Source organism: Chiloscyllium plagiosum, unplaced genomic scaffold, assembly GCF_037043375.1.
Source record: "Chiloscyllium plagiosum isolate Xiang-an unplaced genomic scaffold, Cpla_swu_hap1 HiC_scaffold_17, whole genome shotgun sequence".
NCBI classification, from domain to species: Eukaryota; Metazoa; Chordata; class Chondrichthyes; order Orectolobiformes; family Hemiscylliidae; genus Chiloscyllium; species Chiloscyllium plagiosum.
Window position 1 is genome coordinate 61,564,381 of NW_028270155.1, and position 130,164 is coordinate 61,694,544.

Below are 130,164 nucleotides of genomic sequence, written 5' to 3' on the forward strand. Positions count from 1 at the left end.
CCTTTCCCCATTTCTCTTCCACCACTGTCCTCGGGACCAGAGAGTGATACTCCAATCCAGGGAATACCTGCTGGAAATCTGGCTTCTGGATAAATGTTAGATCCTTCTGGTACACTCTTATTGAATCTCAAGTAGGATAAGCCTGTCATACTACAACAGAAACCATCTCACTCTATAAAGAGCTGTTTCTCCAAAGGGTGCTGGGACAGCCCTGAAACAAGAAGGAAAGCCAATAACATTTGTATCCCGGGCTCTACCCTCAGCTGAAACCCAATATACCACATAGAAAAAGCACTTTTGGCAGTCGTGGAGGGATATGAGAAGTTCATACATATTTCTCTGGGAGAAAGTTCATCCTGGACATTGATCACCATCCACAGGAGCAGACCGACAAGAATCATCTTCATAAAATGTCAACAAGACAGAGGTTATTCTTGAGGTTTCAGAGTTATGACTCCACTCAGAAATACAAGCCAGCAAGAGAAATGGTGCTGACAGACTCCCCATCTTGATTGCTGCCACAGGAGAAAGATGAATAAAAGTTCTGGCTGTAAGGATTCATCACCTCCTGAATATAAGACCCTCACAACTGAGTCAGATGAGAGATTAGACAGCAAGGACAAGGAGCTACTGTTGCTGTGTCAGTGACGGCCTGATAGGATACAGTGAGCACAGCCAGTAAAACGGCAGGACCCGTCTATCAGACATGATAACGTTCTGGAAGCTGGTCTTACTAGTCAGACCCAGAATCAACATCCCCAACCCAAAGCAGGCAGAGCATCTGCAGAAGGTACGGGAAGGTCACATGAGAATGGAAAGACATAACCTGAGAACCACCTCAGCTGTCTATTAGAAAGATGTACACAGGCATTATAAATATAGTGTTCAAATCCAGACAGCCAGCCTATGAGAATGAATAGCAGCCAATGGGGAAAATTCATGGCTAACAACTGGCTGTGTGTAATAGCAAACCATGTAATAACAAGGCCTAGTGTGTGGGTGTTGGGTTGGGGTTGGGTTTCCTAAGCTGACCATTAACACACCTTTGTCTGTCTGACTGTCCATCTCTCACTTTAGGCTGTTTCTTCACCTGTCACTTACTCCTCAACCCATCCCCAACCCCATCTTCTCTATAAAAGCCAACTTTCTCCCAGCTACCATCAGTTCTGAAGAACGGCCACTGGACCCGAAACATCAATTCTGATTTCTCTCCACAGATGCTCCCAGACCTGTTGACGTTTTCCAGCATTTTCTGTTTTTGTTTCTGATTTCCAGCATCAGGATTTCTTTTGTTTTTCTTTTGGATCATAATTTTATTAGTTTTAAAATAATTTAGAAAAGGACAGACCTGATCCAAAAATTAAAGTTCAATATTGGAGTGAGGCCAATTTTGATGGTGTTAGGGAGGAACTTTCAAAGGTTGATTGGGCAAATGTTCTTCACAGGGAAAGGGATGGTTGGAGATGGGGAGGCCTTCAAACATGAGGGAACAGATGTTCAGAGACAGTATGTTCCTGTTAGTGCATTGTGTAAGGCTGGTGGGTACAAAAAGTACTGGATGAATATAAAAATTGAGGCACTGCTCAGGAAAAAGGAGGAATATGTCAGGTATAGACGGGGGGATTGCGTGAATCCCTCGGGAAGCATAAGGGCAGTGGGAGTATACTTAGAGTGAAATCAGGAAGGGAATGCAGAGAAATTCTACAAATTTATATCCCCAAGTTCCCAAGCTTCCATGTCCTTCTCCGTCGTGTCTGCAAGGCCAAAGAAACAAGCCACCTATCGTAATCCCACCTTACAGCATTTGGTCCATTGCCCTGCAGGTTAAGGATGAGATGCATATCGAAATGGATTAGAAATTAGTTAGGGATCATTGCTTCTGCTCTCCTTTCAGACAATGACTTCCAGACTCCTACCCACTGGATTAAAACACTTTTCCTCATCTCCCCACAGATCATTGTCCCAATCATTTTCAGTCTCTGCCCTCTTGTCACTGATTTCTGCTAAATAGGCCCTTTCTATCAACTGTACCCAAGCTCCTCCATTTTGAACATCTTCGTCAAACCTCATCTTAATATTTGTCTTCAAAGGAGAACAAGTCTAGACAATCCAGTCCCTCCTCATTGCTGTATTTTCCAGTCCTGGCAATATCCTTCACTCTTCTCTGTGCCCTTTCTCATAAAATCATCCTTTCTGTGATGTGGGCAGAACTGTGCACAGTATTCCTGCTGTGGCCGAACTAATAAAGAGAAGGTTTCCATGTACTTATTTAATCACCTTGTTGACCTGCCTTGCTCCCTTTAGGGGTCTGTGGTCATCCACTCCAAGATCTCTCAGCATCTCTGTAGCTCAATATTCTCCCATTTGTTGTCTGTTCCTTTCCCTTGCTTGACCTCACCAAACACACTGTCCCACACTGGTCTGGGTTAAATTCCATTTGGAACTTTTCTGACCAGCTGACCAGCCCATTCCATTCATACTTCTCTCTCTCTGGGTTTATCACATCTGACATTTCACAATCCTCCTCAACTACAATGTCTGCATCAGCTGCTCTCTTGTTAAGACTGAGACAATATTCCTGAAGAACTTTGCCAATATCTTTCACCCTTATGTCTGGGTTTCTTTTATGGGTCATCCTCTTTCTTCCATTATCCTTTTAATGTATTGATAACCCATCTCCCCATTCACCTTGATTGTGCTTGCCAAGGTCCTTTCTTGCCCTCAGTTTGCTTTCCCTTGTATTCTCTTTGATTTCTCTTTTCACTCTCCTACCCCTCTTATATTTCTCCAGTGTGAGTTCTCAGCATCAGACATAATTATTTACTTCAGTCAGACACTGTTTAGACGTGATGTGACACACCTTTGGGGCAGGTGGGACTTGCACCCAGATCATTCTGGCCCTGAGGAAGGACACTGCAGCTCTCCCACAACACCCCTCGGTATTGGATAGAAGCTTTCCTTTCTGCCTTATGTTATCCCCATAAGCTCCTTGATATCTTGGGGAGAGTGGGTCTCAAGATTTGGCCATTGTCCCCTGTTTTCTTTATGGGAACATATTTATTCTAAAACCCTCAAATCTCCCACTTGAATATCTTGCAGCGCACTGACACTGATTTACCTTCAAGAACCTGTTTCCATCACACTTTCGCAAAATCATTGCACAGCTGACCTTCCACCTCCAATTGAGAATTCTTCTAACTCCTGTTCTATTGCTGTCCTTTTCAGTAATTATGTAGTTACTACTCACTGGTGACCCTGCATCACTGCTATTGGCACTTCCATCTCCTGCACATGCTCTGTTCCTCTTTTTGTCTCATTGTAGGACAAATTGGCCAATAACCTGATTGAGAGGCCTGAGCCAGGAAGGGAGTGATGGATATCAGGCTCCTCACTCCCTACAGGGAAAAAATTCTGGAATTAGCTGGAGAAGAATTTAATTGCTCATGTGGGAAGAGGGAAGCCTGTATGTCGCACACACTGACCCAGCTTCATTGGGCTGTGCTTCCCTCACATTAACACCAGGGCTAATTGATTCTGAACCACTCCACCCACCCCAGAAGAGGAATATCTGCTCCACCCACTTTTCATCAGGTCTCAGCCATTTTTGCTGCTGTTGTGTAATTGATATTTGAGCTTTTGTGATAAAGTTCCAATTTCATGTTCTTGTGAGAGACCTGCAGGCTGCTTCTGTGTGAGAATATTTTCCCTCCATCTTTCATGTTCCTTTTTGTGTTGCTGACCCTGTGTGCCCTATGACCTTACAGTGTCCCCCTGATTCTTTGAGCACCTTCAGGTTACAATTAATGTGCACACTTTAGTCCCATGGGCAATGAGTTTTTAAATTCCAATGTCCTTGATGGCTTTGCCTGATCATTACCTGAGAGAGCCAGCCCCCCTCTGATTTCATCCTTCTTCTCTAGAACTTCCCCCTGTCCCATCAGCATTCCCCTAGTGATTCTATGCAATGAAATCCACCCCTCGGCATGAGGAGCTCACTTTCCCCACGTTACCATGACTGTCCCCGATTAGCTCCCGACTGACATTAAGCAAAACACAGGAAGTCATTCAAACCATCCAGATGGCTTGCTGAATGTTGCAAAAGTAAAGATTCTACATCTAGGTACACATTCTAGTCACCATTTCTAGCAACGAACTTGCTCATTTTTTGAAAAGAACCATCTGCTCCAGCCACAGCTGGTGTGATCTCTTCTTGTGTTGGAATGGGGGAGTGATCCCTCTTTATGGATCGATTAGATCTTTGGATCCAGGCAAATTCTCTGCCATCATTGGTCTTCTCCCTGCCCACAATGGAATGAACCCAGTCTGTGTGGTCTGATACTCTGGCAATCATTTTCCTTTCATCCAACTCTTCACCAAGCTCTCCTTTAAATTCTCCTGGTGCTTTTTGTGGGGAATGAATCATTGATTTCATCAGTGGATAAATGTTGACATGATATTCATGTCGAAACAGATTTTAATTAGCAGGGATTTGTGAGACCAAAAGAAATCAACAATACTCAAAAAAATCACTTGAGCTGACAATAATCAGCCTTTATGAGAAATACTGCCGCAGATTGGCTGAGACTTGGCAAGAGGTGCGCGCTAGATTGTTTCCTGATTCCCTTACAAATTAGTCCAGAAACACATTCATCATTTGCGTCATTCCATAACTGTGTTTCGGTTATACAGAGCTTTTGTTTGGGCTAAGATCTGCAGCTCGATACAAGGTGAAGAATGCAGCCTGTGTCGTGTTCACTGTTTCCGATCTGTTCTCACGGTCCTTTGAACTTACTGAATTATAACTTAAGAATTGACTATTCTCACTCTGTCTCCATGGGTTTCCTCTCACAGACCAAAGATGTGCAGCTGAGGTGGACTGGCCATGTTAACTTGGCTAGAAGTTGCAGGGATGTGCAGGCTAATTGGAGTAACCATGGGAAATGCAGGGTTACAGGGATTGGATTGTGGGTTTGGGTCTGGGTGGGTTTGGGTCTGGGTGGGATGCTCGTCAGCGGGTCAGTGCAGAGCCGATAGGCCAAATGGCCTGCTTCCACACTGCAGGGATCCTGTGAGATCTCCTTTGAATTAAATTGGATGGTGCTTTTGTTCAAACTCTGTACTGGTCCTTCATCTCATGGTCCTCAGAGATATTCTGCATCTCTTCAAAGCTGTTCAGCAGCAAGAGAGCAAGAGCATCTGTTTAAGTCATGTACACCGTCCAGTTAACATCTGTTCCTTTTAGTGCCACTCTGACTTGGTTTGTTCTCAGCTGTTTAATCTCAGTCCTCTCCGTGTGCTGTTAGCATGGTATCTCCATGGTATCAGGACCCTCCACATACACTGTCGCGTACTGCACTCCACTACATATACTCAGTTTGAAAAATTAAATGCCATTTGTGGGTTGATTGCAAACACCACTGAGATCCTTCTGGAAACTTCACTGAGGGCCGGGCCTGGCAGGTGGCATCATCTTTTACTTTGGTTACCAAGAAAACTTCACATTCCAAGGCCCAGAAATCATAGAGAAAACCTACATTTCAAAAACCAGCCAAGTATCTGGCAGCCATTTTAATGCACAAATGTTTCTTGTTCAGTAATACTGATAAGTTCCAACTTGATTGATTTTGCACTGTATTCCTTTCAAGATAAAAAAATGTGAATTATTCGCAAATGGTGAATCTTGTAAAACCAATGAGGACATTGGTGAAGAATGCACAAACCCCATCATTCAGGATCTAGCAAAACACTCCGTGGGACTCCCAACATTAGCCTACTTGAGATTCAATAATGGTGTCCAAAGAAGGATCTAACATTTATCTGGAAGCCAGATTTCCAGCGGGTATTCCCTGCACTGAGGAATCACTCTCTGGTCCTTAAGGCAGCAGTGGAAGAGAAATGGGGAAAGGACACAGATGAGACTTTCCACTGAACACCGAACCTGAACCTGTGCTCTTCAAAGTTCCCAGAAACATCCTTGAACATTGACAATGGGGTTCAGTTGGCTGGAGAGCTGGTTTACAGTGCAGACTGATGCCAACAGTGTGGGTTCAATTCCTGCATGAATTGAGGTTCCCATAAAGGGCTCTTCTTCTCAACCTCTCTCTTCCCCTGTGCACCAATGTAGAGAGCCTGTGGTGACTTTATATTGAACTCATTGAATATTCTCATCCTCTCTCACTTTCTCCAAATCCTTGCTAATTTTAGTTGGAGGAGAACCATGACAAATACCTCCCTAGTTTCTAATAGGTACAAACATCCACAGGGCTCCCTGCCTTTGAAATGTTCGAGCTAAGTGTTAATTTCCAGCTCCTTCTCCATTATTGACTTTGGATCCATTAGTCCAACACAAGGGCAGGTTGCAATCTGAATCTGACACATTTGAGTCTGAGTCCCAGTCAAGGGAGGAGCAGCTGAGTCACTTTCCCACTGCCCACCTCACAGTGTTTAATCTTCTCATGGATGGGACACAAACAACTCAGAACAGTCAGACTTTGTGTTTCTGATGGAGGTGGAGGATGGGCACAGGTATCTCACCCCATCCAATATAAGTAATGGATGTTGGTCATTACATTATTTCCCTCGATCCTTGGCCTCCTCCTTCCTCATCTTCAGGATTATTTCCAGTCCATCCCTGACCCTGCTCAGTGAATTGGAGTGGCTTTACACAGCTGTATTTCCTCATCTGTGTCCTCTTCTCTCCCAATTATCGATTTCTCCACTCACTCTAAATTACTGCCTTCCCTCCTCCCTCAAAGTATCCTGTGATACACTTTGGGATGTTTCATTAGTAAAGGTGCTATATAAATACATGTTGTTGTTGTAGTGTTGCCAGCTCCCCATGCTGTTGCCCATGCACTGTACCAGGTTGTACATTCTCTTGTTGCTGTTCCTGTTGTCAGCAGCAGCAAAGCATCCGATCTCTGCCTTGGACAGTACGCAATATGGAGCAAACAGATGGAAAACAACTTGTCTCATTGATTGTAGCTCAGGGTGACCACTCTCTCAGTCAGAGTCATACTTTGTGCCCTCGGAATTAAAGATAATTGCTGGCAGTGGAAATAATCAGTTTGTTGAAATATTCTTATCATGAAGATTTATATCCACATTGTTTTTGGGTAAACTGCTCATTATTTCTGTGTCCAATGCTTTCCTCCTCCACACAGGACATTCACTGACTGGAATCTCCTCTGAGACTGCCCCAACATTGAAGCTTGGCCCAAGTGTAACTGACTGCATGAGTTCCCTCAGTGATCGATAACATCAGAAGATGCTGCTGCCTTTGACATATTTGGATTCACCTCTTACTTGGCTGAACATTTCCTCCTTTTTGTTTTGAACCATCAAAGGGTAACATTTCCTGAAGGTCTATCTCCAGATCAATATTTGAATATTAATGCCACATTTTTCCATATTTCCAAGTTTACGAGACTGGTGCACACAGAGCTCAGCTCCGATTGTTCCAGGAAATCAATAACGCTGTTTATCAATGCAAAAGTACCTGCACAGGCAAATTTCTAGCACATATAGAATTCCCACATTGTGTGTCAGTTTCTCAATGTCCAGGACCCGCAGGCCACAGGTAAGGAGCTGGTATTACTTTATTTACGCTTTTAATCGGAATATGTTTACTATTTAAGTCCAGGTTGACAAAGACGAATGTGAAATGTAAACCTGCTTGTTTTAATAAATTGTCATTAACCTTGTCTTCCTGAATGATAATACATGTTGTGTTAGGAATGCTCAGGGCAATTGTATATTTTTCTGTTTTTTGCAAATTTCTGAACATAAATGTATTGATACAATCGAGGTTTTATAATGGAAGGCGGAGAACATTCTGTGTGAAGTATTTTGTGACCCTCTGTCTATGCACTGTTTCATGGATAGTTGCACAAACTGTTCCTGAATTTCCTGGTCTGTTATTGTCCCTCACGGTTCCTTCCAACACTGACCCTGTCAGGGTTAGTGGGACCTACAGGAGGGTATCACATTGGTGAGGGTGGGATTGGTGCACAACTTTGGGTGTAACTCTGGAACCTGCCGTCCCTGTGTTTTCAGAAGCTCCTACACTGCCCTGTGTAAGATTTGGAATGAGGACTGTATGAACACAGTAATACTCCTTCTACTCTCTGTGGATGTCGATATGACTCACTCACACAGTCATCCAGTCTGTACAAAGGCTGGGTCTTGGTTCCAGACCAGGATGACTTTCTGAAGAACAGAAATTCCTATCCCCTGTCCATCATAAGTTCTGAGTCACTGTGTGAACTTTCCAAGACAGTGAGAAAGCAGTATCATTGGAATTAGAATTGCAGGGTCACAGTTTTGTTTAGTGGACGGCTGACTAGACTGATATTTGTGTCTCACAATGATGAGGGTCCTGAGTACACCCCAATGTGAGTGATTTAGGGCAGAGGGCAGTGGATGCTTCTTCCACAGATCTAGAGGCTGTGGTGTGAACATGAAGTGAATGCAGTCTAACTGTCCGTGTTGCTGAGGTCTCACATGGATTCACCATTACATTTTGACCTCTCCATTGAATACTATGTTGTCAGAGGGATCTATCTGGCCCACTGCCCAAATTCAGACAAACATCAGTCAGGCCATTTTTCTCTTGACCATGCAGTGCTGCTTATGGAGCTGCTGGTTTTACACACTGTACTTTAACCCCAGTATCCCCAAGAAGATGTTGGTGGAAGGGGAACATGTCAGTAATTCTGGTGTCATCAGTGAGATGGTCAGTGAAATTTTAACATGGAATGTGTGTGTAAAGCCCACCCTCCATATTAGACAATTAGCTCCTGACTGGCTGGGCTTGGAATGAACACATTTCACAGATTTTGTTTTCATTTTGCTGCTTATGCAGATTATTCCTGATGTTTATCATTTGTTGAATCAACAAGTTATTTCCATGACCTACTTAGCCTATTTGATGAGTATTTTAATTGAGGTGTGGTAGAGACAGGGGCTGTAGAATTCCACTCCAGCCCATTCCTGTCAGGGCAGATGTGTGGTAATGTTCTGGGTGAGCTGGAAATATACAGATGATTCTGATGTGAAAACAGCCTCTTTGTCTGATTTGGTGCATGTCCTACCAACGTGGAGACCATGGGTCCAGTCAATGCCCTCTCCTCATCACTCCGAGATGGTGGACAATGAGCCAACACCCAACAAGGTCATTGAAACAGATAGCCATCCAATGACCACTCAGCACTCAGGTGCTTTGACTGAGTTTTGTTGTTGCACAGTTTGTGGATGCCCTGTAGTAACCTTTAAACGTGAAGGTCTAGCTGAGCGATGGGTGATCCAAACACTTTACTGGCCCCCTGTTGATTGTGCAGTCTGATTCAGGGCTGGGCTGCACACTGACATTATTGAAGTGAGGAGACAGTGTGTAGTTTGCATGCTGCCTGTCTCAATGTGAACAAATGTAGACTCATCATAAATTGTAATTCCTGTTTTCTACAATGGAAGTCTCCTCACTGGAAGTTTTCATCCACAGTCAGTTACTTAGTTGAAGCCATACTCTGTGTTCATCCTGACAGATTCGTACCTGAGGGACATTAACAATATCTCCCTGGAAATATCATTTCCAATTGAGCAGTTTGGGTTTCTCTAGCCTTACCATGTTTCAAATATTATTCATATATTCCTTTTGAACATTGTTTAACGAATGAATGTGACAAGATGCAACTCAGAAATCCAAGGAAGATTTGACTAGTGTAGTATAAAACCCTCGCTTTAAAATTTTAAACAGTTACATTCTTATGTCTGACCATACACCCTTGTGCTGTATTGAGTAGTTATTTTCATATTGTTCAGACCATTGAAATTGGTTTGTTCAGTATCATTCTGAAACCCCTTACTAAATGCTCCATCCCAGTTCAGTTCTTCCATTACACACCTTTTTATCTATTGTTCATTCCTTTACAGAATGCTTGTGATGTCGACAGCATTGACATTAGTGGCATTAACAGTAGCTGGTGTCACAATGAGGCAGCTGGTCTTGCTGGGTTAAACTTTCACCAATGTACCATCCCCACTCCTTAACTAAAACCCCTCAGCATTAACCCCAACTCCCAAACCCCAGCCCAAAACCCAATTTACATCAGTCATCCTGATTTCCAACCTAAACTCCTAATCTGAACTAATAACCTCTGACCTATTCCCAATTTCACAATTGACCCACTTACTCCAAATCTTCCCCCAAACCTATAAACCATATGTTGCCAGTAGCAGGTATGTCGGTTATGGTCTGGATAATCATGTGTGTTGTAAATTGATTATTAATCTATTTGCCCAGTAATTGTGGCTGGTCTGATTCCTGCCCTAAATATTCTGCAGTGGTGTACTTTGATTCTCTCTTTTCCATAACGTATGGTCCTGAAAGATTAAAAACATGAGGAGGATGAAGATTAGGGTTGTACGATGGCTGCAACATTATTGTGACTCCTTCCCTGCTCATCCTGAACCACCTGGGGAGGGGAAGGAGAGTATTTAAAACAGAGAATGATGGGTGGTAATGGGCAGGGGGATTAGCTTCACATCACCCAAACAAAGAGATGGTGGGCGGAGGGAGAGTGTCATTTGGGTGAATGCTGGAACAAATGTCACATTAACTCCCTGGGTCACAAGCTTTTCCACAGGAATACCCAAGCCAGCTCTGGGATTATTTGAAAACCTGAGGGAATTACAACCCAAATCTATATCTGAAGAATTGATGGAACATGACAATCAATTCAAATTGATTAATTCCAAACATTTCTGTTCACTTTTGAGCTCAGACTACCTGTATTTTTATTTCTGGTCTCTGATCTCCTCAGACCATGAACTAACAAGGACAGATGAGCTGCCCTCAGCCTCTATCAGTCCCTGTTTCACTTGGTCACTCACAGCTGAGTCCCAGCAGCCTGACAACTCCATCTGAGGTTTTCTCTCCAACAAAATCTCAATAATTTCCCCCAAAATTCACCGATCACGGTGATTTCAAATGGGAGCTACATCCTGTCAATTGGTGTCACTGGGTGTTGGGACAATGACAGGTCATCATTTAACTCCATGTAATTCTGCATGTTTTGGATGTAACCATCATTTGTGTGAACCTCACCCTGTGCTCTCATATTCACAATGTTGATTTTCCAGAGGAGGAACCCAGTGGAAGATGCCTCTCAAAACCAGCTCCTTTCACAGACTGATCAACTGTCACTGCCTTCTGTTATGTTTCTTCAGCTTTCACATTGGGAAAGGTAATTCATTTCTCAGCACTTCCTTTGTTTCACTTCTTTTAAATTCCCCAGTTTATTTTCAATGCTGTATGAGGCTGGTGATCCAGTCCGATGGATTGTGCATGTACCTCAGTGTGAACATTGGTCAGAGCTTTACTGTACAAACACGGTTAATAGAAGGTAAAGTAATAAATTAAGACAATTGCAGTGATAAAGGAATTAGCTGAATGTGGCAGTACGTAATGGTAATGACAAAGATGGGCAATCAACCTTTCACCTCTAACATCAGATTGTTATACCTGAGACCTTTCAGAGAGTAACACGGTTGACAAAAAGGAAAAACATGAATCTAAAATGGATGCAGGGGCCACCTGCCCAAAGGTTGGCAAGATTCATGAGACCCATTCGTATGAAACAATCTATCTACGGTGAAATTACCATTTTATTTGAAGAAATGTAATGAGCAACCATTCAGAGATTTTTACTCCCCATTTAGTACAGTTGTGTGTGTTGCTTTAATATTTTGGCAGATGCAAGAGTTATCAATCAATCAGACTGGTTGAAAAAAACAAAGGATCGCGACTCTAGAATACACACTGAACTGTATTTCAACAGCTGCTTTTCAGCATCAGGACTAAGAGAATGAAAAGTGAATTTGTGTAGCAAGAGCTGGAATTCTCTCTCCCCCTTTCTGTTTCTAACATTATCTCAGAAACAGCACCCAGTGAAAAAGTAAATTCGAGAAACAACTGTTCACCAAGAATTCAAAGATCTACAGATTCTGGTACTGTTGAGGATAAAAGTCACTAAACTCTGATTTCAGGTTAAGAGTTAACATCACAAGGAGTCTAAAGGTTCCTCAACTGCATGAACTTTATTCCTGTCTATTTTGAACTTTCTACCTCTGTGTATGTGTGTGTTAATTTTAATGATTGGTTCGAGAATTAAGTGAGTCATAAAAGTCCTCTTTTCATTCAAGAAAATCTTGATAATGGACTCCTTCATTTTGTAGTGATTGTAAATTTTGTTTTGATTGAAAGACCATGACTGTTTGCTGAACAAAATAGATAAATGTTTTGGCAGCTGAGTAATAGGAGTGAAAAAACAGGGAGTTGATTCCCTTCACACACCTGGTTATAACAACTTCAAAAGCAGAATAAAAAATTGGAAAAATACATTTATCCTCCTGAATCCTGAAACTTCCTCCAGTCAAAGTCCAATAAGCTCTCCAGCAGCAAAGTCATTCAGTTTGGTGAAAGGCCTCCTCAGTGAGCAGGATGTGACATGAGATTCTGTTCCTGACCTTCTTCCTTGCTGACAGGCTCAGGCTGAGGAAGGGAACAGACACGGCAGGAGGAGTGAATATTGTGAACTCTCTGAACATGCGATCCCCTTTCAGTGCAAAATCTCAGGCAAGCTCATTTCATCAAAGTTACAGATTAAACTCACAGTGTCACTTTGCTGTTCGGTTCTATCTATTGCCTTTACATTTCCTGATCCCTTTTCCAGGGTTCTGTTTTGGAAGAGCTATAACTTCCTCCATCTCAGTGTTGGCAAGATCAAAGCCTTTGACTGTGGCTTCATTTTATCACACAACTTGATAAGTTGGTGGAGGATTGAGGAAACAGGTCAAACAGTTATATATTTTCATGCGTATACAAGGACAGCGAGTCAGATCATGAAATGTAAAATCAACTCTCCTGGGTTACAGCCAACTCCCAGCTTTATACAACATATTACAACATTATTTATGACACAGACACTGTGTGTTCTTAACCCAAAGATGGATGAATGTTGCTGATAATATGGCTCCTGTGATTCAAGCTGCGTGTATACATCCGTGATTCCTGTTTGCTTGGGATGATTAAAACTTTATCCCTAACTAACTGAAATTTATTCAACCCCTTCACCTGACCACACACATTTATTCACCTGCTCCTCAATTCACCCTGTCTCCGTGACATCAGGAGGGAAAAGAAATTGTTCCCCAACTCAGTGTCCCATTTACCTCTGATTTGAGGTTCTGAACCCACATCCTCCCCATCACAAAGACTCCCTGTGTACACATCTGTAATGTCCTCATTTCTGCTCTGACCTCATATCATTTGTAGCTGATCCTCGTTCTCATCTCTTTGACAGCTCCATCCTCCTGAATCTCCTCGTCTGCCTCCCCCCTGAGACCTTGTGTTAACCTGCGTTCACCCTGTTGATGTCTGTTTGAATTTTATATGTCTGGAGGAGACCCCTGTTATGATCGCAGCTGATGTTATAACTGGATAAGTCAGAGCTCAAACTCAAATCCAGCTTGATAGATCACATCACGTGAAGGGGATCGAATTGGCTGAAGATTGGCATTTGAAATGGTGGGCACACCTGGAGGAGGCCAAGATGGATCATCCACTTGGCAGTTCTGGCTGAAGGTTGCTGTGAATGCTTCAGACGTATGTTTTGAGCTGATGTGCTGGCCTCTTCCATCATTGAGGTTGGGGAGGTTTGTGGAGGCTCCTCTTCCTCCAGTGAGTTAATGGTCCACCATTAATCATGACTGGGTGTGGCTGGACTGCAGAGCTTCAATCAGTTCCATTGGCTGTGGGATTGCTCGGCTCTGTCTGTCAGTTGCTGCTTATGTTGTTTGGTATGTAAGTAGTCCTCCTTCACCACCTCACCTTCAAGTATGCCTGGTGCTGCTCTTGGCATGACCTCCTGCAGTCTCCATTGAACCCAGATTGATTCCCTGGCTTGATGGTACTGGTTGAGTGGGGGATATGCCGGGCCGTCACTTTGCGGATTGTGCTGTAGTGCAATTCTGCTGCTCTTGATGACCCTCAGTGCCTCATGGATGCCCAGTCTTGAGTTGCTAGATCTGTTCGAACTCTGTCCCATTTAGCACAGTGATAGTGCCACACACACACGGGAGGTAATTCTCAATGTGAAGGCGGGACTTTGTCTCCACAGGGACTGTGTGCTGCTCACTCTTCCTGATACTGTCATGGGCAGATGCATATGTAGCTCCCAATATTGTGCCCTTGCCCCCCTCAGTGCTTCCTCCAAGTGCTGTTTAATATGGAGCAGTCCCAATTCATCAGCCGATGGGTGGATGGTCCATGGTTATTGGCAGGAGGTTTCTTTGCCCAAGTTTAACCTGATGCCATGAGACATCACTGGGAGTTCATAACATTTTAGCCTTTTTATCTGCTCCCCTTTTCGCTATTTGCTGAGCCCCATTCAAAAGTGGTTTGTTCACTCACAAGCATTGGTTAGATTCAAAACGTGGAGACGTGGATTGGTGGCATCGGTTGTGAGCTTTTGATGATAAACTTCTCTGTAATTAGTTTCAGTGGTCTGGCAAAACATGACTCCATCTTTATATAATCCTGACCAATAAAAATGTTTTAATATTTTAACCTGCGTTTTATGAATACCAATGAGACCTTACAACGGCATCAAAGTTTTGTTTGCGAACCCTCCAGTGAAGGGCCTTGGACCATTTTATTCCTCTGAAGGTGCTATGAAAATAGAAGTTGTTGTTGTTACTGATGATCAATTCCTGATTATGCAATTGGTGTGGGATTTCCCTCAATTTTCCAGCAAATTCACAGTATTGATTTAATAAGCCTCTGAGAAAATTTCTCAGGTGTTGATTAATGCTTACCTTGTGATTGTATTTGCAGCAATAGTTGGTGCTGAGTTTACAGTTTGTGGATACCTGAACAGTCACATTAATAAATCTCATCACTACATTGGCCCAGACCCATGTTCATTGAAAGTGTCTGTAAAGAAAACAGGCTTAGAAATAGAAGCTCATCTCATTGGGAATGGTTCATCTTCCTGGACACAAGATCCTGCAGCACCTACACCTGCAGCTTCATCAGAAATCTGCATCACCTGGAAAGGATCCGTTGGCCAACTCTACATAACCCGTGGTGATATTGGAAAGTCGTATCCAACTGCCATGTCCACTGGAGGGAAATGTTGTCAACATTTCACTCTCACCAATAGCAGTTCACACAAGAGTTCACCGTTGCTGAGAGACATTATTTACATAAATCAGTCAGACTTCAGTCCAGTTCACATGGAAAATGCTTCTTATTTGGAATTTACTGGATCTGAAGGAGCATGTGGTGAGTAGAAGAATAACTGACACATTGTGAATCACAGATATGTGACTTTATGACTCTATTTATCACAGATAAAGAACAAAATAGAAACATAGGCCCAGGGTTTCTCTTTTTCTCCTACAACCACAGGACGAGGAAAGTGTGAATGGGGGGTGTGTGCTGCTCCCTGTCTTCAGAGATGTCCCCAGTCAATGGGGAGGGGGAGATGGGAGGCCCGGGCTATATTATGGAGCACCAGATCAACACTAAAAACAACACCTTGATTCTGTCAATAATGTTAATTGTACATCGCAACACAATTAATTTCATGACCTGCTTAATGAAAAGGATCGATGGCTTTAAACCCAGGTTGTGGAATATGCATTTCTTTAAGCTTTAGAGTATATTTCTCACAGGTAAACTACTCCCAGTATTACAGGAATATTAGTTCCTGTCCAGCTAGATTTGGCAATGTCTGTTCTAACCAGATTCAATTGTAATCTAATAAAACTGAAAGGTTTTTGATGAATTAGATGATTAATAATAATCACAGCAGATGTGAAGTTTTCAGCAATTTATCAGGATCCACATTAAGAGTTTAATGTTCGCGATGCTCTATCAGGACCACAAGTGATTTACTTTCCCAATCCCAAGCTTCCTTTCTCCTTTCCTTGTATTGTTCCTGTTTCTGATGCAGTACCTTTCACTCGGGAGAAAGATCTGGCTGGACATCATTGAGTTGCCACGTACATGCAGTTTCCCTCTCCCCAGATACTGCAGGCCTGCTGGGTAGTTCCAGCATTTCCTGTTAGTGTTTCACAATTTTAATTGTACTGTTCAGGATAGAATTTGACACAAAGATGGAGATGTGTGTACAGAAAGTCCTTTTAACATTACACTGCAATTTGCAAACATATACATAACATCTCAAAGTTTGAAATATTTTCCTGATATTGAGATGTTGAGTTTCCCTCTTCTTTCTCACTGTCCCTTTCCTATTAGAATCACCATTCGCTGATTTCATAAATCAGAAAAACAAATTGACTGACCTCACAAGGAAAGGACAATTGAAACTAAATGATGCTCGCTATGCAATGTTACTGACCAACAGGATCCTGGGGCAATGTGATGGGAACATTTCAGTCAGGTAAGTGCTGACAACTTGAAGTTGAAAAAATGTTTAAAAGTTGATGTGGTGAGGGGACACATTTTAAACGTATTTTATCCAAGGATTAAACAGATCCACTGCCAGGTTTTGGTTCCTTCCTGCTTCAGTAACATGTCTGCGAGGAGTGTTCGTCTAGTTTGAAGGTTTCTGATAAGTGAATAAAATTTGTTGTGTAAAATGCACTGCTGCTTTTTTCAACTTCAATCTTTTGTCTTACCAGTAAAATTCCTGAAATGCTAAAGTGCATTTTGATGTGTGCTTAGTTCAAACATTTTAATTAAAAATGAGCCTGAACAGTGTATTCTGCCATTTCATACAAACTGACACATTTTGTACTGACTGGATACTGCCAGACTCTCTGGCCTGTGGTGCTTTTTAGCAGCAGAGGGAGAGGCAGGAAGGGACGCCCGCCCCATAGTTAGCATCACACCGAAGCAGTTTGGGAAGGGTGTCCCACAGTCAGCATTGCACTGAAGCAGTCTGGGCCGCTTCTCGGCCTTTTGGCTCGGAATATGTGTAGTCCCTGAGGACCAGAGGAAGAGATTCTACTCGAGTGCTGCAGGTTCAGCGCGGCAGACGTGTACTGGCTGGGGAGATACCACGGGGGTCATGTTGCGAGTCATCAGAGCTAATGGAGATCATCGCTGGACCGTGATAGGATGTTGGAGGTTTATTTGGTTATGCTGACCTGCTCTTGGTGGATCTTCATGCTGGCTTCGGCCTAATGCCAATTCAGGTACTCGCAGCCCAGGCCAGGGCATTCGCAACACAGTCAGGGTGTCTGTGAAGAAGGTGGAGGAGTGCACACTGGTCGATCGGACGGTGTTTATTAAGAAGATTTTGCTGGAGTGCTGTGGGTTCGATGCAGCGGACGTGTACTGCCTGCAGGATTTCCCTGGGGCAAGCTATTTTGACGTGACCTTCAGGAGCATGAAGAATTGTGAGCAGTTCCTGAAGGTATTCAAGGAGAAGGAAGGGGAACCTCTGTTCTCCATCTTGTCGGTGGTCCCGTTGTAGTCCCCTGTGCAGAGGAGTCGGGTTGTTACAATCCATATGTACAACCCCCACATCCCAGCAGCAGATGTCCTGACCTTCCTGAGAAGGTACGTCCAGGTCGAGGGAGAAAGCACCGATGTGGTCGTTCCTTTCGGGATCTGGACCAGCAAGCGGCAGATCAGGGTAACCCTGAGGGTCGATGCCAGTGGGAACATCCTCCACCCACCCACCAGCTTTGCCATCGGAGGAAGCAGAGGTTACCTGACATACGCAGGGCAGCCAAAAGTGTACCGAACCTGCGGGAGGTCAGGCCACATGGCGACGGATTGTAAGGTGACCGTCTGCCGAAACTGCAAGCAGGAAGGCCACCCGACCAAGGAATGTAAGGAGGCCAAGAACTGTAATCTGTGCGGAGAGGCGGGCCACATGTACAAGGCCTGCCCAAGACGAGGGGCCGCCACCTACGCACAGATGGCCGGATGTGGCAACACGAACTGCAGACCGCCCAAGACCAGCAAGGTACCACAAACCAGCACGGGAACGGTGTCTGGAGGCACCCAGAAGGAAGGGCAGGCTGTAACGGAGCAGACGGCAGACAGCGGGGAGGTGCAGCAGCCGATCCAAGCTCCTTCAGGACAGACGGAGGAAATGGAAGAGGAGGGAACAAAGGAGGCAGAGGATTGGATTACTGTCAAAAGCAGGAAGAGGAAACCTCGCCAGACCCCCAAAGCCACCCAGCGAAGGGGGAAGCGACACCTACACGACGAGGATACAGGCAATTTTTCCGACGGTGAGGACGGGCGCAAGGAGTGTCGTCACCAGAGGAAGAGACAGAGCGCCGCGGGGAAAAGGAGGGCAGCACCGCCCAAGCAGGAAAAGACCATCCCTCTGAGGGGACGGGTAAAGGCCTCCCCCCACCCGGTGAGAACCATGAGGTACCCACCGGCCCACAGCTCCAGGTAACGTCCTGTGACAGCCCCGCAGTCAGACAGAGAACTGGACGGTGCGGACCCTGGGCCCGACCCGAAGACACCAGAGCGGGGAAATGGCCCCAGCGTGGAGCCGGACAGCTACCTCAGCCCTGGGAGGGTCCAGCAATTTGCCGTCACCACGGGGATGCACACAGCTACCCCAGAGAGGCAAGACCAGCAGCAAATGGACACTGGTAACCTCACAAACTGTTAAAATGGGAATAAAAATTGCCAGTATCAATGTGCATAGCATCAAATCGGCTACGCGATGTGTTTCTACGATGGCCTTCCTGGCCAACGTTAAAGCCGACGTCCTGTTTCTGCAGGAGTGTGGGATACCGCACCTCAGCAGCTACAGGAGATGGTCGAGCTTGCGGGCCCATGGGCTGTCAGTTTGGTCGGGGGGCAACGATAGCCGCGCCTCCGGCCTGGGTATCCTGTTGCGGGGAGGCAACTTCACCATCTCTGAGGTTAAGGAGATGGGCGGGCGCCTCCTCGTCACCGACGTCATGTACAGGAATGCTCCCCTGAGACTGATTAATGTGTCTGCCCCAGTGGGTCAGAGTGAACGGTTGGCCGTCCTGCAGCAGCTTCCACTGTTGCTGGCTACGTCCAGGCCGGTCATTCTGGCCGGAGACTTCAACTGTATCATTGATGCAGGTGGACAATCCGGCGGGGGGGGACAGTAAACTGGCTGCCACGTCCAGAGCCCTGATGGACACGGTAAAAGATGCCAAGCTTCACAACGTCTTCAGCGCCCCTGCAGACGGAGCGCAGCGTAGATACACCTGGTCACGGGCAGACGGGTCTATCCACTCAAGGATAGATTACCTGTTTGTGTCCCGAACGCTCTCGGTCAGATCCACCGACGTCAAGCTGGTGTTCTTCTCTGACCACTGCCTCCTGCTGGCCGACTGTCACCTACAGGACGAGCAGCGGGCTGGTAAGGGAACGTGGAAGATGAACACAAAGCTGTTGACCCTGGGAAACATTGAGGAGCTCAAGAGGTACTACGCAGGTTGGAGAACCGTGAAGCCCCTCTTTGAGTCCCCAGCGGACTGGTGGGAAACAGTAAAAGGGAACATCAAGACGTTCTTCATCCTCAAAGGTGTTCAGGAGGTGAGAGAGAGGCGGGGAAAACTGTCCCAGCTCCAGGAAAGTATGCAGAACCTGCTCCTGCTGCAGACAATGGGGGTGGATGTCACGGAGGACCTCGAGGAGGTGAAGGGCCAGCAAGCCTCACTCTTTACCTCAGAGGCCTCCAAGATAATCGTCCGGTCCAGGGTCCGCTCGGTGGAGCAGGACGGGACGTGCTCACGTATCTTCTTCCGGAAGGTGGACAAAGAGAGCTCAGTGCTCAGCAGCCTGAAGGAAGAAGATGGCTCGGTAACGTCATCTCAGGCTTGTCCTGAGGATCAGTAAATCCTTCTATGCCAGTCTGTATGACGCAACGCCGACCGACAGCACGGCCTCCCTGTCGTTCCTGTCCTCTATCACGGAGGTCTTAGATGACACAACACGGGAGAGGCTGGACCAGCCGCTATCTCTGGACGAGCTGACCAAGGCCCTCGAGTCCTTCGAAAAGAATAAAACTCTCGGAAGCAACGACTTACCGGTCGAGCTCTATTCCGCTCTGTGGGACTTGATTGGCCAGGACCTGCTGGAGGTGTATGTCAGTATGCTTCGGGCAGGTACCATGAGTGAATCCATGAGGAAAGGCATCATCACCCTCATCTACAAGGGGAGAGGGAAGAAATCAGAAATTGGAGACCAATCTCACTATTGAATGCGGATTACAAAATTTTATCAAAGGTTATCGCCAACCGGGTCAAGTCTGCTCTGGGGTCGGTGATTCACCCTGACCAAACCTGTGCTGTACCGGGCAGGAAGATCGCTGAGAGTCTCGCACTCCTCAGGGATACAATCGCCTACGTGCAGGACAGAGGGTTGGACACCTGCCTGATCAGCCTGGACCAGGAGAAAGCCTTTGACAGGATATCACACACGTATATGAGGGATGTTCTCTCCAAAATGGGCTTTGGGGAGGGAATCTGCAATTGGATCAGACTGCTCTACACCAACATTGTCAGTGCAGTCTCAATCAATTGGTGGGAATCAGATAGCTTCCCAGTCAGATCTGGAGTCAGGCAGGGCTGCCCTCTCTCTCCTGTCTTGTTTGTGTGCTGCATAGAGCCATTTGCTGAGTCCATCAGGAAGGATGCGAGCCTGAGAGGGGTGACTATTCCTGGCAGCGGGGGCCTGCAGGTTAAGGCCTCCCTGTACACGGATGACATCGCCGTTTTCTGCTCCACTGTCCTTGCGCAGACTCATGTGCATATGTGACCAGTTCGAACAGGCCTCAGGGGCCAAGGTAAACCGAGGCAAGAGCGAGGCCATGCTCTTTGGGAAGCTGGATTCTGGGTTATCCAAGATGGAGGATGGGAAAAATTTCTGGCTGTAAGAGCTGCTCCTTTTTTTTGAGGTATTTAGGTGTTGGATGTGATTTCCTCGAATTCCAGGAGCAGCAATTACTGTTTTATACGCTGTTGCATTGTTTTGGAATTTTTAAAAAAAAAGTCAAAACAACAGCAGATTAAAAGGGAGAAGAGCAGACAAAGGAAGCACATGGTGAGGACAGTGCAGGAGAGAGAGAGAGAGAGAGAGACTGAGAGAGAGAACCTGCACAGTTACTGCCTTTGCTGTTTGAATTCGTGTGTGGCTGGACATCGGAGTGCATCTGGGAAAATTAACAAACAGGGAAATTCACAACTAATCTTGGAGGAACTATTGGGCAAAGTTCACAACACAGAAGCAGATAAGTTAATTGTTGTTTTAAGTCTGTCCAAGAGAAAGGCTGCAGTAGTGAGTATAGTGGATTCAATCTTGATTATATGTTTTTGGAGATAAGTCTCTTGATTAAACTTATTTTTTAAGTCATAGCTATTAATTTAACCTTGCGCAGTGTTTGTAGAGGAATAAGACGGTGTTATTTTCTGGGTCTGTAGATTGTGAAGGAGCCTTTGCAGTGATATGTACTTCTTGTCAGATGTGGGAGTTTAAAGCGAGTTTAAGGGTTACTGTGGATTTTATCTGCCATTAAGGCTGTTGGATGCGAATCTTATCAGATCGAGTGGATCGGTTGGAGAGACAGATAGAAGCGATAAGGAATTTGCAACAGCAACACTATGTGATGGATGGCAGTTATAGGAAGGGGGGGAAAGTCTCAGATACAGTCACATAGATGGGTTAACTCCAGGAAGGGTGAGAGAGGTCGGCACCTAGGGCAGGAGTCTTTTGTGGATATACCCATTTCAAACAGGTATGCTGTTTTGGAAAATGTAGGGGGTGATGGATTCTCAGGGGAATGTAGCACGAACAGCCAGGTTTCTGGTACTGAGACTGGCTCTAATGCAACGAGGGGTACGTTGGCTTCCAAGAGATCAATTGTGTTAGGGGATTCTGTAGTCAGATGTATAGACAGACGTTTCTGTGTCCAACAGAGAAAAAGCAGAATGGTGTGTTGTTTCCCTGGTGCCAGGATCAAGGATGTCTCAGAGAGAGTGCAGATGGGGGAGAGGGGCCAGCAGGAGGTCATTGTCCACATTGGAATCAATGACATTGGAAGGGAAAAGGTTGAGACTCTGAAGGGAGATTACAGAGAGTTAGTCAGAAATGTAAAAAGGAGGTCCTCAAGGGTAGTAATATCTGGATTACTCCTGGTGCTACGAGCTAGTGAGGGCAGGAATAGGAGGATAGAGCAGATGAATGCATGGCTGAGGAGCTGGTGTATGGGAGAAGGATTCACATTTTTGGATCATTGGAATCTCTTTTGGGGTAGAAGTGACCTGTACAAGAAGGACAGATTGCACCTAAATTGGAAGGGGACTAATATACTGACAGGGAAATTTGCTAGAACTGCTTGGGAGGCTTTAAACTAGTAAGGTGGGGGGGTGGGACCCAGGGAGATAGTGAGGAAAGAGATCGATCTGAGACCGGTACAGTTGAGAACAGAAGTGAGTCAAACAGTCAGGGCAGGCAGGGACAAGGTAGGACTAATAAATTAAACTGCATTTATTTCAATGTGAGGTAGGACTAATCAATTAAACTGCATTTATTTCAATGGGAAGGCAGATGAACTCAGGGCATGGTTAGAAACATGGGACTGGGATATCATAGTAATTACGGAAACATGGCTCAGGGATGGGCAGGACTGGCAGCTTAATATTCCAGGATACAAATGCTACAGGAAGGATAGAAAGGGAGGCAAGAGAGGAGGGGGAGTGGTATTTTTGATAAGGGATAGCATTACAGCTGTGCTGAGGGAGGATATTCCTGGAAATACATCCAGGGAAGTTATTTGGGTGGAGCTGAGAAATTAGAAAGTGATGATCACCTTATTGGGATTGTATTATAGACCCCCCATTAGTCAGAGGGAAACTGAGAAATAAACTTGTAAGGAGATCTCAGCTGTCTGTAAGAATAATAGGGTAGTTATGGTCAGGGATTTTAACTTTCCAAACATTGACTGGGACTGCCATAGTGTTAAAGGTTTAGATGGAGAGGAATTTCTGAAGTGTGTACAAGACAATTTTCTGATTCAGTATGTGGATGTACCTACTAGAGAAGGTGCAAAACTTACCTACTCTTGGGAAATAAGGCAGGGCAAGTGACTGAGGTGACAGTGGGGGAGCACTTTGGGGCCAGCGACCATAATTCTGTTTGGTTTAAAATAGTGATGGAAAAGGATATACCAGATCTAAAAGTTGAATTCCTAAATTGGAGAAAGGCCAATTTTGCCGGTATTAGGCAAAAACTTTCAAAGCTGAGTGGAGGCAGATGTTCGCAGGTAAAGGGACGGCTGGAAAATGGGAAGCCTTCAGAAATGAGATAACAAGAATCCAGAGAAAGTATATTCCTGTCAGGGTGAAAGGGAAGGCTGGTAGGTAGCGGGAATGCTGGATGACTAAAGAAATTGAGGGTTTGATTAAGAAAAAGAAGGAAGCATAAGTCAGGTATAGACAGGATGGATCGAGTGAATCCTTAGAAGAGTATAAAGGAAGTAGGAGTATACTTAAGAGGGAAATCAGGAGGGCAAAACGGGGACATGAGATAGCTTTGGCAAATAGAATTAGGGAGAATCCAAAGGGTTTTTAGAAATATATTAAGGACAAAAGGGTAACTAGGGAGAGAATAGGGCCCCTCAAAGATCAGCAAGGCGGCCTTTGTGTGGAGCCACAGAAAATGGGGGAGATATTAAATAATATTTTGCATCAGTATTTACTGTGGAAAAGGATATAGAAGATAAAGACTTTAGGGAAATAGATGGTGACATCTTGCAAAATGTCCAGATTATAGCTGAGGAAGTGCTGGATGTCTTGAATCGGTTAAAACTGGATAAATCCCCAGGACCTGATCAGATGTACCTGAGAACTCTGTGGGAAGCTAGAGAGGTGATTGCTGGGCCTCTTGCTGAGATATTTGTACCATCGATAGTCACAGGTGCCGGAAGACTGGAGGTTGGCAAACGTGGTGCCACTGTTTCAGAAGTTGTGGTTCTGTTCGCCGAGCTGGGAATTTGTGTTGCAGACGTTTCGTCCCCTGTCTAGGTGACATCCTCAATGCTTGGGAGCCTCCTGTGAAGCGCTTCTGTGATGTTTCCTCCGGCATCTATTGTGGTTTGTACCTGCCGCTTCCGGTTGTCAGTTCCAGCTGTCTGCTGCAGTGGCTGGTATATTGGGTCCAGGTCGATGTGCTTATTGATTGAATCTGTGGATGAGTGCCATGCCTCTAGGAATTCACTGGCTGTTCTCTGTTTGGCTTGTCCTATAATAGTAGTGTTGTCCCAGCTCAACTCATGTTGCTTGTCATCTGAGTGTGTGGCTACTAAGGATAGCTGGTCATGTCGTTTTGTAGCTAGTTGATGTTCATGGATATGGATCGTTAGCTGTCTTCCTGTTTGTCCTATGTAATGTTTTGTGCAGTCCTTGCATGGGATTTTGTATACTACGTTGGTTTTGCTCATGCTGGGTATCGGGTCCTTTGTCCTGGTGAGTTGTTGTCTGAGAGTGGCTGTTGGTTTGTGTGCTGTTATGAGTCCTAGTGGTCGCAGTAGTCTGGCTGTCAGTTCAGAAATGTTCTTGATGTATGGTAGTGTGGCTAGTCCTTTGGGTTGTGGCATGTCCTCGTTCTGTTGTCTTTCCCTTAGGCATCTGTTGATGAAATTGCAGGGATACCCGTTTTTGGCGAATACATTGTAGAGGTGTTCCTCTTCCTCTTTTTGCAGTTCTGGTGTACTGCAGTGTGTTGTGGCCCTTTTGAACAGTGTCTTGATGCAACTTCTTTTGTGTGTGTTGGGGTGGTTGCTTTCGTAGTTTAGGACTTGGTCTGTGTGTGTGGCTTTCCTGTATACCTTTGTGGTGAATTCTCCATTAGGTGTTCTCTGTACCATCATGTCTAGGAATGGGAGTTGGTTGTCCTTTTCTTCCTCTCTAGTGAATCGGATTCCTGTGAGTGTGGAGTTGATGATCTGGTGTGTGTTCTCTATTTCTGTGTTTTTAATGATTACAAAGGTGTCAACCACATATCTGACCCAGAGTTTGGGTTTAATTTGCGGCAAGACTGTTTGTTCTAACCTTTGCATTACCACTTTTGCTATGAGTCCAAAGATGGGTGAGGAGGAAGTGAGGTCTGCAGATGCTGGAGATCAGAGCTGGAAATGTGTTGCTGGAAAAGCGCAGCAGGTCAGGCAGCATCCAGGGAATAGGAGAATCGACGTTTCGGGCATAAGCCCTTCTTCAGGAATGGAAAGCCCATGGGTGTGCCGTTGGTTTGTTCATATATTTGGTTGTTGAATGTGAAGTGTGTTGTGAGGCACAGGTCCAGTAGTTTGAGTATGCCGTCTTTGTTGATAGGTTCCCCGTCTTGTTGTCTGTTCTGTATGTCCAGCAGATTGGCTATTGTTTCTCTGACTAGGGTTTTGTCGATAGAGGTGAACAGTGCCGTTACATCGAATGAGACCATGGTTTCTTCCTTGTCTATGTGTATATTTCTGATGATGTCCAAGAATTCCTGTGGGGATTGTATAAAGTGTCTGGATCCGCTAATCAGGTGTTTCAGTTTCTGCTGTAGTTCTTTAGCCAGTTTGTGTGATGGTGTCCCTGGTAGTGATACTATGGGTTGAGTGGGATGTTTAGTTTGTACACTTTAGGTTTGGCATACAATCTGGGAGTGTTGTTGCTTTCAGGTTTCATTCTCTGTAGGTCAACCCTGGTTACCTGTCCGTTTTTTTGTAGGTTCCTCAGTGTGTTGTTTATCCTATTGGTGATAACAACGAGCGCCCGAGCTATAAATCTTCTCCCAAACTTTGAACTGTTTAAGAAGGGCGGTAAAGACAAGCCAGAGAACTATAGACCGGTGAGCCTGACCGTGGTGGTGGGCACGTTGTTGGAGGGAATCCTGAGGGACAGGATGTACATGTCTTTGGAAAGGCAAGGACTGATTTGGGATAGTCAACATGGCATTGTGTGTGGGAAATCATGTCTCACAAACTTGATTGAGCTTTTTGAAGAAGTAACAAAGAAGATTGACGAGGGCAGAGCAGTGATCTATATGGACTTCAATAAGGTGCTCGACAAGGTTCCCCATGGGAGACTGATTAGCAAAGTTAGATCTCACGGAATACAGGGAGAACTCACCATTTGGTACAGAGCTGGTTCAAAGGTCGAAGACAGACAGAGGGTGGTGGGGGAGGGTTGTTTTTCAGATTGTAGGCCTGTGGCCAGGGGAGTGCCTCAAGGATCGGTGCTGGGTCCTCTACTTTTTGTCATTTATGTAAATGATTTGGATGTGAGCATAAGAGGTACAGTTAGTAAGTTTGCAGATGACACCAAAATTGGAGGTGTAGTGGACAGCGAAGAGGGTTACCTCCGATTACAACAGGATCTGGACCAGATGGGCCAATGGGCTGAGAAGTGACAGATGGAGTTTATTTCAGATAAATGAGAGGTGCTGCATTTTGGGAAAGCAAATCTTAGCAAGACCTATACGCTTAATGGTAAGGTCCTGGGGAGTGTTGCTGAACAAAGAGACCTTGGAGTGCAGGTTCATTGCTCCTTGAAAGTGGAATCGCAGGTAGATAAGATAGTGAAGAAGGTGTTTGGTGTGCTTTCCTTTATTGGTCAGAGTATTGAGTACAGGAGTTTGGAGGTCATGTTGCGGCTGTACAGGACATTGGTTAGGCCACTGTTGGAATATTGCATGCAATTCTGGTCTCCTTCCTATCAGAAAGATGTTGTGAAACTTTGAAAGGATTCAGAAAAGATTTACAAGGATGTTGCTTGCCAGTGTTGGAGGATTTGAGCTATAGGGAGAGGCTGAACAGGCTGGGGCTGTTTTCCCTGGAGTGTCGGAGGCTGAGGGGTGACCTTATAGAGGTTTACAAAATTGAGGGGCATGGATAGGATAAATAGACAAAGTCTTTTCCCTGGGATGGGGGAGTCCAGAACTAGAGGGCATAGGTTTAGGGTGAGAGGGGAAAAAGGTATAAAAGAGACCTAAGGGGCAACTTTTTCATGCAGAGGGTGGTACGTGTATGGAATGAGCTGCCAGAGGATGTGGTGGAGGCTGGTACAATTGCAACATTTAAGAGGCATTTGAATGGGTATATGAATAGGAAGGGTTTGGAGGGATATGGGCCGGGTGCTGGCTGGTGGGACTAGATTGGGTTGGGATGTCTGGTCGGAGTGGATGGGTTGGACCGAAGGGACTGTTTCCATGCTGTACATCTCTATCCTGAAGGTACTGGATATTTGATTGGGGGGTGCTGGGGCGTTCGCCAAGTCTTGGGAGCATATCAGCAAAGCGAGGCAGAAACTGGGCAGATGGAAGCTATGGTCGCTCTCCATCGCAGGAAAAAACTTGGTCATTAGGTGTGAGGCACTGTCATTGCTGTTATGCATGGCATAGGTCTGGCCTATTCCCAGAACCTATGCCGCTGCACTCACCCAGGCCATCTTCCAATTTATATGGAGATCAAAGATGGACCGAGTCCGAAGGGACTTGCTGTATAAAGATCTGGGCAACGGGGAAAAAAATACACCTAATGCCACCCTAACCCTAATGGCCACCTTTGTGTGTGGCTGCATCAAGCTGTGTGTGGATCCCCGGTATACAAACACCAAGTGTCACTGCGTGCTGAGGAATTTAGCAGATTATTAAAAACCCAGTCAATCACACTATCCAATGCTTTGGAGGTATAGGACCAGGAAAAATTGAACAGTTGAGGAAGAACTGCCAAAAGACCAAGAGGTGTAGGCTGCCAGTCAGAACTAAGGACCTGTCTAGAGAAGGAGTTTGCACAGAGAAAAACCTCAAACAGACCTGGAGAGCAAATCTACCGAGGAAGATATAAAGAGAAGATTCGACCGCTGGCTGGTTTGAAATTTGAATATTTCAGTAAATCTTAATCAGGGGTTTTATCAGACTAGTATTATAGAAGGGAAAGTGAAAGATGGTTAGAGGAAGGAGTTGTAAATAGTTGTTAATTATTCTGTTATACTTTGAGAAATAAGTTGTTAGTTTGTACTTTAACTAGTTCTTGACCTCTCAAATTTTCACAGATTACTGCACGGGATCAATCTTTTCTGTGTTGCTGGTTTAAATTGAGCAGGAGGGTTTGCCCCATGTCGTAACACAAGGGAATAATGCTGTGGTCCAGAGAATAAGAACCTGAAACAATCAATGTTATTGGTTTTACAGACAATCTAAGGGTCTAATTAAACGCAGAAATTCATGGGAGTAGATCTCAATGCCGTGGTGTGCTCCTCCTGCTCTGTGGGGAAAGTGGGACCAGAACATGTGCAGGAAGTGGCTCCAGCTGCAGCTACTGGAAGGGAGCCTGGGTTTCAGAGCTGGAGCAGAGACTGGGGACACTGTGGAGCATCTGGGAGGCTGAGGGTATTGTGGAGGGAGATGGTCACACCGCAGGCTCAGATGTGAGAAAGTGAATGGATGACCACTGAGCAGAGTCACAGAACGATGCAGCAAGTGCAGGAATCCCCTATGGATATCCCCCTGTAAAACACATAGACCCACAATGGATCCTGCTGGGGGTAATGGCCTCTCAGAGGAATGTAATGACCCTAAAATCTGTTGCACCATGGTTGGCTCTGCAGAACTGGAGAGGAAGGATGAACAGCCAATGGTTGTAGAGTACATTGATGTCAACAACATAGGTTACAAAAAGAAATGAGGACATAAAAGCAGAATGTAGGGAGTTAGGCAGCAAGTTACAAAGGAAACTCACAAAGGTAGTGATCTCAGGATTGATCCCAATGCCATGTGCAAGTCAGAGTAGAAATAGCAGGACACATCAGATCAATATGTGGCTGGAGAGATGGTATGAAGGGGAGGGTGTCAGATTACTGGGGCATTGGGGGGAGTTCTGGGGGTGGTGGGACGAGTACAGTCTGGATGGTATACACTTGTGTGGGACTGGTACTGATGTCGTGCTGGGAGTATTTCCCAGTCTGGATGGGGAGGATTCAAACTGAAATAGCAGGGGGATGGGAACCTATCCAGGGAGACAGAGTGGGAAGCCAGGACAAAAACAAAAGATACAACAGACAAAAGGGAATAGGAGGTCAGGGAACATTGCTGGTTAAAGAGCAATTTACGCAATAGTTAGGAAGGATATTGACTCCAATGAAATGGAATCTCTTTGAATAGAGCTTAGAAACACCAATGGGACATAAACCAACACTGGAAGTTGTATATAGACCAACAATCTATCGTGGTAATGTAGGCATGAAACAGGAAATCATAGAAACAGATACATGGTAATTCAGGGTAATTTTAATCTGCAGATAGATCGGGCAAATCAAACCAGTACCAATGCTGTAGGAAGAGGAATTCCAGTGCGTTTGCGAGATGATTTTCTGGATCAATGTGTTGATGAATGAAATAGAGGATAGGGCATCCTAGACTGAGTATTGTGTAGTGAGAAAGGAATGATTGCAAATGTTGATGTCAAAGGCCCCTTGGGAAAGACTGGCCATAGTATGATACAGTTCCTTATTCAGTTGGAGAGAAACAGTGATTGAAGACAAATGTATATCCGTTACAATCTGAAAAAGGGAAGGTATAATGGGGCACAAAGAGATGGCAGAACATTTACATACATAGTTTAGTCTGATTTTCATAAATAACATTTGAAAAATGTTGAGGGAATCAGAATCTAGTGAGAGGGAGGAACTGAAGGAAAACAATTGGAGAAATTGATGGGATTAAAGACCAATAACTGCCCAGGGCCTGACAATCTCCATCCTGGAGTACTTAAGGAAGTGGCCTGAGAAATAGGTGGTCATCTTTCAGAATTCTCTCGACTCTGGAACAGTCCCAATAGATTGGAGGGTCATTAATTTAACTCACTATTTTAGAAAAAGAGCAAACAGGGATTTATAGAGTAGCTAGCCTGTCAACAGTAGTTAGGAAAACGCTCAAGTCTTTTTTGAAAGATTTAATAGCAGTGCACTTAGAAAGCAGTGAGATGATTGGACAGTCATTTCATGCTTGGCAAATTCATGGTAAAGTAGACTAGTTAAGGGGTATCTAGTGGATGTGATTTATTTAGATTCTCAGAAGGCTTTCGATAAGGTCTCACAGAAAAGATTAATGTAAATTAAAGTGTGTGGGTTTGGTGGTAGTGCACTGTCATCGATAGAGAGCTGGTTGGCAGACAGGAAACAAAGAGCAGGAATCAATCCGTCTTTTTCTTAGTGACAGGCAGTAAGTAGTGGTGCTTGGGTCCCAGTTATTCACAATATATATTCATGATGTAGATGAGGGGACAAACAGCCAGGATCATACTGAATGGTAGATCAGACTCGAAGGGCCGATTGGCCTACTCCTGCTCCTATTCTGTGAAACCTTGCCATTTTCAATTCAAACTACACTGAACAATAAAACACAAAGACTGTCACCAAATGGTTTTCACTTTGGGGATGAACACTTTGATTGTGTTGCCCTCCCAGGGGCAATTGTGTTCATCATGAATCAGTGTATTCAGTAATGGCACCCATCTGGAATCCAATTACAATTCACTGGCACCTCGATCCTCTTGCAAGAATAAACGCGAAATATTAGAACATAGAACAGTACAGCATAGTAACGGACCCTTCGGCCCACAATGTTGTGCTTAACCCAACGCCAAATTATACTGATCCCTTCTGCCTGCCCATGGTCCATATCCCTCCATTCCTTGTATATTCATGTGCTTATCGAAAAGTCCCTTAAACACCACTATCGTATCTGCCTCCAACCCCACCCACCCCAGCCCGGCAGCATGTTCCAGACTCCTACCACTCTCTGTGTAAAATACTTACCCCTCACACCTCTTTTGAACTTGCCCCTGCTCACGTTAAATGCATGTCCTCTAGGATTAGACATTTCAACTCTGGGAAAAAGTATTCTGACTGTCAATCCAATCTGTGCATCTCACCATTTTATAGACTTCCATCGAGTCTCCCCTCAGCCTCTGCTGCTCCAGAGAAAACAACCTGAGTATGTCTACTCTCTCCCTCTCGCTCAGACCCTCTAACCCAGGCAGCATCCTGGTAAGCCTCTTCTGCACCCTGTCCAAAGCCTCCACATCAGCCATCCTGTAATCTGCTGACCAGAACTGAATGCAGTACTCGAAATGTGGCCAAATCAAATTATTATAAAGGTGCAACTTGACATCCTGAATCAATAAAGGCAAGTATTCCAGATGCCTTCTTTACCACCGTATCTACTTGGGTGGCCACTTTCAGGGAGCTATGGACTTGAACCTGAGACCCTTCAATATATCAATGCTGTTCAGGATCCTGCCATTAACTATATACTTTTCCTTAACATCTGATCACCCAAAGTATATCACCTCACACTTACCCAGCTTAAACTCCATTGAACATTTCTCCACTCTTATTTTTTAAAAAACTGTGATAATTCCCTGTTTATTTATTTTTTATTAACCCCCACACTACCGCCTAACTGCAGTAGTGCTTATTTTTTTCCCCAGCACCCATGGTGTGTGTGTGCAGGTGTAAGACACAGTGAGAGACACAAAGTGTACGAATCTTTATTCAATTTCCACCGCCAGGAAGATAGGAAAACACCCGAGTGTCCAGTGACAAGCGACAAGCACTGCCCTTCACATCAAAGAGCAGTACTGTGTGATCAAACAGTGAAGGGGAGGGTAGGGACTAAATCAAAATAGAGTTGGAGGGAGAAATAATACACTCCACTCCCTGTGGTGCCCACCTCTCCCTGAACAACTCCAGGGTGTTGGTTGACACCACGTGCTCCTTCTCCAAGGACACCCAGGCCCTAACGTAACTGCGGAAGAGGGGCAGGCAGTCGGCCCTAACGACCCCCTCCACGGCCCGCTGCCTCGACCTGTTGATGGCCAGTTTGGCCAGGCCCAGGAGCAGACCCACGAGGGAGGTCTTCAGACCTGCCCTCCCTCCTCCGTACCGAGTGCCCGAAGATCAGGAGCGTGGGACTGAAGTGCAACCAAAAGTAGAGGAGGATTTTGAGAAAATCAAAAAAAAAAAAAGATTGCAGCCAAAAACAGAGGAGAAGGTTTTTAAGGAAATCAAAAAGGGAGTGCAAACGCCCACACCCAATATACACGTGGTCCACGGACTCCACAGCGCCACAGAACAAGCAGTTGGGCTGGGAGTCCGTGAACCACCGCAATCTGCGGTTGCAGGGGACTGCTGCGTGCAGCACCCTCCACCCCAGATCCCCGAGAGAAAGGGGGAGGACTCCCGTGTAGAGAGCCCTCCACTGGGGATCCCCACCGCCCGGTGGCAAATGGGCACGCCAAGGCGGTGGATGAGGGAGAAGAGGTGGACGGTGTGCAGCAGCAGTCTGTACAGGGCCCTCCTTTTTACCCCCTGAAAGGGAACAAAATTAAAATTCCGGAGGCGGCTCAGGTTGTGGGGCACAGGCTCCCGCGGGAAGTACGGGACCTTGGGGCCAATGTGAAATTCCGTCCGAGCTGGGGTGAGCCCGGACGGGATCCCACCGCACACCTGAGCGTCCTCCAACTGGTGCACTACGTCGGGTCCGAGCACCGCCGTTTTAAGGCGTCGGATGGCGGTGGCCACGTACTGGACGTCTACCGCTGCCCTGCCTGCTATGTCCTGCAGCAGCGTCCAGCCCAGGCCCCCGGCACCCAGCACGTCCCCGACCCTGGTCACCCTCGCCGCCGCGGCCCTCCCCTCCGACAGCCACTCGACCCCGCGAGTACGGAGGTGCGGATTCCTGAGCAACAGCTCCCCGACGACAGCCGCTACTCCAGCCGGAGGGTAGGTGCGACGCGATTCGACCATGTTCCAGACAGTGATCAGGTCCTGGTAAAAGACAGGCAGCGTCTTGAGGGCGATCTCCAAACCGTCACGGTCGACGAACAGGAGCTGCGTGTCGTAGTTGAGGTTACGCACCTGGTGGAAAAAATACGTCGCCAGGGCGCACCACCTAGGAGGAGGCTCGACGTAAAGGTATCGCCGCAAGGTCTGAAGGCGGAAGGTCGCGACCTGGGTGCGGACGCACACCAGTGACTGACCGCCCTCCTCAATAGGGAGATTCAGAACCTGCGCGGCGACACAGTGCATCTTTTTGTCCCAGAAGAAATCGACCAACGTTCTCTGGATGTCAGCGACAAAGCCAGGAGGAGGGACCAAAGTGACCAGCTGGTACCACAGCATGGCAGCCACCAGCTGGTTTATGACCAGCACTCGACTCCTGTAAGATAGCACTCGGAGTAGTCCTGTCCAGCGGCCTAGGCGAGCAGAGACTTCGGCCTCCAGCTCCTGCCAGTTGGAGGGCCAGGATTCCTCAGCCGGGCTCAGGTAGACCCCCAGGTAGAGGAGATGGGTGGTACTCCAGCTGAACCCCCGTAACTCCTCCGGCAGAGAGTCCACCCGCCACGGGCCGACCACTAGTCCGGAACATTTGGCCCAGTTGATCCTGGCGGAAGACGCTGCCGAGTACACGGCCTGGCACTCGCACATCCTCCCCAGGTCAGCAGAGTTGGTGAAAGTGAGGAGCACATAGTCGGCGTAGGCCGAGAGGACCACCCCCGTGCCTGCGCCGCGCAGAACCAGCCCCGACAACCTCCTCCGCAAGAGGCGCAGGAAAGGCTCCACGCACAGGGAATACAGCTGGCCGGACAGGGGGCAGCCTTGACGCACTCCTCTCCCGAAGCGAAGGGGCACCGTCAAGGACCCGTTAACCTTAACCAGACACTCTGCGGCGGCGTACAAAAGTCGGATCCGGGCGACAAACTGCGTCCCGAACCCGAATGCCCGCAGAGTCCCGAGCAGGTACTCGTGATCGACCCTGTCGAACGCCTTCTCCTGGTCGAGACAGGAAGGCGCTCGGCAGACCAGCCGTCAACAGAAATGGATCAGGTCCCGGACCAGGTGGACGTTATAGTGTATCCTCCGGCCCGGGACCATGTAGGACTGGTCCGGGTGAATCATGTGGGCCAGCACCGAGGCCAGGCGAGAAGACAACACCCTGGCGAAGATTTTGTAGTCTGTGCTGAGGAGGGAGACCGGACGCCAGTTCTTCAAAGAACGAAGGTCCCCCTTCTTTGGCAGCAGGACTATAACCGCCCTGCGCCAAGAAAGGGGCAGCTCTCTGGCATTTAGACACTCCCCCGGACCTTTGCGTAGTCGCTCCCCAGGACGTCCCAGAACGCCCTGAAGAACTCCACAGTCAGCCCGTCCAGCTCCGGGGACTTGCCCCTCGAGAGCGCCGCTCAGCTCCTCTAAAGTGACGGGAGCGTCGAGCCTTCCGGTGCCCTCCAGGCTGAGCTGCGGCAGGTCCTCTCAGAACTCTGCGAGCATCCTCGCTGGACGGATCCGGAGAGAACAGAGGCGTGTAATAGTTTCGGACGTGGGCCCTGATCCCCTCCAGATCCGAGACGAGGGACCCGTCTTCGGCCAGCAGCACAAGGAGCTGCTGACGGGTGCCACGCCTTTTTTCCAGCGAGTAGAAGTGGGAGCCATGGTCCAGGTCCTGGAGGAGCTGGATCCGCGACCTCACATATGCGCCCCGAGCCCCGACCAGCTGCAGGTCCTGGAGCACGGCCTTCTCTTCGTACGCCTCGCACAGGGCCGGGCCCACACGGGCTGACCGAGGCGTGACTCCAGGTCAAGCATCTCCCTCTCCAACTCCCCGATCCTGGATTTCCGCCTCTTCGTCGACCCCCTCGCGTACTCCTGACAGAAGACGCGGACGTGAGCCTTGCCCACGTCCCACCATAGCCTCGGAGGGGAAACGTCCCCGCTTCCTTCTCCAGCCGGCCCAGAAACGACGAAACGAGTCCCGGAACCGCTCGTCTTCCAGCAGCAGGTTGTTAAAGTGCCAGTACGCGAAGCCGAGCCTGGCGCCGAACGGAAGGAGTTCCGCCCAACCCAGGTGATGGTCCATGCACGACACCTGCCGCGTGGAGGCCTTCGGAAAACAGGAGGCGTACGCCCGCAAAATGTACAGGCGGTTGATTCTGGACGCTCTGACACCAGGCCTCACGAAGGTGAAGGCAATGGAGTCAGAATGGAGATTCCACCAGACGCCCACCAGGTCGAAGGACTTGACCAAGTCCCCCAACCTCTTCCCCGACGCCCAGCCAGTGCGGGCACTGCCGTGGTCCCTGTCCTCAAGGATGCAGTTAAAATCTCCCCAGAGGATGACGCACTGGCTCTCGTCGATGGAGGCGAGATGAGCGGACACTTCTCCGAAGAAGCTTGCTTGCCTCGGCCCGGCCAGGGGAGCGTAGACATTGACCGTGCCCCCCAGTCGAACCGTCAGGTGAAGCAAACGGCCTGGCACTGGCTCCCTGACCCCCAAGATCTCCGGCTGAAAATGCAGGGCCAACAGGATGGCCACCCTGCCAGATCTGCGGGTGAGGTGACTCATGTAGACCCCCCACCCCTCGCCACTCCAGGAGCCAGGAGGCTTCGTCTCCCGGGGTAGTGTGGGTTTCTTGCAGGAGGCACACCGCATACCTCCCGTCCCGAAGGACCGAGAGGGTCTGGAATCTGCGCTGTGACTCCCTGCTGCCGTTGATGTTGAGGCTGGCTATAGTCGTCTCCATGTCGGAAGCTTTGTGCAACCACCACCAGTACAATTAACAAACTTGTATATATATTTACAGGGAGGATGAGGGAGGGGCACTGGAGTCCCTCACCCTCACCAGGAGTGCCCCCAGGAAGTTCCCAACTCACTTTCACTCGTTCACGTCGAGCCCAGGCGCCTGGCGGGCAGCTTGGACCGACCAGTAAACTCTCTCAAAGGAGCACCAGCGGTCGAGCGCCAGTTGGGCTCTATCCCGGCGACTCAGTTTCCTCGACAAACTCCCAGAGTTCCTCGAGGGGGAGATTGGTGGGGGGCACCTGGGACTCAAAAACATCACTGCAGACAGAGTCCACGTCATCCCCAGTGTCCGCCACCGATCCTGAACCCTCCTCCAGGAGGTCGCCCTCGGTCACAAACCCTCCCCCACCCAGAGGATGGGGGCTGGTCCAGCACCACCAACTGGCCTCAAACCCCCAGCGACCCCACCCCCAGGGTCACCAGCAGTACCTTTCCTCAGTACACCCCTTCCCAGAACACCCCAAGTTCAGGTCGTCAGGCAGCAGAGGCTCAGGGCCCCTCTCCTCTCCCGACACCAGGACACCTGGCTCCTCAGGGAAAAGGTCATCCCCCAGGGCCAAGGCCACCAGAAAAACAGTCTGGGAGAGAGGAGCAAGGATAACACCTTCCTCCCCACCACCACTCAACGACCTAGCAGAGGGTTCCCCATTGTCACCCGCACCACAGCCAGTGTGGTTATTAAAATCCTCCCTAGGGGCCAGAGGAGTTTATGGCAACAGAAGGTCACACCGTAGCCCCTGGGGGTTCAGGCAGGTCAGGCCACGGTGCAGGACAATCAAAAGGCACTGTAGGCCCATCCCATGGTGAGGTGTAGCACTACTGGAGTATCACTCCTCTCCAAGGGCTAGCACCACGTCCCCAGGCAGACAGGAGGGAATTTATGGGTCTTCCCCTCCCTGCCCACCTTGGTGGTCATGGGACCCAAGGTCCCTCCCCCCTAGCCTTTACTGGAATGCGATTGGCTGGGGGAAGACAGGGGGCGTGGCCAGGGTCAGCTATGTCACTTCCTGCCCTGTCCCTGGTTTATCAGGTGATGGTGGGCGGGACTGGGGCTGAGTTCCTTCTCCGGGGCCCAGAGACATGGTTGCTGCAGGAGGTGAGGTAGCAGTGGTTCACCCCAGGTTAGTGCCAGGTCTCAGGTTCAGTGGCCCCCGGGTCCAGGTGTTGAAGCCCCAGGGGTTTCTGTATTGGGGTGGGGGTTGGGTGTGGGGTCAGGGTTCCCGTGCCGGGGTGACACGGGCACGGCTGCAGGGGCATTGTTGTGCTGGGGTGGGGCAGGTTGTGGGAAAGGTGTTGGGGAAGGGGATAGGGTGGTCTCCCCGTGGGTGGGCCTGATGCGTTGCGTCTTCCTGAGTGCCTTCTGGCCGGTCGGATGCTCGCTCCTCTTCCCGCCAGAGGCTGAGGCATTGGAAGCCTCCGGCTTATCCTCCGCTGCCGAGGCTTGTGGTGTTGTCTTCGGGGGAGGAGGTGTGGGTGCGGCGGTGCCTCCCTCAGCCATTGGTGTGGGCTGGCCAGCTTTCTGGGTGGGGCACTTTTTTCTTATGTGCCCCTCCTTGTGGCACAGGTGGCACTGCATGCCATCTGCTGTCCAGAAGGTGTGGTAGGCCGTGCCCTTGTGGAGGAGGGTGAAGGAGCCCTCGGTGACCTCCCGGGCCAGGCAGATGAACACCTGTCGTCGGAAGGAGTACACGTGCCGGAGGGTGGGGTCCTTAAGACTGAGCAGGAGCGGTTGGACACCCGACCAGAACTCCCCCAAGGTGTTGAGGTGGGGAAGAAGGAGCTCACTGGCAACGAAGGGCGGGACGTTGGAGGTTACGGCCCACAGTGGCCCCCTCTCCACGGCCAGGTAGACCGCCTGCTTGGTCTTCAGGAAAAAGATGGCCTTCCGGTACGCCCTGGCTGCAATGACAATGGCCAGTGGGCCGACCATACTAGCCATGGCCTTACTGCAGGGGATAGGCCTTTACCCCAGTTGTTTGGTCATATGCCTAAAGGGGGTTGTGGTTGCAGCAGGGGTTGGGACAGCCGAGCCTAAGGCAGCGGCTACCCCGGCGTAGGTGCGGCTGGGCTCAGCAACCTTCGGGCTCACCATACTCTGCTGCTGAGTGTTGGTAGGCCTCAGGCAGCAGCGGTGGAGGCAGGACTCTGGTGAGTCCCAGGTAGACCCTTGGTCATAGCAGTGGGGGCAGACCTGTTGGGGAGGGTCCCCCAGGCAAGTCCCAGACAGCCCCAAAATTTAGTCCCAGGCAGCAGCGGTGGAGGTGGGCCTCCAGCAGTAGCAGTGGTGAAGGTTGTGGGGAGAGGCCCAAGGCGAGTCCCAGTCAGCGGTGGTGGAGGCAGGTCCCAAGGAGTAATAGCTGAGGCAGGTTTGGGCGGGGTCCTAGAGATCAGCAGTGGCAGTGGGCCCCAGGTCAGCAGCAACACACCCTTGACCTGGGTGAGACCCAGGCTGCAGCTCCAAAAGTAGGCCCAGGACTCAGAACTCTCACCTCCTGCTTCTGCCGCCGCCTCCTTCTTCTTCCTCCTTCTTCTCCTCCTCTTCTCCTTCTTCTTTCCTTCAGCGCTCTTGATGTGGGGCAGCTAGTCCAGGGACAGACCCCTTCAAGGAGGAGAGCCCTTGCACGTGCGCGCACACACTCACACTGATCCAACTCTCAATAGGAAAACACCCGAGTGGCCAGTGACAAACACTGCCCTTCACATCAAAGGGCAGTGCTGTGAGATCAAAACAGTGAAGGGGAGGGCAGGGACTAAATCAAAATAAAGTTGGAGGGGGAAATAATGCACTCCACCACTCCTGTCTATTTTTTAAATTTATTTTTGTACTGCTTATTTTTTCCCCAGAACCCTTGGTGTGTGTGTGCAGGTGTGAGACAGTGAGAAACACAGTGTACGAATCTTTATTCAATTTCCACCACCAGGAAGATAGGAAACACCCGAGTGGCCAGTGACAAGCAGTGCCCTTCACATTAAAGAGCAGTGCTGTGTGATCAAACAGTGAAGGGGAGGGCAGGGATTAAATTAAAATAGAGTTGGAGGGGGAAATAATGCACTCCAACACTCCTGTCTATATATTTTTTTTTTAATATACTTAATGCTGTTTTTTTTTTTTTTTTTTTACACTACCACCTAAGTGCGGTAGTGCTTATTTTATCCCCAGCACCCATGGTGTGTGTGTGCAGGTGTGAGACACAGTGAAAGACACAAAGTGCACCAATCTTTTATTCAATTTCCACCACCAGGAAGATAGGAAAACACCCGGGTGGCCAGTGACAAGCAGTGCCCTTCACATTAAAGAGCAGTGCTGTGTGATCAAACAGTGAAGGGGAGGGCAGGGATTAAATTAAAATAGAGTTGGAGGGGGAAATAATGCACTCCAACACTCCTGTCTATATTTTTTTTTTCTTTTTTTTATGAAGTCAGCCTTTTTTTTTTTTTTTTTCTTCTATCCCACACTACCACCTAAGTGCGGTAGTGCTTATTTTTTCCCCAGCACCCATGGTGTGTGTGTGCAGGTGGGAGACACAGTGAAAGACACAAGGTGCACAAATCTTTATTCAATTTCCACCACCAGGAAGATAGGAAAACACCCGGGTGGCCAGTGACAAGCACAGCCCTTCACATCAAAGGGCAGTGCTGTGTGATCAAAACAGTGAAGGGGTGGGTAGGGACTAAATCAAAATAGAGTTGGAGGGGGAAATAATGCACTCCAACACTCCTGTCTATATATGTTTAGTCAGTGTTCTCTAATTGGACCAGGTTAACAGCCCCAGTCAGGGAACTCATTTTCTGAGATCCCCCTGACTGCCCTTGTATCAGTCACTACAGTGTTCAGGAACTGCACCTCACGCTGGGTAAGCCATTGAGCCACTGCCTTTAGGAAGTCTGACAATGCTCTTGTCTCCCAGTTTAATCTTACCTCATGGTTCTTCAGATTCATCTGAGAAGGAACTGAGAAGAGACTGATTTCCCCCATTGAAGCTGCTATGTTTGATCTGGTGGTGATGTGGTTTCTTTGGGGATTAACAGAAACGTGGATCAGACACCTTAGCAATTATTACAGTGTGTTTATTATCAGACTGAGCATGGCAGGAAGGGATCAGAGCAGCACACATAGTGATGACATCATGATAAAGGCTGATGGGTTCTGATGCAGAGTCATTGGACTCGGAACATTCATTCTGCTTTCTCCCCACAGATACCAGACCTGCTGAGTTTCACCAGCAATTACTGTTTTTGTTCATGACATAGACTGAACTATAATAAGTTAATATCTGCCCTTATGTGTGAATCCCTGTTTCTTATCCAGTCCAGTGCTAACTGTCTGTGCATTTTCCAGCCTGGAGTCTGATCTACATAAGGTCCTGATGGATATGGATTTTCCAATGGACAGTGAAACCTTTGTACTTCCAAATGTTAAGGCTGCTGTGATCAAAGTGGATGTGAAAGGTGCTTTAGCATTTAGTTACTGCCACTTTCTCATGGGTAAGTGTTTTCACAATGCAGTAATTAATAAGGGTGGAGTAAGGAAATGTGACATTGTCTGACTTGATAATATTTGAGTATTAAATACCCCCCAGAGTAAGGATCTCACAAATATTTAACTGCAACAGTTCAATAGAATCAGATCGTTTCTAACTGGATAATCTGAACAATGACAAAGGGGGGGGAAGTCTCAGCTTTGTAATGTTGCTTGTGATGAGACTACATGAGCCCTGTGCCCCCCAGGAGATGGGTGCTGTGGTGCCAGCTGTTTCCAGTATACCCCACATGGTACAGCCTCTTGAGAAGGTTCCCCCTGAGCCCTGTGTGTGTCTGGAACCAGGTGATGAGCTGCTATCCTGGTTTTACACAGCAGCCTCCCTGCCTGATGTAATACTGGATTCCCCAACTTGGACCACCCAGGGCCAAGCAACAAACATGTGCATCACAGAATCTTTATTCAGGAATATAGCCAGTGACATGGACAAATGGGAACTGACCATCCTTGTGCAGTGCCCGAGGGCCTGTCCTGGTGTTCCTGTGCAGCTTTACCCCATTGGTTACAGAATGGTTAGTGGAAGGCAGCTGACTTCCAATGGGGGAGACTGCAGGTGACTTTTGCAGGATGTCCTGGGGAAACCCTGGGTCTGGCTTCAGACGGCACCATCTCACAACAGACAGCAGCTGTCTGGACTGACAGGGTAAGGGACAACAGCAAGGGGACTGGTGGAGTGGCCACAGTGAGAGCACAAATGCTGTTACCCTGAGAGAGGGCAGCAGGTTGATGCTCCATGGTGCCTCTGCCAGTCTCCCAGGCAGCATCCCCAGATCCCTAGTGATCTGTTGGAGGACGAGTTGCTGGCCTGCTCCAAGACCCTGCAAACCCCTTTGCCCACTGGGATCCACAATCATGTTCACAGCGGGTCTGAGCCTGCATGGGACCAAGCACGACCTCCGTCTGAACTCACACTGCAGCATTGAGGGGTTTCTTGGCTTCTGTCTGTGCTTCAGCAGAGGCTGAGACAGTGAGCACAGATACTGGATCACTGCCCTGTCAGCTGCTGCAGTCAAGGAGCTGGCTCCCACTGCCACAGGGGAAATGATGGGATCCAAGCTCTGTGCAGTGCCCTCTGTCACATTGGGACTGAGCTTCTCCATGCCCTTTGATAGGCTGTCTGACATGGCCTGCTAATGTACCAAGCATCTCAGTGTGCATTCCCATCAACCTCCTTCTGTAGGCCTCCCATTAATGTCCCCATCTGTGTTCCTGCAGCAGAACGTGCCCTCCATGGAGTTGGCACACTAGGTACCCATTTCCCCTGGCAGCTCACCTGTGAGATCACGTTACAATGCCCCCTCACCAGTGACCTGGGTTTGAACGTCTGCCTCCTCATGGCTATGAGGAGGTCCCCAGCCGGCAGTTCCTGGGAATCTGAAAGCAGCCAATCAGAACAGGAGGGTTGGGATGTTGGAGGGAGAGGCAGAGGAAAGCACCAGATCCATGGTCCCACAGTCTGCAGCTTTCATTTGATTCCCCATCTCAGGGTGAGAGTGAGGAGGGGATTGAGAGTAGCAGGGGCAGTTACTCACCGTCATCCTTAATGTCCCCCATGAAGCCATGGGCTCTGTTCCAGCTGTCCCCATGATTCTCAGCATATTCCCAGAGGTCCCTCTGTGAATGAAATGGTCCTGTCCCCACTGATTCTGTCAGCCCTGTAGCTATTATGGAGAACCTTCTCCTGTAAAATGATTGAGTCTGTTGCAGTGTGTCGGGGTGATGACCCATAGCTGAATATCTGGATGGGAGTAGTAGCAGCAAGAGTTGGTGTGTGTCTGTGTGTCTGTGTGTCTGTGTGTCTGTGTGTCTGTGTGTCTGTGTGTCTGTGTGTCTGTGTGTCTGTGTGTCTGTGTGTCTGTGTGTCTGTGTGTCTGTGTGTCTGTGTGTCTGTGTGTCTGTGTGTCTGTGTGTCTGTGTGTCTGTGTGTCTGTGTGTCTGTGTGTCTGTGTGTCTGTGTGTCTGTGTGTCTGTGTGTCTGTGTGTCTGTGTGTCTGTGTGTCTGTGTGTCTGTGTGTCTGTGTGTCTGTGTGTCTGTGTGTCGTGAGTGAGAAGGGTTTGGTGTATTGAGTGGTTAAGAATATGTGGTACACTTGGTGGGATGTCCCAATGGATGGTGCATGCACTCGCCTTTCCCCCACACGTGAGACCATACACTATTTTGTAGCAGGGCCAGGCATTGAGGTGTCATCTCCCTTGCAATCTGTCCTGACTCCATTTGGAAGCTCCTACATGAGGGCCTTCAGTCTGTCCACAGCTACAAGGTGCCTCCTCCCGAAATCCATTAAAAAATGGAGCTCTCTCCTTTGCCTGATGTCTCAGTTTCCCTGACCTTCCTATTCCAACATGGACTGCCTCACAGCTACAGGAGCTCACTGTGTCCCCATGGCGACTGGAGGTGCTGAGGTCATTGGCAGAGGGGCTGAGGAGGCTCTGTGTGTACTCTGAGCACACTGAGAGAAGGCCCCGAGGCAGAAGGAGCCTCTTCTCCTCCACTGCAAGGGACACCTGCCCCATTGTGTGATGGGGAGATGGAGGAGCCCCTGGGAGAGACTCTCCAGCTATGTTGTTCCTCTCTCACCTGGTCACCCTGTGGGTGTGTATCCATCAAGTGACCTGCTGGATGTGGCTCTCCATGAGGGGCACGCACCCATCGATACAGGAAGCAAGACACACCCACGGCTGGGACAGGACAGCACCGATGGCCTGAATGGTCTCCTCCATTGTCCACCCATGGGGGTGTCAGGCTCTAGCAGCTCCCTCACCTCTCGCTGTGACTGCAGCAGGTTCCATGTTACTGACTGCAGAGGCCCCTCAGCAGCCTGGGGCTCAGCATGGGCCTGGCCTCTACCAGACCTCTGTCTGTCAGTGGCTTCAGTCATCACAGCCTCCATCAGCTGCTCAGGAGAAGCAGTGATGTACTCACCAGCTTGTGACATTGTATCAGATAGTGAGCAGATAGCCACTGCCCGGAGAGGGTCTGTGTTGGTGGGGGGGGGGGGTGTCGGGGAATGATGTGATGCTGCATCCTCTGAAGGATCCTCCTTCTCAGAGTGGAATACAGCTCCCTGGTCTCAGCAGCTGACTGTCCTTCTGGAGCACGGAGTCCTGTCTGAGAAAACACAAACAGTCAGGGGGTAAGGGCTTCAGATCCCCTCCTCCCAGCCCTGCCCTGCCTGTTGTGAATCTGTGTGCCCAGTGGTGACATAGGAGCTCAATGCCCCCTCACTCTCTTTGCTGTTCCACCTCACGGGGGGAATGGACTGGAAATCAAACCCTGCTATTCCCAGAGTCATGACAAAAGTTAATGATTTTTACATCATATTCAAAACTCCCTCATTTACTTGTCTTTTTAGACCCAGGTTAACAGAAAACATGGGCCAGGTTTTCATACTAAACTATTTCCTTCAATTTATTCCTGGTACATAGGTGTCACTGGCGAGGTCAGCATTTCTTGCCCGTTGGTAATTCCCTTTGAGAAGGTGGTGGTGAGCTGCCTTCCTGACCTACTGCTGTCCAACTCAGACTTTATTGCGATTGACACAACTGAGTGGCTTGCTCGGCCATTTCAGAGGGCAGTTGGAAATCAACCAAGTGATCCTGATGAACAAGATCGCTCTGCTCACAGGATGAAAAGTTCTTTTGAGATGGTGCCAGGCCCTGTCTTTCAGTGAGGGGACACTGAGATTGGCAGCTCATTACCCACGCCCACTTACCCATTCAGCATGTCCCTCACCCCCGGGTCTGATCACCATTGGGCCTTTTCCTTGTGTGGGAACAGCACCCGCTCCTAGTGCCAACACCAAGATGGGCCCCATCATTAAAACCAGAGGGTTCACGGAGGCTCCAAGTCCATAAACTGCATTTTCTGTCTGATTCCCATTAAAAAAAATCCTGATATATTGATGAACTGTGGAATGCTGGTCACATCCTAAGGTCATCACAGTTGCTATAGAAATGCAAGTCTTTTTTCATGAGTTAAAAGTCCCACAACACCTAGTGATAGTCCAACCGGTTTATTTGGGAGCACTAACTTGCGGAGATTGTAAGACACAGGATTTGACGCAAAATTTTGTGATCTGTCTTATGATCCTACAGCACAACCACCTGATGAAGGAGCAGCGCTCCGAAAGTTAGTGCTTCCAAATAAACCTGTTGGACTGTAACTAGGTGTTGTGGGATTTTTAACTTTGTCCACCACAGTCCAACACCAGCTCCTCCAAATCATATCCCTCATTCAGAGTGAAGGTCGAAGTGACAGATCGTCAACTCCCTTAAAACCCACTCTCTGCCTCGTTCAACCTGTCACCATGGAATTATTAAACAACAAGGTTACATTGTCACTGGCTTGTTCAGTAAAAGACACTGGAAACTATTACAAACAATCTTATTATCATTGTGCAGGTGGGCCCTGATGGTCGGATGGAGGTCACTGCTGTTCAGATTTCTTTGCCATTTGCGTCACCTATATTCGGGAACCCGAGGGCCGTTGTCACTCAGTTGAAGAACGAACCCTCCGTCCAGGTAATGGAAGGAACCCCCTCCCTCTGAATCTGTATTGATATGGATTCCAGACTGTCAGTGTTTCTGTTTGTTATTCCCTTTGTGGATGAATCTGGGGATTATTCTCTCTTTATCTGGAACCTGCTGTGTCTCCAGTATTTCTGACGTGGCTCCTCCTCACTTCAGCTAAAGGCAGGCTTTAATTCCTGGGCTTCAGGTGAACAAGATCTTACATTTACAATCATCATGTCATCATCTGAGTATATCTGAGTTTTCCCACCCCATCTCCTTCTATATACCGCGAGAATAAATGTGTATTCACCAAACATCGAACTACAGGAGATTAAGGTGACGCAGTGACTCTGTGATTAGCTGCCTCAGCGCCAGGGACCTGGGTTTGATTCCAGCTTCAGGCGACTGTCTGTGTGGAGCTTGCACATTCTCCCCATGTCTGCGTGGGTTTCCTCCGGGTGCTCCAGTTTCCTCCCACAGTTCAAAGATGTGCAGGTTCGGTGAACTGGCCATGCTAAATTCCCCACAGTGTTCACGTGTATCTAGGTTAGGTGCAGTAGTCGGGGAAAATGTAGAGTAATAGGGTAGGGGAATGGGTCTGGGTGGGATCCTCTTCGGAGGGTCGGTGTGGACTGGTTAGTAAATGGTCTGTTTCCACACTGTCGGAATCTATGATATTATTGATCCAGAAATATGGATAGCAGTATGTCAACAATCAGGATGTTGTTCAGTGTAAATGGCTGGGACAGGGGCCTCGATATTAATGGGGAAATGGGGAGGGTGCAGAGAGCCCAGCAGGGGGTGAAGGACCTGACCAAGTAGACAAACAGGAGGCTGGAAGAACACAGCAAGCCCGGCAGCATCAGGAGGTGGAGAAGTCAATGTTTCAGGTCTAACCCTTCATCAGGACTGGATGTGGGTATGGGGGCCGGGTGGGGAGCTGCAGATAAAGAGAGGGGAGGGGAGAGATGTGGAGGATAGGAGAACACTGGTAGTGGGTACGACCTGGTTGGCCAATGGGAGGGATGGATCCGGTTGGGAGCTGGAAGGAAGGGTCAGTGGGTGGAATGGAAGGGAGGGGGTGGGGCTGGAAAGGGAGCAGGGGGATGGGTCGGAAGGTTATTGGAGTTTCAGGAACTCAATGTTAAGTTCTTTGGGTTGTAGGATGGTTGCCCAGGTCGATCTGACAAGGCTGGGGAGGTGGAGCTCCTCATGATCTTCCCTGGAGGGAGACATTTCCATCATTCTGTCCAGCCTCCCGAGTGACAGTCGGCCAGACTGACTGCCTGGTTTACGGCAAGAGCAGAAATGTTGGGGGGATCTCATGAAACCTGCATGAGCAGGAAATGAAATGAAAGTGCTGGAGAAACTCAGCAGGTCTGGCAGCATCTGTGGAGAGAGAAACAGTTAATGTTATCCATCCAATCTGGCTTTTCTGATGAACTGAGATGTTCTGGGAGTGTGGCTGAATTAGGCCGGGTGTGAATTGTTGTATTTCCCAATGACAGGTTGTGGTGTCGAGATAAAGCCGTGTGTTTACAGTTTGTCAGGTATTACACCAGACTGTGGGGCTTCCTACTTGGTTTACATTTGGATCCCATGAATATTCATGAACATAAAAACCCAGTCCCTCCTTGAAGCCCCAGCCAGCAGTGTGAGAGAATCTGGTGAGCCCGGTTCACGTTAGTTTCCCGGTGATGTACAGAGGCAGGTTTCTGCAGTTTGGTCTGAGGGCAGCACTTTGTCTTGGTTACGGCACAAGGGAGAGGGACAGAAAGCTGGCAGCTGGCATGGAGCATTGGGAATGGCCAGGTTGTGGCAGTGAGGGGAGCTGGGGGAATGGGGTCAAGGGGGTGGAGGGATACACAAGGAATTCAGGGGAGGGCAGAGGTGGGATAGGGAGTGGCGATAGACTGGGAACAGTCAGACAGGGTATGGAAATGAGGGGCCTTGAAGGGGGTGTCAGTCCTGTCCACATTTGGCTCCACCTCAGGCTGTTAGCTGATAAAGTCATTCCCGGATGATGGGTTTATCTGTTCCCACTGAGGCACATCCCACAAGGAGCTGGTGATGGTCTGTTCCTCACCTGAACCACGGTGAGAGCAACATGCAGAGGCAGTGAGACTCTGGGTGGACAGGGTGGATCTGACAGGGAGTACCCTCTCTCCTCCAGCTGGGATCAGAACAAGATCAACTCCAGTGAGACCAAATGGGAACCTTCTGGATATACAGAACGCCCAAGGCCCAGGTAACTTTAATTGTGTCCCAATCCCAGCTGATGGTGATACTGGACACATCAGATCTGAGTGAAACCTGACCTGATAAACCACAGTAATATGGAACAAAGAACGGTGGGTGCTGGAAATCAGAAACACAACACAAAGTGCTGGAGAAACTCAGCAATTCTGAAGAAGGATCACTGGACTGGAAACATTAACTCTGTTTTTCTCTCTGTCCATGTTGCCAGATCTACTGAGTTTCTCCAGCACTTGCCTGTTTTCTTTCAGATTCCCAGTATCCACAGATCTGTGTTTTATATTGGGCTGAGGCGGGTGTTGGGTACATTCCCTACGGCTATGTCCCCACAGACATGGCCCGTGGTTGAACTCCAGACAAAGTGGAAGATGTTTTGAGTGACCTCCACTGTCCAGGAGTGGAGTATGGGCCAAAGTGACAGCACATTGAGAAATGAAGAAGCATCTCCCAGCTGGTGACCAGCTCCTTAACTCCAATGGAGAGGGAATGTCACTTCCCCATCCCAGTTTCAGTCACATCACAGTTACCCACACCTTCCAGGTTCTAGCACACGCCTCAGCTCCTCTGAATCACATTCCTAGCACCTTCAGGTAGTCTGCTCGGACAGGGCAAAGGGCAAAGGATTGATTGGCCCAGTTCTGAAAAGGAACAGGAGCCCATTCTTGCTGCAGTTGATCTTGTGTCCTGAAGCCAGTTTGAACTGGTCACAGATTCTCATCATTCTGACGGTGGATCTGTGCAGAAAGCAGTGATGTTTTCCATGTGCAGGGATGATTTGAACTCAGTGCCTGCGGTACCTGGCATTTTCCCTTTTCCTACACCTGCCTCCTTCCTATTGCACTCAGTAAATGGTTCAATACAGCACACAAACAGGACGGGAGAGAGGACAGTCCTGCCTGGCTCCATCTCTGATCGGAAAGCTTTCCGATTCCCACCCATTCTTTAAACTGTCCCACTGATGTTTGTGTAGAGCAGATGGATCCAATTGTGGAGTCCCTGCATTAACCCCATTTGAAGAGCAAGTTGATTAAGTAGGTGTTGGATATTCTTCCAAAGGCCTTCTCCTGGTCCAAGCTGACAAGACACGTCTCCGAACCCCTCTGGCCTCACTGAGGTGTTTGTCCAGACTCTCCCTCATACTGCTGTCTGAGACCTCCATGAGAGAGAACAGCAAGGACTGAGGTCTTTCTGCCTGTGGGCTACCCATCCTAAACTCCGATGCAGTAGGACTTGCCATCCAGCCACAGCAACAATGAAGGTGAAGCCACTGCCTAGAATGACCAGCCAGGAATTCACCAGCAGCAGTGGGAGCTGCTGGACACCAGCAGGTCACTGGCTGGTTTGAGTTGGGTGACATGTTGCTTCACCACAGTCAAGAATTTTTTTACAAGATTACATCTCTTCTATGAAGGTGACTGCCCACAACCTCCATAATTTTATGGGAAGGATAAACTGTTTCCCTAGAGTGGAACACCAAGGCCAGAGAATTGGACATTATTTCCTTCTGACCAGATCGATGGCCCATGGAACCATTGCTGTGAGCACTGCCTGTACGCACTGAGCTGCAGTATTCCACATTCCTGTCAATACAGCAAACAGCGCTGACCTTGGTGAAGGACACAAGGTCAAATCACTTTGCTCAATGAACATCTGCTGGACACAAAATGGAGGCAATCTTGATACATCATAAAACTCAGTTGGTTCCCAGTGTGATGAAGGTTCAGGAAATGTTATTAATATCATTTGGGAACCTGTGTTCTCAGGGAGGAGATGCATGGATAGCTTTCAGGTTGATTTGTATTTCTGAAGTGTGTTAAGAATGGAGGAACACAGTTTTAGTTTCACTTTTGATTTTTGTTATTGGTATTGGAATGTTGGACAGTTTGTTCATCATCACTTTACTGCGGGTTTAAAGTCTGGAATAGATCTTGAGGTGAACAGTTGAGTGCATTAGAAATAAAGTTATTGAAAGAGAAACAGCTGTTGTCTACTGACCGGGCTAAAGTAACACAGAAAGGCAGAATTGTACAGAAAATCAAAGGATACTTGTAGGTTCAGTCACATTGAAGAGCTACTGTCTGTTGAGCTGTCTCCAAAATCTCCTGGAGGTCAGTAAGGTGAAAACAGCACAGACCAATTATACCTGTGAGCTGAATGGGGAACTTTAATGTGGAAACACAGTGATCCTCCTGTTAATGTACCTGTCCAAATATCTATTAAAAGTTGTAATTGTACCTGCATCAGCCACTTCCTCTAACAGTTCATGCCACATATGAACCAGCCTCTGTGTGAGAACATTTCCCCTCAGCTTCCTTTTAAATCTTTCTCCACTCAGTTTAAAATTATGCACTCTAGTTTTGAACTCGCTAACTCTTTGGGAAAAGAGTCTGTTACTTACCTTATCCATGCCCCTCATGATTTTATAAACATCCATAATTAATTGGGGGTGGGGAAATTATATCACTATTAGACAGGAGCTGTGGAGTATAAATTGGGAACATTGTTCTGCAGGAACTGTACAACAGAAATGTGAAGGCTGTTTAAGGAACACTGGTTGTGAGTGTTGGATAACTTTGTCCCACTGAGACAAGCAAAGGAATGGTCAGGTTAAGGAGCCTTGGATGGCAAGAGAAGAGGAGCTTCTTGTCAAGAGGAAGAAGGAAGCTTACTGAAGGTTTTGGAAGCAAGGACCTGGCACAGCTTTAAAGGATTAAAGTATAGCTAGGAAAGAAGTCAAGAAACGGACTGAGGAGAGCTAGGAGGGGGGCATGAAAAAGCCTTGGGGGAAAGGATTAGGGAAAACCCAGAGGCAGTCTGCACTTACGTGAGGAATAAGAGAATGATCAGCGAGTGGGTCGGGCTGATCAGGTATAGTGGAGGGAACTTGTTCGAGAGGGGGACCTCGTTGAGAATGAGAACATTGTGGACCAGGTTCATAAGCTTGAACAGATTGACATTAAGGAAATGGAGGTGCTGGAAATTCTGGGAAGCATCAAGTTAGATAGGTCCCCAGGGCCAGACCAGATATATCTGAGGTTACTACAGGAAGTGAGGAATGAGAATACTACACCTCTGGTGATGATCTTTGCACCCTCACTCTCCATGGGAGTAGTACAGGCTGATTGGAGGGAGGAGAATGCTGTTACTCTGTTCAAGAAAGGGAATTACAGACCGGTCAGTCTTACGTCTCTGGTAAGCAAGGTGCTGGAAAGGATTCTGAGAAACAGGATTTATGACCATTTGGAAAGACATTATTTGATTAAACACTTTGTGATGGGCAGGTCATGCCTCACTGGCCTTATTGACATCTTTGAGGATGTGACGAGACAAGTTGATGAAGGTTGAGCTGTGGATGTGCTGTAAATGGATTTCAGTAAGGCATTTGATAAGGTTCCCCAGGGTAGGCTCATTCAGAATGTTAGGAGGTATGGGATATCGGGAATTTTGGCTGTCTGGATACAGAATTGGCTGGCCAAAAGAAGACAGTGAGTGGTCGTGGATGGAAAGTATTCCTCCTGGAGCTCGGTGACCAGTGGTGTCCCACAAGGATCAGCTCTTGGGCGTCTGCCCTTTGTAGTTTTTATAAGTGACTTGGATGAAGAAGTGGAAGGATGGGTTAGTAAATTTGCCAGTGACACAAAGGTCGGTGATGTCGTGGATCGTGGCGAGGGCTGTTACAGACTACAACGAGACACTGACAAGATGCAGAGCTGGGCTGAGAAGTGGCAGATGGAGTTAAACCTGGTTAAATAAGAAGTGATTCATTTAGGAAGGTCAAATTTGGATGTTGAATACAGGGTTAAAGCCAAAACACATGCTATACTGGATGCTGGGATCCAAGGTGGACAGGAGGAGGCTGGAAGTAGAACACAGCAAGGCAGGCAGCATCAGGAGGTGGAGAAGCTGATGTTTTGGGTGTAACCCTTCTTCAGGACTGGGGCTGGGTGTGGGGGGGGAGCTGCAGATAAAACGGGTGGTGGGTGTAAGGTTGTAAAGTAGGGTTAGGTGAAGACAGGTAGAGGGGACGACCTGGTTGGTCAATGGGTGGAATGAATCCAATTGGTGGCAGGGAGCAGTGGGAGGGAGGGGAAGGGGCTGGGAAGGGAGTTGGGGGATGGAAAGGGAGGTTATTTGAAATTGGAGAGCCCAATATTGAGCCATCTGGGCTGTAGGCTGCCCAGGTGGAAGATGGGGTGTTGTTCCTCCAATTTGCAGTGTGTTTCATTGCGGCAATGGGGGATGCCAAGGATGGTCATGTCAGAAAGGGAGTGGGAAGGGGAATTAAATTGGGGGATGAGTGGGAGGTCCGGTCGGTCCCTGTGGACCCAGCTGCGATGTTCGGTGAACCATTCCCTAAAACAACATCGGGAGCACCTGATGCAGTAAACGAGGTTGGAAGAGAGGCAGGTGAACCTCAGTCTCACCTGGAAGGACTGTTTGGGGCCCTGGATGGAGGTGACCGGCTGGTGTACCTGCAGGCTCTGCATCTTTTCCGGTGACCGGGGAAGGTACTTGGTGGCTCGAGGGGGTTGGTGGGGAGAGTGGCGCAAACCAAGGATTGTCAAAGGGAATAGTCCTTGCGGAAGGCAGGAAGGGGTGGGGACTGGAAGATGGTCTTGGTGGTGGGGTCTAATTGGAGTTGGCGGAAGCATTTAAGGATGATGCGTTAGATGCGGAGACTATTGGGGTGGTAGGTGAGTACAAGGGGGACCCAGTCTTTATTGTGTTGGGAAGGGCGGGGGTCTACAGCAGTGGAATGGGGAATGAAGGTAGTGCGATGGAGAGCTGTTTGGATGACAGAGGGAGGAAAATCATGCTGCTCGAAATAGGTGGACATCTGGGATAACCACGAGTGGAATGTTTCCTTGTCCGAGTAGATGCGGCAGAGGTGGAGGAATTGGGAGAATGGGATGGAGTTCTTGCAGGATACTGTGTGGGAGGAGGTGTGGTCCAGGGTGTTATGGGAATCTGTGGGTTTGTAGTAAACATCCGTCTGGTGACTCACCGGAGATGGAAACGGTGAGGTCAAGAAATGGGAGGGAGGTGTCCGAGATGGACCAAGTGAATTTGAGAGCAGGATGGAAGTTGTGGGTGAAGTCGATGAACTGCTCCAGTTCAGTCTGGGGGCAGGAAGCTGCACCGATGCGGTTATTGATATAACGGCAGAAGAGTTGGGGTACATTGCCTGTGTAGGTGCTGAAGAGGGACTGTTTGATATAGCCAACAAAGAGGCAGGCATAGCTGGGGCCCATGTGGGTACCCATGGCCACCCCCTGGATTTGGAGGAAATGGGAGGAATTAAAGGAAAAGTTATTGAGGGTGAGGACCAATTTGGTGAGGCGGAGGAGGGTATTGGAGGGGGACTGAATGGGTCTGTTGGAGAGGAAGAAGCAAAGGGACTGGAAGCCATCCTTGTGAGATATTAACATGTATAAGGACTGAACATCGATAGTGAAGAGATAGCACTGGGGGCCAGGGAACTGGAAGTTGCTGAAGAGATGGAGAGATTGGTTGGTGTCGCAGATGGAGGTGGGAAGTGCCTGAACTGAGGGGCAGAGGATGGAGTCGAGGTAAGATGAGATGAGTTCATTGGGGCAGGAGCACGCCGAGACGATGGGTCAGTCGGGGTAGTTGGGCTTGTGGACCTTGGAGAGCAGGTCGAACCGGGCAGTGTGGGGCTGGGGGACTGAGTTTGGAGGCAGTGGAGGGGAGATCACCGGATGCAATGAGGACACAGACTGTGCGGGTGATATTGGCTTTTGGCTTAAAGACAGGATTCTTGGCAGAGTGGAGGAACAGTGGGATGTTGAGGCCCATAGACATAGATCCCTCAAAGTTGCTGCCAACTTGATCGGGTTGTTAAGAAGGTGGATGGTGTTTTGGTTTTCATTAACAGGGGGATTGAGTTTAAGAGCCAGGAGGTTTTGCTGCAGCTCTATAGGACCCTGGTTAGACCACACTTGGAATATTGTGTTCAGTTCTGGTCACCTCATTTGAGGAAGGATGTAGATGCTTTAGAGAGGGTGCAGAGGAGATTTACCAGGATGCTGCCTGGATTGGAGGGCTTGTATTATGAAGAGAGGTTGAGTGAGCTTGGACTTTTCACACTGGAGAGAGGAAGAGAGAGAGGTGACTTGATAGAGATGTACAAGGGAATGGGAGACATAGAGTAGTTAGCCAGAAACTTTTCCCCAGGGCAGTAATGGCTGTCACAAGGGATCATAATTTTAAGGTGATTGGAGGAAGGTATTGGGGTGATGTCAGAGGCAGGTTCTTTACTCAGAGTGGTATGTGTATGGAATGAACTGCCAGAGGAAGTGTTGGAGGCTGGTACAATTGCAACATTTAAAAGGCATCTGGATGGGTATATGATTAGGAAGGTTTTGGAGGGTTATGGGCCAGCTGCTGGCTTGAGATTAGATTGGTTTGGGATTTCTGGTCAGCATGGACGGGTTGGACTGAAGGATGGGTTTCCGTGCTGTATATCTCTGACTCTATGACTCTACTAATTGGTCTGCCATGTGGAACCTGGTCAAAGGCCTCACTAAAAATCCATGTAGTCAATGTCTACCCCTCTGCCAAGTTAAATAAGTCACGCAACACCAGGTTATAGTCCAACAGGTTTATTTGGAAGCACTAGCTTTTGGAACGCTGCTCCTTCATCAGGTGGTTGTGGAGCATAAGATTGTAAGACACAGAATTTATAGCAAAAGTTTACAGTGTGATGTCATTGACATTATATATTGAAAAAGACCTGGATGGTTTGTTAAGTCTCTCATTTTAGAATGACTTGTTGGTTTCAGTTCTTTCAGATGTAAATTCCAGAACTTTTAAAAAATTATATTCTCAAATGAACTTTAACAAAAGTGCCATGCTTGCCCAGATAATGCATTGAAGGTGTGAGTGCCCTGTGTGAGGCTGTCTGTGCCCAATGTTCTATTTCTTAAAAAGGAATTTACAGAATCGTACAGGGATTCATGCAGTTTTTGAACAAAATAAAATGTAACTGTGCACATTCCCACTCTCCCACCCTCCTGCACACCCTCACACAGACTTATATCCCTTTACAGTCACACTCCCACACATACACACACTCTCTCTCACAGCCACTCATACCGCCTCGCACACACACACTCACACACACATACATGTAAGTTTGTGAGGTAATTTGTACTTGCAGAACAACATTTTAATAAATTACAAAGTAAAATGTAATTTTGCACATTCCCACACTCCCACCTTCACACGCACCCTCTCACAGACTTATACCCTTTTACAGTCACACTCACACACATACAAACACACATACATTTGTGGTGTAATTTGTACCAGCAGAATTACATTTTACTTTGCTCAAATGCTGCATGAATCCATGAAACATTCTGAAAATCCCTCATACTCCACAACCACCTGATAAGGAGCAGCACTCCAAAAGCTAGTGCTTCCAAATAAACCTATTGGGCTATAACCTGGTGTTGCATGTTTTTTTAACTTGGCAGAGGAGTAGACATTACCTACACAGATTAAGCTCCGTCATCTCACACCTTTCATCACAAACTGAACAATCCGGCCTGTTCCACTTTAGTAGACAGGGCGGTGGGGGGAGGGTGGGTGCCCACGGGACCTCGCACGGGACCTCGCACGGGACCTCGCACGTGTTTCAGAAACTCGGGGTATTTTCCTCCAGCTCCTTAAAGTTTTGCCATTACTTTTTCTGGTGTCACCATTCTTCCATTCTCCAGCCAAAAAGGAGCAGCTCGTTCTCATCTGTTTCCGTGTGGAGCCGCCCCTTGGCACTGGGTTGGTGATGGCTCATCTCTTATTTGACTCATGTTTTGTGGTTAAACTAAGACCATAAGATGGAGGAGCGAAGGGAAGCCATTCAGCCCATCAAGTCTGTTCCACTATTCAATGTGATCATGGCTGGTCTGATAATCCTCAACTCCACTTTCCTGCTTTCCTGATACCCTTGATTCCTGACTGATTAATAATCTGTCTGTCCCAGCCTGTTTGTCTATTCCTTTGCAAATGCCGGCTGATATCGACATTAACACCATGACCATCACTTTCACAGATGATTGAGAGCGGACTGATCGGGTGGGAATTAGTTAGGATGGATTTGTCCAGCACTTTCTGTCCTTTGTCAGGGCATATGTCATTGTCCAAATTGTGGGAAACTTCCTGTACGGTGTGTGATGGACTGCTCTTCCTGGTTCACCATTTCCCCTTCCTGTGCACAGTCATTACAATGGAGGGGCTGTTTGGTTCACCTTACTGGGCCATTTCACATGAGCCAATGTGGAGTCACATATGAGCCAGACTGGGGAATGATGGGAGATTTCCTTCCCTGAACAGCATTAGTGACAACCTGATAGTTCCATGGTCACCATTACTGGGACGTGCTTTTGATTCCAAATGTATTTGTTAATTAATTGGATTTAAGTTTCACATCTGCACTGGGATTTAAACCCACATCCTGCATTGACTGAGACCTCTGGTTCACTAGTCTAGTAACCTTTCCCTGACACCATCATTCCCACAATCCTCACCACTGTTATCTAAGCAGTAGCTGAAACCACTCAGAAATATATTCCTCAACAATGAAGAAGGGAGAAAGAGAGAAAACAGAAAACTACAAACCTGTTAGCGTTATACCAGGAGGAGCGAAAATACGAGAATCGATTTGCAAGTTTGTGATAACTGAATACTTCGAAAATAACATTTGTTTGGACAGGGTCCACACGGATGTGTGAAAGGGAAATCATGTGTGACAAATCTGTTGGAGATTTTTGAAGCTATTACTTGTAACGTAGATAATGGAGAACAGGAGGATGGGATGTATTTGGATTTTCATAAGGCCCCAAGCAGGAGGTTGGGAAACACACTTCGAGCACCAGGGACTGGGAGAAAGGTCCTGCTGTGGGGATTATGAATTGGTTACCAGACAGAAAACAGAGTTGGAATAAATGGGTGACTCTGAAGATGGCAGCCTGTGTCCAGTGAGGTCCCACAAGGATCAGTGTTTGCATCACTGCTGTTCACAATCTAAACCAATGATGTGGATGTGGGGACCAAATGTAATGGGCAGCATCGTATCGGGGTCTGAGCAGCGAGTGTTATGGTGAGCTGTGTGACAGAATTGGGTGACATGTGCAGTGAGGCCCATCTCGACATCAGGAGCAACTCACACCATCTTTTCACAAGCAGCATGGCAAGTTTCTCACTAGGCAGCGGGGAGTTACCAACTGATGCTCAGTATTGATGGTTAAACACCAGGTTCATAACCCAGACCAGCTCATTAACAGTCAGACTGCCATCTCACCAAAATCACCAACAAGCCCGATGGCAGGGAAACTTGATTGGGGACCCAGAGTGAGCACAGCGTGAGTATGAGGTATTTGAGAGAAGATGGGGGGACTTATGCTGGCAGACTGGAGAAGGTCATTGGCTTCTTCCTCTAGTGCTGGGCATTCCACCAAACATTTCAGACTGCTTTACCCCAGTGACAACCTTAGAACAGGATGGCATGGGGTGTCAGTGCCAGCCCCTGTGGGGGAGGAGCATGGGGATTGTAGTCAGCACTGGACCCTCTGGGGGAAGGGGGACAAGGAGCGGAGTCAGCACTGTGCCCTGTGGGGGAGGGGCACATGGAGTGGAGTTCGCACTGGGCCCTTTGGGGGAGGAGGACAAGGACTGGAGTCAGCATTGGATCCTGTTGAGGAGGAGGATGTTGTGGGGAGTCAGCACTGGACCCTGTGGGGGAAGGGCACAGAGAGTGGAGCCTACACTGTGGGGGAGGGGAATGGGGAGTGGAGCCAACATTGTGGGGGAGGGGCATGGGGAGTGGAGCCAACACTGGGCTCTGTGGGAGAGGAGCAGAGGGGGTGGAGCCAACATTGGGCCCTGTGGGGGAGGAGCACGGGGAGTGGAGCCAACATTGGGCCCTGTGGGGGAGGGGCACGGGGAGTGGAGCCAACACTGGGCCCTGTGGGGGAGGGGCACGGGGAGTGGAGCCAACACTGGGCCCTGTGGGGAAGGGGCATGGGGAGTGGAGCCAACACTGGGCCCCTGTGGGGTAGGGGCATGGGGAGTGGAGCCAACACTGGGCCCAGTGGGGAAGGGACACGGAGAGTGGAGCCAACACTGGGCCCTGTGGGGGAGGGGCTCAGGGAGTGGAGCCAACACTGGGCCCTGTGGGGAAGGGGCATGGGGAGTGGAGCCAACACTGGGCCCTGTGGGGGAGGAGCACGGGGAGTGGAGCCAACACTGGGCCCTGTACCTTTATCCCAGTGGCCAACATTTGTACTCACTGCTCCGTGCCCCTCCCCCACGGGGTCCAGTGCTGACTCCACTCCCAGTGTCTGTCCCTCACACAGTTCAGAGTGGCACAGTGGCTCAGTGGTTAGCACTGCTGCCTCACAGTTCCAGGGCCCTGGGTTCAATTCCAGCCTCGGGCGACTCTCTGTGTGGAGTTTGCACATTCGCCCTGTGTCTATGTGGGTCCCCTTCGGGTGCTCTGGTTTCCTCCACAGTCCAAAGATATGCAGGTTTGGGGAATTGGCCATGCTAAAGTGTTCAGGGATGTGTTGGTTAGGTGCATTAGTGAGGAGTAAATGGAGACCAATAGGGAAGGGAATGGTGTGGCTGGGTTACTCTTCGGAGGGTCAGTGTGGACTTGTTGGAAAAAATGGCCTGTTTCCACACTGTCGAGTTTCTATGATTTGAGGATTTGGAGGCCTACCCCCTGGAGGAAAATGAGCAGGGTTGTTGTCAGAGGTGATTCAGTAATAAGGGGAACAGATAGATGGTCCTGTGGCTGTAAACCAGACTCCAGGATGGTATGTTGCCTCCCGGCTGCTCGGGTGAAGGATGTCTCAGTGTGGCTGCAGGACATTCTGAAGTGAGAGGGTGAACGGCCAGTGGCCGTGGTACACATTGGTGCCGATGACATGGGTAAGACAAGGGATGATGTCCTAAAAACAGAATACAGGGATTTAGGAAGCAAGTTATAAAGTAGGACCTCAAAAACAGTGATCTCAGGATTACTGCCAATGCTCTGTGCATATCAGAGTAGAAATAGCAGGTTATATCAGACTGGAAAGATGGTACATGGGAGAGGGTTTCAGTTTGCTGGAGCATTGGGCCCTTTTCTGGGGGAGGTGTCATAATGACAACCTGGATGTGTAGTACCTAGACAGGACTGGAACTCGGGACTATATTGGTGAGTGCAGTCAGGAAGATTTATACTAATATGCCAAGGGGATGAAACTCTATACAGGGAGAGAGATGACACTGAAATACAGATTAAATCAGAAAAGAGAATGGGAGGTTAGAATGATGCTGGGCACAGATTACAAGGGCTAGAATTGAGCAGGGCCACAGTGAACAGAACTATGGAAGCCTTAAGGCTTTGTGCCTTAATGTACAATCATTCTCAATAAAACAGATAAATTTGTCACATAAATAGATCAGAGTGGATATGATATAGTGGGTATGACAGAGATGTGGCTGCAGGGTGACCAGGAATAGGACCTGAATTACCACAGGTTTTCAGATTTTATAAAGGACAGACACAAAGAAAAGGGACAGTAACACGGTTGATTAAAAGGGAAATTGTGATTGTGAGGAAAGATATTATAATAGGCCTATGACAGTGCAGATAGAGGCCATTCAACCCATCAAGTCTGCATCAACCTTGTGAAAAGCATCCCACCCTATCCCAGTCAGTTCACATTTGCCACGGCCAATCCACCTAGCCTGCCCATCAATGGGCACTGTAAGGCAATGTTTTTAGCGTGGCCAATCCACCTAACCTGCACATCCTTGGATAGCGCCTGGCATAAACCCACATAGACACTGGGAGAACATTCAAACTCCACACAGACAGTCACCCAAAGGCTAGAATTGAAACTGGGTCCCTGACACTTTGAGGCAGCAGTGCTCCCCACTGTGTCACCGTGCTGCCCGAGAATAGCTCTTGTGAAGTAGAATCTGCATGGGTTTAGAAACACCAGGGGGCAGGGAATGGTAGTGGGAGTTGGAATATCAACCCCCAAACTGTGGTAGTAATGTTGGGCAAGGCATTAAAAAGGAAATTAGAGACACAACTAATACAGGTAATGCTGTAATTATGGGCTATTTCAATCTGCATATAGATTGGCCAAATCAAATCATTAGAAACAGCAGAGAGGAGGAACTCTTGGTGGTGTACGGGTTAGTTTTATGAATCAATACTTTGAGGTACCAACGAGAGAAAAGGCCATCCCTGACTGGGTTTGTGTAATCAGGAAGGAATAATTGAAAATTGTGATTCTGGGTAATCCAAGGTGGAGGATGGGAAAAATATCTGGCTGTAACAGCTGCTCCTTTTTTGAGGTGTTTTAGGTATTAGAGGTGATTTCCTCGAATTCCAGGAGCAGCAATTACTGTTTTAAATGCTGTTGCATTGTTTTGGAACTTTGGAGAAAAGTCAAAACAACAGCACTTTAAAAAGGGAAAAAAACAGAGAAAGGAAGCACATGGTGAGGTCAGTACAGGAGAGAGAGAGAGAGAGAGAGAGAGAAAGAAAGAAACAAACCAACAAACCCACATTGCTAACTGACAGAGTTAGCAGTTACTGCCTTTGCTGATGAATCTATGTATCGTGGACAGTGAGGTGCCTCTGGGAAAATAAAAAAAACAGTGAAATTCACAACTGATTTTGGAGGAACCTGTTGGGAGAGGTGACAGTACAGAAACAGATAAGGGGATGTTTTAAGAGTGGCCTTAAAAGAAGTCTGCAGTAATGAGTAGAGTGGATTCTTTCTTGATTATATGTTTTAGTGAGCTATGTCTCTTGATGAAACTTAACATATAAGCCATAAGTATTAATTTAACCAGGAGCAGTGTTTTGTAGAGGAATAAGACAGTGCTATTTTCTGAGTCTGCAGCTTGAAAGAAGCAAAACTGGCCCTTAGTGGAATGATATGCTCTTGTCGGATGTGGGACTTGAGGGAGAGGCTATGGGTTACTGAGGATCATAGCTGCAATAAAAGCCATTGGTTGTGAATCTTATCAGATAGAATGGATCAGTTGGAGAGGCAGTTAGAGGCAATGAGGAATTTACAAGAACGAGAGGATGTGATGGAAGCAGTTATAGGAAGGGGGGAAAGTCTCAGATACAGTCACAAAGATGGGTTCAGGAAAGGTAAGAGGGGTAGGCAGGTAGTGCAGGAGTCTTCTGTGGCTATCCCCAATTCAAACAAGTATGCTGTTTCGGAAAATGTAGAGTGTGATGGATTCTCAGGGGAATGTAGCATGAACAGCCAAGTTTCTGGTATTGAGACTGGCTCGAATGTAATGGGAGGTATGTCAGGTTCCAAGCATCGATTGTCTTAGGGGACTCGCTCGTCCAAGGTACAGACATTTCTGTGGCCAGCAGCAAAATAATCAGAACGGTGCTTTGCTTCCCTGGTGCCAGGATCAAGGATGTCTCAGAGCGTGCTGAATGTTCTGCAGGGGGAGAGGGGCCAGCAGGAGGTCATTGTACACATTGGAACCAACGACACAGGAAGGGAAAAGGTTGAGATTCTGAAGGGAGATTAGAGAGTTAGGCAGGAATTTAAAAAGAAGGTCCTCGAGAGTAGTAATATCTGGATTACTCCCAGTGCTACAAGCTAGTGATGGCAGGAATAGGAGGTTAGAGCAGATGAATGCATGGCTGAGGGCCATGGTGTATGGGAGAAAGATTCACATTTTTGGATCATTGGAAGCGCTTTTGGGGTAGAGGTGACCTGTACAACAAGGGCGGATTACACCTAAATTGGAAGGGGAGAAATACACTGGCAGAAAGATTTGCTAGAGCTGCTCGGGAGGATTTAAACTAGTATGTTGAAGGGGTGGGACCCAGGGAGATAGTGAGGAAAGATTTCAATCTGAGACTGGTACAGTTGAGATCAAAGGTGAGTCAAACAGTCAGGGCAGGCAGGGGAAAAGCAGAGAACAAGGTAGGACTGATAAATTGAACTGCATTTATTTCAATGCAAGAGGCCTAACAGGGAAGGCAGATGAACTCAGGGCATGGTTAGGAACATGGGACTGGGATATCACAGCAATTACACAAACATGGCTCAGGGATGGACAGGACTGGCAGCTTAATTTTCCAGGATACAAATGTAACAGGAAGGATAAAAAGGGAGGCAAGAGAGGAGGGGGAAAGTGGCCTTTTTGATAAGGGATAGCATTACAGCTGTGCAGAGGGAGGATATTCCCAGAAATACATTCAGGGAAGTTATTTGGGTGGAACTGAGAAATAAGAAAGGGATGATCACCTTATTGAGATTGTATTATAAACACCTTAATAATCAGAGGGAAATTGAGAAACAAATTTGTAAGGAGATCTCAGTTATCTGTAAGAATAATAGGGTGGTTATGGGAGGGGATTTTAACTTTCCAAACAGAGACTGGGACTGCCATAGGGTTAAGGGATTAAATGGAGAGGAATTTGTTAATTGTGTACAAGAAAATTTTCTGATTCAGTATGTGGTTGTACCTACTGGAGAAGGTGCAAAACTTGACCTACTCTTGGGAAATAAGACAGGATAGGTGACTGAGGTGTCAGTGGGGGAACACTTTGGGGCCAGCGAACATAATTCCATTAGTTTTAAGAGTGATGGAAAGAGATAGACCAGATCTAAAAGCTGAAGTTCCAAGTTGGAGGAAGGTGAATTTTGATGGTATTAGGCAAGAACTTTCGAACACTGATTGGGCACAGATGTTCGCAGGTAAAGCGATGGCTGGAAAATGGGAAGTCTTCAGATATGAGGTAATGAGAGCCCAGAGAATGTATATTCCTGTTAGTGTAAAAAGAAAGGCTGGTAAGCATAGGGAATGCTGGATGACTAAAGAAATTGAGGGTTTGGTTAAGAAAAAGAAGGAAGCATATGTCAGGTACAGACAGGATAGATCGGTTGAATCCTGAGAAGAATATAAAGGCAGTAGGAGTAAACTGAAGAGTGAAATCAGGAGCACAAAAAGGGAACATGAGATAGCTTTGGCAAATAAAATTAAGGAGGATCCAAAAGGTTTTTACAGATACATTAAGGACAAAAGGGTAATGAGGGACAGAATAGGGATCCTCAAACATCAGCAAGGCAGCCTTTATGTGGAGCAGCAGGAGATGGGGTGATACTAAATGAGTATTTTGCATCAGTGTTTACTGTGGAAAAGGACATGGAAGTTATAGAATCGGGAAATAGGTGGTGACATTTTGTAAAGTGTCCATATTACCGAGGAGGAAGTGCTGGATGTCTTAAAATGCATAAAAGTGGCTCAATCCCCAGAACCTGAACAGTTGTACCCTAGAACTCTGTGGGAAGCTAGGGAAGAAATTGCTGGGTCTCTTGCTGAGATATTTGTATCATCAATAGTCACAGGTGAGGTGCTGGAAGACTGGAGGTTGATTAATGCGGTGCCACTGTTTAAGAGAAGTGGTAAGGACAAGCCTGGGAACTACAGACCAGTGAGCCTGATGTCGATGGTGGGCACGTTGTTGGAGGAAATCCTGTGGGACATGATGTACATGTATTTGGCAAGGCAAAGACTGATTAGGGGTAGTCAACATGGCTTTGTGCGTGGGAAATCATGGACAGTGAAGAAGGTTACCTCAGATTACAATGCGCTGAAAATTTGTTGCTGGAAAAGCGCAGCAGGTCCGGCAGCATCCAAGGAGCAGGAGAATCGACGGTTTGGGCATGAGCCCTTCTTCAGGAATTCTTCAGATTACAACGGGATTTTGATCAGATGGGCCAATGGGCTGAGAAGTGGCAGATGGAGTTTAATTTAGATAAATGTGAGGTGCTGCATTTTGGGAAAGCAAATCTTAGCAGGACCTATACACTTAATGGTAAGGTCCGAGGGAGTGTTGCTGAAGAAAGATACCTTGGAGTGCAGGTTCATAGCTCCTTGAAAGTGGAGTCGCAGGTAGATAGGATAGTGAAGAAGGTGTTTGGTATGCTTTCTTTTATTGGTCTGAGTATTGACTACAGGTGTTGGTAGGTCATGTTGCAGCTGTACAGGACATTGGTTTGACCACTGTTGGAATATTGCATGCAATTCTAGTCTCCTTCCTATCGGAAAGATATTGTGAAACTTGAAATGGTTCAGAAAAGATTTACGAGGATGTACAAGGTTGAATAGGTTGGGGCTGTTTTCCCTGGAGTGTCAGAGGCTGAGGGGTGACCTTATAGAGGTTTACAAACTCATGAGGGGCATGGATAGGATAAATGGACAAAGTATTTTCCCTGGGGTTGGGGAGTCCAGAACTAGAGGGCATAGGGTTAGGGTGAGAGGAGAAAGATATAAAACAGACCTAAGGGGCAACTTATTCACACAGAGGGTGATACATGTATGGAATGAGCTACCAGAGGAAGTGGTGGAGGCTGGTACAATTGCAACATTTAAAAGGCATCTGGATGGGTATATGAATAGGAAGGGTTTGGAGGGATATGGGCCAAGTGCTGGCAGGTGGGATTAGATTGGGTTGGGATATCTGGTTGGCATGGACGAGTTGGACTGAAGGGTCTGTTTCCATGCTCTGCATCTCTATGACTCTGTGACTCTAATTTTATGTAGGCCATTCAGAAAGAGTGACGACAAGAGGGTAAAATTCTTCATTAAGGTGGAGAGGGATATCGTTGTTTCTGAGACTGTGGCCCTGAATTTACATAAAAGAGACTATGATGGTGTGAGATACAAGCTGACCATGATAATTTGGGGATTGTTATTTAAAGGGATGATAGTGGTTAGGCAATGACAACATTTACACAAACAGCAAAATGTATTAATTTCTGGAATGAAATTAAAACAGGAACCGTGTAACGCCCTGGTTAACAAGGGAAATTAGGGAGAGTATTAAACCTGAGGAAGGCACATCCAAATTGGTCAGAAAAGCAAAGACCAGAGGATTGGAAAGACCTTTGGCCCTTGCAACGGGAGAAATAGAGACCGATTAAGAGGGGCAAAACAGAGTAGGGGAGTAATCTTAAAGGAAACATACAAGCTCGTAGTAGAAGCTTCAATGAGTATGTTAAGAGAAAAAGGATTAATTAACATGAACATAGGTCCCCTGCAGTCAGGAACAAGAGAACCTATAATAGGAAACAAAGAGGTGGCAGACCAATTAATGACATACTTTAGTTCCGTCTTCACAAAGAAAGAAAACATACAACTTCCCAAAAGATGGGGGACACAAGGACAAGTGGAAAGGAGGAATTGAAAGGAAGAAGTCTTCTTAGGGAAATGGTATTGGGGAAGCAGATCGGAGAAAAGGCAGATCAATCCCAGGGCCTGATAACCTTCATCACAGAGGTTTAGAATGTGGCCCTGGAAATAACAGATGTGCTCGAGGTTATCTCCCATAATCCTCTCAACTCTGGAACAGTTCCTATGGATTGGAGGGTAGTTAATGTAACCGAGGAGAAACATCAGTTGTTGTCTTTTCCTGAGATGAATTAATGTTCAGAAGTTTTACACAATGTGTGGTCTTCTCCACTAAGGTATTGTCACCTTCAGATATTCAAGTTACTGCTGTGTCCTCTGGTATATCCAGGTCTTTATTTGGCAAAATTATTGTGGATCTTCAAACAATATTGTCTCTGACACATTTGTTCATGTTGCCAAGTGTTGATCTGCATATGACATCATCTGTTGTCTGTACAGTGCAGGAAACTGGTCCAGTCTGTGTTACAATGATGGCCGGTATGTACCTCACACCAGTGGTATAATTCCTCACCAACACTTGTTGAGCTTTTTATAAAACCCAGTGTTTGCCCTTGTTCTCTCATTGGAAACCCTGATTCTGCTGTTTCCCATCAACAATGTCCTCTATAATGGGTGGTTCCAGCAAATCAAATGACCTTCGAAAATTCTGGTTTGGTCGATATGGATTCTTTCCCATGACCTTTCCAGCCATTCCCATGGGGGTAAGGCACTAATGGAGGTTGGCTGAGGCTGTTGTACGAGCAGCACATATTCCCACCTTCTCCTCAATTTCAGTGTCGAGCCCTGGTCCCAAAATTAGTTTCTGGTTGTCTCCTTTGTTCTGACAATGCCACAGTGGCCTTCATGTAGTTGATTTAACACACATTTCCCTAACTGTGTTGGAATGGTGACCCACATTCCCCAGAGAAGATATTCTGCTTGTATGGATAGTTGTAGCTTCTGTGAGACATATGGCTTCAGTTCTGGTGGTGTTCCTGTGAATTTACCACAAAGCACCACATCCGTCACTTTTAATAACAGTGGATCATTTCTGGTGCGCTTCTTAACTTCTCCAGCCATTTCCGGAATGTTCTCTGTTTGTTCAATGTAGAAGATGTCCACCTCAGGACTATTTGTATTCAACTTGTTTGGCAAAGATAATTGAAAGAGCCTTTGGGTTCCCGCTTTGTGGAACATCGATGTGCTGTCGGCAAAAGTGACCCTGAGCTTCCAGTTGCCTGCCACTTCAACACACCACTGCATTCCCATCCTAACATTTCTGTCTCAGGCCTGTTACAGTGAGGCTCAACACAAACTGGAGGAACAGCATCTCATCGTCTGCTTGGGGACCTTACAGCCTTCAGGACTCAGTCTCCAGTTTAATAATTTTACAGCAGGAACACCTCCTTCCCTTTCTGTTACTGAGTCCCACACACCCCAGATCCTGTCATGGAATGGGTTGCTTTCAGCACACGAGGAAGAGGAAAACAGCAAACCCATTCTCAACCCAAACCCACACCTCCACCACCCCTGTCCCCAGCATAAATACCACCCAGTGTTAAGGGTTTAGATGGAGAGGAATTTGTTAAGTGTGTACAAGACAATTTTCTGATTCAGTATGTGGATGTACCTACGAGAGAAGGTTTAAAACTTGACCTACTCTTGGGAAATAAGGCAGGGCAGGTGATTGAGGTGTCAGTGGGGGAGCACTTTGGGGCCAGTGAGCATAATTCCATTTGTTCTAAAATAGTGATGGAAAAGGATAGACTGTGGGCAGCACGGTGGCACAGTGGTTAGCACTGCTGCCTCACAGCGCCAGAGACCTGGGTTCAATTCCCGCCTCAGGCAACTAGAACATAGAAGAATACAGCGCAGTACAGGCCCTTCGGCCCTCGATGTTGCGCCGATCCAAGCCCACCTAAACTACACTAACCCACTATCCTCCATGTGCCTATCCAATGCCCGCTTAAATGCCCATAAATAGGGAGAGTCCACCACTGCTACTGGCAGGGCATTCCATGAACTCACGACTCGCTGAGTAAAGAACATACCCCTAACATCTGTCCTATACCTACCACCCCTTAATTTAAAGGTATGCCCCCTCGTAATAGCTGACTCCATACGTGGAAAAAGGTTCTCATGGACAACCCTATCTAAACCCCTAATCATCTTATACACCTCTATCAAGTCACCCCTAAACCTTCTTTTCTCCAATGAAAACAACCCCAAGTGCCTCAGCCTTTCCTCATACGATCTTCCTGCCATACCAGGCAACATCCTGGTAAACCTCCTCTGCACCCGTTCCAGTGCCTCCACATCCTTCCTATAGTATGGCGACCAAAACTGCACACAATACTCCAGATGCGGCCGCACCAATGTCTTATACAACTGCAACATGTCCTCAGGACTCCGGAACTCAATTCCTCTCCCAATAAAAGCCAGTACGCCATATGCCTTCTTCACCGCACTATTTACCTGGGTGGCAACTTTGAAAGATCTGTGTACATGGACACCAAGATCCCTCTGCTTATCCACACTACCAAGTATCCGACCATTAGCCCAGTACCCCATTTTTCTGTTACTCTTACCAAAGTGAATCACCTCACACTTAGCTACATTGAACTCCATTTGCCACCTTTCTGCCCAGTTCTGCAGCTTATCTATATCCCGCTGTAACCTGCCACATCCTTCCTCACTGTCAACAACTCCTCCAACTTTCGTATCATCCGCAAACTTGCTCACCCAACCTTCTAGCCCCTCCTCCAGATCATTTATAAAAATGACAAACAGCAATGGTCCCAAAACAGATCCTTGCGGAACACCGCTAGGAACTCCATTCCAAGATGAACCTTTACCATCAACTACTACCCTCTGTCTTCTTCCAGCCAGCCAATTCCTAATCCAAACCTCCAACTCCCCTTCAATGCCATACTTCTGTATTTTTTGAAGTAGCCTACCATGGGGAACCTTATCAAACGCCTTACTAAAATCCATATACACCACATCTACCGCTTTCCCCTCGTCCACCTCCTTAGTCACCTTCTCAAAGAATTCAATAAGGTTTGTGAGGCACGACCTGCCCTTCACAAAACCATGCTGACTATCCTCGATCACATTATTCCTATCCAGTTGTTCATAAATCCTATCCCTTACAATTCTCTCTAAGACTTTGCCCACAACAGAAGTGAGACTCACCGGCCTATAGTTACTAGGGTTATCCCTGCTCCCCTTCTTGAACAAGGGAACCACATTTGCTATCCTCCAGTCTTCTGGCACTACTCCTGTAGACAACGAGGACATAAAAATCAAGGCCAATGGCTCTGCAATCTCCTCCCTTGCTTTGCAGAGAATCCTAGGATAAATGCCATCAGGCCCAGGGGACTTATCTATTTTCACCCTTTCCAGAATTTCCAACACCTCTTCCCTACATACCTCAAAGCCATTCATTCTACTTAATTGTGACTCAGTATTCACATCGGCAACAATGTCCTGTTCCTGAGTGAATACTGACGAAAAGTATTCATTCAGTATCTCCCCAATCTCTTCAGCCTCCACACCCAACTTCCCACTACTATCCTTGACTGGACCTATTCCTACCCTAGTCATTCTTATATTCCTGACATACCTATAGAAAGCCTTCGGGTTTTCCCTAATCCTACCAACTAAGGACTTTTCATGTCCCCTCCTTGCTGCTCTTAGCTCTCTCTTCAGGTCCTTCCTGGCTACCTTAACTCTCAATCGCCCCAATTGAACCTTCACGCCTCATCTTTACATAGGCTGCCCTCTTCCATTTAACAAGGGATTCCAATTCCTTATTAAACCACGGCTCCCTCACACGACCCTTTCCTCCCTGCCTGACAGGTACATACTTATCAAGGACACTCAATAGTTGCTCCATGAACAAGCTCCACATATCAATTACGCCCTTGCCTTGAAGCCTACTTTTCCAAGCCACGCATCCTCAGTCATGCCTCACCGCATCATAATTTCCCTGCTCCCAGCTATAACTCTTGCCCTGCAGTGCACACTTATCCATCTCCATCACGAGAGTAAAAGTCACCGAATTCTGGTCACTGTCCCCAAAGTTCTTACCTACCTCTAATTCTAACATCTGGCCTGGTTCGTCGCCCAGAACCAAATCCAGTATGGCCTCACCTCTTGTTGGCCTATCTACATATTGTGTCAGGAAACCCTCCTGCACACATTGGACAAACACCGACCCATCTAACGAACTAGAGCTATAGCTTTCCCAATTAATATCAGGAAAATTAAAGTCCCCCATTACAACCACCCTATTACTTTCACTCTTATCCTGAATCATCCTCGCAATACTTTCTTCTACATTTCTAGGACTAATAGGAGGCCTGTAGAAAACTCCTAATGGGGTGACCTCACCTTTCCTATTCCTAACCTCAGCCCAAAGTACCTCAGATGGCGAGTCTTCATCCATCGTCCTTTCCACTGCTGTAATATTATCTTTGACAAGCAAAGCCACACCTCCCCCTCTTTTACCCCCACCTCCCCCTCTTTTACCCCCACCTCTGACCCTACTAAAACATTTAAACCCTGGAACCTGCAACAGCCAATCCTGTCCCTGTTCTACCCATGTCTCCGTAATAGCCACAACATCGAAGTCCCAGGTACCAACCCACGCTGCAAGTTCACCTACCTTATTTCGTATACTTCTTGCATTGAAGTATACACACTTCAAGCCACTTTCCTGTTTACAGGCACCCTCCTTTAAGATTGATGCCATGTTCCTAACCTCCCTACACTCCAGGTCCTGCACCCTAAAGCTACAGTCTAGGTTCCCATGCCCCTGCAGAGTTAGTTTAAACCCCCCCCCCCCCCCCCCCCCCCCCCCACCAAGAGCACTAGCAAACTTCCCGCCAAGGATACTGGTGCCCCTCAGGTTCAGGTGTAGACCATCCTGTTTATAGAGGTCCCACCTTCCCCAGAAAGAACCCCAGTTATCCAAATACCGGAATCCCTCCCTCCTGCACCATCCCTGTAGCCACGCATTTAACTGTTCTCTCTCCCTATTCCTCGACTCTCTATCACGTGGCACAGGTAACAAACCAGAGACAACAACGCTGTTCGTTCTAACTCTGAGCTTCCAACCTAGCTCCCTGAAAACCTGCCTAACATCCTCAGCCCTCCTCCTATTGTCTGTGTGGAGTTTGCACATTCTCCCTGTGTCTGTGTGGGTTTCCTTCCACAGTCCAAAAATGTGCAGGTTACGTGAATTGGCCATGCCAAATTGTCCATAGTGTTAGGTGAAGGGGTAAACGTAGGGTAAAAAGTCTGGGTGGGTTGCTCTTTGGAGGGTCAGTGCGGATTTGTTGGGCTGAAGGGCCTGTTTCCACTCTGTAAGTAGTCTAATCTAAAAGTGGAAGTTCTAAATGAGAGGCAGGCTAGTTTTGATGGTATTAGGCAAGAACTTTCAAAAGCTGATTGGGGCCAGATGTTCGCAGGTAAAGGGACGGCTGGAAATTGGGAAATCTTCAGAAATGAGAAAACGAGACTCCAGAGACTGTATATTCCTGTTAGGGTGAAAGGAAAGGCTGGTAGGTATAGGGAATGCTGGATGACTAGAGAAATTGAGGGTTTGGTTAAGATAAGAAGGAAGCATATATAAGGAATAGACAGGCTAGATCGAGTGAATCCTTAGAAGAGTATGAAGGCAGGAGGAGTTTACTGAAGAGGGAAATCAGGAGGGCAAAAAAGGGACATGAGATAGCTTTGGCAAATAGAGTTAAGGAGAATCCAAAGGGTTTTTACAAATACACTAAGGACAAAAGGGTAACTAGGGAGAGAATAGGGCCCCCTCAAAGATCAGCAAGGCAGCCTTTGTGTGGAGCGCGGGAGATACTAAACGAGTATTTTGCATCAGTGTTTACTGTGGATAAGGACATGGCAGAAATAGATGGTGACATCTTGAAAAATGTCCATATTATAGAGAAGGAATTGCTGGATGTCTTGAAATGTATAACAGTGGATAAATCCCCTGGACTAGATCAGGTGTACCCTAGAACTCTGTGGGAAGCTAGAGAAGTGATTGCTGGGACCTGTGCTGAGATATTTGTATCAGCGATAGTCACAGGTGAGGTGGCAGAAAACTGGAGGTTGGCTAACGTGGTGCCACTGTTTAAGAAGGGTGGTAAGGACAAGCCAGGGAACTATAAACCAGTGAGCCTGACGTCAGTGGTGGGCAAGTTGTTGGAGGGAATCCTGAGGGACAGGATGTACATGTATTTGGAAAGGCAAGGACTGATTCGTGATAGTCAACATGGCTTTGAGTGTGGGAAATCATGTCAGATGAATTTGATTGAGGTTTATGAAGAAGTAATAAAGAGGATTAATGAGGGCAGAGTGGTGGATGTCATCTATATGGACATCAAGTAAGGCGTTCGACAAGGTTCCCCAGGAGAGGCTGGTTAGTAAGGTTAGACCTCAGGAATACGGGGAGAACTAGCCATTTGGATACAGAATTAGCTTGAAGATCGAAGGCAGAGAGTGGTGGTGGAGGATTGTTTTTCAGACTGGAGGCCTGTGACCAGTGGAGTGCCATAAGGATCGGTGTTGGATCCATTACTTTTTGCCATTTATATAAATGATTTGAACATTGAAAGTGTGGTTAGTAAGTTTGCAGATAACACCAATATTGGAGGTGTAGCGGACAGTGGTCACTACACCTCAGATTACAATGGGATCTTGATCAGATGGGCCAATGGGCTGAGGAGTGGCAGATGGAGTTAATTCAGATAAATGCGAGGTGCAGCATTTTTGGAAAGCAAATCGTAGCAGGACTTATACACTTAATGGTAAGGTCCTAGTGAGTGTTGCTGAACAAAGAGACCTTGGAGTGCAGGTTCATAGCTCCCTGAAAGTAGAGTTGCAGGTAGATAGGATAGTGAAGAATGCATTTGGTATACTTTCCTTTATTGGTCAGAGTATTGAGTATAGGAGTTGGGAGGTCATGTTGTGTCTGTACAGGACATTGGTTAGGCCACTTTTGGAATATTGCATGCAATTCTGGTCGTCTTCCGATTGGAAGGATGTTGTGAAACTTGAAATGGTTCAGAAAAGATTTACAAGGACATTTCCAGATTTGGAGGGTTTGAGATATAGAGAGAGGCTGAACAGGCTGGGGCTGCTTTCCCTGGAGTGTTGGAGGCTGAGGGATGATCTTATAGAGGTTTATAAAATCATGGGGGACATGGATAGGATAAATAGACAAAGACTTTTCCCTGGGTGGGGGAGTCCAGAACTAGACAGCATAGGTTTAGGGTGAGAGGGGAAAGATATGAAAGAGACCTAAGGGGCAACTTTTTCACCCAGAGGGTGGTGCATGTATGATTTGAATTGCCAGAGGAAGTGGTGGTGACTGGTAAAGTTACAGCATTTAAAAGGCATCTGGATGGGTATATGAATAGGAAGGGTTTAGAGGGATATGAGCCGGGTGCTGGCAGGTTGGACTAGATTGTGTTGGGATATCTGGTTGGCATGGATGAGCTGGACTGAAGAGTCTGTTCCGGAGCTGTACATCTGTGTGACTCTGTGACTCTAAGTGATTCACTTCTGTTCAGTTGATTTTGACTTTCTCCAACTACATTCTTCACAATAAAGCTGGAACATTTCCTTTGACAACGTGTAAGGGCAAAATTTCAGCCTGACTGTATAAGGGAACATTTTTTTTGATACAATCAACTGCACCCATGAAATGTTTCTTTTTTTGCTGCAGTTTGAATGTTTAGTTTCTATATCCCAGCGAGGTGCTGCTGTCTGACCTGTTTTATCACATCAATGGCAAATGTGGGAGTGGGTAATCGAAAAGGAAGAAGATATTCATGGTTTAAAATTGTTAACCTTGGGATTGAGTCCTGAAGGTGGTAATGTTTTGAGTCTGTTTTGGTGATTGTCTCTCAGCCACCATTTTGTGAACTTTCTCAACTGCCATTTTACACGCTCTCATATTTCAGCTTGAGTGGCAATGATCTAGTGGTATTATTGCTGGGCTATTAATCCAGGGTTGCAAGTAAAGTTTTGGGGGCCAGGATTCAAATGCTGCCACAGCAGTTAGTGGAATTTAAATTTGATTAAGAGTCAATGACTGTGCAATCATTGTAGATATTTGGGATAAACCCATCTGGTTCACTAACGTGCTTTAGGGAAGGAAACTGTCATCCTCACCTTGTCTAGCCTACATGTGACTCCAGACCCACAGCAATGTGGTTAACTCTTAACTATTCTCTGGGCAATTAGGGATGGGCAATAAATGCAGGCCGAGCCAATGACATATTCATTCTGTGAATGGATGTTCAAAAAGGCTTAGCTGTTGAGGTTTCTTATCTGCTGGTTCCATGGAAACTGCTATTCCCAGGGCTTTCTTTAAATCTCAGTTCCTTTCTGTCAGTAATGACTTCTGGATTGTATCAAATCTTAAACTACACACCAGTCTGTCTCTGATTGCATCATTTAAGTTGTCTCCAGATTCACAACATTCTGCTAATGGCTTTGAAGTTGCTACAAACTGGGAAACAGACTCACCATCTTGCTGGTTATCTTTATGCAATCTGAACCTTTCAGCAATCCCCAATGATTTTGGTGAAAATTGGTTCTGGAGGATTCCTATTATTTCTTTATAAATTTTGGAACCCGACTTCTCTGGCTGTGGCAGGACTATATTAACTGGAGTTCAGAACAATGAGGGGGAATCTCTTTGAAACCTTTAAGTTTCTAACAGGTGTTGATGGGGGAGTTTCGGGAAAGATGTTCCTCACAACCAGGGAGCCCAGGACCAGCCGTCACTATCGAAGGAAACAGGTTCGGCCTCTTAGGGCAGAGATGAGAAGCAATTTCTTCACTCATAGAGTGGGAGGCCTATGGCATTCTCTGCCACAAGAAAGCATTGAGACCAACACATTGACAACTTTCAAGAAAGAGGGAGACATTGTTCTTCAGTACGGGGAGAGAAAGGGATCAGCCTTAATCATGCGGCTCAAGGGGCCCAATGTTTGTGTGTCTCCTTAACTTACAAAGGTTATCGATGGGAGGTGGGAGTGAGGAGGTGAGGCCACAAACAGGTCAGCCATTTTGTTTTCAAATGGTAGATTAGGCAACAGGGGCCGAATGACTTACCCCGTCCCTAATTCGTATGTTCATGTGCCTCCACAACCTTTAGTACAGCCAACAGACCAGTTAAAGTTGCAGCAGATTGATGAAAAGATTTGCTTGTAATTTATTTTTAGCAAAGACGCTGGATTAAAGCAGCAAGGAACTTTCAATAACTTATTCCACACACTTTCATTTCAATCCATTTGTGTTTAAATGCAGAATGATGGATTTGGTGATATTTGGTTTACTCGATGGGCTGAATGGCCTACTCCTGTTCCTATTTCCTGTGTTTCTAGGTCAAAAACAGCAGTTTCCAAAAGAGCAAGCTGATTTTAATTCTGTGTGATTGGCTGAGTTTAATATGAGTTGTAACCTTGTCCACAGCCTCCATGTGGGAGTCTGGCAGCCTGGGATTAGGCATTGCAAGAAAACCAAATCTTAGAATGACCCTTTGGGAGTTAGCATTCACATGGCACTGTCCTTGATGTGTCTACTGTCACATACAAACAGTGACTGAATTTTAAAGAGTTTCTGATCTTTCACAGTAATGTTGGAATCTCTGACTTGAGGAAATTCATTCTCTTACATTTGAAATCATTGCAGTAGAAATGACTCGTGATTTGAGGAAATCCTGGTGGGAAGTAGTTACCTGATTTATTTACGGTTTTAGATGGAGAATATTTATTAGCAGCGATTGATTTTTTAAAAAATCACTGATCACAAGGCCCCATTGGAAATTAATTCAGTTTCAAATTTGGGAAGAACTACAATGTGAAAATTTGTCCTCCAGCCCCTGGATCATCCCACCAGGTCAAGAAGAATGAGGATTAGTGGAGCCGGGGGATTGGAGGGAAGGAGGGAGGAAAGAACAGAAGATCAAAGTCATGGAGTCAGGGAAAGGTCAAAATGGAGTGAGGAAAGAGCAACCCGGAGGAGTGTGGAAAGGAAAGCCAAGAGGAAACCTGATAAAGGAATTTAAAACAATAAAGAGCTTTGATTGAGCAAATAAATGAAGGCTGTTTCCTCCAGCTGAAGGGTGGTTCACCAGGGAGCACAGATTTCGGGAAAAACTGTCAGAGGTGACATGAGAAATATTTTTATTTGATCCCCAATTAGACTGTGAAATTCAGTGACTGACAGTGTAGTGGGTACATATTCAACACTAAATTTTAAAATGGCATTGAATAAATAATTGAAGGAGAAAAGATTGCCAGAAGATGAGTCTGTGCTGTCTGACTCTATGAGGAGAGAGCAAAGGAGGGCATGCTCTTTAAACCATCAGTTACAGATTTGCTGGACTGAATGGCCTTATCCTGTGGTTTCATTCTGGATTCAGGAGTTTCAGTCGGAGTTTTCCTCTGCAGTTGCAGTTCTCTGTCGCTGGTTCCTTATCACCTTGTATCTTGTGAGCAAGTAAAGCTGTTGTGAATGCAATGGGAGTGTCAGCAGGCGTGTTTTCTTCCAGATGGATGCATGACGGGGCAAGGTTCAAGTACATTGTTTCTCTGAATGAACAGTTCTTTGAAGATTGTCAGAAATACTTAGTCATAGAGTCATTGGGATCTACAGCACAGAAACAGACCCTTCAGTCCAAATCGACCATGTCTACCAGATATCCCAACACAATCTAGTACCACCTACCAGCACCTGGTCCATATCCCTCCAAACCCTCCTTATTCATATACCCATCCAAATGCCTTTTAAATGTTGAAATCTTACAAGCTTCCATCACTTCCTCTGGCAGCTCATTCCAAACACGGATCACCCTTTGTGTGAAAACGTTGCCCCTGAGGTCTCTTTTATATTTCTGTCCCTCTCAGCCTAAACCTATGCCCTCTCGTTCTGGACTCCCCTACCCAGGGAAAAAAACTGGTTTATTTATCCTAGCCATGCCCCTTATAATTTTATAAACCTCGATAAGATCACCCCTCAGCCTCCAACGCTCCAGGGAAAACAGCCCCAGCCTATTCAGCCTCTCCTTATAGCTCAAATTTTCCAATCCTGGCAACCTCCTTATAAGTCTTTTCTGAACACTTTCAAGTTTCACAACATCCTTCCGATAGGAAGGAGACCAGAATTGCACGCAATATTCCAAAAGTGGCCTAACTAATGTTCTGTACAGCCACAACATGACCTCCCAACTCCTGGACTCAGTACTCTAACCAACAAAGGAGAAAGTGAGGACTGCAGGTACTGGAGATCAGAGTTGAGTGTGTGTTGTTGGAAAAGCACAGCAGGACAGGCAGCATCCGAGGAGCAGGAAAATTGACGTTTCAGGCCAAAGCTCTTCATCAAGAATGAGGCTTGTGCGCTGGGGCTGAGAGATAAATGGGAGGGGGTGGGGTTAGGGGAATGTAGCTGAAAGCGACAGGCGGATGAAGGTGAGGGAGAAGGTGATAGGTCGGGGGGGAGTGATCGACAGGTTGAGAGGGGAGTGCCGAGTTGGAGGTTTGGGACTGGGAGGATGTGGGTGGAGGGGAAATGAGAAAGCTGTTCAAATCCACAGTTATCCCATGTGTTGCAGGGTCCCAAGGCGGAATATGAGGTGGTCCTCTGGAACGATCCCTCCCAACGTACAAGGACAGAACCCCCCAGTCCTCACCTTCTACCCCACCAACTTCCATGTACATCGCATCATCCTCTGCCAATTCCGCCACCTCCAAAGATATATTTCCCTCCCTACCCCTATCAGCGTTCCAGAAACACCATTCCCTCCACAACTCCCTCATCAGGTCCACACTCTTCCCCCCCCCCCCCCACCCCCCCACCAGCCCACACCCCAGTCCTGGCACCTTTCCCTGCCACCACAGAAGGTACAAAAACTGCACCCACACCACTCCCCTCACCTCTGTCCAAGGCCCCAAAGGATCCTTCCACATCCATCAGAAATTTACCTGTTCCTCTACCAATGTCATCCCCGGCGTCCATTGCAGCCAGTGTGGTCTCCTTTACATCGGGGAGACACTCACCTTCTTGCAGATCATTTCAGAGAAGATCTCACAGACATCTGCACCCACCAACCCCACTGCCCCATGGCTGAACACTTCAACTCCCCCTCCCACTCCGTCAAGGACATGCAGGTCCTGGGCCTCCTCCACTACGAAACCGTTACCACCCGATGCCTAGAGGACGAATGCCTCATATTCTGCCTTGGGACCCTACAACCACACAAGATAAATGTGGAATTCAACAGCTTCCTCATTTCCCCTCCCCCAACGTTATCCCAGTCTCAAGTCTCCAACTCAGCACCTCCCTCCTGACCTGTCCATCACTTCCCCCCTGACCTATCACCTTCTCCCTCACTTTCATCCACCTATCGATTTTTCAGCTACCTTCCCCCAACCCCACCCCCTCCCATTTATGTCTCAGCCCCAGCCCACAAGCCTCATTCCTGATGAATGGCTTACGCCTGAAACATCGATTCTCCTGATCCTCGGATGCTTCCTGACCTGTTGTGCTTTCCCAGCAACACACTCTCGACATTAGGTGGATAAGTCCTGCTCTGATTTGCTTTCCCAAAATGCAACACCTCGCATTTATCTAAATTAAACTCCATTTGCCACTCCTCAGCCCAGTGGCTCATCTGATCAAGATCCTGTTGTAATCAAAGGTAACCCTCTTCTCTGTCCACTACATCTACAATGTTGGTGTCATCTGCAAACTTACTAACTATAACTCTTAAGCTGACATCCAAATCATTTGTTGAAGATAATGTGAGTTAACAGAGTGACTGGGAGCGTAGATGGTGTTTGAGTGTTTGAAGAGGTGACCCAGCTGATGACAGAAAGATAAGGAGATGAGTGAATCCTTGAGCAATGACAATGGTTCATATCTTATCTTGGGCACATTTTGGGACAGACTCAGACTTTGATTCCATCTGACCTGCTGTTACTGTGAGATGGATCCTTTCACACATGCTCAACAGCTATTCTTAAAATAAGGACATAGTTAACCTTTGCTCTGCATCATCCCTCATCTTTATCCCGACTGACTGTACACTATTGACAGTATTTATACTTTCACTTTAGTGAGTACAGTTCTGGGTGTCACATTGTAGGAAGGACATGAATGCATTGGAGAGAGTGCAGAAGTGATTTACAAGAGTGATCCAGAGATGAGGATTGAAGAAGTTGTGACTGTTGTCTTTGGAGAAAGGAAGGTGAAAAGGAGATCTGATTGATGTTTTCAAAAGCATGAGCTCGAGTTGACCGGGAGAAACTATTCCTGCTTGCAGAAGGAAGAAAAAATGCAAAGGCATTGATTTGAAGTGATTGACAAAAGGTACAGATGTGATATGAGACAAAAACATTCACTCAGCCAATAGGGTCTAGAATGTGTTACCTTGGAGGTGTGGTGGAGCCAGGTTCAACTGAGACATTCAAGAGGATGGTGGGTCAGTATTTGGGCAGAAATAATGTACAAAGATATGGAGGATAAACAAGTGATTGGCACCAGGGAATGATGCGAATTTGAAGACCCAGGGGAGACATGATCGGTGAATGGCCTTCTGTCCCCAAATCTGTACTTTACAGGGAAATCTGCAATGTGGTTTCATTAAGCTCCTTGAATGTGTACAGAGATCTTCAGGAGATTGTAGTGAGCCAACACATGTCACACTGATTCTCAGAGGCTCCATTAGAGGCGGTTTTCTCATTGTAATGTTTTAAGGACAGTGGCTAACCAACTATCTGCCTCTTTTGTGTCTTTGTCCTCTGTCCCTCCGTGTTTGAGCTGTGACCATGGGACAAGGTCTCTGTCCCTCCCTGTTTGAGCTGTGACCATGGGACAAGGTCTCTGTCCCTCCTTGTTTGAGCTGTGACCATGGGACAAGGTCTCTGTCCCTCCCTGTTTGAGCTGTGACCATGGGACAAGGTCTCTGTCCCTCCTTGTTTGAGCTGTGACCATGGGACACGGTCTCTGTCCCTCCTTGTTTGTGGTATTAAATGGAGATCTGTGATGGGTGAAGCACTGAAGAAAGACTGTAATGTTGGAACCTGCAGTTTTATATTTTTATTTTCTGTTGAAAACTAAGAAAGTCCATAGTATGTAACTTTTAACTTTTCTTCATTTGTTTTCCACTACACGATAACTACTGCAATGTTTACCTCTTGACTTTTTTCTTCCTTTCTACCTAGTTTTTAGGATTTTGTCCCTCGGTATTCGTACCGAAGATGGCACTTTATGTGGAGACATGAAACATTTTTCTCGGTCCTCCTGTATGTTTGTACTTGAGTCCACGTGGCAAGGAAACCAAAATCAAATCAAAACCAGTCCCCTGGTGTTTCCCTGTACATTGTCCTGAACGTGTCGTACTGTTGCGTCAGTCAGCATTGAGAGCTCTCGATTTTGTGAGGTGTCTTGGTGCTTAAAAAGGTGAACAGTGGGAGTGAGCATCCAGCCCTCAAAATCAGGGGGTGACTGGGCTGAATCATAGGAACAGGGTTTGTACCCCACACCCCTTCACTCCCCAACACTGAGTGTCTCTGTATTTCTGTTTCTGTCCCTGTGTAAGGGGTTGCTCTGTCTCTCTGAACTCCCACTGGGGTGAACATCACTGATGTACTTTAATGTGTTAATGACCCATCCCACAGTCTAGGGCAGGGCGGGCAGAAAGCTTCATGGAGGGTCTGGAGTTATCATTCACACATTTCTGACAGCAAAGGGAGCTTCTGGGATTGCAGCCCCTAAGGTAACATTTGTTACAATGAGGAAGCCTCCTCTGCTCACCCTCACCACAGAAATGAAGATCATTGAAATGTTTCTGTGTGTTCTATAAATCCTCAGTGAGTAGATGTTTAACCATTCATTCTGTGTGTTGTTACAGGGCCAGGAGAGGGACCCTGTCTCACCCAATGTTACAATCCAAGTGGGGGATTCAATGATTGATGATCTCACCAGCCCTCTGACAGTTACATTTCAGGACATGCCTTTCCAGGTGAGATAAACCTCCACAATATCATCGAGCTGAGCCTGTGAGCAGCCAGGTCTGACTGGATTGTGCAGCACAGTCTGGATCATCTCCAGTGTTGATGAACAAGTTAAACTGAATGACCCCGAAATCCTATAGTCCTCAGGCTGTGAATGGAGCACTCTCTGGGTAGATTTGGAGGACTCGGAGCTGATCTCCTTGTCTCTTTAATGTCCATCAGAAGCTGTGATCATGATGAGGGTGTGGAATGTTATGATGCTGTACAAATGAGGATCGCTGTGCCTTGTGAGATATTTCCCATCGCTTTGTGTCCTGAAATTCCTCTGGAGGGTTTAGAAAGGAGGGTCTGGGACAGGACAGAATGATTGTCCACCCCGTGGATATGGCCCTGGCTCCATCCAAAATCCCATAGTCTGAGGGATTTCTCTGTTACAGGTGGACCCCCACAACATTCCTGGTAAAACATGTTGTTCCCCTCGGGTCAGGTGACCCTGTTTATTCAGGTTTCTGGAGATTATGGAAAAAATCATTAAAAATGGCCACAGTCTGGTTTGGTCACTTCCAGTCATAGAAACATAGCGTTCAAAGTTTGTGCGAAGATTTGTAGCTCGGGTGCTCGTTGTTGTGGTTCTGTTCACCGAGCTGGAAGTTTTTGTTGCAAACGTTTCGTCCCCTGGCTAGGCGACATCATCAGTGCTTGGGAGCCTCCTGCGAAGCGCTTCTTTGATGTTTCCTCCGGTATTTATAGTGGTCTGTAGCAATGTACAGCACAGAAACAGACCTTTCGTCCAACCTATCCATGCCGAACAGATATCCCAAAACAATCTAGTCCCACCTGCCAGCACCAGCCCATATCCCTCCAAACCCTTCCTATTCATATACCCATCCAGATGCCTCTTAAATGTTGCAATTGTACCAGCCTCCACCACATCCTCTGGCAGCTCATTCCATACACGTCTGCGTGAAAAAGTTGCCCCTAAGGTCTCTATCTTTCTTCTCTTTCCCTAAACCTATGTCCTCTAGTTCTGGGCTCCACCACCCCAGTGAAGAGACTTTGTCTATTTATCCTATCCATGACCCACATGATTTTATAAACCTCTATAAGGTCACCCCTCAGCCTCCGACGCTCCAGGGAAAACAGCCCCATCCTATTCAACTTCTCCCTATCGCGCAAATCCTCCAACCCTTGCAACATCCTTGTAAATCTTTTCTGAATCCTTTCAAGTTTCACAATGTCTTTCTGATAGGATAAAGACCAGAATTGCATGTAATATTCCAAAAGTGGCCTAACCAATGTCCTGTACAGCCGCAATATGACCTCCCAACTCCCGGACTCAACACTCTGACCAATAAAGGAAAGCATACCAAGCACCTTCTTCTCTATCCTACTCCCCGCGACTCCACTTTCAAGGAGCTAAACTACTCTCCAAGGTCTGTTTGTTCAGCAACACTCTCTAGGACATTACCATTAAGTGTATAACTCCTGCTAAGAATTGCTTTCTCAACATGTAGCATCTCACATTTATCTAAATTATCCATCTACCACTCCTCATCCCTTTGGCCCATCTGATCAAGAAACTGTTGTGATCTGGCGTAACTTTCTTCGCTGTCCACTACACCTCCAATTTTGGTGTCATCAGCAAATTTACGAACTGTACCTCTTATGCTCACATCGGAATCATTTATATAAATGACGAAAAGTAGTGGACCAGCACCAATCCTTGTGGCACTCCACTGGTCAGAGGCCTCCAGTCTGAAAAACAACCACCACCACCACCCTCTGTCTTCTACCTTTGAGCTAGTTCTGTATCCAAATGGCTAATTGTCCCTGTATTCCATGAGATCTAACCTTGCTAACTAGTCTCCCATGGGGAACCTTGTTGAATGCCTTACTGAAATCCATATAGATCACATCTACTACTCTGCCCTCGTCAATCCTCTTTGTTATTTCCTCAAAAAAATCAATCAAGTTTGTGAGACATGATTTCCCTCGCATAAAGCCTTGTTGACTATCCCTAATCAGTCCTTGTGTTTCCAAATACATGTACATCCTGTTCCTCAGGATTCCCTCCAACAACCTGTCCACCACCGACATCAGACTCACTGATCTATAGTTCCCTGGCTTGTCCTTACTACCCTTCTTAAACAGTGGCACCACGTTAGCCAACTTCCAGTTTTCTGGAACCTCACCTGTGGCTATTGATGGCACAAATATCTCAGTAAGAGGCCCAGTTATCACTTCCCTAGCTTCCCACAGAGTTCTCGGGTACACCTGATCAGGTCCTGGGGATTTATCCACTTTTATATGTTTCAATACATCCAGCACTTCCTCCTCTGTAAAATGGACATTTTGCAAGATGTCATCATCTCTGTCCCTACATTCTATATCTTCCATGTCCTTTTCCACAGTAAATACTGATACAAAATAGTATCTGCCCCATTTCCTGTGGCTCCACACAAAGGCCGCCTTGCTGACCTTTGAGGGGCCCTATTCTCTCCCTAGTTTGTCATTTACGTATTTGTAAAAACCCTTTGGATTCTCCTTAACTCTGTTTGCCAAAGGTATCTCATGTTCCTTGTTTGCCTTCCTGATTTCCCTCTTCAGTAAACTCCTACTTCCTTTATACTCTTCTTAGGATTCAATCGATCTATCCTTTCTGTACCTGACATATGCTTCCTTCTTGTTCTTAACCAAACCCTCAATTTCTTTAGTCATCCACCATTCCCTGTACCTACAGCCTTCCCTTTCACCCTGACAGGAATATACTTTCTCTGGATTCTCATTACCTCATTTCTGACAACTTCCCAACTTCCAGCCATCCCTTTACCTGCGAACATCTGCACCCCCACCCCCCATCAGCTTTTGAAAGTTCTTGCTAAATACCATCAAAATTGGCCTTTCTCCAATTTAGAACTTCAATTTTTAGATCCCGTATATCTTTTTCCATCATAATTTTAGAACAAATAGAATTATGCTCACTGGCCCCAAAATGCTTCCCCACTGACACCTCAGTCACCTGCCCTGCCTTATTTCCCAAGAGTAGATCATGTTTTGCACCTTTTCTGGTAGGTAAATCCACATACTGAATCAGAAAAGTTTCTTGTACACACTTAATAAACTCCTCTCCATCTAAACCCTTAACACTGTGGCAGTCCCAGTCTGTGTTTGGAAAGTTAAAATCTCCAACCATAACCACCCTATTATTCCTACAGATAACTGAGATCTCCTTACGTATTTGTTTCTCAATTTCCCTCTGACTATTAGGGGGTCTATAATACAATCCCAAGAAGATGATCATCCCTTTCTTATTTCTCAGATCCACCCAAATAACTTCCCTGGATGTATTTCCAGGAATATCATCCCTCAGTACAGCTGTAATGCTATCCCTTATCAAAAATGCCACTTGCCCTCCTCTCTTGCCTCCCTTTCTATCCTTCCTCTCGCATTTGTATCCTGAAACATTAAGCTGCCAGTCCTGCCCATCCCTGAGCTATGTTTCTGTAATTCCCTGCCCTGACTGTTTGACTCGCTTCTGTTCTCAACTGTACCAGTCTCAGATTGATCACTTTCCTCACTATCACCCCTTCCCCCCCACCACCACCCCCCTTTGCACCCCTCCCCTCCCACCCACCCCACATGCTTATCCCACCACCGCCCCCCACTACCTCCCCCTACCATCATCCCCCCACACCCCTCAGACCCTCCCCACCACCACCCCCTCCAACTCCCCCATACACGCCCCCCACACCCTGCCCCCACCACCTCCCCCACTCCCACACACACCCTCCCACACCCTGCCCCCATCACCGCCCCCCCCCCACCACTACCACATCCCCCCCCCCCACCCAACCTTACTAGATTAAATCCCCCGGAGCAGCTCTAGCAAATCTCCCTGCCAGTATATTAGTCCCCTTCCAAATTATGTGCAATCCGTCCTCCTTGTACAGGCCACTTCTACCCCAAAAGAGATTCCCAAGATCCAAAAATGTGAATCCATCTCCCATACAGTGCGATGTTCCTCCACAATGAGGTTGGAAGCTGTGGGTGGTAGATCCTCTGAGGTGATGAGATTGTGTATGGTCTGGGAGATGATGGTTTGGTGATGGGGAGGGTGAAGTCATGGTCGAGGGTGCGGTAGGAGGATGTGTCTTTGAGCCTGGCCTCAGCGGTGTAGAGGTCAGTGCCCAAACCACCACTGCACCCTCTTTGTCCACTGATTTGATGGTGAGATTGGGGTTGGAGCGCAGGGAGTGGAGGGATGTGCATTGTGAGGGTGGGAGGTTGGAGTGGGTGAGGTGGGGTGAACAGGTTGAGCCAGTTGATGTTCCAGCAGCAGTTTGAAATGAAGAGATCAAGGGCGGGTAACAGGCCAGCATGGGGTGTCGAGGTGGACGGGGTGTGTTGGAGGCGGGAGAAGGGATCCTCGGTGGGTGGGCGGGAGTCTTGGTTGTAAAAGTAGGCCCAGAGGAGGAGGTGGTGGAAGAAACGTTCAAGGTCGCAGCGTGTGTCGAACTCATTAATCTGGGAGTGTAGAGGAATAAAGGTGAGGCCAATATTGAGGACAAAACATTCGTCCTCAGTGAGGGGGAGGTCTGGGGGAATGGTGAAGACACGATGCGGATGGGAGCTAGGACCTGGAGTGGGGCTGGAATTCAAGGAGGAGGTGGCGACAGTAACTTGAGTGGGCGTGGTTATGGGGACAGTGGCTTGAGTGGGTATTCCTTGACCCTGTCCAGGGGTGAGTTTCTCATGATAAGGGACTGGAGCGAACACAGGACTCAGCAGCAACCTCCACAGAGATGGCCAGGCAGTGAGGTCAAATATGGCCCCTGTCAGGGACCATGATCCTCCAGTGCTGCAATGCTGCTGGTGTTACACAGGCCCCTGCTCTGTCAGGAGTTGAGTAACACGGTGGAAGGGCTCTCTCACTGAGAGGGCAGTGGACCATGGGTAACTGATATAACTGACAGCATCAGGGAGCTGCAATGCTCACAGTGGTCCTGGAGTAGTGCAGACACTCTTTCAGAGGGATCACTGTCCAACCTGAGGCTCCTCACAGGACTTTGTATCGTTCTCACCACTGAAGAGAGAGACATTTGTGAGTGCCCCTATTATAAAGTGTCTGCTCGGTCTCTCCCGTGTCCAGCAGCGTTCTCCTCTCCCAATGAGGCTGCTGCCTGGACACTGCTTCAGACCCTCCCACTGGGCCCTGTACTTCCTGGTAAAGTTAAAGATGGTGAATGGGGAGGTGACCAATTAGGAATCTGCTTTGTGTAACGTTGCTTTGGTGGGAACACTGAGGTCGTACCCAGGATCCGGAAAATTTAACCCAACAATTTCCCAGTTGGCATCACATTTGCTCCTCCTTCCCTGCCTTACCCTGTTAGACAGGCGAGAGAGAAATGTCTCAATGTGTTTGTATCGACAGAGCTGCTTCAACTGTGTTATTGTTGGTGAAGCTAATGTTCTGGTTTATCATTTCCATTTTAGTCCGATTCTCCACCATGCAGCGCCCGGGACTCTGGTGGGAATGGTAAGTGAAGATTGTTTTAAAATGCTGACATCACTCAATACTGGAATGTGTAAATGGGGGAATGATTCTCATGATTAATAATTCTCCAACACAGGCACCTTCTATCAGAATGGATGTAACACCCTCATAAACGGAACAGGGAACAGAGTGGATACGATCACTTGCAGATGTGACCGTCTGGGTTTCTTCTTTGTACTAACACTGGAATCGAAGGTATGAATCATGCTCATCTCCACACTGTAAATAAACACCAATATAAGGTTCAATTGGCCTGGAAAGTGAGACTGTTGTCACATTCTTTCTGCAGTTCAATACAGCTCTGCCCAAGTATCGAACATGCCTCTGCAAAATATTCTGTAGCTCTCCCACCCCAGTCTCTATGTTTATTTTTAATCTGTTTAAAAACCAGCAATGTAACAATATTTCAGGCTCTCAGTTCAGATGAACCTCCTGCTTGAAATCCCGTTCTGACTTTGATATCAAGCCCATTCATGGATTTTCAATGGGCCTCCCAACTCTGCTGCAGTGTCTGAGCTCCCGCTAGTGCAGACAAACCAGGGAAATCAGTCATTTGTTTTCATTCTCTCCCAGGATGCAGGTGTTGCTGGATGGGCCAACAATAGTTCCCTGTCCCTCATTGCTCTGGAGAAGCTGGTTGTGTGCTGCCTACTTGAACCTCCATAATGCTTATCCCCACAATGCTGACAGGAGGAGAGTTCTGGGAGTTTTACTCAGTGGCTGTGAACTAATGGTGATTTATTACCAGATCAGATGGTGTGTGGCTTGAAGGGTAACTTGTAGCTGGTCCTGTTTTCATTAATCTTCTGGTGCCATCCTTCAAGATGCTGGATGCAGCAGGTTTGAAAGGTGCTTTTCAAGGAGTTTTGGTGAGTTAATCTAATGGATGGTACTTACTGCTCCCACTGTGAGCCTGAGCTGCACGTAGGGAGTGTTGAAGGTGGTGGATGTGATGCCAACCAAGTGGTTTCCTTTATCCTGCGACTGCCAAGCTTCTAGAATGTTGTTCCTCATTCAGAATTCTCCCAAGATTAACATACGGGCAAATGTTTTATTGACATTATTTTTAAGATGGCTGGAATATAATAACAGAAATGTGTTGCTGAGTCTGAGTTTTGGGCCCCATTACGAAGGAAGGGTGTTGGAGGAGGTCTAGAGGAGGCTTAAAAGAATGATCCCGAGGATAAAGGGCTTGTCACATGAGGAGCAAATGGGAACTCTGGGAACATACTCAATGGCATGTAGACGGATGCGGGGGATCTGAGTGAAACTTGATACGAAGGGGCATGGATTGAGTGGATATGGAGAAAATGTTTCCACCAATAGGAGATTAGGAACTGGGGGGACAGCCTCAGGGTGAGGGGGCGACCATTTAGATGAGGAGGAATGTCTGCTGCCAGAGGGTGCTGAAGCTGTGGATCTCATTGTCCAAGTGTCTTTAAGATAGAGATGTACAGGTTCTTGATCATTAAGGGAGTAAGGGTTATGGGGAGCAGGCAGGAGAATGTGGTTGAGGAACAGGCCAGCCATGATTGAATGCTAGAGCTGATTCAATGGGCTGAATGGCCTCATTCTACCCCTGTCTTGTGGCCTCAGCAGGACATTTCTGCTCTCGTAATCTTGCCCTCTCTAAGTGAATGCTAACATTGCATTTGCTTTCCTCACTGCCAGATTTGATACGTAATCTCCACTTGTAAGTAAATAGAAGTATGATCTATGCAATCTATCAAGGCCGATTCCATTTTAAGATCTGAACTGTCCAGTCCCATCATCAGCTGGAACCATAGCAAGGACAAGTGGAGAGTATCCCATCAGAATGCTGAGGTGTGCCTTGTAGACAGGCTTACGAGTGCAGAGGTGAGTCACTCACAGCAGAATACCGAGCCGCTGACCTGCTCTCACAGCCACAGGACTGATATAGCTGATCAGTCCCGTTTCTGGTCAGGGGTAAGCCCATGTGCTGGCTCAGTCATTATCCTGTATCATATCTACCCCTTCAAAAACTGGGAATAATTTCCACAATTTAACTTTCTTTCCCAATCACTTTGCAATTTAACCTTGCACAAGGGAATATCTTCATAACACTTTTTACTTGTCAAACCGTCTGGAACACAAACTGTCTCATCAGCCACCATCAATGACTGAAGTGTCCCAGTGTCTCTCAAAAGATGAATTTGTTCCTTTGTTTTGTTGGAGAGGAAAGGGAATACTTCTCACTGAGAGATAAAACCTCTGTAACCTCCCGTAATCTGGCGAGGTTCAATGGAGTTCAAGGAAATATTTCCTCATCTTCCCTGAGGTACATTGTCTGTTCTAGAAGGTTCTGGGAGAACATGCTGCTCTTCTATTGCCCCTGGTTTATGGGTCCATTCCCAGCAATCAGTGCAATGTTGTTCCTGTGTTACATCTTGTTTCAAAGGAAACACAGGCTTTTGGGCTTCACTCCCACTCTCAGCATCTCTCAGTTTGACTTGAGGAGAGTGTCCTTTTGGGTGGAAATTCCTGCTCCCTTGAGTGGCTTGGGAAATGGTAAGAAAATTGGGAAAATACAGAGTGAATGGAAAAATCAGGTCCTCAATTTTGGGAATAACATTTCCAGTGTTCCCAACAGTTCACACAGCAAATTCTGAATCTTGCATATGAGCAGTCACCATTTTATTTCCATGAAGTTGCATCTCATTATCAGCCCCACTCCTGTCACTGTATGCACCTTCCAGTTCTCCTCCCCGTCCCTGAGAAACTAGATGACACCAATTCAAACTAAACGACATGGATGTCACAGCGTTACCTGGCAACTGCAGCTTATTGCCTCCTTCTCCATGCCTTTGGACAACTCCATCTTTCCATCATTTCACCACATGCTCCATGGACACTGTCCTCTTCCACCCTTGATCCATGCAAGTGGGCATCACCAAACACCCAGCCTCACACATCATCACGGCTGCTTTTAGACAAATCACACACCGCGTCACCCCCTTCAGACTTCACCTTCGAGCTCAGGGATGCTAATGAGCTGCTTGCTTCTGCCAGTTACTTTGCAGACAGGGACACATATGAATCTCATACATCTACAAATGATGTATGTGCTGGCTCAGTCAAGCAGCCTGAACAGTGGGATTCTCCCCCAGAGCTGGTTTCTCCCAGGGACAGGGTGCGATAGCGTGCACCCATCTTGCTCTGATCATTTCCTATCACCAGCCGGTAAACATCGGCAACCGAAAAGGTTCCCACTTCATCAACTCCATCAAAAACTGATGACACCTTTACAAAAGCCTCAGACTGAGGCAGAACAGAGACACGACACTGTCCATGTTTCCACCAGGGCCATAATGGAACTGATCATAGACTTGTTGCCGTTGGTAATACTGTCCAATGAAGAAAGGTTGAAAAAAATTGGTCTTTATTCTCTAGAGTTTCAAAGAATAAGAAATGATTTCACTGAAAAATGCAAAATAGTTAAAGGGATAGACTGGGTTGATGCGGGTGAAACGTTACCCCGAGTGGGGGGGTCTAGAACCAGGAACAATTGAAAAATAAGGGGGATGCCACTTCGGTGTGAATGAGCAGAATTGTTTTTCCTCGGAGGGTTGTGAACCTTTGGAATTCTCAGTCTTCCAAAGAATTCTCCGCAGAAGGCTGTGGAGAATCCAGATTTGAGTATGTTTAAGGGAGAGATTGATATAATTCTGGTGGTCACTAATATGGGGATAGGATGAGTAAAGGACTTTTGAAATGTTCAATCAGCTATGATCATACTGAAGGGCAGGGCAGTTTCAGTGGGCTGAATGGCCATCTTTGGCTTCTGCATTCCTGTGAGGCTTTGCTGCCTGGACTGCTACTGTGAGGACTTAGAGTCTAACCAGAAAGGGTGTGCTACTTCATTAAGGAAGTTTCTGAGAAGGAAAATGAGGATCAGGACATTGACAAGGAGAGGTGCCCAAGGAAGCATGATAGAACTATGCTTCATCAAGCACAAGGAAATAATTGAAACCTGCTTCCAGGATGAATGTGCTGGGTTTTCAACTTCCTTTCATTCTGTAACTCTCGGTGAGGTGTATGGCAAGACACCCCTGGTCAGTATGTGTGGAGCAGACAATTTCTGTACTCCTTGAACTTGTCTGTTAATGAAGAAATGGTTTGTTCTTCATATGATTGTCTGCTTGCTCTCTTCAGGTGTTTCCACCTTCCAGTATCTGCACTCAGCAGGTTTTCCTGCTATTTTGGAGAAAGCAGCAGTCAGTGAGATAGGATAGTCCCATCTCATGAGGTTATAGAGTTTTAGACCTTCAACAACAGCATGAGATCTGAGTGCTGTGTGATGCAGTCCCTCACGATTTGCAGCAGGTTGGGAGCAATTCGGAGGTACCTCCATTACAGCCTTCCATCATTGGTTAGACTTCAATGTGTCAAACTGCTAAATTGCCCTGAAAAACTTGGGCATCCTGTTGGACAGCACCTAACCAGAGAGAAGCAGTGTTTTGTGCAGATTCTCTCAGCAGATCACTGCGCTATGAGGGAGAGGGAAGATGTGAATGCCCCGTTGTGTACCTCCCAGCTTTTAATGACAATGCGCTCCCTCCAAAAGCTGAGAGATTGAATAAAACGTTGCCTGCAGAGATATGTGATATCATCACTGAATCTACCCTCTCACTGTCAAGGTTTGTGTAAATGTGGATGATTTGTGCAGGCCAGGCCCTGTCAGAATCCCTGAACATTGTTTTTATCCTGAGTGTTGTTCACATTAACCTGCCTTAGCTGTAGTCATCGAGGTCACAGTTCAGGATCCATAATTCTGATGCTATCTGCAGTCGAGGAGTTGGGAGCTTCTGAGAGAATGAGTAAGGCTTGGCCATTACAGCTTCTTTCTCCCTTGGGATATCTGAAAAGGCTGCTCACCTCTCACTAGCTCCAACAGCTGCACAGACGATGAAGCCGACATTTTGAAAATGCAAAGGAACATATTTTTAGAGAAATGCACTGATGTGTCCTCCCTGTCACCCACACGCCCTCAGGGCGGTTTTTAATTTCCTTTCTGTCTCAGTCCGATGTCTCTGTGCAGTCCAGCCTTCTGCTGCTGGGATAGGGGGAATGTTCTCTGTAGCTGGTCTTGTTGGCCTGGAGGACTTGGTTGGTCACCCCCAGGGATATTTGATTCGAGAGGGCCCAGGTTAGCTGAGATTGTCCTGCTGGGTTACAGGCTCATCCCTCTTGGCTTGGACTTCAGTAGGTATTAGCATCAGAGGCAGGGAGGAGGTGAAGGGGCCAGACACCACTAGACTGTCCTGAGAAGCTGCGGGAGGTTTCATGTGGGACTCCTCCTCCTGTGGGTGTCTGCTGGCACCATCCTGTCTCCCTGAGAGGAAGAAGGATCTGGAATGAGGTTGAGGTCCCTCATCCCCCTTTGGCTTTGCCATTGATGTTGAGAGCCGATAGCTACACTGATGGAGTTCAGGCCTGTGTGTATAAGCAGCAGACACTTGGTGTGCAGGACCTGGGTTTCCAGCGCAGTCACCAGCCTGTCCATGGTGCCAGAGCTAGCGTCGTTGCGCTCATCCATCCTTGGATTCACCTTCCTGACTGCTGCAGACAAGCTTGTATACTGTTGCTGGGTGTTTCTCTGCATGTTGCTGATGTCCTTTAATCGCTGAGAACAGCGGGTCATATTCTGCCTGGTGTTGTGCTGGTGCCTGGTCTCCAGTTCTCTCCTGACCAGTGACCTGGGACATTTCTTCCTCGGCCAACTGTGGGACAGCACAATGATGTGCTCACCAGATTGTGCTCCTGTCTCTCATCTAGAAAGTGTACCCACTGAGATGAAAGTCTGAGCTGGTACAGGGTGCAGTGAAAGCCTTGCTGGTACATCCTCTGAGCACTCAGTCGCATCCTCTTCAGAGGTGGGGTTAGAACTGAGGCACTCCAGTGTGTGTCTCCTCTTTGTGGTGGTTTGCTGGGTCTCACAAGAGCCTGCATAAGAGAAGAAAGGGAACTAATTGTGTGAAAGGACTAAAGGTTGGTGCGTGTTGAGAACGTGTTTGCGCTGGCAATAACGAGAAAGCAGCACAGCACGGCCCAATCAAACTGGAGGGGAAGTGGTGGGAAAGTGGAAATGTCACTGGATGAGTAATGCTGAACCCCAGGCTGGTCTTCGGGGGACATGGTTTTCAATCACACCATGGCTGTTTGTCAGGTTTGCCAGGGAGATTGGAGGAGCTGAATGTTATTTAATGAAGAAAGCCTGGAGAAAACTACAAAAGAGGGTTTTGGTAGTTCTCTTCCAGGAATCTCAAAATGTTGGTGTGGATGTTCAGAAGGTAATCGGAAAGGCCAATGGAATGTTGCTCCTTATTTCAAAGGGAATGAAGTGTAAAAATAAGGAAGACTTGTTGAAATGAAACTGTGCACCTGCTGGAGCACACCAAGAAGACAGTGAACAGTTTGGTCCCCTACTCTAAGGAAAGATGTACTGGCATTGGAGGCAGTCCCGAAATGTTCACTGTGTGGGTCCCAAGGAAAAGGGGGTGCAGGAGCAGAGGGTCTTGGGTGTTTAGGCGCACAGATCATTGAAGGTGGTGGAACAAGTGGAGAAAGCAGTTGAAGCCCACAGTATTCTCACCTGTATTAGTCGGGGCATGGAGCACAAGAACAGGGAGGTGATGTTGAACTGTATAATACATTGGTTAGACCGCAAGTAGAGTATTGTTAGGAGATGTGGGCATATTATTGTAGAAAAGGATGTGAGTGCATTGGAGAGAATGCGGAAGTAATTTACAAGAATGAGTCCAGGAATGAGGAATGACAGTGATAAGGATAGATTGAAGAAGTTGACACTGTTCTCATTCGAGAGAGGATGGCTGAGAGGAGATTTGATAGAGGCTTTTGAAACCGAGTGGGCTGGATGGAGCCCACAAGGAGAAAGTGCTCCTGCTTGTGAAAGGGACAAGGACAAGAGGGCAGAGAGTTAAAGGGATGGGCAAACCAAACAGGGGTGATGTGAGAACAAACAAACACATTTCCACTGAGTGAAGAGTTCGAGTATGGAATGTACTGCCTGGAAATGTGGTGCAGGCAGGTTCAATTGATGTCTTCCACAGGGCATTGGCTGGTTATTTGGATAAAAATTATATGCAAGGTTATGGGGAGGAGGCAGGAGATTGGGATGAGGTAATGATGCTCGTTTGAAGAGGTGTGCAAGCACAATGGGCCAAATGGCCGCCTCCTGCTCCAATGTATTATGATCTTATTAAATTGTGGAACAGGCCCAAAGGCCTGATGGCCTGCTCCTACTCCATGTCCATCTGTTTATATGTGTCCCTGCCTGCTAGGCCACAATGTTTAGCAGGAACATCTGGAACCTCCACCAGACTGGGAAGGCTGAATAGGGCCCCAGTGAGAGCTGTATTAAAGCTTCAATTTTAAATGTTTGGATTTCCTTCAGCAGTCCAATACTTGATCTCAGCCTGAGCCCCTGGTTAGCCCCAATTCTACTCCTGTTAATGTGGGATTCCCCTCTAATCAGGGATAGATACAGCAGTTACACAATAGCATCCACTGAAGGGCTTAGACTTGGGAATTCTCACATTTGGAGTCTGCGGACTGACACTTTGTGATAATAATGATTGTGTTTTCGTCACCACTGAAGTAATTAAACATTTAAATGATACTTGGGTACTGATCAAGTACAGGGACATTCTGGAATGTTCCCTGATCTCCTTTCACTTGCTCAAAACCAATTACACTTCTCATTTTTCTGAGTTCTGATGACAGGTAGAGACATGACAATGTTTAACATTTCCATGTCGGAGATGAATCAATCTGTGAAATACTTATGATGTGGAACTTTAATGTAGGATAATCTGTTACAATATTTTTACCATATTTCTTTACAGGACATTTTTGCCTTTTTTCCAAGTGGTGACCCATTTACAATTACAACACAGAGTAACCTTTCCAATCATGTCAGTGTCACTACCCCAGTGACAGGCAGACCCTGTGAAACACCCCCGGTAAGACAGAATTACCCTTCAGTATCTCAATCCCATTATTTATAAACATCGATTTGATAGAAAAATATCTCACGTATGAATTTCCACTTTAGGAATCATCCACCAGCCTGTCCTCTTCAGCAGGTAAATGAACTTTATAATAAAACCTACTATTCAGTTTTGGGAATTGTGCTACAGTGATGGTTGTATTACTGCAGAACTTGCTGGATGGAAGCACAGTGGGAGAAAGACCACTGTAACAGCAGATTGTGGAAATATCTTGTTTGAATTTTCTTATAAAACACAGCCCCCATTTATCTCTCCACCCTGGAGGCTCTCTGCTTCTATTCCCGATGAAGAACTTTTGCCTGAAATGTCACTTTTCCTGTTCCCTGGATGCTGCCTGACCTGCTGTTCTTTTCCAGCACCACTCTAATCTAAACCACAGTTCCAATGATTTCAGCTTTATGGTGTCTCCATTGTTTTACTGCAAATGTAGAGCAACCTGCTGTTAGTTTCACAAGTCTTCAGAATAGCATTAAACATGAGATAATGATGGCAATGGTATTTTATATTCGGGATACTTCCCCTCAGGAGTCCACCAATCTCAGTAACTTGGTGTACCCTTCCCCCTAACCTGTCTCTCCCAGCGCACACCAGATCCTGTGGATTTTCACTCCTGCACTGCTCTGCATCAACCATCATTCCCCTCAGCTTTCACAGCAACCTTCAGCCAGAAGTGCTGAGTGGATGATCCATCTTGGCCTCCTCCAGTGGCCCCAGCATTACAGATACCAATCTTCAGCCAATTCAGTTCACTCCACATAATGTCAAGGAATGGCTGGAAATGCTGAATTCCGCAAAGGCTCTGGGCCCTGACAACATTCTGGCAATAGTACTGAAGACTTGTGTTCCAGAACTTGCTACATCCCTAGCTGAGCTGTTCCAGTCCAGTTACAAAACTGGGATCTACACAATAATGTGGAAATTTGCCCAGGCATGTCCTGCACATAAAAGGCAGGACAAATCCAATCACCGCCCATCAGTCTACTCTCGATCATCAGGAAAGTGATGGAAGGTGTCCATCAACAGTGCTACCCAGCAGCATCTGCTCAGTAATAACCTGCTCAGTGACGCCCAGTTTAGGTTCCACGAGGCCACTCAGCTCCTGACCTCATTACAGCATTGGCTCCAAAATGGACAAAAGAACTGAATTCCAATGGTGAGGTGAGAGTGACAGTCCTTGACATCAAGGCTGCATTCAACCAAGTGTGGCATCAAGGAATCCTAGCAAAACTGGAATTAGTGGGCATCAGGGGGCAAAATCTTTGGTATTTAGAGTCATCGCTTAACACATAGGAAGATGCTCATGGTTGTTGGAGGTCAGTCATCTTAGCTCCAGGACATCTCTGCACACGTTCCTCAGAGCAGTGTCCTAGGCCCAAACATCTTCAGCTGCTCCATCAATGATCTTCCCTCCATCACCAAGTCAGAAGTGGGGGTGTTTGCCAATGATTGCTCAATGTTCAGCACCATTCATGACTCCTCAGACACTGAAGCAGCCCAAGTTCAAATGCAACAAGATCTGGACAATATCCAGGCTTGGACTGACAAGTTGCAAGTCACGCAAATGCGAGGATGTGACCATCACCAAGAAGACACAATCTAACCCCCACCCCTTAACATTCACTCCTTGATGTTCCCATCACTGAATCCTCTGCAAAGCCTGTCCACCACCTGCAAGGCACAAATCAGGAGTGTGATCGAATATTCCCCACTTACCTGGATGAGTGCAGCCCCAAAGATGCTCAACAAGCTTGACACCATCCAGAACAAAGCAGCCCCCTTACTCCGCACTAAATCTAAGAGCATCCACTCCCTCCATCACTGATGCTCAGTAGCAGCAGTGTGAACTATCTACAAGATGCACTGCAGAAATTCATCAAGGATCCTCAGTCAGCACCTTCCAAACCCACAACCACTTCCATCTAGAAGGACAAGGGCAGCACAGACATGGGAACACCACCACCTGCATATTTCCCACCAAGCCACTCACCATCGTGACTTGGAAATATATCACCATTCCTTCACCATCGCTGGGTCAAAATCCTGGAATTCCCTCCCTAATGGCATTGGGGGTCAACCCACAGCAGGTGGACTGGTTCAAGAAGGCAGCTCAGCCCCACCTTCTCAAGGGCAGCTGGGGACGGGCAATAAATGCCAGCCAGCCAGCGACGCCCATATCCCACAAATGAATAAATAAATAAAGAGCCCTTTCTTACATTACCGACGGGTTTATGACTAAACACCCTCTCCTCCTTTCAAAGAAACATCTGAACAAAGGTTTCCAATTCCCCAATTCTAGTTGCGAGTTTTGGGGAGTTTCTTGTTATTTCCTGTATTACTCCTGTTAAAGGTCAAACCATTTTACTTGCTTATATTTTGTCTCCTTCATATTCTGTCATCGTGCAGGTAACATTCCCACTCCCCAGAATTTGGATCCCAACCAAATGTGCCGTGACATGATGCAGCAACTGCTTTCCAGGGAGAAAAACATGAACAACTCTGATTCAGTGAACAAATTCCTAGTGCAATGTGATGGTGTCGTTCCTGACAGGTAGGTATCAGTGCTCATAAAATGTGATGTTCATCTGCGAACAGAATCTGTGGGATTGATTGGCCACACTGTGGTTAGCACTGCTGCCTCCCAGCACCAGTTATCTCAGTTCAATTCCAGCCTTGGCTGACTGTCTGGTTGGTGCAGACTCAATGGGCCATGTGGCACTGCAGGAGATCTGTGATTTTCAACTTGTTGCTAATCAGCTTCTATTATAGACACCGTCTAATTTTCACCTCCAATTAATGTACAATTCCAAATTAAGTCCTGTGATTAAATTAAACATCTACGAGCAAACGTTCATGTGAATGTTGCGTGGGGGTCAGGTGATTACCGTTTGTCACGTGTTGGGTATTTCTCTTCTTTCCCTATGTTCCTGATTCAGACTCTGGTTCAGGATAATTTCCACCCATCGAGGTCAGGTTCCATGTTGGCGGTGGTTAGCAGGTCTGTTAACATTGCTGATGGAATGGGGGCATTTGCAATGTCACAAGAAGATGGAAGAATTTCTTTACATGTTCACCTTTTTTACGCTCCCATTTTGTCTGTTTAACGCTCCCTGATTGATCGCACTAACCCGTGATTAAAATGGTTAGTGCCTGATACACATGCCCAGTCCCTGGGAATGCTGGCTGCCAGACTCTGAGCACCCCCAGGGCTCACAGTATGAGAAATATATCTTGCTTAATCTCATCATTTACTTAATAATCCACGGTATGTTTTCCTGGATTAATTAAAGCACTTTACAGCATTTCCCCTGGAAAATCCTACATGTGTCATCAACAAGGTCCCTCTGGTTATGAGCTTGTGGGGGTGACCCCTTTACTTTTTATTGTGGAGCCACGTACATGTTGCTCACTGCACAGATGTTGCCAGGCTGAATATTTCCAGCACTTTCTGCTTTTATTAAATTGCGTTTCTGTTGTAGTACAACACTGGAGAGAATACTCGCAGAGATAGAAATTGAAGGAGGAAATCAATCCTTCTCAACGCCAAATTACTTTGCTCACATTCAAAGAATAAAAGCTGAAAAGTTCCCAGGACTTCACTTTCCTCCATCAGATTTGGTGAGTGTTGTGGTTAGCTGGGCATTGTAAGCAATGACTATCATGTGTTGGAAACTAACACCATTTTTAGAGAAAATGTTGGGAGAGGGCTTGAGAATCTTTCAGTGTAGTTATTTTAAACTGAATTTAACCCCTCCTGTGAATTCACATTGATACTGTATTCTAGACTTATTTAATTCCATTCAATGTTTGTGAACTACCTCAGGGTCATACTTAATCCGATCCTGAGCCTCTCCAAAGGTGCTCTTGAGTTTGGCATCAGGAGATACATCACAATTGTTCATAATTTTTATTATTCACTTAGAGTTTGGATTTGAAAAACATTGTAAATTTATGGATGAAACCAATAAAAACGGAGATTACCACAAATGATCAGAAATCTAATAATTGCAGAATGGGCATAAAGTTTACAAACAAATATCAATACGTATAAACATGTGATACACATTTTGGTTTGAAAGATAAAGACATCATCTCTTACTTGAAAAACAAGAATTTAATTTGAGTCCAGTAACAAAAGGATCTCAGCAGCAGTACACAGATAATTAGGGTGGCATGGTGGTTTGATGGATAGTACTGCTACCTCACAGCGCCATGGGCTTGGATTCGATCCCACCTTTGGGTGGCTGTCAGTGTAGGGTTTGCAGATTCTCCCCGTGTCTATGTGGGTTTCCCTCAGGTGCTCAGGTTTCCTCCCACAGTCCAAAGATGTGCAGGTTGTGAGGATTGACCGTGATAGTGTCCTGGGGTGTACAGGCCAGGTGGGTTAGCCATGGGAAATGTCGGTGTGTGGGTCTGGGTGAGATGCTCATTGGACGGTCAGTGTGAACTTGATGGGCCAAATGGCCTGCTCCCACAATGTAGGGATTCTATAAAAATGCAGGTTTTTAAGTTCAGAATAAAAGAATCATCGTGCTGAGTTCACATCGAGATGAATAGACTGAAAAGGAAGGAAATTATGTAAAACTTATCTCAAATCTTGGTTAGATCACTCTTGGAGTCCTGTTTACTCCTAGAGAATGTGGAACTCACTACCAGGGGGAGGAATTGTGGTGAACTGCGGGGATGGATTGAAGGGGAGGTGAAGTACTGTACGTCCATGTGGGAGAAGGGAATACAGCAAAGCTTTCCAAAGTGGGTTCGCAAATGCTCTGACAGAATGATGCAGCTTTACATTCTTCCATTTCCTCAATCTGTGGGTGTGGCCTTAATGAGGCGTGGCTCCTGCAGCACTGACGTTGGCCAACCTTACACACTGTTTGAAAACCATGAGATTTCCTCAAACCTCTCTGACCCATACGTCTTGTTCTTACAGTCCCACATGCCTCCATTCTTCAACATTCCCCCCTTCTTTTAAAAGTCTTTGCCCATCCCCTGCTCTATCGGTCTTCCCCAGCTCCACTGGCCCTGACATCTCCCATTCTCACTGAATGGCCACAACAACTTTTCAGCCTTGTACAGGTGCCCTGGGTGGGAAAGGTTCAGAACCCTGGAACACAGGGTAAGTCTATTAGAGTTAGATATGGAAATCCCCGAATCCCCTTTCGGGAATAAAATCTGCTGTGTTTACCTGGTCTGCACTACATGTGACTCATGTACAGGGCCGTGGTGAGGCCATACTGAGAATATTGTTGCAGTTTTGAGGAAGGGGACACTTGCTCTCGAGGGAGTGCAGTGAAGGTTTACCAGAATGATTGCAGGGATGGCGGGACTGACACATGAGGAGAGATTGACGAGGATAGGATGGTTTTTGCTGGAGTTCAGATGAGTGAGTGGGGAATCTCATACAGATTTATAAAATTCTAACAGCACTAGACAGGATAGATGCAGGAAGATGTTTCTGATGGTGGGTGTGTCCAGAACAGGGATCACAGTCTGACGATTCAGGGTAGACCATTTAGGATGGAGATGAGGAGACATTTCTTCACCCAGACAGTGGTGAGCCTGTGGAATTCACTACCACAGGAAGTGGTTGATGACAAAATGTTGAATGTATTCAAGAGGTGGTGAGATATAGTACTTGGGGTGAATGGGGTCAAAGGTAATGGGGAGAAAGCAGGATTAGGCTATTGAGTTGGACAATCAGCCATGATGGTGATGAAGGGCAGAGCAGACTCAAAGGGCAAAATGGCCTCCTCTTGCTTCTATCTTCATTGTTAGCTGCCCTCTGAAACAGCCTGGCAATCCTCGAAGACACAAAACCATCTGTCCATGACAGTATTGATGAGGGTGACCACTGCAGAGTCCCAAGTACCAATTCGTACCTCACACTGAAAGTACCTTCTTTGGTGACAAGGTGAAAGGCAGCAGTGACTGAATAATAAGAGAGACGATGGTACAAGGCAAAAGAAGATGAGAGTGAAACAAACAAAGAAACAAAAGATGAGTCTCGACCAGGAGTACAGATGGGAAATGGCAGAATCCTCACCAACAGCTGCTGTGTGAAAAGACAGGGAGAGTCCTTTTGCCTGGCCCCATCACAGATCTTCCCATTCTCCTGCCCGTGTTGCTTAAAACCTGTTGTATTTCTGACTTTGTTTAGAATTCTGACAAAAGGTTTCCAACCTAAAATGTAACTCCACTTCTCTCTCCACAGATGCTGCCTGACCTGTTGTGTATTTCCAGCATTTCCTCTTATTACTTTTGATTTCCAGCATCCAGATTTGTTTGCTTTGTACTGTATCCCAGGTAGATCTCCATCCGAACCTAATGGATTGCTGCAGTTATTGTTACAACTCTCAGCAGGACACTGGCAGACAACTAACAGCTTACTTTAATATGGTCGCTCCTATCAGTGAATAACCCAGAGAGGAAGTGACTGTATTTACAGGGGAAGGGAAGCTGATTCTCAAGGAAGAAGCCAGTTACCTCCCAGAATTCCATAAGGCCATAAGAAATGGGAACAGGAGGAGGCTGTTTGGCCCCTCGAGGCTCCTCTGCCATCCAATAGAATACCAGCTGAGCCGACATTCCCCATGGCCACTTTCCACATAATCCCTGACGCCCCCACTGATCCAAGAATCTAACTATCTCAGCCTTCAATATACCCAAGGATTCTGTCCCCCAGCTCTCTGTGGCAAGGAGTTCCAAAGATTCTTAACCCTCTGAGAGAAGACATTTCTCCTCATCTCTGTCTTAAATTGGCTGCCCTTTATTCTGAGACTATGCTTGCTGGTCCTAGACTCTCCCACGAGGTGAAATACTCTCTCAGCATTTACACTGTCAAGCCCCTAAAGTGTATTCTAGTGACCCTTCTCTGAACTGCCTCAGATTACATCGGAATGTAATCTTTCCTTAAATAAGGGGACCAAAATACTACAGATGTGGTCTCACCAGCACCTTGTTCAGTTGCAGTGAGACTTCCCTCCTCTTATATTCCAACTCCATTGAAATCAGGGCCAACATTGTATTAGACTTCCTGATTACCTGCTGCACCTGTGAGTGGGTTTGTTGTGTTTTGTGCACAAGTTTCCCCAAGTCCCCTTGTGTTGCAGCTTTCTGCAGGGTTTCTCCATTTAAATGATACTGTTTTGGTTTCCCTTCCAAAATGGACAGCTTTGCATTTTCTCACATTATGCTCCATTTACCAACTTTGTGTCCACTCACTGAACCGATCAGTGTTTCTGTATAAACTGTTGATCTCCCTCTGACAGGCTGCCTTTCCACCTATTTTCCTTCAGCATATTGTTCCTGATATTTCAGAGTACAGACTGTGATAAAGGCTCCCAATATGCTATTATCAGGGATCTTGGACTCTCAAGGTAAATGGATTTTCAGTTCTCTGAAAAATTTCCTGTGAAGCATTGGATCAAAACTACCTTTCCATGAAATGATGTGCTTAAGGTGAACATCCAAGCATGTCACCTGATGGAAAGACTGTTGGACAATGTTTCTTTGTTTCTTTTTCCCCCCGTTGGATGTGGGTGTCACTGACCGGGTCAGCATTTATTGCCCATCCCGAGTTGCCCATGAAAAGGTGGTGGTGAGATGCCTTCTTGAACTGCTGCAGTCCATGTGTTGGAGGTAGACCCACAATGGTATTGGGAGGGAGCTCCAGGATTTTGACCCAGTGAGAATGAGGTAATGGTGAAATACTTCCAAGTTGGAAAGGTGAGCCACTTGGAGTGTTTGCCAATTTAAGATTCATGACAGACTGAGAGACCGTTGGAGAGAGGGTAGGGAGAGGTTTGAAAGAAAAGAATACATACCAGTAAAAGAGCAGTTTAATTTTGACAGTCCCCAGACCATCAGAGCGAACAAGATATCATAAGCTGTTTCAGCAGTACAGGTAGACAGAGCAGAAAAAAACCCTTAGCATTTCTTAGTCTGTCAGTGTCTGGGTATCTCAGAAAAGGCAGTAATGGGGAGAAAAGATCACAGGTGAATGTGTAAATGTCACCCTGGTGAGCTTGTCAGTTGAGTAAGAAATTGACCGGAGCGACAGTTCACAGGGGGTTAAGTGTGTGTGAGAGATACTGTCGTGGAAATGGGTTCATGGGTCTTTTTGCTGTTTATGATTGAATACTTCCATAACGTCTCAATGATATCATGCTGTTGGTTATTCCAGTTTGTATGCTAAACTTCTGCTCTCAGTTAAAAGAATATGAGAAACCTCTTATGAATATGTTCAGTGACTGATCACCATGGCACCCAAACTGGAAAAATAAACTTTACAGTCAATCAAGTCAGGTTTCCCTCTGGAATCTAACTGGTTCAGTATTATCACCAGCTGGGCTCATGATAAACAATTGATTTACCTTGTTTCATTCAAACAGATCCAGCAGCAAAATGCCTCAAGCTTAGCCCGAAAGGTTGAAATTGAATTGCCTCCAACTCTTCTGGACCAGGTTAAGGAGCAGCCAAATGTTCAGATCTCGAGAGTCATTTTTGTTATCGATGGAAATACAAACCTTTTCCAGGTAACGTCGTCAGAATCAACATTGAAGTATAATGCAAGTTAATTCATTTGGAAAATAACAATACGATAATATTATATCAAGTAATCGCTACATTTATGAAGTTAACAACGTGAAATGTAGTGCTGTGCCTCGGAGTGGGATGCAAGAAAGGACAGCACGTTTATGCTCATACACGCTGCTTCATACTCTCATGGTCAACATTTTCCAACAAGAGAGAGAGAAATGTCCCAGTGATTGTATTGTACCGTGTCGTGTGATGGGGCTGCTATACCGAGTAGCTGGAGTTTTGTGGAAGCAGCAGGAACTGGGTGAAGGTCTGGCCTCACTGGGTTCTGCATGAGCACAAGGTGCAGTATCTGGATGTTTGGTCTGAGTCCCAGTCCCCAGGGACTGCTGGGTGATATGGCTGTGGTGCATTGAGCAGCGTGTGGTGAGAATGGTGTAGTTTGGGGGAAATGTCCTTTTGAAGATACATTCACTGACCTCGACCACCTGTGTAAGCTCACTGACATACTTGTGGCACTGCTTCAGACACAAGACCCACACTTGAAAACAGGAGAGAACACAGCTTCAGCACTCACTCTGTCACTCAAAGGAAAAGCTACCAAATTACATGAATCATTTAGACTGCGACTTAACTGTATTTTGCCTCTTGTACGGGGGGCTTGTGTTCCTGTACGAACATCGCATTTGACCCTTCAATTTACAAAACTCGTCAAGTAGCTTTTAGTTCTGGGCTGTATTGAGGTTATAGCAGGAGAACACTGGGTTTGAGACCATAAACTGCTCAGAAGCTCAGTGATGTCAACCCTAGCTATGCATCTCATTAATTTTGTACATTTCGACTAAGTCTCCCCTCAGCTTCTGCACTCCGACTAGTTTTACCCACTCTCCTTATAGCTCATACCCTCTCATCCAGGCAGCATCCTTGTAAACTCTTCTTTCTGAAGCCTCCAATCCTTCCTTTGGACTGACGACCAGAAATGAACACAAAATCCTACGTGTGACCTAATCAATGTCTTACATAGCTGCATCATGACCTCCTGACTCTTGAACACAATTCTCCAAACAATTTTCTTAAATAAAGGCACAACATTAGTCCTCTGGCAACTCACCTGTGGTGACAGATGAGTCAAATATTTCTGAATGGGCTCCACAATTTCTTCCATCACTTCCCACAGCATTCTGGGATACACTTGATCAGGTCCTGGAGATTTGTTTAACGTTATGTTTTCTCAGACATTCAACACTTCCTCTTCTGCAATGTGAACTGTTTTCAACGCATTTATATTTATTTACCCAGAGTTCCCTAGCCACCATCTTTTTTCTCCGCAGTAAAAAATTGACACGAAGTATTTATTTTGCATCTCTCCCATCTCCTAACACAGAGAGAAACTCATTGATCTGTAAGGGACCCGATTCTCCCTTGAGCTCCTCTTTTACTGTTCATGTTTTTAGATCTGACCTCCTGATCTCCCTCTTCAGAATGCTCCTACCCTCTTTATACTCTTCATAAGAATCATTTGATCCCAGTTGTCTACATCTCACGTATAATGCTTTTGTATTCTTGACGAGAACCCCAATCCCTTCATCCATCCATTGTTCTCTCAAAGGGTCATGAATCTATGGGATTCTCTATTCCAGAATGCAGTGGACATGGGAGACTGAATACATTTGAGGAGGAGAGAAACAGATGTTTAATTAATACTGGGTTAGAGGGTTATGGGGAGAGGGCAGGATAGTGGAGTTGAGGCAGAGATTAAATCAGCAATGATCAGTTGAACGGCAAAATAGGCTTGAGGGGCTGAGTTACCTACTCCTGCTCCTAGTTAATAGGTTTACTGTTTATTACTAGTGTTTTGTCTGCTTCCTCTTGTGTGAAAATGGACACAAAGCACTCAGTATATTGATCCATCATTAGCTTGGTGTTTCTTCCAGAATACCAGTCTCCAGCAAATAAAAAAAAACAAAGGAACCAACAGGAACAAGACTTTCAGTTTTTGTTTATTTCATCTTTTGCATCACTTTGACTTTTCAAACATTAGTTGTCCTTATATTCTCCATTTTCATTCAGTAATTTTCTACTCTGGCCAGTTCATACTGCCCAATTCTCCCAATCTCTCATATCCCGGGAAGTACTCTGTAATTGTAAAAGAATTGGGCAGTGTGGGTTGGAACAGCTTTCACGAGCTGGGAAAATAGCTGACATTGGGAGACCTGGAGTAAATACTGAAATGGAAGTGAAGGTGCTACAAACATCGGAAAATCCATGGATTGCAAAACCATTTCCAGTTTTAACTTGATGTCAGGTAAACTGGAACATCGGCAGTCACAGACAAAGTGTTCCTTTCCAGGGCAGAGATCAGGAGATTACTTCCATCCACACCACATGAACTTTTCTATTTCCAATATTCAGCGCCCCGGATGAACAGCCTCTCATTACAGGAAGAGATTCTTACTTCAAATGTCGGATCATAAACAATGTGTTCAAAGTTGTAAAGAACAAAAGAGGATTCAGTTTTAATCAGCCTTTTGGAATGTTTTTTAGATTACTTACAGTGTGGAAACAGGCCCTTCGGCCCAACAAGTCCATACTGACCCACTGAAGCACACCCACCCAGACCCATTTCCCTATATTTACCGCTGACACCTAACACTATGGGCAATTTAGCACGGCCAATTCACCTGGCCTGCACGTTTTTTGACTGTGGGAGGAAACCGGAGCACCCGGAGGAAACCCACGCAGACACGGTGAGAATGTGCAAACTCCACACAGTCAGTCGCCTGAGGCGGGAATTGAACCCGGGTCTCAGGCGCTGTGAGGCAGCAGTGCTAACCACTGTGCCACCGTGCTGCCCATATGTTGGTGAGGACATTCTGACCAATGAATCCAAACATGTTTCTGCAAATCTAAGCTGCCTCTGTCTTGTTTGGGTGGGCAGTTTCATGCTGGCTGCACACTCATACCGTTCAGAAATGCTTCTTATTTTGCCTCACTTACTGAAATACCAATAAGGCCAAGTCTCTGCAAAAAGGTTTGTATATACGAATTTATTGAAATGTAATCCTGTTTAAAATACACAGTCCCATCTGTAAAAAGTATCCACACTCCTCAAGGATACATTACTCTTGCTGTCCTTTGTCTCCAGAGTGACAATAACAGCACTGTGTTAAACAATCTAGTAAGTGGAATCAAAGTGGTCAATGTCACCATTGAAAACCTCACCGACCCAGTGACCATTGTCTTCCAGAACACAACCTTGCCGGTAAGGGAAAACACAAACACTCATTCATTCATCGCTGTGCAACTGAACAAATAAATTATTTAAGTAAATGAGAGCCCTTTATGATGTAAATCAATTCCATTTTAGACTAACTCAAGTGGAAAATGTGTCTTTTGGGATTTCAGAAAAGGTGAGTTAACATTTGATAAAACAAACTTTGTTAGCTCTAGAATTGAGGAGTAATGGCTCACCTCTGATTTTCTAACTTTTCATTGTAGGGAGCACAAGTCATGGCATCTGGAGTGAGTCTGGCTGTACGACCGAAAGTCAGCTTCACTACATCACCTGCAAGTGCACCCACTTGACCTCTTTCGCTGTGTTACTGGTACGAATGATCCAATCAAATACTGTGTTTTATTCTGGATGGATTGCAGTAGGAACAATAAGTCTCGCTGTGATCAATCTGTCCTCTCATTGTGGTTTGAATACAATTTCATTGTGGAATGAAAGGGAAGCAGAGAGACATAGATCATTGAAAGCACAGATGGGGACCATTCTGTCCATCATGTCTGTGCATACTGAGAGGGATCTATCCAAAATCAATCCCACTTTCCAGTAGCAGCTCTGTAAATTACAACAATTTACATACATATCCAATTTTCATTTTTGAACATAATTAGGGTTTGACTCCATTACACTTTTCGGTTGCGAGTTCCAGATCCCTATCTTCTCCTCAACTGCCCTCTATTCATCCACAAATTAATCTAAATTTCTACCCAATGGTTAATGATCTCTCTGCCAAGGGAAACAGGCTCACTCTGCCTCAAGCGCCTATTGCATGTCCATCTCAATTAAATTTCTCCTCAACCTTCCCTGTTCCAAAAAAGCCTGGTCTCTCCAATCTGTCCTTGTGATCTTTATTCCTGGTGATATCTTTGTCAATCTCTGTGTACATTTTCTCTGTGATCAAATCCTTCCAGTAACCCTGTAAATGGTGTAGTGTGCAGGACTCCACCAGTGGCTGACCTAGATTGAGCTGAAGCTCTCTGCTGCTATATTTTACCCCTTGGTTAATCAACAATCCCATTGGCCTTCTTTGCAGCTGATCGACCTAATTTGTAACCTCAGGGAACATGTGCTCCACAGTCTCTCTATTCCTTCACACCGCTCAGTATTCCACCATTTATCGTTTCTTCCCTCACGCATTTGCCCCCTTCCAATTCCCTACTTACATTTCTCTCCATCGCGTTTTCTCCCAGCTCAGTGGTAATCTCTCTGATGCCTGAAGCTTTCTTCCTCACTATCCATTTTTATAACATCTGCAAACTGAATCCTGTCCCTACATCATTGATACCTGCCAAGTAAAGTAAGGGACAGAGCCTTCCACAACCCCACTGAAACAGCCTCCCAATCACAAAAGCAGTGTTGCCCATTGCCCTTTGCTTCCTATCATTGAACAGCTCAGATTCAATTTGTCCCGTGCTCTTGGATCCTGTGGGTTCTTGCTTTTCTGCCCAGTCTCCCATATCATTCTTTCCCCTTAGAGTGGTCCCTTGCTGCTCAGTGACATCGCTGACCCAGATAACAGGGAGGCAACATACCATCCTGGTGTCTGTGGCTACAGTAATGTATGTTTATTCCCTTAAGTAGTGGTTGCACTTCCACTGTCATCATTCGGAATTTTATCGGTGTTTCCCTAAACAGAGTCACCAAGCTGCTCACAGTTTGGCATTGCCATCACCAGTTCACAAACCCACCTCCAATCAAAGAGAAAGATGCATTGGGACTCCTACCTGGTTCTCTTTAGGCAGTCATTCATTCCCTCTCTGCTCGGGGATTATTAAGCTGCAGCATGTCAGCTCCTGCTCACGCTCAGAAGCTCAAGCTGCTCCAGACGGTGATAATTCCTGTGTACGTGATTGTCCAGCACAAGAGGGCTCCTGTGGTACAGTGGGTAGTGTCCCTACCCCTGAGGCAGGAGGCTTGGGTTCAAGTCCTCCCTGCTCCAGAGGAGTGACATCACAATTCTGAACAGGTTCATTAGAAAGTACCTTGTCCAACACGAGAAGCATCCTGGACTGCCACGTGCTACAGGGTGTGTACTCAACACAACTGAGGCGCCCCACCATGTCCTTTCTCATTGCACAGTGTATAAACTTACCAGAAAGACAGAGGGTTGTGCCTTATTTAAAAAATAGTCCCAGCTGCTTGGGATCTGCTCCTCCCCTTGTGCTGATGTCACACTATTCTTTTATATTCCCACTGCTCCCATTCCCTTCCCTCCAGGCTTTCCATTTCAACTTCATTTGTTTCGACCTGATTTCTTGATCACAATGAAGTTATCAGTAACTGAACTGAAACATTTCCCTGTGAATCGCTGATCTGCCTTGCTCTGTGATGCCACTTTGTTATTTGTTTCATGCTGTGTCCTTCAGCTCCCTTTGCTGTTACTCTGCTACACTGCTATTGAAATCACTGCAATTACTCCTGTGACCCACCTCACTCACCTGACTCTCTCCATCCTTGTGGGATCAGACATTGTCATTGATGAGCCGAGGAAAGAGGCAAGTTGGCAATAGTCAAGGTCGAGGCATTTCAAGCTCAAATGATCCAAGGGCAGGCTGTTTTCTCCCAGAACCCCTTGCCAACCCAGCGGCAAAAATAAAACACAGCACAAATTTTGATGTCTGCAAATGCATCAGGCAAGAGAGAATCCCAAAGCAAAGTCTAGATGCCCAGTGCACATTTCTCTCACACATAACAGGCCACTGTGAGCTATCATTTTTCCGACAGTCCAACATGTCATGATCATTGATGCAGATGAGATTGGAAATGTGTCATCCATTACACAGCAGACCCAATTGTTGGAGTTGTTTGTCACCTTTGCAGAAATCGTGGTTTCTGAGGGTTCGTTTTGAATTGCTACATGTCCATTTTGGTTTGACTGTCTCTTTCTCCAGTGTATGAAATGTCCTTAATTTCGGCGGCATTTGATGTAGATTTAACAGAATAGAACAGAGACAATTAATTAAAAAGGACTTCCACAATCCTGGTTTCTAATACTCCGCTGTTTTGTCCAGCTGCTCCATTTTGATTGACAGATATTTCTCTGATCCTTTAGACCTCGGTTTCTTCTGCACATTGAATGGGAGCTGGGTGGGAGCTGGAGTTTTAAGGAACATTCAGAATAGTTGGTTGAGGCTGAACTGCCTCAATTCTGATGTGAAAAGAAAACAGGGTCATCCACTGGCAACGAAGCTGGTTTGACAGACTCTGCAAGATGGCACAATCCACATACATCTCCACCTGCTCACAGCCATGGGACACTGTCTTCTGGGAGCTAAAGGCAGCGTGGATTACAAGGGCACCTGCAACCACTGTGCAGTTGAAGGCTGGTACAGCCAGTATTGGAAATTTCCCTCTGCACCAGTGAGGCATGTTGTACTGGAGACTGGACTTCTTTAGTCTTGTCCATATTTCATGTTTCCTTTCGTTTTCCTTTTTCCTGTTGTTTCTTCAACCTCTCCTCTTTCAGCCTTGAGTTAAGGTATGAATTGGTGGAAGTGCCTTTAGAACATTTCTAACGGCTTTCAGGATTTTTGTGATCAGCCCTTAAATATGGTGGACCTGTGGCTAGATCCCTGATGGTGCTTTGATGTAATAACATTTAGAATTTTCTTTCTCAAAGGATTATCACAGTGACGATGCCTCAGATGTTACTTCATCGACACGGTCTGTTGCATTGATTATTGTTGGCACTTTTATCATTTTCATAGTGATTACAGTTCACTGCTATGAGACAATCAGGTAAGAAAATCTGCTCTCAAGGCTGTCATTCTCCTTTTGAAGTGTATTTCTGCTGCAAATCCATTCTGTTTCACATTTACATGTTGTTCGTTCAGAATTGTTATTTCTTTCAATCAATTACAGGCTACATGCACATACGCTAATACAAACTGATTGGATCAAGTGACCAGATTCCACATTTTACTTTGAATTTCATGCATGCTTGGATTATTTGAATTTCTTCACAAAACGAACAGTATAAGAAATCCCAAACGCAAAGCAATAATCAGCTATTAATAAACCTTTGACTAGGAGAAGGGACAATGTTGAATCAAATGTTGCTGTCTTGAATTGCCAACAACTCCTGAATGTCACTGTGACCATTCCAATGTGATGGTCCATGTTGCAAAACTTGCAATCCCAGCCTGAAATTCTTTGTATTCTTTGATGTGGGCAGATGAAAAACTGCAGGCTGGGTAGGAGTAATTAGAATATGGATTCACAGCGTGTATGAGGGGAAAATCCATACAGGATGTTCGCACCTGCACACTGAAAGAATCTAAAACATTAATCTTTAGGTTTATTTATCAAATTGTTCATTTATTCATGAAAGCTCCTCTCATGGACTTGTCTTCCGAGTCTTAGCTTTTCGTAGGAGCTGATGCTTGACTTTACCCCCCTCCTGGGAGGGACTTCAATCAGTTCACCCGTGGCCAATAGTACTGACTATTTTGAATTTTTGATGATGTGTCAAGTGAAATGTTGCCTTTGTTAAAGTGTTTTTAGTTTGAAATTGTGGAAAATCAGTGGTTGTAGTTTCAAGTTTCATTCTGGAGACTTGAGCACCTGATCGAGGCTGGTACCTCAGTGAAGTGTAAATGAAGTGCTGCAGTGGCAGAGGGGCTGTCTTTCAGATGAAGCATTAAATCAAAGGCCTCGCTGCCCTCTCAGGTGGATGGAAAAGATCCCCTGGGCCTCTACTGAAACACAGCTGGGGAGCTAGACCAAAGTGGGTTATACTCTTGTACTTGGGTATCTGTGAGGCCCATTACCAACCCCATTGCTGCCTTGAGACAAGGCAGGGTCTGTTAATGTGAAGAGTGCTGCACTTGCTGGAATTCCCAGCTCACCTCTGACACAGCCTCAAACCTGCCACAATGTCCAGGATGTAGCCTGAAGGTGTAGGCCTGTTCCCTCACAATCAGGATTTCAGATTAAACTCAACTCTGGACAAACAATCATTCTAAATTCCTGTCTCTCACAGATTAACCCAACTTTTTCCCTCCCAATTGTTGTTTTTATTGTCAGAAACTTGTATCTGAAAGCAATTATGAATAAAGGTGTGTCAGTATTTCAAGGTCATGTCAAGGTCAAACGAATGAAGACAATTGGCTCTGAAATATCCTGTCAGTGGTTTGCTCCTTTTGAATATTTATATTCTCTTTCTTCAACAGCAGGATGATGTGGCCTTCAGGAAAACCTACAGGACGTTCCCGGTTCTAAGCAATTTGAACAGAATGATCCTGGCTTTTTCCTCTCGAGTGCCATTACATTCTGTGCCTGGAATACTTTTCAAATAGCTGAAGAATTTCCAAAGTTTCTGCCAATGAAGAGACACAAACATAACCTTGTAACCAGAGCTGGTAATTTCTATGTCATACTACATCATGACTGCTTGGAACAAACCTCCAGAATATCTTCTTCCAGTGACAGGTTTGTCTCTGAAGCCAGTCTTCCTTTGTTAAATTGTTTATCGCTGTCAATGGATTCCAATCTCACCTTAATGACTGCTCAGCTTGGAGTGTGGGTGAAGAAAGAGGAGGAAATAAATCATTCCTCGATCTTAGTGTTACACTGCACCAAACTGTTTAGAAAAATGGTGAGAGCTAGTTCTCAGTCTTGAACCAGGAGTGCACACTCCTTCCTATTCACTGTCTCGGTGTTCTGCTTTCAGGATGTATGTCTGTCCAGCTCAAACAGCATTGCTGAAACCCAAGGAGCAAACTGCTGTGATTCTGAAATGGGCAGTTGACAAGTCCCATGGCTTTCCACAATGAGATAAGGACAATGGGAAACGTGGATGGTGTATGTCATTCATGATGCAAACCACTGCAACACAATGCTATCCCTGTCTGTCAAACCTGGCTGAGGTATTTTACAAAGCTAATAATAAAGCACATGGTGAGAAGGCAGAATGTAAAGTTTCGGTGCTCCCCACTTATTATTCTGTGTTTATTTAGGGTGACTATGAAGTTTTTTTTTGCTGTGCTTACATTTTGCTTCTGTGATATTTTGGGCCGATATACAAAACAGCATCGAGAACCCTAATCCAGATGAACTCCACAACCAAACCCCAAGCCCCAACAGAATTGCTTTGGTGTTGTTATATTTGAATTCAAATGATTTAATTGGTCAGGAGGTGAGTTCCTGAGGTACCAAGTGTTTCCAGGAGATGGGAGCTGTCAGGTTGGTGTCCATTCCAAAGACAGGTGGCAGCCATGTTGGGGATTGCTGCTGCTTTGAAGAGAATAGACTGAAGGGAATAGAGAATACCTGAGATGGCTGGCAGAGTCAATGGGTCTAGACAGTGCTGTGAAAGAGAAATGAAAGTTTAATGCTTTCACCGCAGCAAGTGGGTTGGGAAGGAACATGTTATTAAACAAGACCGTTAATATTTAAATCGTTGTACAGTGAACCTGACAGCTCTGTGCTAACAGACTGTTGAGATACACCAAGATAACATTTAAATGTCAGTTCTGTAATGGCCTGGTACCTGAACCAGCTCCTTGTGGCACAAAGGGACCATTAATTATTGCCGAATAGCATTTCTTTCCCTTCCCCCACTGGCCCCATGCAAATTGCAAACTGTCACAGAGACCCTGGGATCCTGAGACAAACACCACGACTGTGATTGTCATATCTCGCTCACATTGAGTCCCAATAATTAGCTCTTTGAAAATCCAGCCCCACTGTGTCTTTACAGTGCAATGGTTGTGATGTTTTGTGGGGTGATAGAACATAGAACAGGACAGCACAGTACAGGCCCTTTGGCCCTTGATGTTGTGCCGACCTTTTATCCTGCTCTAAGATCAACTAACCTCCATCCCCTTCATTTTACTATCATCCCTGTGCCTATTCAAGAGTCACTTAAATGTCCCTAATGTCTCTGACTCTACCACCACCGCTGCAGTGCAGTCCATGCACCCACAACTCTCTGTGTAAAGAACTGACCTCTGACATCTCCCCGAGAACTTCCTCCAATCACACTCATATTATGGCCCTAGTGATCTCCATTTCTGCCCTGGGAAAAAGTCTCTGACTATTCACACTATCTCTGTCTCTCATTATCTTGAACACCCGTTCTGAAGTCTCCTCTCACCCTTCTTTGCTCCATGAAGAAAAGCCTCAGCTCCCACAACCTTTCATCATAAGTCCAGTCCAGTCCAGGCAGCATCCTGGTAAATCTCCTCTGCATCTTCTCGAAAGCTTCCACATTCTTCCTATAATGAGGTGACCAGAACTGAATACAACATTCCAAGTGTGGTCTAACCAGGGCTCTGTGGAGCTGCAGCATAACCTTCTGGCTCTTAAACTCAATGCCCCTATGAATGAAAGCCAACACACCAATTGCATTCTTATCTGCCCTGTCTACTTGGGTACAAACTTTGAGAGATCTATGGACATGGACCCCAAAATCCCTCTGTTCCTCCACACTGCCAAGAATCTTGCCTTTAACCCTGTGTTCTGAATTCAAATGCAGTCTTACAAAATGACTCCCTTCACACTTTTCCAGGTTGAACTCCATCTGCCAGTTATCAGCCCAGTTCTGCATCCTGTCAATGTCTCGATGGAATCTACAACAGGCCTCCACACTATCCACCACTGCACTGACCTTGGTGTCATTGGCAAACTTACTAGCTTTAAACTGAGGGGTGATAGTTATAGAATGGATGTCAGATGTAGCTTCATTATTCAGAGAGTATTAAGGACGTAGAATGACATGCCTAAAACCGTAGTAGATTTGCCAACTTTAAGGCCATTTAAATGGTCATTGGATAAATATATGGATGATAATGGAATAGTGTTGATTAGACGGGGTTCACATCGGTGTCACAGGTCGGCGTAACAGCGAGCGCTGAAGGGCCTCTACTGCGCTGTATTGTTCTATGTTGTTCTATGTTCTATGTTCTAACCCAGCCTTCCACTTCATCATCCAACTCATTTATAAAAACCACAAAGAGCAGTGGTCCCAGAACAGATCCCTGTGGAACACCACTGGTCACCGAGCTCCAGGCTGAATACTTTCCATCTACTATCACTCTCTGTCTCTTATTGGCCAGCCAATTCTATATCTGGAGATTTATCTATCCTTATGTTTTTCAACATCTTTAGCTCATCAACCTGTTCAAGCATATCAGTCTGTTTCACGCTGTCCTCACAAACGACAAGGTCCCCCTCAGTAGTGAATACTGAAGCAAAGTATTCATTAAGGACCTCCACTACCGCCTCCGACTCGAGGTACAAGTTCCCTCTACTATCCCTGATTGGCCCAGCCCTCACTCGGGCCGTTCTCTTGTTCCTCATATCAGTGAAGAAAGCCTTAGGGTTTTCCTTAATGCTACCCACTTAACCATTTTTATGCGACCTTCTCGTTCTCCGAGGTCCATTCTTCAGTTTCTTCCTGTTTACCTTGTAACCCTCAAGAGCACTGTCTGATCTTTGCCTCCTCAACCTTAAGTAAGCTTCCTTCCTTCTCTTGACTAGATGTTCCACATCCCTCCTTACCCAAGGTTCCTTCACCCGACCATCCCTTCCTTGCCTCAGTGGGACAACCTATCCAGCACTTGCAGCAAGTGCTCCTTAAATAACCTCCACATTTCTGTCATGCATTTTCCTGAGAACATCTGTTCCCAGTTTAGGTGTCTCAGTACCTGTCTAATAGCACTGTAAGACCCCCTACCCCAATTGAATACTTTCCCATACCATCTGCTCCTGTCCTTCTCCATGACTATTGTAAAGGTCAGGGAGTTGTTGATGACTATCACTGAAATGCTCTCCCACCGAGAGATCTGACACCTGGCCTGGTTCATTGCCAAGCACCAAGTCCAATACGGCCTTCCGTCCATTCGGCCGATCTACATATTGAGTTAGAAATCCTCCCTGGACACACCTGACAAAAACTGTTCCATCCAAACTATTTGAACTAAGGAAGTTCCAATCAATATTAGGGAAGTTAAGGTCACCCACGACAACAACCTGTTACTTCTGCACCTTCCCAAATTCTGCCTTCCAATCTGCTCCTCCATGTCGCTGTTGCTATTGGGGGGTCTGTAGAAAACTCCCAAAAAAGTGACTGCTCCTTTCCTGTTTCTGACTCCCACCCACACTGACTCTGTAAACAAACCCTCATCGATGGCCTCCCTTTCTGCAGCTGTGATACTGTCCCTGATTAGCAATGCCACTTCCCCAGCTCTTTTACCTCCCCTTCTATTCCTTTTGAAATATCTGAACCCTGGAACAGCCAATAACCATTCCTGCCCCTGTGATATCTAAGACTCTGTAATGGCCACAACATCAAAGTTCCAATTACTGATCCATGCTACAAGTTCATCACCCTTATTCCTGATATTTCTTGCATTAAAATAGACACATTTCAACCCAACACACTGACTGCAACTTTGTCCTATCAACTGTCTATCCCTCCTCACAGATTCTCTGTGCGCTGTATCTGGCTGTAGACTACCTACTCCACCCTCAGATCAGTAGCTCCAGTTCCCACCCCTCTGCCAAACTAGTTTAAACCCACCCACCCTCCTGCCCAGTACATCGATGCCCCTCCAGTTCAGGTGCAACCCGTCCTTCTTGTACAGGTCACCTTCCCCAGAAGGTATCCCAATGATCCATATCTCTGAAGGCCTCCCTCCCCCACCAGCCCTGCAGTCACATGATCATCTACACTCGCTCTCTGTTCCTAGCCTCACTCACCCTTGACACTGGTAGCAATCCTAAGTTTCCTACTCTGCTCATCCTGCCTTTTAGCTTCCAAACTAATTCCCTGTATTCTCTTTTCAGGTCCTCATTGCTGTTCCTAGCTATGTCATTGGTACTGATGTGTACCACGACTTCTGGCTTCTCTCCCTCCCCCTTGGGGATCCTGTATTCTGGATCCAAGACATCCAACACCTTGACACCGGGGAGATAACATACCATCCGGGAATCTCGTTCACGACCACAGAATCTCCTGTCTGTTCCTCTCACCATTGAATCTCCTCTCACTATCGCTCTCCTATTTCCCCCCTTCCCTTCTGAGCCATAGAGCCAGGCTCAGTGACAGAGACCTGGCCACTGAGGCTTTCCCCTGATAGGTCACTGCTCCCAACAGTATCCAAAACGGTATAGTTATTGATGAGGGGGGTGGCCACAGGGGGGTCCCTGCACTGTCTGGCTATTCCCTTTCCCTCTCCTCATGGTCACCATTCTAACAGTGTTTGTCGTTACACATTATAATTATTTCAAATTTGCTGAGGTGCTTCTCTACTTATTAAAAGTAATTTTCTATCGAAAAAATGATTTCCAAGAAGAATTGACATAATTTATGAAATCATTAGTAAGATTGTTTCACGTTTGTTGGAGAAATTACATTTTCACGTTTTAATCATTAGAAGACATTTTCTATTGGAGTTGAGTGTGAGACTTGCTGGATGTTGAGACACTGAAATAATCTGAATACCTGATGTATCAAACAAATGTACAAGTTGTGACTGATTATTGCAGGCTGGTGAGAATTTGCTCGGACAGAGTCCACACACGATTGTGTTTCATGCTTTACTTGCCAATAATAAAACAAAATGAAATAGCTGTTCTCACATTGTTATATCTGATTATTTAAAAATACTCTCAAAAGTGATGATGACCAAACTGGTGCCAAACCAGCATAAGGATACACTAATTAGGAGGAGGTGGCCATTTGGCCCATTGACCCCACTCCGTCACTGAATACAATCCTGGCTGACCTGATTGTGGCCTTGGCTCCTCTTTCCTTCGACAGAGACTTCTTTGGTCTAAAAACAATCCCACCCAACCTTCAATATATTCAATGATCCGGCCTCCACCACGATCCAGGCAGATAAGTTCCAAAAGATTAAGGATTCTCCAAAAGGGAAAATTCTTCTTCATCTCCATATTAAATTGGAGACCCCTTTTAGTAGTGATCCCCCTCGCTGTGGATTACCCTTCATGGGAAAACAATCCTCTCAGTCCCCCTCAGAACCTTATCAGTTTCAATAAGATCCCCCTCATTCCTCCAAATTCCAATGAGCATATGCCCCCAACCTGTTCAAAGTTTCCTCATAATCGAATCCTTTCACCCCAGGGATCAGCTTGGTGAACATTCTTCAAATTGTTTCCAATGCTATTCTCTCCCTCCTGAAGGAAGGAGACCAAAACTCTACGCAGTTCTCATGATGTTGTCTCATCAATGCCCATCAATAATCTGTAGCAGGACATCCATATTTTTACATTTCTTCAGCTTTGAAATAAAAGCTAAACATCCCATTTGCTCCCTGATTACTCCCTATACCTGCATGATCATATTTTATGGTTCATGTTTTAAGAAATCCTGATCTCTCTGGACTGAAGTTCTCTGAATTGGTAGCCTTCCCACCAAAGAGACATTTTCCCACATTATTCTCCAGTGTCTTTTCTTTGTACTTTGACTCATCAATATTCATTTGCAGACACCTTGGAGCTGCCTCAACTTGCTTGCCAACCTATCTTTGTAGTGTCAGGAAATCTTGTGACAAGACAGTCAATCTATTTATCAAAGTAATTGATACAGATCATATATATTTGAGGGCCCAACATTACTCACTGTGGCACTTCACTATTTACACTTTGCCAGATTGTAACTAATCTGTTTATCCCAACTCTCTGTTCCCTGTTGGCTAATCGTGTATTCATGCTAATGTATTACCCCGTCACCTTGAGGATTTAATGTGCCATACACCGTTATGGGGCACCTGATTGAATGTTTTTTTGGAAATCCAAATCTACCACATCTCCTGGTTCCCCTTTGTCCACCTGCTTGTCACATGATCAAAGAAGTCTTGTAACCTTGTCAAAGGTTTCCCACTAACAAACTCAAGCTTGGACTCTGCCTGATTGTATTGTAATCTTCTAAATGCCTTGTGACCCCCTTCTTTCCCATCCCTCATTCTCAAGCTTCACCCTGGAATGCTCACTGTAGCTACTCTTACCATTTGTTGAAGTTTTTATTAAGTTTTACTATTTCTTGCTAGTTCCCTTGCAATGTGCCAATTTCTTCCTCAAGATGTTTCATCATCCTTTCCCGATCTCCAAAAGTTTTCCAATCTACTTTGCTTTTCAAATTAAACATACGACAGAATTCACTTCATCTTGGTGTGACCTCAGCAATGGCAAAAACAACGGGAGAAAATGGAGAGGCATCAAAATCTCAACACTGATTGTAATTTTTCACTTCAACCTTAAATCCTTCAGCATCTCGCTATTGAGAGGTAACTTTCTCATTTTGATGCTTTTGCATTTTATTAATAGTCCAACTCACCTCATTTATATGACACTGACAATTCTCCTCCCCTTCACTGAGAAACGAGACAGCACAAATTTCCAACGTGTAAACCTGAAGACTGCACCTCACTGATTGCTTGTCCCAGCCATCAGCTATCTCTGCCTTCAGCATAGTATCCCTGCATGCTCCATGGCCATCACCCTCCTTGACCCTTCATCCATAATCAGTCAAGGGACCGGTCTGATTCCAATCCAGGATGTGGAACATGGTTAGGCTAGAGATCCATTTCCTTGCAGTCCATGGACTGGACCAGCATCAATCCCAAAGGCCTAGGGCAGCCAGTCCCCAGGTTACAGGGAGACCAGTCAGGGTGTAGTGGAGACATCAGTCAGGGCTGCGCTAGGTTCAGTCACGGCCGCCCCTCCAAGTCAGACCCACGGGGAGGCCCACTGTCAGTCCTCAGCTCAGTCCTTGTTAGAGTTCAGACAAATGAGGGAGGATCTCAGAGACTGAGGAACTACAACAGGACTAGACAGGATAGATGCAGGGAGGATGTACCCGATGGTGGGTGTGTCCAGAACCAGAAGTCACAGTCTGAGGACTCAGGGTAGACCATTTAGGACGGAGATGAGGAGACATTTCATCTCCCAAAGAGTGGTGAGCCCGTGGAATTCATTACCACAGCAAGTAATTGATTCCAAGACATTGAATGTATTCAGGAGGCAGTTCGAGATAGCACTTGGGGCAAATGGGATGTGAGGTTATGGGAAGAAAGCAGGATTGTGCTCTTGAGTTGGACAATCCGCCTGGATCATGATGAATGGATGAACAGGCTTGAAGGGCCAAAAGGTTGCTCCTTTCAGTTTCTGTATTTTGCTCAATGTCAATGAGGGGCATTTGGGGACAGCTCATGGTAACCTGTGGAAAGTGAGCTACTCATGCCTAGGGGTGGATTTCATTGCATTTAGTCATGAGGGGAATGCTGATGGGACAGGGGGAAGTTCTAGAGGAGAAGGATGAAATCAGAGGGAGACTGGCTCTCTCAGGTAACGAGATGACATTACTTCAGTAAATGTTTTTAAAGTGAAGGTAGATAATTTTTGAACAATAAAAGAATGTAGGGTTACAGTGAGAGGGCGGGTAAGTGGAGCTGAAGCCATGAAAAGATCAGCCCTGACCATATTGAATGGTGGAGCAGGCTGGAAGGGCCAGATGGCCTACTCCTGCTCCTAGTCCTTATGTTCTTTTGCTGCCAGGCCCTGCTGAGTTTCTGCAGCAGTTGCTGGTTTTGGGATAATTTTCCAAAGATCTTCTGATTCAAGTTTATGGATGTTGTCGATATGGACTTTCAGAAAGTAATTTACAAAGTGTATCATAAGAGACTATGAGCTAAAGCTAAACCAAATGGATCTGGAAACAAGTTATTGACCTGAAAAGGAAACTGGATGTACCAAAGGGAACAGCATCAGATAATGGCCAGGTAACTCTCATCAACAGGATATAACAGAACATAGACAATGGAACAGAAAACCACACATTCAAATTTTTGATGACATAAGGATAGGTGGGAATGATAAATAAATCATAAGGAGGTATTGATGGGTGAAATGAATTGGCAAAATTGTGGCCAGTGGATTTCAATGTTAGAAAATATGATGTCATCCACTATGAACTTCTAAAAGAATTGAACAGGATATTTTGTAAACTGTGGAAAGCTACAAATGATTGGAGGTTCAGAGTGACTTTCCAGTCCATTTGTATAAACCATTAAAATGTCAAAAATCCAGATACTAGTGGAATGTTGGCCTTTATATCAAGAGGGCTACAATACAATCAAACAGAGATTGTGCTTTAGTTATGCAAAGCCATGGTGAGACCATACCTGGGAGTCACTGGGAGCAGTTCCGAGCCCCATACGTTATGAAAGATATGCAGGTCTTAAAGGGAGTGCAGTGTAGATTTAGTAGAATCATACCTGGACCCCAAGGTTAAAACACAAGCAAAGATCACACAAACTTGGGCTGTAATCCCTGAAATTGAGAAAGGTACAGGGTGATTTGGTTGAAGTGTTTGAGAAATTAAGGAGATGAGACAGGCAAGAGCTGATTCTAATGTTGTTTGGGATAAGTCCAAGTTGTGTTGTGATTTTGAAGGATTTCTCACCACGAGGCCTAGCGAGCTTTCTCATTGTATCTCACCAAACTCGCATATTTAATTACCTAACCCCTCCATGGTCTGTCATGACTGATTCCTGCCCCATCTTACCAGGTACCATTTCCGGAACGTCACCACTCAACGAGTATCCCAGAATTCACAGCATCCCTTGCGCCACCTTGAAGAGGTCGTTATGCACCCAGACAAGCGGGGTCAGTGTGGAGCTGCACAGTTGCTGACCTTTGCCCTAGACAGAGCAGACAGGAGGAATTGGCACCTTGCTGTGTGGGCAGAGCTCTGGTCATGGTGCTGGCCAGGATGGTGCTGGTGGGACTTCCTCTTCCCCCCAGGACCAGCGGTAGAGGCCATGCCACCATAAACCATGCCAGAGAGCGGCGGGAGCTGGGCGGAAGTTCAGACGGAGCGCAAAGCCGGTCAGGAAGGTAAGTGATTACTATTAGAGTGGGTGTGTTCTAAACCCCAGGTCCTACAAAGTAGGGTCTCCCTCCCTCCTTCCTCCTCTAACCTTAATTAAGAGTCCACAGACGTGCCACAAAAAGAGGGTCTAAGGAAGTTTAGATCGAAGAGTGAGGCTTCAGCTCAGGACTCTTTGACAAGGAGGTTGAGTGAAGTGATTACACCACAGTTGAAGAGGGTGAAGACATGACTGCCCAGCTGGTTCAGTGCGCTACCTGCTTGATGTGGGAGGTCAACGACTCTGGTATGTCTGGCTCGTATGTGTGTGGAAAATGTGTGCACATTCAGCAATTGACCGAGCATATTGCAGCGCTGACGAAAGAACTCGAAGACCTTAGGCTCATCCGAGAAAACGAGATCTTTCTGGACAAGACTTCAGCGATGTTATTACACCAATCATGCCAGAAGAGAGCAGAAGAGAGCAGATGATGAGGAAGGCAGAGAGGAGACAGGTGCAAGAGACCCCGGGAGAAGTACCTGTCAGGAACAAGTTGAAGCTTTTGGAAGCAGAGACTGATGACACTGCCAGTTCGCAAGGCGGCCAAGTTTGTCAATCAAAAGTTGCCACTGAGGCAGAGCGGAAGAGTCGGACATCGCACAGAGCCGTGGTAATAGGGGACTCCATCGTGAGAGGAACTGACCGGGGTTTTTGTGGCAGCAGACGGGATTTAAGGATGGTGTGTTGCTTTCCTGGTGCTAGAGTGAAAGACATCGCGGACAGAGTGCAGGAAATCCTCAAGGATGAGGGTGAAGAGCAAGTTAGAACAAGAGAAGTCAAGAAAGACAACTATATTAATGAGGCAGAAAACTCGGAAAGGCATCATGCTGTAAGGTTGAGTGAAATAAGGGTGGATGGGAAGGGTGAGAGCAGTAACAAACTAAAAATACTATACATGAATGCACGAAGCATTAGACATAAGATGGATGAGCTTGAGGCTCTTTTGGAAATTCGCAGATACGATATTGTGGGGATAACTGAGACGTGGCTTCAAGTGGACAGGGCCTGGGAAATGAATGGGGGATTTTAACATGCAGGTAGACTGGGAGAATCAGGATGGTATTGGGCCACAAGAAAAAGACTTTGTGGAGTGCCTCAGAGTTGGATTCTTAGAGCAGCTGGTGCTGGAGCCGACCAGGGAGAAGGCAATTCTGGATCTGGTATTGTGTAACGAACCAGGATTGGTCAGAGACCTCGAAGTGAAGGAGCCATTGGGAAGTAGTGACCATAATACAATAAGCTTCAATCTGCAGTTTGAGAGGGAGAGGGTACAGTCAGAAGTGACAGTACTTCTGTTGAATAAAGTGAATTATGGAGCTATGAGGGAGGAGCTGGCCAAAGTTCAATGGTGCAATACCTTAGCAGGGATTACCGTGGAGGAACAATGGTGCATATTTCTGTGTATAATGCAGAAGTTGCAAGATCAGTTCATTCCTAAAAGGAAGAAAGATCCCAGGAGGAGGCATGGGCGGCCATGGCTGACGAGGGAAGTAAAGAAACATATAAAGTTAAAAGAGAAAAAGTATAACATAGCTAACATAAGTGGGAAAACTGAGGACTGGGAAGCTTTTAAAGAGCAACAGAGGATTACTAAGAAGGAAATACGCAGAGGAAAAATGAGGTACGAAGGTAAACTGGCCAAGAATATTAAGGAGGATAGTAAAAGCTTTTTTAGGTATGTGCAAGGCAAAAAAATGGTTAGGACAAAAATTGGGCCCTTGAAGACAGAAACAGGGGAATATATTACAAGGAACAAAGAAATGGCAGAGGAATTAAATGGGTACTTCAGATCTGTGTTCACTTGGGAAGACACAAGCAATCTCCCTGAGGTAACAGTGGCTGAAGGACCTGAACTTAAGGGAATTCATATTTGCCAGGATTTGGTGTTGGAGAGACTGTTAGGTCTGAAGGTTGATAAGTCTCCGGGTCCTGATGGTCTGCATCCCAGGGTACTGAAGGAGGTGGCTCGGGAAATCGTGGATGCGTTGGTGATTATTTTCCAGAGTTCAATAGATTCGGGGCCGGTTCCTGAGGATTGGAGGGTGGCTAATGTTATAACACTTTTTAAGAAAGGTGGGCGAGAGAAAGCAGGTAATTATAGACCAGTTAGTCTGACCTCAGTGGTGGGAAAGATGCTGGAGTCTATTATAAAGGATTAAATTACTGCACATCTGGATAGTAGTAACAGGATAGGACAGAGTCAGCATGGATTTATGAAGGGGAAATCATGCTTGACTAATCTTCTTGAATTTTTTGAGGATGTAACTATGAAGTTGGACGAGGGAAATCCAGTAGATGTAGTGTACCTGGACTTTCAGAAAGCTTTTGATAAAGTCCCACACAGGAGGTTAGTGAGTAAAATTAGGGTGCATGGTATTGGGGGCAAAGTACTAGATTGGATTGAAAATTGGTTGGCTAATAGGAAACAAAGAGTAGTGATAAACGGCTCCATTTCGGAATGGCAGGCAGTGACCAGTGGGGCACCGCAGGGATCCGTGCTGGGACCACGGCTTTTTACAATATATGTTAATGATATAGAAGATGGTATCAGCAATAACATTAGCAAATTTGCTGATGATACAAAGCTGGGTGGCAGGGTGAAAAGTGATGAGGATGTTAGGAGATTACAGGGTGACCTGGACAAGTTAGGTGAGTGGGCAGATGCATGGCAGATGCAGTTTAATGTGGATAAATGTATGGTTATCCACTTTGGTAGCAAGAACAGGAAGGCAGACTACAGAGGGGCAGTACAGAGAGATCTGGGTGTTCTTGTACACCAGTCAATGAAGGCAAGCATGCAGGTACAGCAGGTAGTGAAGAAGGCTAATAGCATGCTGGCCTTCATAACAAGAGGAATTGAGTATAGAAGCAAAGAGGTGCTTCTCCAGCTGTACAGTGCCCTGGTGAGACCACACCTGGAGTACTGTGTGCAGTTCTGGTCTCCAAATTTGAGAAAAGAAATTCTGGCTATTGAGGGAGTGCAGCGAAGGTTCACGAGGTCAATTCCTGGAATGGCAGGATTACCGTACACTGAAAGACTGAAGCGACTGGGCTTGTATACCCTTGAGTTTCGAAGATTGAGAGGGGATCTGATTGAGACGTATAAGATTATGAAAGGATTGGACACACTGGCAGTAGGCATATTTCCACTGATGGGTGAGTGCCAAACCAGAGGACACAGCTTAAAAATACGGGGTAGACCATTTAGGACAGAGCTCAGGAGAAACTTCTTCACCCAGAGAGTGGTGGCTGTGTGGAATGCTCTGCCCCAGAGGGCAGTGGAGGCCCACTCTCTGGATTCATTTAAGAAAGAGTTGAATAGAGCTCTCAAAGATAGTGGAATCAAGGGTTATGGAGATAAGGCAGGAACAGGATACTGATTAGGAATGATCAGCCATGATTATATTGAATGGCGGTGCAGGCTCGAAGGGCTGAATGGCCTACTCCTGCAGCTATTGTCTATTGTCTATTGTCTATAGCCTGGGCCCAGGTGGCCATTCGGCTGAAAGTCGTATCAGCCCGTCTGGAGAAATGACCAGCAGGAAAGGGAGAGAGTGAATGTCCTTCTTCACTCTGTCAGAATAAGTGCCACCATCTTCCCTCTGCTTCCTCACACTCACTCTGTCTCTGCTACTGTCCCCACCTCCCACCAAGGCTCACGCTCTATTACCTGCAATATTTCCCCTACCTGCCCTCACCCACCCCAACCTCTGACTCCACAAACTCTGTATACCCTCTGCACTGTCTACTCTATAATATGGGGCACCTTGCCACCTTCACTAACAGTAATGCTGTGCCATCCACTCTCATCTCCCATAATCCCTCACTCTCATTCCGGAAGGATAGCAGCCCATAATAATGCAGAAAGATTCAGGATGGCTGGAGGGCCGCCCCCCATTCAGCTACTTACCTCTTTATGGGCAGTGAATCCTGACTCGGACTGCCCTGAGCAGGGCCTGGACTGGTGTTTGGGTCTGCGCTTGACTGGGATCCCGTCAGAGAAAGCTATTCCCCTTGACAGGCTGGCAACTACGACAGGCATCCTGGTTTTGTTTCTGCACTAAACGGCACTACAAGACAGCAGTAATATGGAGGCTGGGGTCTCTTACTGTGAGGGAGAAGCACCAATGGGCAAGACAATACGAGGCAGGAATGCTGTGCACATGCAGATAAGGTCAAAGTGAGTGAGAGCTGTGCCAACAAGCAATGAACCTTTCCTAGTCCCTGAGCTGGGTGGGTGACCCTGAGCACATGGTGTTCCTGCTCAAGAATGCAGTGATAATTGCTGGTGCAGCTCTGGGCTCAGGATTCAGGTGTTGAGATTCTAACTAGGCATCAGCAGCGTGCCAATTGATGGGCATCAGCGCTTGTTAAACGTCTTGCTAATGGCACAACACGACTCATTAATATAAAGCCACCACCTCACTGACTTGGCAAACCTACTTAAGACATTGGAAACACGTGATAAGTAAACCAGAGAGAATACCTGACATTTCAACTCACCAGTTGCTAAAAAGGACCTCCTTATGGGGCACCAACATCTCAGGGCAAACTCTGTGGACATCCCCTTAATAACTGGAGATATACCATGAAGGTCCTTAGAGGCTGGCACATGTCAGATGCCAGTGTTTACAGACATGGGCTACGTGTGGCTGGTGCCCATGGAACGTGCTCTGGGGTGTTGGTGCCTGGTCGTCCAAAATGTGGAGCTTGGTCTTTCAGGAGTGACATCAGGAAACAAATCTGTAACTGGTCTGGGAGGAGTTTGTAACCCTCTTCTGGTCACTGCAATTAATAACGATCAATTCTTAATCTTAAACTGAGAGTGACAGATATTCATTAGCCAGTGATATTCCTGGGAAAGGTCAAACTCTCTCCATGGAGGCCAGTCACAAATGAGTATTGTTTCCTTTCAATGGCAGAGCAAGCTCCAGGGGGTAAATGTTCCTCCTCCTGTAACTGTGGCCTACCCAGTTAAAATCAGGACAGGCATCTATTCTGTCAGATCACTGCAGGTTTTGAGGCGGTAGAATGCAAGTGATTAAAATGTAAAGGAAAGAAACAGAAGTACAGATCGATTGTTTCCGGTGGTGACGTGGATTAGGATGAGGCCACATGGGGAATAGAATGAGTGTCCCCGACTGGTTCTACATTCCCCAGTAAAAGTGGTGAGGGGACACTCCCCAGTAAAACTGGGAAGGGAATATGTCCCAGTAAAACTGGTGGGGGATACTCCTCAATAAAGCTGGGACGGGAACACTTCCCAGTTAAAAGTGACGAGGGGCCATGACCCAGTAAAACTGCTAAGGAGACACTCCTCAGTAAAACTGGTGAGGGGAGTGTCACTGGTAAAGCTGGTCAGAACATTGAATGGAGGGGTTGGGATGTCATGTTGCTGCTGTACAGGACATTGGTGAGGCCACTTTTAGAATACTGTGTACAATTCTGGTCTCACTGTTATAGGAAGGATGCTGTTAAACAGGCGAATGTGCCGTTGCCTGGACTGGAGGGTTTGAGTTATAGTGAGATGCTGAATAGACTGGGGCATTTTTTCCTGGGGGTTATGGATGCTGAAAGGTGACCTTATGGAGGTTTATAAAATCATGAGGAACATTGATAAGGTAAATGGTCAAGGTCTTTTCCCTTTAATGGGAGAGTCCAAAATTAGACGATATGACTTTAAGGTGAGAGGGGAAAGACATAAAAGGGACATATCGGGTAACTTTTTCCCGCAGAGAGTGGTGTGTGTATGGCATGAGCATCCAGAGGAACTGGTGGAGGCTGGTACAATTACAACATTTAAAAGGCAACTGGGTGGGTATATGAATAGGAAGGGTTTAGAGGTTTAGAGCAAGCTGTACTTCCCAAAACCCCGCACTGATATGTCTGACACCCCTCCCCCACCTCATCACCCTCACTACATATTTCCACCTTTGACATGGGGTCCTGTTGGGAAAGTGTTTGGGACCCTGATTTACAGAAGCAGGGTCATGGTCAATGTTAACATGGACGGTTTGGATGGATGAGTGTTGTGGCCAAGATGGCGGCAGAGTAGCAGCACTGTATCCGAGCTCCTGATCCAGGGTTTGTCCTCTTCCTCCTGCTTTCTTTATTTCTCTTTTCTCTTTTTACTTTTGTTTTTCCCTCCTTTTCTCTTTTCTTTCTATTTCTCTTTAAAAGCCTTTCTCGACATCTTTGACAGGCTGAGAGTGGGCCCGGCCTCCTGAGCATGTGCGGTAGCGGCGGCAACAGAGTCAGCTCCTTCCAGTATCAGCGGCGATGAGGCTCATGGGGGTGGGGAGGGTGGTGAGTGAGCCCAGCACAGGGAGAGTAAACCCAGTGCAGGGAGAGTGAATCCAGCATAGGGAGAGTGAGGCTAGTGTGAGGAGAGTGAGCCCATTGCGAGGGGGAGTGAGGCCAATGTGGGGAGAGTGAGGCCAGTACAGGGAGAGTGAGCCCAGTGTGAGGAGAGTGAGGCCAGTGTGAGGGGAGAATGATCCCAGTACAGGGAGAGTGAGCCCAGTGTGAGGAGTGTGAGCCCAGTGCAGGGACAGTGAGCCCAGTGTGGGGGGAGAGTGAGGCCAATGTGTGGAGAGTGAGGCCAGTGCAGGGAGAGTGAGCCCAGTGTAGGGATAATGAGCCCAGTGTGGGGTGGGAGTGAGCCCAGTGTGGGGAGAGTGAGCCCAGTGTGGGGGGAGTGTGAGCCCAGTGTGGGGAGAGTGAGGCCAGTGTGGGGGGAGAGTGAGCCCAGTGTGAGGAGAGTGAGGCCAGTGTGGGGGGAGAGTGAGCCCAGTGTGAGGAGAGTGAGCCCAGTGCAGGGACAGTGAGGCCAGTGTGGGGGGAGAATGATCCCAGTGCAGGGAGAATGATCCCAGTGCAGGGAGAGTGAGCCCAGCGTGGGGAGAGTGAGGCCAGTGTGAGAGGTGAGCTACAACACGGTAAAGCCCCTCTGTTAATTTTAAATCAGCAACACAGATAAGATTTATCCCGTGGAGTAATCTGTGAAAAATTTTACTTGAAATAGTTCTTGGCCTCTTGAATTTTTGGAATAAACCTTTTCTCTGTTTAAATTAAGCAGGAGGGTTTCCCCTGTGATGTAACAGAGTGAGGTCAGTGCGAGGGGAGAGTGAGGTCAGTGCGAGGGGAGAGTGAGCCCAGCGCGGGGAGAGTGAACATAGACCAAGAGGAGGGGAGTGAGTTGGACCGGAGGGTCTATTTCCCTGTGACTCTCCATGACTCTATGACAGCAGGCAGTAGCCAGACAGACATTAGGGATTCACGATCAAGGAACTCCAGCACCCCCTGACCCCTGACTCCACGGACAAAGTGTCCACAATATAAGAAATGCCAAACTGCCAGGTCTTCTCTTAATGTGGAGGGGGAACCACACCAGGTTTCAGGTGATATTCTTTCACTCCCTGTTCAGGGGAAAGAGTGAAAATGTAAATGAGGCAGCTCATTGCAAACAATGCAGGGCCAACACAAACAAATATTTGCAAATAGAGTTTTATTTGCATCCAACCATCGCTGTTAGAGTCAGAGAGTTTCAATGACCTTTGTGTGGGATGGTTTCTAGCACATATCAGACTTCACATCATGGGGAGTTTTGCCAGTGTATGTGCAAAGTCTTTAATATTTAAAAATGCTTATCATAGTATCCGCACAGTATGAAAACAGGCCATTCAGCCTTTGCTGACCCTCCAAAAAGCAACCCACCCAGACCCATCCCCCCACCCTATATTTCCCATGGTTAATCCATCTCACCTGCACATCCCTGCAAACTACAGGGCAATTTCCCACGACCAATCCACCTAACATGCTCATCTTTGGACACAGAGGAAAATGGAGCACCCAGAGGAAACCCACACTGACACAGGGAGAACATGCAAACTCCACACAGACAGTTACCCGAGAGTAGAACCGAAGCCAGTTCCCTGGTGCTGTGAGGCAGCAGTGCTAACCACTTTGCTGCTTATAGATATACTTCAGACAGTGTCTTCACATAAATTTAAGAGGCCACGTGTGGTGATGCAAATGCATTAACAATTAAAATCAACCATTTTTAATAATCTAAGAAGGGTCACTCTGGGCTCAAAAAGTTAAATAAAAACAAAGGGAACTGCAGATGCGATAAATCAGAGACAAATGGAAATTGCTAGAAAAGCTCAGCAGATCTGGCAATATCTGTGGAGAGAAACCAGAGTTAACATTTCGGGTTGAATAGCCCTTCCTCAGAGCTGATGGTGGGAGCACGGAAAATATTTATTTATATTCAGAAGGTAGGATGGGGGAGGGGGGTAAGGAGTAAACGATAGGTGGGGATAGAGCCCAAAGAGAGAGAAAAGGAGTTGGACAGACAGAGGAGTGGAGAACGGTCTGGCTGGGAGGCTGACCAGCTGTTATTGGGGACTGTTAGTGAGCATCACTATTCGTGATGCAAATAAAACTCTACTTGTAAATATTTGTTTGTCTTACCCCATTGTTAACCACTAACAGTCCCCATTAACAGCTGTTCACCCTCCCAGCCTGATCATTACCCACTCCTTTCTCTGTCCAACTGTTCTTCTCTCACTTTGGGCTCTATCCCCAGCTATCATCTGCTCCTTACACCTCCCCGCATTCCTACTTGGGGACATGCTCCCCCAACACTTTATAAAAGCAAATTACTGCAGATGCTTTGGCAAAGCTCAGTTGAAGGAAAAGTTGTTGAGAGAGAGAGAACAAGTTCAGCCAGGCGGAGGAGAGTGGTGATGGATAGAGATTGTTCGGGCCTCTTTTCGAGAAAGAAGTGAAGAGCTTACAAACCGTCTTGGTGTGGGATGGAGGTGTAAAGAGATTGCACATCCATGGTGAATAGAAGGTGCCTGCGAACTGAAAGCTGTCAATGTGTCACAGGGCATCAGAGGAACTCCGGGTGTAGGTGGGGAGGGAGTGAACCAGGGAAGTGAGGATGGAGTCGAGGGAGGAGGAAATAAGTTCAGTGGGGCAGGAGCATGCTGACACAATGGGCCTGCTGGGACAGTCATTCTTATGGATTTTGGGGAGTAGGTAGAAACGGGCTGTCCGGGGTGGGGAGACTATGAGGTTGGAAGCTGTGGGGAGGAGGAAGGCATCCAGAGGAAATGAGGTCAGCCACGGTGTTGGAGACAATGGCTTGATGCTCAGTGGTGTGGTCATGCTCCAGGGGGAGGTAGGAGGAGGAATCTGAGAGTTGGCACTCAGCCTCTACGAGGTCGAGGTCAGTACATCAGACGACAACAACACCTTTGTCAGCAGGTTTGGACTTAAGGGAGCGAAGGGCAGAAAGTTCAGATGGAGAGAGGTTGGAATGGGTAAGAGGGGCAGAGAAATTAAGGTGGCCAATGTCCTGCTGACAATTGTCAATGAAAAGATCGAGGCCAGGAAATTGTCCTGGTGGGGGTGTCCAATTAGAGGTGGAATGTTGGAGGGATGTGAAAGGATCTGTGGAGCAGGGGGAGGACTCTTGCCCAAAGAAGTGAGCACGAAGGCGAGGGCGACGGAAGAAGAGCTCAGCATCATGTCGAGCTCGGAATTCATTGAGGTGGGGACGTAAGGGTACAAGGCTGAGTCTTTTGCTGTGAACAGCACGCTCAGCCTCAGAGAGGGGAAGGTCAGAGGGTATGGAGAAAGGGTCTGTTAGATTCAAAACGTCAGCTCTTTTGTCTCCTTACAGATGCTGCCAGACCTGCTGAGATTTTCCAGCATTTTCTCTTTTGGGTCCCCCAACACTTTCTCCAGTACATTGATGGCTAACTGATGCCTCTAGGGCTTGGTATTTCTCAGCATTAAATTTGGTGAGTATCCAGTTGAAAGCAGAGCCTGTAATGTTTTATTGGCATCATGGGGGACCTTTCAGTCGTCTCCATGATGCACCTTGATGATTTGCTTTTTGTGGAGTGCGAGATGGGACTTTGAAAACAATGTCTTTCATGTGTTTAAATCTGAGTTTACAGTTGGAAGTCAGACTCCAGGAGCTGTTAAATATATAGGATTGTATATTGGATGGAACCCTAAGTTGGGAACAATTATGAATCAAGAGTCTTACCTGGAGAACGTTAATGGGATCCCAGTAAATCAGACCAGATCCTAACAAACTTGTGATGCAGTACTTGTGTCCTGACCTCTGAGCGAAGAGACCGGGGTTCAAATCCCACCAGTTCCAAAGGTGTGCCATAACGTCTCTGAATAGGCTAACTGGAAAATATTTACTCTGAGGAACTCCTGCAGAGATGTCCTGGAGCTGAGATGATTGTCCCCATGTAACCACAATCAGTTTTAATCTAGTTATTGTATTCACTGCTCATAAAGCAGTCTAGAGTTTAGTGAATAGACCAAAAGAAGATTGATGGATTGTTTTTCAGAAGATCTTCTGAACTAGTTGTTACCTGTCATTATAACTCTCCAGCTTGCTCTCACATTGAGCTGTCTGCCCTGCTGTGTTCCAAAGAAGCTCAATGCAGGTTTTGAGGAACAATGCCTCATCTTTTCACTGGGCACTTTCTAGCGTTCCAAGCTCAACATTGAGTTCACAATTCCAGACTGTCATTTTTATCCCCCATAATGTTTTTCTA

At 46.6% G+C, this 130,164-nt stretch overlaps 1 protein-coding gene across 1 annotated transcript; it reads left to right on the forward strand.

The window, feature by feature from the left end:
- The first annotated feature begins 11,146 nt into the window (after positions 1 to 11,146).
- On the forward strand, positions 11,147 to 115,231 carry LOC148147368 (uncharacterized). The gene is given in 19 exon segments (XM_087995594.1): positions 11,147 to 11,243; positions 14,894 to 15,343; positions 16,322 to 16,466; positions 39,996 to 40,118; positions 40,120 to 40,141; positions 44,598 to 44,717; positions 79,144 to 79,254; positions 84,740 to 84,782; positions 84,877 to 84,995; positions 92,687 to 92,803; positions 92,896 to 92,926; positions 95,255 to 95,399; positions 96,328 to 96,466; positions 101,242 to 101,385; positions 104,535 to 104,651; positions 104,757 to 104,799; positions 104,888 to 104,994; positions 108,298 to 108,416; positions 109,850 to 115,231. Coding segments are annotated over 19 exon segments (2,229 nt in total). The 5' UTR covers positions 11,147 to 11,158; the 3' UTR covers positions 109,899 to 115,231.
- The last annotated feature ends 14,933 nt before the right edge of the window (positions 115,232 to 130,164 follow it).